The sequence below is a fragment of the Myotis yumanensis genome, unplaced genomic scaffold (assembly GCF_028538775.1).
Source record: "Myotis yumanensis isolate MYYU_CA2020_CCGP unplaced genomic scaffold, mMyoYum1.0.hap1 SCAF_23, whole genome shotgun sequence".
NCBI lineage: Eukaryota > Metazoa > Chordata > Mammalia > Chiroptera > Vespertilionidae > Myotis > Myotis yumanensis.
Genome location: NW_027223774.1, coordinates 11,341,709 through 11,475,177, shown reverse-complemented (window position 1 = coordinate 11,475,177; position 133,469 = coordinate 11,341,709). Strand labels below are relative to the sequence as shown.

At 54.6% G+C, this 133,469-nt stretch overlaps 6 protein-coding genes across 10 annotated transcripts; 1 reads left to right on the top strand and 5 right to left on the bottom strand.

Moving 5' to 3' along the window:
- Positions 1-5,690: 5,690 nt before the first annotated feature.
- On the bottom strand, positions 5,691-7,588 carry GNG8 (G protein subunit gamma 8). Of its 2 annotated transcripts, none has more exons than XM_070402026.1 (3): positions 7,521-7,588; positions 6,443-6,528; positions 5,691-5,830 (listed from the first exon to the last, which is right to left on the bottom strand). In XM_070402026.1, the coding sequence occupies exons 2-3, from the start codon at positions 6,524-6,526 to the stop codon at positions 5,702-5,704; spliced, it is 213 nt and encodes a 70-aa protein (XP_070258127.1). In that variant the 5' UTR covers positions 6,527-6,528; positions 7,521-7,588; the 3' UTR covers positions 5,691-5,701. The 2 variants fall into 2 exon arrangements, with proteins under 2 accessions (XP_070258127.1, XP_070258126.1); XM_070402025.1 differs by having other exon boundaries at positions 7,549-7,569.
- A 12,170-nt stretch (positions 7,589-19,758) lies between these two features.
- Positions 19,759-28,762, bottom strand: DACT3 (dishevelled binding antagonist of beta catenin 3). The gene is made up of 4 exons (XM_070401512.1): positions 28,474-28,762; positions 23,362-23,458; positions 23,042-23,194; positions 19,759-22,025 (listed from the first exon to the last, which is right to left on the bottom strand). Exons 1-4 carry the CDS (start codon positions 28,720-28,722, stop codon positions 20,626-20,628), a joined length of 1,899 nt encoding a protein of 632 aa, XP_070257613.1. The 5' UTR covers positions 28,723-28,762; the 3' UTR covers positions 19,759-20,625.
- Positions 28,763-35,633: 6,871 nt separating this feature from the next.
- Positions 35,634-71,826, bottom strand: PRKD2 (protein kinase D2). 2 transcript variants are annotated; one of them, XM_070401895.1, is made up of 19 exons: positions 71,746-71,826; positions 70,866-71,278; positions 68,597-68,735; positions 64,320-64,451; positions 61,289-61,443; positions 60,964-61,183; positions 59,182-59,259; positions 58,948-59,101; positions 57,796-57,913; positions 57,497-57,574; positions 55,477-55,735; positions 52,978-53,030; positions 52,772-52,844; positions 51,809-51,915; positions 50,624-50,785; positions 45,692-45,790; positions 39,286-39,553; positions 36,216-36,301; positions 35,634-35,996 (listed from the first exon to the last, which is right to left on the bottom strand). In XM_070401895.1, exons 2-19 carry the CDS (start codon positions 71,109-71,111, stop codon positions 35,784-35,786), a joined length of 2,640 nt encoding a protein of 879 aa, XP_070257996.1. In that variant the 5' UTR covers positions 71,112-71,278; positions 71,746-71,826; the 3' UTR covers positions 35,634-35,783. The 2 variants fall into 2 exon arrangements, with proteins under 2 accessions (XP_070257996.1, XP_070257995.1); XM_070401894.1 differs by having other exon boundaries at positions 71,572-71,822.
- Positions 71,827-74,217: 2,391 nt separating this feature from the next.
- On the bottom strand, positions 74,218-102,807 carry STRN4 (striatin 4). Of its 2 annotated transcripts, none has more exons than XM_070401607.1 (18): positions 102,516-102,807; positions 93,893-93,996; positions 93,277-93,350; positions 92,475-92,553; positions 89,516-89,713; positions 87,259-87,400; positions 83,431-83,590; positions 82,758-82,871; positions 82,384-82,499; positions 80,109-80,284; positions 79,972-80,019; positions 79,515-79,636; positions 78,234-78,404; positions 77,945-78,085; positions 77,403-77,501; positions 77,142-77,228; positions 75,393-75,616; positions 74,218-75,158 (listed from the first exon to the last, which is right to left on the bottom strand). In XM_070401607.1, exons 1-17 carry the CDS (start codon positions 102,801-102,803, stop codon positions 75,447-75,449), a joined length of 2,289 nt encoding a protein of 762 aa, XP_070257708.1. In that variant the 5' UTR covers positions 102,804-102,807; the 3' UTR covers positions 74,218-75,158; positions 75,393-75,446. The 2 variants fall into 2 exon arrangements, with proteins under 2 accessions (XP_070257708.1, XP_070257709.1); XM_070401608.1 differs by lacking the exon at positions 102,516-102,807 and adding an exon at positions 98,876-98,956.
- Positions 102,428-111,915, top strand: FKRP (fukutin related protein). Its single transcript, XM_070401611.1, has 3 exons — positions 102,428-102,460; positions 103,949-104,010; positions 109,273-111,915. Exon 3 carries the CDS (start codon positions 109,312-109,314, stop codon positions 110,800-110,802), a length of 1,491 nt encoding a protein of 496 aa, XP_070257712.1. The 5' UTR covers positions 102,428-102,460; positions 103,949-104,010; positions 109,273-109,311; the 3' UTR covers positions 110,803-111,915.
- A 5,499-nt stretch (positions 111,916-117,414) lies between these two features.
- On the bottom strand, positions 117,415-132,933 carry SLC1A5 (solute carrier family 1 member 5). 2 transcript variants are annotated; one of them, XM_070401609.1, is made up of 8 exons: positions 131,802-132,933; positions 129,894-129,936; positions 129,419-129,460; positions 128,087-128,247; positions 124,463-124,696; positions 123,453-123,647; positions 123,195-123,326; positions 117,415-121,161 (listed from the first exon to the last, which is right to left on the bottom strand). In XM_070401609.1, the coding sequence occupies exons 1-8, from the start codon at positions 132,377-132,379 to the stop codon at positions 120,933-120,935; spliced, it is 1,614 nt and encodes a 537-aa protein (XP_070257710.1). In that variant the 5' UTR covers positions 132,380-132,933; the 3' UTR covers positions 117,415-120,932. The 2 variants fall into 2 exon arrangements, with proteins under 2 accessions (XP_070257710.1, XP_070257711.1); XM_070401610.1 differs by lacking the exon at positions 131,802-132,933 and adding an exon at positions 130,286-130,365.
- Between the last annotated feature and the right edge of the window lie 536 nt (positions 132,934-133,469).

The window sequence follows — 133,469 nt, the reverse complement described above, 5'->3', positions numbered from 1 at the left end:
CTCCTGCTGATGCCCTGCAGCCGCCAGGCGAGCAGAGGGAGCCCAGGAAGTTCTATCATATTAATGCAGGAGGACGCCTGGCAGGCTAGCGTCATGCCCGGCATCTGGGGAGTGTGTGTGGGGGGGGAGCTCCGGTTCCCGCAGCCTCCCTCTCACTGGCTTCCTGTCCCCGCCAGGGACCCCTGAGCACTCACGGGCGGCCGTGGGACCTCAGACAAGCCCCTGCCCTCGGCCAGGCCTCAGTTTCCCCCTCTGCGCCAAGGGGGCTGGAACCCTTGCAACCGGCATCAGTTCTGTGCTTGGGGAGCAGGTGGGGGTGGCCATGGCCACAACTCATTCCTAGTGAGAGTCCCTGAGGTCTGTGCCCTGCCCTGCGGGACACACCTTCTGGGGGCCCCACGCCTCCTGCCCAGCTGTGGCCACAGGCCGCCCACAACAAGGGCAACAAGGGTTCCTCTTTCCTCCAGGTGCCTGTTGGTGAGAGGTCGCCGCTGGGCAGGGTGGGGGAGGGGAGGGGATGGTTTCCGGGGCAGGGAGGGGCCGGCTGTGGGGAGGAACTACTCTGGTGGGTGAGTCAGCAGCTCTCCTCACCCCCTACCACTGCCAGGAGCAGGGGCCGCTCCCAGGGACCCAGGGCAGGAGGACAGCAGGGGCCACTGGGAGTGGACACACAGCGTGGGGAGGGAGGGATGGGCCCCAGAGGCATGTGCTAGGGACCGTGGCATGTGAATGGCATGTGTGGGAGGGCGTTCTTCTCTCTGAGGCCCATTTGTGCGTCTCTGTGTGTCTGTGAGTGTCTTTCTTGCAGGTTCATGCGTTTATGGCTGTGTCTACCGTGTGTGTGTGTGTGTGTGTGTGTGTGTGTGTGTGTGTGTGTAGCGGGTATCCACCACCACCAGTCACCGTGTGACGCTGGGAAGTGACTTCCCCTGGCTGGGCCTTGGTGTCATCATCAAATGGCAGCCTTGCCCTTGTCGGGCTGCTGTGTGAAGACTAGAGATGGGCCCTGACCGGTTTAGCTCAGTGGATAGAGCGTCGGCCTGCGGACTCAAGGGTCCCAGGTTCGATTCCGGTCAAGGGCATGTACCTTGGTTGCGGGCACATCCCCAGTAGGGAGTGTGCAGGAGGCAGCTGATCGATGTTTCTCACTCTCTATCCCTCTCCCTTCCTCTCTGTAAAAAATCAATAAAATGTATTTTTAAAAAAAGACTAGAGATGGAACCCCCGCTCTCCGCCTCCAGGAAGGCCCCCAAAGCCACTGGTGTTACTATTCACTCAACACACACTAACCTGCCTCCGTGTGCCGAGGGCTGGGAGGCAGAGGCTCAGAGGACCTCCTCTGATGGGGCGCGTTCCCAAACGGGGAGCGGCAGCGACGGAGAGGAAGGTGAGAGCGGGGCCCGCTGGCCGGCCCGCAGCTGCGTCCCCTCCACACCCAGCCGGGACTCACATCTGGACCAGCAACCTTGAGGGCAAGTGCCAAGCCGGCCCCACCCAGCCTGCTGGCCAGGCGGCCTCTGCTGGGCTGCTGACGGGGCTTCCCCCACTGCCCGGAGAAGCTGCTCGGCCAGCCCTGTCCCACAGCTGGGGCTTTTTCCTTAGCACCCCCGCCCTTTTCTCCACCCCAAACGGGTCCTGGCCCATCTGTCTGCTTCTGTTCCAGGGGCTTCTGCTCTCTGTGTCCTGGGCCGTGCCCCTCACCTGGGACCCCCCCCCTTCTGTCCTTCAGGCTCCCCCACAACTCCTCCAGCCCCTCCCGGGCACAGGCCTGGGTCCCGCTGCAGCTCAAGCCCCACTGGCCAGGTGACGTCACCTCTGCCGGCCTGTTGTTGGCCGGATGCAAAATAAGGATGAACAGTCCCTTTGGGAGCTTTTGGAGAATTGAGTGAGATGGAGCCTTGAAACAGGACTCCCAGGAGGCGATGGCCACTGGGGTGGCTCCCCTGGGGTGCGGGGCTCTGAGCACTGGGGTGCAGGCGCAGGGCGGGAGGAGAGGCCGCCTGGGAGGGGCAGCCCGCAGCCCTCAGGGTTTGGAGCGCGTGGGAGGGTCCTTCTGAGAGCAGATACTTCCCCGGCGGTCACCTCTCTGCCCTTGGCCAGTCCCTGACCCCGGAGCTGACCTCCCAGCTGGGCTGTCAGGAAAGAGCAGCGGCGGCCAGAAGCGGCTGTCGCAGCGTCATACCCGCTAACAAGATTACCCGTGTTTGCGCACATGCAGGCTGGTCACCAGGGAGCTACCCTGTCCCTCTGGCTTCTCCCTCCAGCCTCAGTCCTGACCGGCTTCCGGGGCCAGACTCACCCCCCTCCCCGCCCCCTCCCTTCCCGCTCCAGCGGACCTCTCCTCCCTTCCCCACCCCAGCCCAGCCAGCCCTGCTGGCTCCTCCTCAGCTTCCCTTTCCCAACACCCGGAATTTGAAACAAGAAGCTCCCAGATCCCAGGGCCGAGAAGGTTAAATCCCAACAGTCTAGGTGCAAAGAATGCTTACACTCCTGAAGTGCTGGGCAGGGGGCAGGGCCCGGAATCCTGACGCCACAGGAGCGGGAGACAGGAATTCCAGCCCTCCAGGTCCTGGGATTACAGATTCCTGTGCATCTCGGGTTCTAAGATGCAAGGATGCAGGACCTGAGAAATTCCGGAATCCTTCTGGCGACTTCCGTCCCAGCATCCCTCCCAGCCCCACCCCACCCCAGCTCATCCTTGGCTCTCCGGTCCCCTGCGTCCCCCGGGGCTCCCACAGACATGATGCAACCAGCTGAGAGGTGGGAGGCAGCAGGAGATGTAATTACAGCCTCTCCTCCCTCCATTCAGCAGGAAGCTCAGAGTTGGGGCCCAGGGGACCCTAATCCGATGTGAATAATGAAACACTTGCCAGACACATGCGCGGTCCCCCTCTGGGGAGGGGAGGCCCAGTGAGCTATCCATCTCCCTCCATCCAGATCCAGGGGTTCAGCCTCACTCTGGGGAGCAGAGGGTGCAGGGGGGCCGATGGATGTGTTCAGGAGGGGCTGGAGGGGTTGGGGGGAGCCTTCAGGACAGAAGGGAGGGGATCCCACGTGAGGGGCACAGCCCAGGGAAAGGCAGGGGAGGGACACCGAGCAGAAGCCCCTGGGACAGTGGCAAGAAGCAGGTAGATGCCCAAAGACCCATTTGGGGTGGCGGAGAGGAGGTGGCTGAGGAAAGGGGAGGAGGTCTTGGGCCAACCAGGTAAAATAATTAACCAAACCCACAGCTCATCTGCATCTCCTCATTTTTCAACAGACATTTCCGCTCTCTCTCTCTCTTTTTAAAAAAATATATTTCTTTATTGATTTCAGAGAGGAAGGGAGAGGGAGATAGAAACATCAATGATGAGAAAGAATCATTGATGGGCTGCCTCCTGCACGCCCCCTACTGGGGATCGGGCCCGGGCATGTGCCCTTGGCCAGAATCGAACCTGGGACCCTTTAGTCCGCAGGCCGACGCTCTATCCACTGAACCAAACTGGCTAGGGCTCCACTTTCTCTTCATCCCACAGTAAGAAGCCCCTGACACAGGCTCCATGTCAAATAGCAACTGGACCTCGACCTCCTCGACCGAGAGGCAAAAGGGCAGGGTGGGGACTTCATGAGCCGGAAAGCCCCGGTCCCAGCTCACAGCCTGTGGTCCCCTGGGGGGAGGGGGGATATGTCTGAGGTCACCAGATCTTCCAGCTCCGAAGAAGCCGGAAATACGGAGTCTGAGGCAAGTACTCTATTTTTCAATTTGGCAATCAAGTCAAGAACATTTTATAGATTTTTTTTAAGAGAGAGAAGAAGGAAAGGGGAGACAGAACATCGATGTGAGAGGCTAACATCGATCGGCTGCCTCCTGTATGCCTCCTACCGAGGATCAAGCCCCAAACCCAGGCATGTGCCATAACTGGGAATCGAACCTGCAACCTTTTGGTGCTCTGGACAAGGCCCAACCAATGGAGCCACACAGGCCAGGGCAAGAACATTTAAAACATTATGTAGGCCAGCCCTAGCCGGTTTGGCTCAGTGGATAGAGCATCGACCCGCAGACTGACTGGTCCCAGGTTTGATTCCGGTCAAGGGCACATGCCCTCGTTGGGGGCTCGATTCCCCAGTGCGGGACGTGCAGGAGGCAGCCGATCAATGATTCTCTCTCACCATTCATTGATGTTTCCATCTCTCTCTCGCCCTCTCCTTTCCTCTCTGAAATCAATAAAAAGATATTTTTTAAAAATAAAATAAAAATAAACATTATGGCCGAAACCAGTTTGGCTCAGTGGATAGAGTGTCGGCCTGCGGACTGAAAGGTCCCAGGTTTGATTCCGGTCAAGGGCATGTACCTGGGTTGCGGGCACATCCCCGGTGGGAGATGTGCAGGAGGCGGCTGATCGATGTTTCTCTCTCATCGATGTTTCTAACTCTCTATCTCTCTCCCTTCCTCTCTGTAAAAAAATCAATAAAATATATATAAAATAATAATAATAAATAAATAAACATTATGACCCTAGCCGGTTTGGCTCAGTGGATAGAACGTCGGCCTGCAAACTGAAAGATCCCAGATTCAATTCCAGTCAAGGACACATGCCCAGGTTGTGGGCTCGATCCCCAGTGCGGGGTTTGCAGGTTAGGCAGCCGATCCACCATGATTCTCTCTCTCCCTCTTCCTTCCTCTCTGAAATCAATTTTTAAAAAATTAAAAAAAATAAACATTATGTAGGCCAAAGTAGAAAAGCCTAAAAATATATAACTGCCGGCTATATATGTCCTGTGGCCACCAATATGGGACGTGGGAAACAGGGCAGACACCAGAGCTGTCACCGTCACCCTGTGTCCCCAGAACAAAGAACATGACTGTTGAAGGAAGGGATGTCTCCTCTCTCTCACCACACTTCTCTCTTTCCTGGGTCCCACGTGTTATTACCGCCATGTCCCAGCTTCCTCCTCCAGGAAGCCCTCCCTGACCCCCAAGCTGAGTCAGGGGCTCCAGCCTCTGACTCCCCGACTCCAGCCCTGCCCACTTGGGTTGCCACTACTGGGGACAGGTCTGTCTCACCCACTGGGTTCTGAGCCCCAGGAGGCAGGGCCAGGCTGTCTTGGTCACAGCCATGTCCCCAGCTTCACCCAGCTCAGGGCCAGTCACAGAGCAGGTACTCAGGGAGTGTTTGGAAGAATGGACGAATGAATGAATGAATGAATGAATGAATAGACAGAGTTCAGTGCTAAGGACAGAGATAGGCCTGTGGCGGGAAGTAGCCAAATGTGAAGAAAGGGGGTGAAACTATTCAGGGATGAGAAAGGTGGGACGGGCGCAGAGACTCCTCAGGATCTGCAACCGTGGAGGGAGGAGGGGAGGGGGCCAGCTGAGGGCCAGGGAGCCGGGAGCCCACAGCCTTCACCCCATTACCTCCCCGCTGTGTGACTGAGTAAGGGACTCATCTGTAAAGAAGGTGGCATCCTAGCAGCCAGCTGCCTCTGGGACTGATGGACGATTAAATACATTCGGGGGTAGAGGAGGCTTATTTCCTCCGAGGCGCCCTCCGCACCCTCACACCCCGCCTGTCGTACCCTCACCCGCACCCTCGCACTCCGGATGTGAGAAGGGATCAGATTTCCCCGCGGGGGCCCCAAGCTCAGCGAGGCCTCAGGTACCACCATCACCACGTTTATTGGATTCAAACTTTGGCAAAGCAGGGCCAGCCGTCGGGAAGGCTCAGAGCAGGACGCAGAAGAGGCGCTTGTCGCGGAACGGGTTCTCGGCGGCGGGGACCGGCGTTACCAGCGGGTCGTCTTTCGCGTGCGTCTCGCAGAAGGCCAGCAACTCGGCCGCCGCCTGCGACACCTGCGGGCACGCGGTGAAGTCCACGCCCGGGCCCCGCCCACTCGGGCCCCGCCCCGCCCCGTTCTTCAGGCCCCGCCCTTTGTCTAGGGCCCCGCCCCTTGTCTAGGGCCTCGCCCCCCGCCCCCAGGCCCCGCCTCTGGCCCGCCCCGCCCTTCATTCCCCGCCCCTTGCCTAAGGCCCCGCCCCTCTCAGGCCCCCGCCTCGGACCCGCCCCGTCCTTCAGGCCCCGCCCCTTGTCCAGGGCCCCACCCCTCTCGGCCCCGCCTCTGATCCGCCCCGCCCTCCAGGCCTCGCCCCTTGCCTAAAACCCCGCCCCTCCATGGCCCCGCCTGTGATACGCCCGTCCTGCATGCCCTGCCCCTTAATTAAGGCCCCGGCCCGCCTCTGGTCCGCCCCGCCCTTCGTGCCCCACCCTCCCCTCAGGCCCCGCCCCTTGCCTAAGGCCCTGCCCCTCCCTCAGGCCCCGCCCCTTGCCCGAGCCCCTCCTCGGGTCCAGCTCAGTTCAGAAAGGGATCTTACCCCCCAACCCCGGGCTCCTGGCCCCACCCCCGACAGTGCCCGGGGCAGACGCAGCCCAGCAGCCCCCGCCTTCCTCTACCCCAGACCCCGCACCTTCATGCGGTCGATGTTCACTTCCAGCTTCAGCTGTTCCACCGCCTTGCGGGCTTCCGCGATCTTGGCCATGTTGTTGGACATGGCTGCGGCGAGCAAGGAGTCAAAAGCCGGTGGGAATGGGGGCGAAGGGGGCAGGCGAGGGGCGTCTGGGGCCCCGGTGAGGGTGGCGGTGTGGTGGGACCCAGCAACTGGGGCGCGGGTGGAAGAGCGCGCGAGGGTGCCCAGAGGCGGTCGGAGGGGCAGGAAGACAGGGAAAGTGGAGAGATGAAGAGCCGCTCAGATGGGGACCGAGAGGCAGGGGGAGGGACGGACAGAGGAAGGCAGCAGGGAGCACAGATGCAAGGCTGAGGCAGGTGGAGGGAGGGACGGAAGGACAGGGCCACAGGTGCCTGAGCACGATCCAGGTGTCCTCGGCCCCCAGGGACAGAGCGAGCCAGGAGGGGGCCCTCCCCAGGCCAATTAGCAGTGGTTCCAGGGAGAACAAGGAATTAAGATCTCGGCGGGAGGGGCGCAGAGGGGGCCTCATTAGGGCCTCGGACGCAGCTGCCCCCTGCGCTCCCCTCGGGAGCTCCCCCACCCAGCCCTCTACCTCAAAGGCTCCTCTGCTCATTAGCAGTTGGAGAGAGGGGGAGGGGGGGCAATCCAGACACGACTGGGAGAGGGGGAGGAGAGGATGGAGACAGGGGCAAGTGGAGGGGCAGAGGGAGAGACTGAGGCACAGGAGAAATAAAGAGACTGGGGGCGGGGAGAGAGATGGAGACGGGGAAGGATGAAGTGATGGACGGAGTTGGGGGGACAAATAGAGGAGTAAAGAAAAGGATAGAGTGACACGGGTGGGGGAGAGGGATTAGAGACGGGAGATGGAGTGATGGGGGGAGAGGATAGAGATAGGGACACGTGTAGGGGGAGAGGAAGGGGCACAGACAGAGGGGCAGGGAGAGGCACGGGGGACAAGGGGACAGAGGACAGGGGGACAGGGAGAGGGAGGTGGAGGGGTTGGGGGAGAGACAGGCTGGTGGAGACGCAGACACAAAGTCATTCATTCACTCACTCATTCATTCCCAGGCAGACCGACCTGTTGGGGCAGGACCGGAGCCTCCTACCTGTTGTTGCCCAGGGCTGGGATGGCGGGCTGCTGGCGGAGGTGAGGCTGACAGGCAGCTGCTGGGTCCCCCAGCCCAGCCCAGCCCAGCCCAGCCCCGCCCCCTCCCCTGGGGCGGCCCCTGAGGACCTGCCTGCTCCTGCGGCTGCCACCACCAGCCCCACTGCTCTCTCACTGCCTCGGCTCTGTCTCCCTGGGCTCTATCTCTGTCTGTCTGTCCCCCTCTTTGTCTCGTTCCCTCGCTCTATCTCTCTCCGTCTCCCCTCTCGATCTCTGTCTCTTCCCGTCTCTCTCACTCTCACTCACACTCACTCCTGGGAAAAGACAGCCTCTCAAGGTGTGCCCATACCCTCTGCCTTTACTCTACAGTCACACGCATCTCCCCCGGGCCCCACACAGCCTCTCCTTCCATCACACAGGCTCTCCCACCCCGCCACCCGCCTCGGGGTCACCCCATCACAGCCACCCCTCTCTCAGGGACGCACAGTGCCTCACCGTGTCACCGGTATCGCCACAGATTCTCACGCACGATCTGTGCTCAACACACCATCTCCCACAGTGCCCCAGTCACATGGCCTCTCAAAACGCCACACACAGTCCCTCACAAGCGCTTGGAGAGTGACGCGCCATCACCGATGACATCTTGCACAACCACAGGCAGATATACCTTCTCGGGGGTGAATTGTACGGTTTCACAGAGTCACACAGTCTCTCAAGATACCACACACACATTCACCGGCAATCAGGACTTCTCTCCCATCCGGTCTCAGCCTCACACTTTCTCTGGGTCCCACACAGTGACATGTAATCACTCATGCACCCTCCCTTGTGAAACACTATCACATCATATTTTTTAAAAATATATTTTATTGATTTTTTACAGAGAGGAAGGGAGAGGGAGATAGAGAGTTAGAAACATCGATGAGAGAGAAACATCGACCAGCTGCCTCCTGCACATCTCCTACTGGGGATGTGCCCGCAACCCAGGTACATGCCCTTGACCGGAATCGAACCTGGGACCTTTCAGTCCGCAGGCCGGCGCTCTATCCACTGAGCCAAACCGGTTAGGGCTATCACATCATATTTTAGAGTATTACGCAGTGATAGCCAGGGACTCCCACGTACAGGCCCACACATTCTTGCACAATCTCTAAATGTCACACGCAATCTTACACGTTCCCTGACACACAGTCACACAGTCACCCCCCCCCCACTGTCATGTACAGAATCTCTTGCTGAGCCTCAGTTTGTATCTATCACACATGGCTGTCACCCTCACACAGCAATCTCCCAGTTGTGGCACACTTACGCACACAAGGTCTCTCTCACACTCTATCTTTCAATTTAATTTATTTTGGTTCATCCTCACCAGAGGATATTTTTTCCATTGATTTTGGAGAGGGTGAAAGGAAGGGGAAAGAGAGAAACATCGCTGTGAGAGAGACACATTGAATGGTTGCCTCCCAAACACGCCCCCACCTGGGCCAGGGGTAGAACCTGCAACCCAGGTCTGTGCCCTGGACCCGGAATGAACTCCAGACCCTTCCATGTCCGGGCCAACGCTCTACCCACTGAGCCACACCAGCCAGGGCTCTCTCGTGCTCTAGTCTCTGCGTGCCCTGCACAGTCACACACTCTCTCGTGCGCGGTCACAATGCCGTGCCAGTCTGTTAGGCTCCCACACAATCTGTGTCACAGTCACACACCACCCTCCCCGTCCATCGTGTGGCTGACGCATGCTGTCTCCCACTCACATGGTCTCTGCGTCACACCCAGTCCCCCGGGCCTCGCACGCTGCCCTCTCACGCCACCTCTGTGGATCGCACTCACTCAGAGTCACCTCGTCTGCGAAGGTGACACACACAGCACTCATTCCTCACCAGGCCGCACGCTGTCACACACAGTCTCTCACGCTCACATACGTTCTCTCCGGACCACAAACAGCCCCCCCGCTTGGCACAGGCGACCTCATGGCGTCACACGCCGTCCCATGCATGTCCGCTCTCTCCTCTCACATGTACTGTCACATAGAACCTCTAGATCAGTGGTTCTCAACCTTCTGGCTCTTTAAATACAGTTCCTCATGTTGTGACCCAACCATAAAATTATTTTCGTGGCTACTTCATCACTGTCATGTTGCTACTGTGATGAATCGTCATGTCAATATCTGATATGCAGGATGGTCTTAGGCGGCCCCTGTGAAAGGGTCGTTCGACCGCCAAAGGGGTCGCGACCCACAGGTTGAGAACCGCTGCTCTAGGTGTAACACAATACTTCTCAGTCATACTCTCCATAGCATCTCACCAGGTCACACAGCCCCACACAACCTCTGGCGTCACGCACGGTCTCGCAGTTGTACACTCACAGTCTCGGGGTTACACACCATCGCCCCGAGCCACCCACGGACACCGGGTCTCCCCGGCATTCAGCACACCCCTGCGTGCACACGCAGGGCTCGGTCCTCTCCTGAAAGTCCCCTGCCGGCCACGTGGGGGCGCCCGCGGCCTGCGGAGCCCGCGCCAAAGCCCCGGGTCCTCAAATCCCGAGGGCAAGGCGCCCCCGCGGCCGGTTGGGGTGCAGACATTGGGGAACAAGAGATGCAGGAGAGTGGAGGGGTCTCGAGGGGGAAAATGAAGAGGGACTGGGACACCGAGAGAGGGTGAGAGATGCCAGGAGAGACAGACACGCAGAAAGACGCCGAGACAGATAGAAATTCGGAGAGAGAGAGACCTAGGGACTCAAGGAGACGGACAGACAGAGACAGAGACACAGAGACACGAGGGTACAAGAGAGACTCCCGGACAGAGACAGGCGGCCAGAGAGAGACACTCAGACCGAGTCTTGCAAGGGGCGGGGGCGGGGCCTGCAGCGGTGCGTCTCGGGGGCGTGGCCCGGGGCCTCGGGGCGGGGTTGGGGGCGGGGCCTGGGGCGTGCCCCGACCACCCCAGACGGCGGCGGAGGGGCGGAGGGGCGGCGGCAGGAGCCTAGGGAAGAGGCGGCGGGGTTGAGGGGGACGGAGAGTCTCTGCCGCAGCCAGCCCATCCCCGTTCGGTTTTTACGACCTGGTCTGGGAAGCAAGGCCGGCCCGGATCCGCGGTGTAGCCATTGGAGAGGGGGTGTCGGACCCCGGCTCCCCTCCTCCCTACTCCGCGGGAGCGAGGAGCCAGGTGGGGGAGGGGACCCAGGCGCACATCTGGAAAGCATCAGGCGCGCCGGACGTGCCTGGGCCCCGGGCCGCGGCGGAAGGGGGGCGGGGAGCTAGGGCGCCCTAGTCCCCCACCCCCACCCCACCCCCCCGAGCGAGGTCCGCCGGCGCCGGGGAGGGGCCTGGGCGTGCGCCCAGCCTCCGCGCGCCTCCCGCAGCTGGTTTCCATCAGCAGTTCTGGCCCCGGCAGCCCCCGAAAGGAAACCCAGCTTAGAGCGCGGGCAGACAGGGTGACAACCCAACCTCCCCTCTCCCTCCCCACGGCGGCCAGAGGCTGGGGGCCGGGGAGACGGACGCCGCCTGGACCGAGCGTAACCTCCATTTCTCTCCTAGGCTGCGGCCCTCGGCCCTTCTGTACCCTGCGCGACCTTAGTTTTGCTCCGTGCTGCACAGGAACAACCCCGGCCTCATGACGGACAACCTAGTAACCCAGCAGTCTTGCTATTATTGTCCCCGTCTTTCCGACAAGGAAACTGAGACCCTGGCTTCAGATTCAGGTCTGGCTTTAATTATTCAAGAAACGTGCACCGATAGCTAACATTTGGAAACAGCCTATTAGTAAGCGCCGATCAGCAGATGAGTGGATTAAAAAACTGTGGTACATCTACACAATGGAATACTATGCTGTGGTAAAAAAAAAAAAAAAGGAATTCTTACCATTTGCAACAGCATGGATGGACCTGGAGGGTATTATGCTAAGCGAAATCAGCCAGTCAGAGAAAGATAAATACCACATGATCGCACTCATTTGTGGAATATAATGAACAACATAAACTGATGAACAAAAACAGATCCAGAGACAGAGAAGCATTGATCCTACCGTCAAACCTCAGAGGGAAGGTAGGGGAGGGTGGGGGTAAGGGGAGAGATCAGCCAAAGGACTTGTATGCAAGCATATGAGCCTAACCAATGGACACAGACACCAGGGGAGTGAGGGCATGAGTGGGAGGGTGGGGGGGTGGGGGATAAGGACACATATGTAATACCTTAATCAATAAAGAAAAAAAGAAACGTGCACTGAATGCCAACAGTAATTCTCACATCACATACCCAGTGGCCCACTGCACACTCCTACCTGGGGGTCTGCTGGGAATCTCGAACTCAGCGCATCGGAAACCAAGCTCCAGGTTCCACCTGCCAAACCCACTCCCACCGCAGTCTGACCCATCTCTGTGGGTCATTCTCCACGCCCCTCCCTCTCTTCTGACCCCACAAATGATCAGCTCTATCTTCAAAGCGCCCTCACAATCCAGTCACTCTCACCTCCACGCAGCCCGGCTCTGGTGCGGCCTCCAGGCTCTCCCACCTGGACTAGCCCGGTGGCTCCCCACAGAGTCCCCAGCTTCTTACCGTCTCCCTCAGCCTGGTCCCTTCAGGGCAGACAGAGGGACCCTGTGTGAACACAAGTCCTCAGATAACAGCAAGTGTTGGTGAGGATGTGGAGAAATTGGAGCCCTCAGGCACTGCTGGCGGGAATGTAAAATGGTGCAGCCACTTTAGAAAACAGTCGAGCAGTTCCTCAAAAGGTTAAACAGTTACCACTTGACCCAGCGGTTCCACACCTGGGTATCTCCCTAAGAGACATGGAAACATATGTCCACACGAAAACTTGTCCAGCAATGTTCACAGAAGCATATTCATAACTAGAGGCCCGATGCACGAAAATTCGTGCAAGAGTAGGCCTTCCTTCCCCCGGTTGCCAGCACCGGCTTCCCTCTGGCACCAGGGACCCAGGCTGGCTCCCCACACCCCTTCATCAGGAAGGACGTCGGAATGACATCTGGAAGACGACCGGTCTAATTAGCATATTACCCTTTTATTATTATAGATAGCCCCAAAGTGAAAGCAACCCAAATGTCCATCAACTGATGAACGGATAAACTAAAAGTGGTCGGCCCAAACAATGAGTGAAAGAAGCCAGAAAAGCCACATGACCCAGCAGTACCACGTATTCCATGACTCCATTTACATGTCCAGAACAGGCAAGTCTGTAGAGACAAAAGTGGATTAGCGGTTGCCAAAGGCTGGGGAGATGGGAGGCTGGCAGCCAAAGCGTGCTGAGTTTCTGTGGGGTGTGATGAGAGTGTTCTGGGATTTACTGTGGTAATAGTTGCACAACTCTGTGACTATACTAAAAGCTATTAAGACATTCATGAAAGAAAAGGAAAAAGACACAAATAAATGGAAAGGTGTTCTGTGCTCGTGGGTTGAAAGAATTAACACCCTTAAGATGTCCATAGCACCCAAAGCAATCTACAGATCCAAAGCAATACCTATTAAAATTCCAATGGCATTTTTCACCGAAGTAGAACAATCCTAAAAATGTGTATGGAACCACAAAAGACCCCGAATAGATAAAGCAATCTTGAGAAAAAAGAACAAAGCTGGAGGTATCACTCTCCCTGGTTTTAAACTATATTACAAAGCTATAGTAATCAAAACAGCATGGCACTGGCATAAAAACAGACACATAGATTAATGGAACAGAATAGAGAGCCCAGAAATCAACCCACACATATGTGGTCAATTAAATTATGACAAAAGAGAATGCACAATGGGAAAAGGACAGTTCCTTCAACAAATTGGGTTGGGAAAACCGGACAGCCATGTGCAAAAGAATGAAACTGGGCCACTTTCTTACAACAGACACAAAGCTGAACTCAGAATGGATTAAAGACCTCGATGTAAGCCCTGAAACCACACAACACCTAGAAGAAAACACAGGCGGTAAGCTCCTGGGCATCCATCTTGGTGATGATATTTTTGGATTTGACATCAAAAGCAAAGGCAACACAAGCAACAAACAAGTGAAACCACAAACTAAAAAGCTTCCATTCAGCAACAAAATGGAAAGGCAACCTACCGAATGGGAGAAAATATTTGTGAATAATGTATCTCCTTGTTCGCTCATTTATTGATTTGAGAGAGAGGGAGAGGAAGGGAGAGAGAAAGAAAGAAACATTGATCTGTTACTCCACCCACCCGTGCATTCATTGGGGGACGAACCCAAAACCTTGGTGTATCAAGACGATGCTCTAACCAACTGAGTTACCTGGCCAGGGATGTAAATCATATATCTGATAAGCAGTTGATGTTCAAAATATATAAAGAATGCATACAACTCACTAGCAAAGAACCAAGCTGATTAAAAAATGGTCAGGGGATGTGAATAGACATTTTTCCAAAAAGGACATACAAATGGCCAACGGAGACATAAAAAGGTGTTCAGCATCACTAGTCATCAGGCACATGCAAGTCAAAGCCACAGAGACATCACCTCACACCTGTTAGAATGGCTACTATAAAAAGACAAGACTTGCCCAGCTGGTGTGGCTCAGTGGTTGATTTTCAACCTATGAACCAGGAGGTCACAGTTTGATTCCCGGTCAGGGTTGTGGGCTTGGTCCCCAGTAGGAAGCATGCAGGAGGCAGCAGATCAGTGATTCTCATCATTGATGTTTCTATCTCTCTCTCCCTCTCCCTTCCTCTCTGAAATATATATATATTTAAATATGTATATATTTAAATATATATTTAAATAAATATATTTAAATATATATTTAAATATATATATATGTTTAAGACAAGACATAACAAGTGTTGATGATGATGATATGAAGGAAAATAAACCCTTGTGCACTGATGGTGGGAATGTAAATTGGTGCAGCCAATATAGAAAACATTATGAAGGTTCCTCAAAATATTTAAAATAGAGCCCTAGCTGCTTTGGCTCAGTGGATAGAGTGGCGGCCTGCGGACTGAAGGGTACTGGGTTCCATTCCAGTCAAGGGCATATGCCCGGGTTGCAGGCTCCATCCCCAGTGGGGACATGCAGGAGGCAGCTGATCAATGATTCTCTCTCATCATTGTTGTTTCTATCTCTCCCTCTCCCTCTCCCTTCCTCTCTGAAATCAATAAAAATATATTTTAAAATATTTAAAATAGAACCACTAGACGATGTAGCAATTCCACTTCTGGGTATGTATCCAAAGAAAATGAAAACGCTAAATCAGAAAGATATGTGCACTCCTGTGTTCATCACAGCATTATATGCAACAGGCAAGCTGTGGAAAAAACCTAAATATCCACTGATGGATGAATGGATAAAGAATATATCATACACACAATGGAATATTATTCAGCCATAAAAAGTGAGGAAACTGCTTTCTGGGACAACATGGATGGGCCTTCAGGGTATCATGCTAAGTGAAATAAGTCAGACAGAGAAAGGCAAATACTGTATGATCTCCCTTATAGGGAAGAAGGAAAAAAAGACCTCCGAGCTACAGAGAACAGATTGGTGGATGCCAGAAGGAGAGTGGGGGGAAGGGGGAAGGTGGTCAAAGCTACCAACTTCCAGTAATAAATGCCATGAGGGTGTAAGTACAGCATGGGGACAACAGTTAAGAATACTGTGATTATTCTGTGTATTTGAAAATTGCTAGAAGAGCAGATCTTAAAAGTTCCCATCACAAGAAAATTTTTTTGAAAAGAAAGCCCTTAAAGTCTATATTCTATATGGGTGAATTTCATGGTGTGTGGCTTATATCTCAATAAAACAGTTAACTCCCTCATTCCCCCCCAAAACCTACATCCCTCTTCAGCTGAGAATTTCCCAGGGCTCTCACCTCCCTCAACGTGAAAAATCAAAATCCTCACCATGGCCCCCGAGGCCCCCACACACAATAGGGTGCGCCCTCCCATTCTCTGCCCTTGCCCACGACCCCAGAGGTGCTGGACTCCCAGCTATTTTGCCAACATGCCAGGCACCTTTTTGGCCTCAGGGCCTTTGCACTGGCAGACCCCTCTGCCTGGGATATTCTTCCCCGAGGTCTCCACAGCCTCACTCCTCCTTCAGGTCTCTGATTAAATGTCACCTTCTCAGACCATCCCTGATCACTGGACTTCAAATGACAGACTGCTCAGCTCCCCCGCCCACTCAGTTCCCTCATGGCTCTGCTCAGTGCTCCCTCCTTGTCCTACCACCTTTATTTTTTTAAAATATATTTCATTGATTTTTTACAAAGAGTAAGGGAGAGAGATAGAGAGTTAGAAACATCGATGAGAGAGAAACATCGACCAGCTGCCTCCTGCACATCTCCCACTGGGGACGTGCCCGCAACCCAGGTACATGCCCTTGACCGGAATCGAACCTGGGACCTTTCAGTCCGCAGGCCAACGCTCTATCCTTGACTTACGAGTGTCCCGACTAACGAGTTTTGCGAGATACCTCAGCCGATTTTTTGCTTTGAGTTGCGAGCTAAAATTCGGGTTACGAGCCAGCTTCAGATACCCCACCGCTAGTTGGCGCAGCGAACGTCACAGTGAACGCCACAACATCAGCCCAGCATCACGTGTCATTGTAATGGTGAAAATTGATTTGACATACGAGTAATTTGAGTTACGAGCTCCGTCACGGAACGAATTAAACTCGTAAGTCAAGGCCCCGCTGTATATAAAGTGCTGAGAATAGAGTCTGGCATGGGCGCCAGGCGTGCTAGCTGCTCTTTTTCACAGCAAGCCCTCGCAAGCTAGAAAGGAAGGAAGGTCATCCATTTTCACTGCAACCATTTGACCGGCGAGTGACCTGCGTAGACAAGTCCCTTCCCCTCTCTGGCTTCGGTTGCCTCTTTCATAGAATGGAGATGGGCGATTATTCCCAAGGGCCTGACAAGCCACGGCTTTTCCTGGCAAAATTTTAAAAATAACTTTGATTTATTAGTACTCTAAAAGAAACACATGTTGATCTGCACACACAGAATGGGAGCTCCACAGGCCAGAGACTTTTCTGTTCTGTTCCTGGCGGTGTCCACAGGGCCCTACTGTGCACCAGAGATTCAAGGGCACACAGTAGGTCTGGTCCCCGCTTCTCAGATCTCAAAGGGACAGAGAGGCGGACCCACCCATGTAGGCACAAAGGTCAAAGTAACAACAAATACCCACCCTTCAGACCTGGACTTGGTGGCAGTTGGGTCCCTCTTTTTTTTGGGGGGGGAGGGGGCTCCCTCTTGCTGTGTGACCAGGGCAAGTGATGGCCCCTCTCTGAGCCTCTGTTAATCCAGCCTTGAAATTAGTATAACTTTTGGGCTTACCCAATAGAAAAGGGGCAAAGGATGTGAGCAGGCAATTAATTTCCAGAAGAAACTCAAGTGGTTCAATAAGCAAACAAAAAGATGTATCTCATTAGGAAACAGGGAGGGAGACATGCTAATTAAAACAACAGTTCTCAAACCATTGTTCGGTAAAGGAGTGGAAAAACAGGCATCTTAAAAATAGCTGTGTGTGTTTTTTTAATATGTATATATATTTTAACACATTTTTATCGATTTCTGAGAGGAAGGGAGAGGGATAGAGAGACAGAAACATCAATGATGTTTGGCTCAGTGATGACTGGCTGCCTCCTGTATGCCCCCTTCTGGAGATCGAGCGTGCAACCCGGGTATGTGCCCTGACGGGGAACCAACCGTGACCCAGTTCATAGGTCAAGGCTCAACCACTGAGCCACGCCAGCCGGGCGCTGTTGCAAATGTCCGTTGAGGGCAGTCTCGGTGAGAGGAAGTGTGGCCGTGCCAATGAAACGTTTCTAAATGGGTCCTGCCAGTGTTGCTCAGTGGCTGAGCATCGACCCAGGAATCAAGAGATAACCTGTTTGATTCCCCATCACGGTATGTGCCTGGGTTTTGGTTGCTGGCTCGATCCCCAGTAGGGGGTGTGCAGGAGGCAGCCAGTTGATGTTTCTCTCATCGATGTTTCTCTCTATCCCTCTCTCTCTCAAAATAAATAAAAACATATTTTTTTGAAAAAAGTTTCTAGCCCTAACCGGTTTGGCTCAGTGGATAGAGCGTCAGACTGTGGACCAAAGGGTCCCGGTTTGATTCTGGTCAAGGGCATGTATCTTGCTTGCAGGCTCCTCCCCGCCCTGCCCTGCCCTGGTCAGGACTCGAGCAGGAGGAGGCAACCAATTGATGTGTTTCTCTCACATCAATGTTTCTCTCAGTCTTTCCCTCTCTCTTCCACTCTCCCTAAAAATCAATAGAAAAATATCCTCAGGATTAACAACAACAAAAATTTTTTTTAATTTAAAAGTTTTTAAATGAGCCCTGGCTGGTGTTCCTCGGTGATTAGAACGTCAGGCCTCACACAGAAGGGTTGTGGGTTTGATTCCCAGTTAAGGTCAAGGGCATAGTACCTCCCTTGTGGTTTGATCCCGCCCCCTTCCCACCCAACCCCCCTCCCCCCACCCCACCCCCACAGTCAGGGCCTGTGCACCAGAGGCAATTAATTGATGTGCCTCTCTCACATTAATGTTTCTCTCTCTCTCTCTCTCTCTCTCTCTCTCTCTCTCTCTCTCCCCCTTCCACCCTCACCATTCCGCTCTTCCACTCTGTCTAAAAAAGCAATGAAAAAATATCCTCAGGCCCTAGCCGACTTGGCCCAGTGGAAAGAGCATTGGCCTGCAGACTGAAGAGTCCTGGGTTCGATTCCGGTCAAGGGCAGGTACTTTGGTTGCGGGCTCCATTGAGGTCCTGGTTGGGAGCATGTGGGAGACAACCAATCAACGTGTGTCTCGCTTTCTGTGTCTCTCCCCCTCCCTTCCACCCTCTCTAGTAAAAATCAATGGAAAGATATTCTCGGGTGAGGATTAGCCCATATATATAGGTGAGCATTCTTTTTCAAGTTTTTAAATGATCAGACTATAATGACGAAGCAATTCTATTTCTGGGAGTGGATCCTACAGACAGTCATACACAAAAGCACAAAGAGACTCATACAAGGACATTACTGCAGCAAGGGCCTTAACAGCAAAGGAACTGGAGAGCTGACAGTCGGGTTAGATTATGGGACTCCCTACAGTGGACTCTCATGCAGCTAAAGCAATAATAGGAATATATGTTATCTAAGTTTAGATTAAGTGGAAAGATTCCTAGAAGAACACCACTTAGCCAAACTGACACAGGAAGAAATAGAAAAGCTTAATCGTACTGTAACCATCAAAGAAATTCAGTTCTTAATGAAAATCTTTCCCATAAAGAAATCTGTGGGCACAGATGACTTAACCAAAAAACAAAAATTTGGTAAAGAATGCATACAGTCCTAACCGGTTTGGCTCAGTGGATAGAGCATCTGCCTGTGGACTGAAAGGTCCCAGGTTTGATTCTGGTCAAGGGCATGTACCTTGGTTGCGGGCACATCCCCAGTAGGGGTTGTGCAGGAGGCAGCTGATCGGTGTTTCTCTATCATTTGATGTTTCTGACTCTCTATCCCTCTCCCCTCCTCTCTGTAAAAAAATCAATAAAATATATATATATATTTAAAAATAATAAAATAGCCGAAGCCAGTTTGGCTCAGTGGATAGAGCGTCGGCCTGCGGACTGAAGGGTCCCAGGTTCGATTCCGGTCAAGGGCATGTACCTTGGTTGCGGGCACATCCCCAGTGGGAGATGTGCAGGAGGCGGCTGATTGATGTTTCTCTCTCGTCGATGTTTCTAACTCTCTATCTCTCTCCCTTCCTCTCTGTAAAAAAATCAGTGAAATATATTTAAAAAAATAGTAATAATAAAATAAAGAATGCATACATATAGTTCAATTTATGCAACTATATAGCTTTATATATACAGTATAACAATATGTATATGCACATATGTAGTTATATATATTTACATGGTTCCTAGATCCATATATGTATGCAAACACATAAAGGGGAAACATGAGGGGGATGCAAACTGATTATGATGACTTCTGAGAACGGGGATTTGGGACTGTCCCTTTACCTATATTGTTTCTGCTTTTATGAAACCATCTTTATGGCCAAACAAAACTCCATCGAATGCCAGCTTCATTGAGGTAAAATGGCCAATGGTAGGAAAATGATGCCGAGACCAACCTGGCATCTGCCTCCTGGTTCAGGGCACTGCCACATCCACAGCAAACAGCAATCGCTTCATAAATGCCAGTCCAAAGGGAAAGCATTTCTCCCGTTCTAACACAGAAGTAGAGCCCACCACATATGCAACATTGTACATTTATTTACAAAGAGGTTAGAGAAACACACAGAATCTGGCCCCCCTGTGCACCGGGGAGTCACCATCGTCATAATAAATACAGTAATTTTGAAAAAGAAAAAAAAAAATACTGGATTGGAACAGCTGAGGGTCATCCTGAGCTCCCCCCACTCCCTCTCACCAGGGAGGGGGTCACAAGATAGAAGCCATCTTCCTTCCCGTCTTCCACTTCTCAGTCCTCCATAATTGTCCATGGATGGAGATGAAAGAGTAGTTCTTTCCAGGTGTTATCAACTCCTATGTGACCCTCAAAACCCCGAAGTCAGTGCTCCTTGCCTTCCCAGGGCACTCCGCAGGCACCGCCTGGGTCAGACAGAGTCTCCAGCCATGTGCCAAGGGGAAATCCTAGGGGTCCAGAGACATGGAGGGGGGAGCATTTTGTGTACGAGGGGGCCATATCTGGGCATGGAAAGGAGGAATCAGAGGTTCTCCGTGAGAGCAGTGAAGGGCATCAAACAGACTAAGTGTCTAAACTAAATGGGGAAATTCACACTGAATTCCCTCTTCGGCATACCATAGTGCACCCATAGTACAGAAGAAGAAAGTGGGGTTCAGAGGGAGGGGACTTTCTTGCCCACGGGCTGCAGAACCGGGCCACCAGCGGAAGGGGTCAAACAGGGCTCCTCCCCCAATTCCTCCCTCTGGTGGAGGGGGAGCCTTTTCAACCAGGACGTCAGTGGAGGGGGCAGCGAGGGAGGGTCTTTGGAAGCCGAGAAAACGGTGGTCTTTGGAAGGGAGGCGCTGAAGGGCCGGCGACGGGGAGTGTGGTGGTGCTGAGGCAATGAAGGGGGGCGCACAGCCCACCCCGAACTCATACTGTGGTCATGACCTTGAGAGAGCCCGAGCGGAAACGCAGGATCTTTTTCTTGAGCGCGTGGGAAGCCTTGATCTTCACGAAGACTTTGGCGGGGCCGGCGGGCGCCCCTCCACCCGCACCCCCTGCGGGCCCCGACGCTGCGGTGGCGGCCACCAGCTGCTGCGGCCACACGAGGCCCCCGCTGCCGTCCGAGTCGCTGGAGGCGGAGCTGAAGGCGGGCGACTCGCCCTCGCTGGCACTGGACTCGCTCTCGCCGTAGCCGCCGCCCACGCCGCCCGCGGGACCCCGGCGTCCCAAGGGCCCCGGGCGCCCCGCCGAGCACTCGGAGTCGCTGCCCGCGCAGCCGTAGAGCAACCGGCGCTGAGGAGCGGACGGGGAGGGGCCGGGACCGCCGGGGCCCCGGGCGGCGGGGGCGCGGGGGCGGCCGCGACGCCCGTCGGCGGCGTCGATCTCGGCCGTGGAGCGCCAGCGGCGGCAGGACCCCGCGGCCTGCGCGGCCAGCGTGGGTGCCGGGCCCCGGCGAGGCCTCGGGGGCCGCGGCTCCTCGCGCTCCGCCGTCGGGTACTTGGGGGGCCCCGGAGGAGCCGCGGCGGCGCGGCCCAGCAGGCTGGTCTCCGACTGGGAGCGCGCGGCCTTGCGCGCCCGGGGCGAGCCCCTGCGGCCCGAGGCCTCCGTCATGCGTCCGCGGCGGCCCGCGGCCCGGGGGCGCTCCCGGGGCGGGGACTGCTCCACGCTGCGGCCCCGGGTCAGCGGCGGCGCTTTGCGGCGGGCCGCGCGGCCGGGGAGGCCCCGGGTGGCCGCCTGCGCGCCCGGGATGTACTGCGCCTTCACCAGGCGGCCCTCCGCCGGGCTGTCGGGGGGCGAGGGGGCGGCGGGCGACGCGGCGGGCTCGGGCGCCGCCTCCGACTCCCACGGCGAGGCCCAGGGGCGGCCCAGGGCGGCGGGGCTCGCGGGACGACCCCCCGCGCGCTCCACTGGGGGCTCGGGCGCGGGCCGCGCGCCTCCGGGGGGCGGGGACGCGTCGGGCGGCCGCTGGCGCACGCTGTTCTGGCGCCGCGGGCCCCCGTCCGCGCCCCCGGGACTCGTCCGGGGCTGGCCCGCCCCCCGGCGGCGGCGCCTGCGCAGGAGCGCCGAGATGTAGCCGTCCAGGGGCCGCCCCGCGCCCGGGCCGTCGGGCGAGTCTGCCGCTGGACGGCCGCAGGGTCGCGGGCTGCGCAGCGCCACGGCGTGAAGGGGGCTGGGCGTCAGGAAGGGCCCCGCGCGGGCCCGCCGCTCCGCCGAGGAGCAGGCCTCCGGGCCCCCAGACCCCGCTGCCGTCGGATAGGGCGCCGAGAAGGACCGCGGGACTGGTGCCCGGGCTCCCGCCGCCTCGGGGGCGCTGGGGCTGGCGTCTCCTGGTGGAGGAAGCAACAGGTAAAAGGAAGAGTGGGAGAGGCTCTCAGAACCCCTTCCCTGTGCGCCTATGAGGGGCATTTCCCCACTATTGTCCCGTTCCCATCACAAAGAAAGGAAAGGAAGAAAAAATAAAACAAAATAGGAAAGGAAAGGCAAAGTGGAAGGGAAGGAACCCTGCCCTCACGCCTTCCCTTGTTTCAGATTCATAACAACATCTTCACAGCAGCCTGGGAGCCCCGCGTGACCTGCCCTGGTCCGCCTCACTGACCTCCCTCCCTAACCCGCTCCTCCATAGTTACAGGTCTCCAGCCAGAGTGACCTCCGGATGCAGAGGCCAACCGCACTCTGCCTCAGGGCCTTTGCACTTGCTGTTACCAGTTCTTGCCATGCTCTACCCCCTGGGATACCTGATTGGTCCACTCCCTCACTTCGTGGTGCCACTCAAATGTCACAGTCTCAGCGATGCCCTCTCTGAGCAGATTTTGTAAAATTGCGATTCTCTCCCCAACTCAGAGTGACATGCCCCAGTCCCCTTCCCCAGTTTCCTTTTCATTGCACTTGTCAGTGTCTAATACCCCATGTAGTGCACTTACTTATCTTGTATGTTACCTGTTTCACCCACTAGAGTGTCAGTTGTGAGGACAGGGCTTTTTTCATTGCTGTATCCCTCACCCCCAGGACAGGGCTAGGACAGCACCCAGTCGGGGCGCAGGAACTGGTGTAAATGAACCGCAGCAGTTCCTGATGACTGAGAGGCTCCCTGTGCCGAGTTCAATGCCTAAGGCCGAGGCTCGCTGAATACTCAAAGGTTCCCTAGGAGGCAGGCGCTGCTATTAACCCCATTTGAACAGATGGAGAAACGGAGGCCCAGAGAGAAGCGACAGGCTCAAAACCACGCGAAAGGGAATGTCGCGGCCAGAATTCGAATTCAGGTTGGTTTGACTCAGAAGTGTGCTCAAGACCATCTTCTCACTGTCATTTCCCTGGCTGTCAGGGCCCCTCCCACCCACCTTACCTAGGGACTTGGGCCTCTCACTGGCATAGATGCCCCGGGGTTCAGAGGGACCCAGGCGTCCATAGGAGCCAGATCCAGAGAAGCCACTGTCCCCACAGAAGGTCGAGGGTGGTGAGTCAGGACCTCCTGTGGAGCTGGGGTCTTCGTAGAAGCCTGGATTGGGGAGAAACGGAGAGACGAAAGGGGGCTTGGCTGGGGAAACCAGAGGGTGGAGAAAGGAGGAGACCAAGCAACAGAGACAGGGGAGCCAGAGAGAGGGGGGGGAAAGTGGAAAACATTGGGGTATCCCAGCTGCCCCTGCTCCCTTGACCCATGCTCACCTGAGCTGCGCCCACTTTCCTGTTCCAGGCCCCCAGACTCCAGGCTCAGGTCTCCCAGCTGCTGGCCCAGGTCCCAGATGAGTCCGGGCAAGGCCTCCTGAAGGCGTGGCAAGAGCGGGGTGGTCAGAAGGCACCCCCAAGGCCTCTGCCCGTCCCAGTCCCCTATTCCAGGAGTTCAGGGGCAGAGCTCCACCTTGACCACGAGGCTCTGACTTCAAAAGGGTAAAAGCAGGACCGGAGTCCCAGGATCCCCTTCAAAGATCTCTGCCCCTTTATCCATGAGAAAGTCCTTCTGGCTACATCCAGTCCTCGCTGCAGCCACCTCACTCCCTTCTAGGTCCCATCCCTCCCCCCTGCCTTCTTCCATCTGTGCTCATGGCCCCTTGACCCCTATTAGAATGTCCCTCCTTGAGTCTAACTTCAGTTCTTCTTGCTTTAGAGGCACTTCATTGCTAAAAGTTGGGGTCCAGGACCTAGCAGATCCCCTAGCCATTGGTCTGCCTTCTCCCATCCTTGACCTTTTCTTCTCAGATGCTCTCCTCTCCTCCTACTGCCCCTTAGCCACCGATAGAAAGTTCTTTTGCAAGTTTCCTGAGTCCTTTCTGGTGCACACTGACCCCCTTCCCTCACAGGGATAAACTGGCGGGCTCTGACTCATATGTTTTGCTCCTCACTTCGGAAAGAACCCCCATGCCTAGTGGCAAGGCCTTCCTGGCCTCAGTGGTCCCTTTAACCCCTGGGACCACGTCTGCCTCCTGCTCTTGCTCCCTCCCCACCCAGAAGCCCCCAGTGACCGCCCACCGCTCCTCATCCCCAAAAGGAATGTCTGTGGAGTCTACCCTGGCCCCTTCTTGCTGCAGGAAGAGACCATTTCCTATCAGGTGTGAAGAAATGACGGTGAAAATGCTTTGAGGGGAGTGTGACAGGGACTGCGGGTGAGGGCAGGGCCTGAACCGACGCCACTGGGGTCTCTAAGACACTAGAACTTAACACCATTTCGGGAAGTGGGGCCAGAGCCTGGAAGAGTCCCACAGGGTCTGGGTGAGGCCAGAGGTGGCAGCAGCGGGAGCTGACGGTTGACCCTCAGACAAAAGCGGCTTGTCTGGGCGGTGGGAGGGAGGGGAAGAGGGAGGAGGGGCGGGGAGGGCAGGCGCCCAGCGCTGCCTATTTAAGGCAGCAAGACCGGCCAGCTCTGTTGCAGACACCCCCTCCCCCCTGCTTCCCACTCCGGTGACTGCTCTCCTGGGCCCCATCCCCCCCAGAACGGAAGCCCCCATCTGGGCTTGTTTATGGCAAGAAAGGCAACGAGACAGTCCACTTTGGGCTCCTGCTCTGGGTGTGCAGAGGTGCTCAGGGTGGCGTCATCTTTGAGCCAAACCCAGGAAAGCAGGCGAGTTTGTGCAGCATCAGGGGTGGCTAACAAACAAATCAGAATTGCCCACAAGCCCCGTGTCATGTCCCCCCACTAATCGCCCCCTTGCTCACTGCACTAGCCACACTGGCCTCGCTGTTCCCTGAACATGCCTGGCATGTTCCAACCTCAGGAGGATGTGTCCCCCGCATCTCCTTCTGCCTCATTCCCTTGCTTCATTCAGAAACTTTGCTCACCCCATCCCTGCTCCCACCCTCTCTCCAAAATAGCTCCCTGTCATGCTGCACCCCGGGTGCCCTGCCTTTTTCCCTACACAGCAGTAATGCCCTCCCAGCTTAAAGTTATAGATCAGGTTGGCATTTGTTTATTGTCTCTCGCACTGGAATGTCAGGCCCTGGAGGGCAGAGAGACTTAACTGTTTTGTTCACTCCTGCACCTTCCCAACCTCCAGTGCCTAGAACAGTGCCTGGCACAAAGTAGGTGCTCAGGAAAGTTTCCTCGAAGGAATGAATGCGTAGAGGAGAATGCCATACAACAGGAAGAATGGAAGGAAGCCATTTCTGCACGGAACCCTCACCAAGATGAGAGCGTTGAGTGGAGAAAGGAAAGGGCAGGATGTGCAGTGGGAGGGTGGGTCAGAATTACCCGGAGAGCATGTTAAAACCCGAATTGCTGGATCCCTCCAGAACTTCTGGTTCCAGGCAGGAGCCCCCAAAATAGCATTTCTAACCGGTCTCTGTGTGATGCTCTAGTCCAGGGGTCCTCAAACTATGGCCCACGGGCCACATGCAAATACAAATATTGTATTTGTTCCCGTTTTGTTTTTTTACTTCAAAATAAGATATGTGCCGTGTGCATAGGAATTTGTTCATAGTTGTTGTTTTTTTAAACTATAGTCCGGCCCTCCAACGGTCTGGGGGACAGTGAACTGGCCCCCTGTTTAAAAAGTTTGAGGACCCCTGCTCTAGTCCAGTGGGCCTCATTTTGAAAACCACTGGCATAGTCTCTGGGACCTCACCCGCTAAGTCACTGGAGTTTGTACAAAATCAAAGTAAAACTTGGTATTTTGGGTTGCAAACCGTTTCTGCCAGAAGATGGATCAAAGAGGTCTGGAGGGATGAACAAGGTGGCCCAGAGGTGATTTCAGGGGAGTGGATGCATTCAGGGAGTCAAGTGAGGGATCAGGGTCCGGGCTGAGGAGGCATCGTTTGGGTCCTAGTTCCCAGGGTTCAGATTCAGCCCTGGCGCTTCCCAGCTGTGTGACCCTGAGCAGGTTAATTTACCTCTCTGGGCCGTGGTCTCCTCATCTGTAACAGGGCATCCTTCAACCCCCGCTCTTATGGGGTTGTTGTGAGAATGCAATGAGTTAAACCAGCAGTTCCTGTGAAGCACTTAAAAAATGCTAGCTTTTATGGTCACATGAAAGCTCTGAATTTCCAACAAGGAAAATATAAAATCACGTTCGCTTGTGTAATTAAAAATAAATGCTGGTGAGTTCTCCGGGTCTCATTTCAATGCTGCCACTGCAGGGAAGGCAGGAGTTTGGGGGACAGAAAGAAGAGGCCTCCTCTTTGTGCCTGAACCCCCCTCCCCACCTCTCCCTCCCTCAGTCTATTCTAAGTCTGACCTCATTCTTTCCAGCTGCAAAGGCATGAATCTTTAAAAGACCAGGTCTTTGGTCTGAATCTGGCACCCCATTTGCCCACAATGCCTAGTGGACTTGAGGGTGTCGAGCTCAAGCAGGTTTCACATGAGTGTGGTTAGGGCTCCCGGAGACCTAACCCCTTTGCCCAAACTTTTTCAGACCTTTGTTCCTCCCCTAGTCTGTGCCCAACTCCCTTGATCTCTGTTAGGAAGTCCTTCTGTGAGTCTAACTTAAGTCCTTCTTGCTGGAAGGGGACCTTCTTCCTTGGTGGGAGAGAATAGGACCCTCCCATCCCCCCTAGGATTCTTGCCTCTTCTCTCTGGCATACCCTGTTCCTGCATCCCCATCATTATTATTAGAAACGAATGAAGTCTGGCTTCAGTGTTCTTGCTTCAAAGGGATTGGGAGGGGTAAGTAGTAAGACAGAGGCTCAGGAGTGAGTAGAAACCTCCACCCCCTCTTCAAAAGGACCCAGGAACCCCTAACACCAGAGGGATTTATATTTAGCGCTTCTCCGCTCCTCTCTGCGGGGCTGTCTCCCTCCCCTGCCTGCCGCCGCCTCCTCCCTGACGCTGGGACAGAGCTTTGCCTGGAGACTGTGTGTGTGTGTGTGTGATGGGTGGGGGGAGAGGCCTCTCTACTACCACCTCGTGGTGCCTGGGGGGGGGGGGGGGGGCTGAGAGGCAGAGATGGGGAAAGGGAAGGGGGAAGGGTGGGGAGACTGAGGCAGAGAGAGGGAGAGACTGAGGGACCGCGAGGAAGGACACAGCTTGCCCATCCCCATGCCTTCCTCTCCTCGTGGAGGTGGGAGGCGCCTTCCCAGGCCCAGCCTGCCGGGGGTGGGGTGGAGGAGCTGGTGAAGGCCCCCACACTGTGTCTCTAACTTTGGGAGGGGGTGGGGCCTCCCACAGCTGTTTCTGTTTCCAGAGAAGGAATGTGCAGGGTCCCACTCCCGGCCCGGGGAGGGTACTGGGCGTGCAGCCTGGGAGTCTGGCTTCAGTCCCCTCCCCAGTCCCCATCTGGGGTGGGGGCAGTCGAGGTCAGCAGCAGGGAGCGCCCCCTCCCCCGCCACCTCGGCTCAGGTTTCCCCAAACGGGAAGCTCTGACCACCCACAGGCTTGGGGATGGGATCCGCACCGGGGCTGGGGTCTGGGGCCTGGCGGGCTGGGGGGAGGGGAAGAGAGAGGGACAGGGACGGGGACCTAGGGCAGGAAGAGAGGTGCAGAAGGGAAGAGCAGGGAGACAGAAGCACACAGCCAGTCGCAGAGATGAGGAGGGAGAGTGCGAGGAGCCCAGGAAGCGGTGCGAGAATCAAGAGATGACGAGAGGGAGAGTGGAGAATGACAAGAGAGTCATTCTGCAGACTTCTGCCTCGTCTTCCCCCGTTAAAGCGCCCAGAGCCCAGAAGTCAGACCCCCATGGCCCCCTCAACCTGCCTCCTCTTGGGTTAACCAGGGTTGGGACCAGGTAGGGAAGGAGGGGAAGTGCCACAGGAGGGTCAAGATCACCGTGGGGTCCTCGGGGTCTGTGAGCTTCCCTCCGGGGGACCCTAAGATTCCCTCCCCCTGGCCCGGCCCCTCCGGAGATCTCCAAGCACACCCGGACTTAGGGAAGATGGAGCCCTGGCAGCCGGGCCCCAGAGCGGGGCATGTTTGGATCCCAGCTGTGTGACCTTGGGTGAGTCGTTTGCCCTCTCCGAGCCTCAGTTTCTTCCTCTGTAAAATGGGGACTATCCCCTCTGATCATCCAAGCTGCACAAAGACAACGCATGCCCAATACTGGTCCCCAGGCTTGACACATACTTGGCGCCCAGAAACATTTCCTTTGGGGAAGGGGTGCACGGGATGGGGCCCGTGCATCTCTATGGGCTCCAGCAGGGGCGATGCAGTGCCTCCTTCCCCAGTTCGGGGGTGGGGAGGCCACATCCCGCCGCCCGCCGCCCAGACTCCAGGGTCTGCAGCCCCACCCCCTCTCCCTCCCCCCGTCCCCCTCCCCCACCGGGATGGGTATATGAGCATCTAACCGAGACAGACAGACAGACAGACAGACACAGATGGTTGCGGAGGGAGGGAGGGACGGACAGGCGGCCCCTCACCAGCTGCTCCTCCAGGGCCGCCGCGGCCCGGCGCGCCGCCGCTGCATCTTCGTCCTCGTCGGCGTCCTCCTCGTCCTCGGCCTCGGCGCCCCCCATTCCGGGCTGGGCCAGCCGCAGCGCCTGCTGCACGCGGTACTCCTGCCTCTCCCGTAGCCAGTGCAACTCGCAGAGCCCGGCCAGGCTGCCCTCCAGCCAGCCCCGCAGCCGGCCCCGCTCGGGGCTCACCGGGAACGAGAAGGCCCGGATCATGGCTGCGGCCCCCCGCCCCAGCCCAGCGGGGCCCCGCGGCCACCCCTCTGCCGGTCCCACCTCCCCGCCCCAACAGCCCGCCTGCCCGCCCGCCCGCCTGCTGGCCCGGCTGTCACCGTCTCATCTGCATAGGCGCCCGCCCATTGGTCCGCCCACCCCCGCCTCATCTGCATGGCCACGCCCCCGGCCACACAGCAACCGTTACCTATTGCTCCGCCGTTCACGCGCCGCCCCACTCCCTCCACGCGACGCATGCTCGCAGCTTCGCGGCTGCCTACTTGCTTTGCTCTCTGGTGGCCTCGCCACGCCCCCCCACGCTGGCCTGCCATTGGTCCGTGACCACGCCCCCCCACGCGTCACAATGAAACAAGCCCGCCCTTACTCCAATATCATTGGTCCGTGCTTCTCCGGTCCCGCAGAGGGTTCCGCCCCCTTGCGGGCGAGCTCTGGCTACCATTGGTCGGTCTGGCAGCAGGGAAAGAGGTGTTCTATAAATAGAGAACGGGTCCAAGTAACAGTTTGGCAGATGTTCCTTTCCCCTCAACTCCTCGCAACCTTCAGCTTCTGAGGCTGAACAGGGGGAGGAAAGGGTTAAAGGGTTAAAGAGTCATTTTGCCTCCTCTTCCACGAAGCCTTCCCAGACATTCGGCTGTAAAACTAGAGGGCCAGTCTAGCTAAGATCAAGAACCGCCCATAAAATTATACTTCTAAGTGGGGTGGGCACAGCTGCATGCGGCCAGCTAAGAAGATCCAGGAGCTTAGTTTTCATGTTCTGCTGTTACTGTCTTGAAATTCTTAATTTTTGAACAAGGTGCCCCGCGTTTTCATTTCACATTGGGCCTCGCAAATTACGTAGCCAGTCTTGCTTCTAAGAGTCTAAGATCGGTTATATCCCAAATTCTGGAATCATAAGAACCTGGGTGGAGACGCTGTGATCCGGCCAGAACAGAATCTAAGCGTCTTTTGTCTCCCAGATGCGGCGAGGCTCTGCGCTCACCATTCTACGATTCCAGGGGCCTTTGTTCTACGTTCTAAGAGGCTTTGTTCTCAGCTTCTTAGATGCTGTGTTCTCCACGTTCTGTGGTTCTGAGAGTCTGAGCTTGACATTTGTTTCCGAGGTTCCCTCCTCCCGCTCCAGGCTCCGCGAGCGGGGCCGGCGCCCCCAGGCGGCCAGCCTGTGTCACTGCGCCGAGTGTGCGTCCCTACAACCTTCAAGGAGATCTAGCTCCCATATTCACAACCATTCTTCAGACAGTCCTTGACTTCTTAAAAGCCAGGGCCCAGCCCTACCCGGTTTGGCTCGATAGATAGAGCGTCGACCCACGAACTGAAGGGTCTCGGGTTCGATTCCGGTGAAGGGCATGTTTCAGGGTTGCAGGCTCGATCTCCGGAGGCAACCCATTGATATGAGACACATCGATGTTTCTCTCTCTGTGTCCCTTCCCTTCCCTGCCACTCTCTCTAAAAATCAATTTTTAAAAAAATCCTTGGGTGAGGATTAACAACAACAACAAAAGCTAGGGCCCAGACGATCATGTGAGAACCTCCATCTTTTTATGAGTGACCTCCTGGAGCATAGGTCTATGCTCTAAGAGACAGTCCCTACTGCATGGACTAAGGCTCCCTTAGCTTTCTCAGATCAAACAAGAACGAGAGCGAAAACTGTCACGAGAGAGCCCCAACTCTACCACTTTCCAGCTGTGTGAGCTTAGGAAACTTGCTTAACCTCTCTGTGCCCCAATCCCCTCATATGTATACTGGGCATCAGAATACTGCCTACCTCCTAGAGTTGTTATGGGGATTAAGTGACATATTTGTCAAGTGCTTGAAGTGGTGCCTTCCAGGTATAAAGAGCCACAGAAGGATCTGATTAATAAGTAAAAAATAATCGAGAGTCCGAAGGGAAAACATACGTCTGGACTTTAGTGGAGACAAACTTTACTCAATCCCCGTCTTGCGTAAGACAGACCTAATCTATCCTCAATGGCCTTAATTTTCCAACGTGGGGAGATGACTGGGATTGATGACAGGGGGATCTGGAGAGCTGGCTTTCAAACAAGACCTCCTCAGGAGTTAGTGTCTGGGGTGATGTCAGGACGGGTTTTTCACCCCCGTTGTTTGTGCAAGACCGGTTGCACCATTTGCTGTATGAAATATTGGACCGCAATCTGATTCAAGGTTCTGGTCTAGCAGGCCTTTGACGATGGGTGTTCCTAGGAAGAGAAATCAAAATCACTGGATTAAAAACTACATTTTGAAGCCAGAGGGCTGCCAGTTGGGAGGGTTCTGAGAAGGAGGTGGAGAAAGCTGCTTGGCCAGTGGGGTCGGAACAGAGGTAGCAATCCTACAGATCTCCTTTTCGGCCTCGAGATGTTCTCATTGGTAATGCCGATGCCCGCGGAGTTCCTGGAAATACACCCACAGCGCTGCTGCCAACCAGAGCCCGCAAGTCCCTCCCCTGGCAGCCCCCAACCTGGGCACAGAAGTTGCCCAGATATGGTGGAGGCCATGCCGAATCCTCGGAGTTCACTCCCAGGCACCTGGTTTCCTGTCCCACGGCTTCTTTGGATCCTAATGAAAAAGGGGATCACGGTCAGCCTGGATCTTGTCTACATCCTTACACCTGTGGTTGGAGAGGAGAACCAGTGACACGCGGGTATGATGGAATTGGGGGCATCAAAACTCGGATCAGGGCTTACATATGGGCAAGATCACAGGAGGCAGTCCAGCTGGTAGGTAGACAGCAGTCAGTGAAATTCACACACAGGAAGTATGCACCATTGAGGGAGATCCAAGTCTCGTGGAGATAATTGTCTTATTCATTTGAGTGGCCAAAAAGCAAATGTTGGTGAGAGGTGGAAAACCAAGGAGAAGATGCAGGGACAAGACCGCGACCATGAGATGAGTCACAAGAGGGAGCAATGCCACTGACTCCAAAAGAGATTGTCCGCGGCATCGGCTGACTTAGGAGGATGGGTAATATTTTGAAAGCTGGAAAACCTGGGTGAATTCGATGAGGAGGTGGATTCAAAGCCATTAGGGTTGTTACAGTGTCATTTACTGTATAAAAGGTTCAGTGATTCGCCCTGGCCGGCTTGGCTCAGTGGATAAAGCATCAGCCTTCGGACTGAAGGGTCTCAGGTTTGATTCCGGCCAAGGGCGCATACCTGGGTTGTGGGCTCTATCCCCAGTGTGGGGTGTGCAGGAGGCAGCCGATCAATGGTTCTCTCTCATCATTGATGTTTCTCTCTCTCTCTCTCCTTCTCCCTTTCTCTCTGAAATCAATAAAGAAATATATATATATATATATATATATATATTTTTTTTTTTTTTTTTTAAAGGTTCAGTGATTGTCCTGGCCTGTGTGGCTCAGTTGATTGGGTTGCCGGTTTGATTCCCAGTCAGGGCACATGCCTGGGTTTGGGCTTGATCCCCAGTCGGGGCATATAGGAGGCAGCAGATTAATGCTTTGCTTTCACATCAATGTTTCTCTCTCTCCCTTCCTCTCTCTCTAAAAATCAATTTAAAAAATATTTTTTAGCCCTACCTGGTTTAGTTCAGCGGATAGAGCGTCGGCCTGTGGACTCAAGGATCCCAGGTTCGATTCCGGTCAAGGGCATGTACCTGGGTTGCGGGCACATCCCCAGTAGTGCAAGAGGCAACTGAATCGATGTTTCTCTCTCATCGATGTTTCTAACTCACTATCCCTCTTCCTCTCCCTTCCTCTCTGTAAAAAAATCAATAAAATATATTAAAAAAATACTTTTTAAAAAGTGCAGTGATTGCAAACTGAGTCCCACCAAGGGGCCATTAGGGAAGTTGTGGAAGAAGCAGAGAAATCCCAATTCATACTAGTAGATGGTAGGAATAGGAAGAAGTTCCTGCAACAGTGGAGCATGGAGTAGGGAGGAGTTTTTGAGGAGGGATGTGGGACAATGCTCAAACCATCCGCAATGATCCTATTTCCAAATGAGGTCACTGAGGTATTGGATGACTTCAACATATCTTTTTCGGGGGGGGGGGGGGAGCGTGTGGAGGACACAATTCAACCCCTATCAGGCCCAGACCATTGCAGTTGCATTTTAGTCCTGGGTAAAGATGAAATTAATGGCGGGCTAAATGCATGCTGTGGATAAGGTTTTACCTGCAGGTGCAAGGTCATGTCCTGAATTGTGACTGACATGGTGGTGATATGTTCCTAGATACCCTGTGTCCCTAGGAGCAAGGGCTTGGGAGCAGATATTGAGCGTCAGTGACTTGTTGAAATGAACCGAGCAGACAGGAAGACCATCCACATACTGGGTTAGAGAGGAATTGCAAGGAAAAACCAGATCCTTCTCATGAGCATTTAGAGTCCGAGAAAAGCAAGCAGGGACTTCAGTGGAACCTTGAGGCTTAACCATCCGTCCGTGTGTACTGTTGACATTCCCAGGTGAGAGCAAGCGGAGACTGCGAATGGAGACGCAGAGGATGTGAGAGAAAGCAAGGGGGATGCTAATGCAGTAAAGTGGGTGGTGTCGGCGGGATAGGTAGGGGCCAGGTTGGTGTTGATCCGGAACTCATGGGAACCTGGGTTTGACTATCAGTTTATGGTTGGACTAACCATATCCCAATGGTAACATTGGGGTCCTTGTTGGAGAAGATGGGAGTGTTGCAGGGGCTGGAGGCGGGTATGAGAAGGCCATGAATGATGAGTGGGAGCCTAGAGCCTCTGGCGTCAGAGCACGCTAAGGAAGTTTCAGGAGCGGCAGAAAAAGATCTCTTTCCACTTTAAGAGGTTCGGCCTCCGAGATGCACCTGCGTCTGTTGAGTTGGAGGCCCAGAGAGAATCAGGGACGCAGGTCAGCATGGCGTGGTGTGTGGGCCTGAGGGAGAGGTGGGTGAGTTGTTTGCTTGTGAGGTAAGGAAGGGAAGTGGACCAAGATGGACAGGAGCAGTCGGGGACTGTGAGAGACAAGCTCTCATAAATGTACAATGTTAACATTTCAGGTTTATAGACTATCGTCTCTGAAAAGATTTACTGAAGTAATTTGAGTAAAAAACTGGCTGGGAGCCCTGGCTGGATAGCTCAGTTGTTTAGATGGTCATCCGGCTACACCAGTGGTCGGCAAACCGCGGCTCGCGAGCCACATGCGGCTCTTTGGCCCCTTGAGTATGGCTCTTCCACAAAATACCACGTGCGGGCGCGCACGTACAGTGCGATTGAAACTTCGTGGCCCATGCGCAGAAGTCGGTATTTTGTGGAAGAGCCACACTCAAGGGGCCAAAGAGCCGCATGTGGCTCGGGAGCTGCAGTTTGCCGACCACTGGGCTAGGACAACGTTGTTTTTTTTTCATGTCTCTAATTCTGGTCTCAGAATTTTAAACCTACTGGCCAAGACAGAACTGTTAAGGATCAGGCCTGAGTAAGTCTTCCATACATTTCCCAGCCGGGGTCTACCCTTGGAGATGGCTTTGTCCCTCTACTGCTTACACTCCTGGATCGTAGGCCAGCTGTAGAGGGAGAGGCCCTCAGGATGGAGTCTAAGAGACAATCCCCACTTGTGTGAGCTTGGGTTACGTCTCAGAGGTGTTCTGGTTCATCTGGAGATCCTCATGGACTAAGGCTCCCTTAGCTTTCTCAGATCAAAGAGCTGCAGCTCCGGAACCCGGGCCGGCAGATGGACTAGTTGATATAAACAGGGAGGATATGCAGAGCAAGCTCCAGGCGCTGACGGGCTTAAATCGGCTGCTAAACTCTGATGGTCCTACAGGGGCGCAGGACAAGCCTCTAACGAAGGTATATAAGCCTGAGTGTGGCCAAGGTGGAGAGAACGTGTCCAGGTGCATGCCCCTGTATCACATCACTCGCCCTCGGCTGTGGGAGCAAGTGGGGAACTGGAGGGCAGGGGTCAAAGGTGGAGAGATGTTCCCTCCGCTCACAACCTCGGGGCCTAAACGCCAGCTCAGAAGACTGGTCCTCCCTGACCCCCAGGCTCCCTGTAGGCTGCCCTACCCTCCTGGGCTCCCCCTCCCAGCCCTGCCCTCTCTGGGCCATTACTGCCTGGGCACAGGATTGTCTCCCCACTGGATGGTGAATCCCCAAGGGCAGGGCCTGGGGTGTCTCGGTCACCAACAAACCCATGTCCCCAGCACCAATCACCCTGCACAGTGTGACAAATGGAGGAACCAGAGAATGAGCACATGCAGTGTGGAGAAGTCATCACATCAATTTAAAAGAAAAAATATTGTGTGCCAGACCTCTGCTAACTGCGTTGTCCTTATTAATAGTTGTGATTAGTCATGACAACACCAAATATAAAATGCATGAAACAAGCCATGCGATTACTTGCTTTTCTCTAAATACTTAACTCCTCTATCCATTCTCCCCCTCCAGTCATATTCCTTCCATCTCTCCTCCATTTCTAACTCGTTTTTAAAATATATTTTTATTGATTTCAGAGAGGAAGGAAGAAGGAGAGAGAATTACTGATCGGCTGCCTCCTGCACGCTCCACTCAGGTGATCGACCCAGGAACTGAAGGGTGACCTCCTGGTTCATAGGTCTATGCTCAACCACTGAGCCACGCCACCGGCCGGGGATTTCTAACTCTTCGTCTATTGCTCTCCCCTCTCCTCCTTATGCCACCTCCACACCTTCCCCCTCCTAGTCTCCCCTCCTGACAATCCTCCCTCTATATTACCCATCATTAGCCCTCCTTCCAAACCTCCCCCCCTCTGCCCCCTCCCCTCCACCTCTCCCACCCCCTCCTTTTCAGACAGCCCTCCTTCCAGGTGAACAACAGACCCACGATAGCAGAGTTGTGGCCAGAGGCCGCGGCCAGGGGGCCAGAGATGAGTCCGTTTTAATTGTTGGGGAATGAACTTTGGAAACAACCCCCCCTCAACCCCCACCCCCGCCCGCATCCCCGCCAGGCTCCTCCCCGGGGCGTGTCCCATCCAGTTGGGGCAGGAGTCGCTTCTCCTAGACTCAGTCCTTCGCCGGGAAGGTGAGGAGGGCCGCTTCCCGAGGGGAGGGCGGGAGGTCAGTGTCCGGAGGCAGCAGGGCACGGGCGCGGGGCCTCAGAGGACGCTGATGCGCTGGGCCAGCCCCTGCATCTCGTGATCCTGCGGGGGCAGGGCCCCCCCGAGCTCCATGTCGGTGGGCAGCCCCGGCCCGGGCAGCGGGTGCTCCGCCACGAACTGTTCCCAGCGCGCATCGTCGCTCTCGTGAGTGATGTACCGCTCGCCCATCTTCCCCTCCAGCTCTCGGAGGTCCAGCCAGGTCTGGTACTCCTGCGCCCGGGAACACAGGGGTTAGCAACGCGGGGCCAGTTACCTAGGAGAGTTAGGCCACACCCCCACAGCCTGCGCAGCCAATAGAGATCTAGCTCTACCCCACAGCCCAGCCAATGGGCGGCCCAGCCCCGTTCCTTACCCACCGTAATATGCCACACCCCTCGCTACCGGCGCGGCCAATAAGAAATCTAGCTCCAGCCCCGCCCCCCGCATCACCTGTAACCACGGGTGGCTGAGAGACTTGTCCACACTGTAGCGCTTGCGCATCTTCACCTGCAGCAGGTTGTTGATGAGGTCAATGGCTGAGGGAGGAGACCGACAGTCAAGCCCTGCGGGGTGAGGGCCAACAGGCCACCGGCCCACCTGCTGCCCACCCAGACCTTCCTTTGGCTCTGGCCCAGGTGGCGCAGGGCCTCACCTGCACCAATCCTCACCCACCCGTTTCCTCATTAAATCACAAATGTGTTTCCGCCGTACACATGTGGTACACACACACTCCAAGTCTCTACCTCGGATTCCCCACTCCTATGTCACCTTCATAAATTCTGTCATACACAGTCAGATACAGGTACCTCTGTACTATTCTTCACTTCATATTTTTCTTTAGGCCAATTCATTTGTCCAAGATATAATGTGAAGTGGATAAAGCAAGTTGAAAAACAGCACGTATTGCCAGGCCGGCGTGGCTCAGTGGATAGAGCATCGGCCTGCGGACTGAAGGGTCCGGGGTTCGATTCCGGCAGGGCACATGCCCAAGTTGTAGGCTTGGTCCCCAGCATGGGGTGTGCAGGAGGCAGCCGATCAATGATTCTCTCTCATCATTAATGTTTCTCTCTCTCCCTCTCTGAAATCAATAAAATATATTTTTTTTAAAAAGAAAAACAATGCCCTAGCTGGTTTGGCTCAATGGATAGAGCATCGGCCTGTGGACTGAGGAGTCTCGGGTTTGATTCCGGCCAAGGGCACATGCCTGGGTTGTGGGCTCGATCCCCAGTGGGGGGCGTGCAGGAGGCAGCCAATCAATGATTCTCTCTCATCATTGATGTTTCTCTCTCCCCCTCCCCTTTCCTCTCTAAAATCAATAAAATATATTTTAAAAAAAGAAAAACAACACATATGCTGCCATCTGTGTAAAAAGGGGAAATAAGAGAATATATGTCCACATATTTGCATATATACTATAAAAGAGACTTGCAATAGCCACTGCCTTTGGGGAGAATGGCAGACAAAGGAGGGAGAATTTTCACTGCAGACCCTTTTGCATATTTAAAAGTTTTGAACCATGTATTTAACCTAAGTAAAAATCGATAGTTTTGTAAATCACTTCACTTTATAATTTTATATAAAATTAATTTATATAAAATGGAAACTTCACATCAGCCTGGTCAATGGAAATCCAAAGATCACTTGCACGTCCGCAATCAGCAAATGAAAATAAACAGTGTTAGTAGATGGTCATGGTCACTGGTTTCCTGCGGAGCCCAGAGACCAGGGCCTGTTCTCTATGAAAAGCGGGGTTCGCAAGTACCAGGCATTCAAGACAAGCCAGCACTTGTCCGAGGCTCTCTCCTTGATCCCAAGCCTGAAGGACAAAGGCCTCACTGTGTGAGCCCCTCTGAGTGCAGGCCTTGTCCACACGGGCCTCTGCTCCGGTCAGCACCACAGGCTCCCTCACGCACATCCGCCCATTCAAATTCACTCACGCACACGGCTGACTGGGCGACTTCTGAGGCCCTCCGGGATCACTCCAGGTCTCAAGGAGTTCTCATTCTCACCGTTTAGGGCTTACCGCTCTCAGGCCCACCGCCCACTCTTTTCAGCTGCACTGAGTAACCCTCCAGTCACCCCCTCTCTGCCTGCTCCATGAGGTCACACCCCTCCCACTGTTCACAGACCACTCAACCTTCTCTCCCCATGACCCTTTCTCTCCGAATCATCTCAGTATTCCCAGAATTTAGGACAGTCCGAATCAGGCACATAGTAGGCACTCAACATGTCCTTGTTGAACAAATCGTTGAGAATAAATAATTGTCTTCTTCACCTTCCTCCCATACTCCCTCTGTCCTGAGCTCGGGCGACAGGACCTGACCCTTGTTCTAACTTATTTAGGGCTTCTTCTGGTAGCCCCGCCCTTGCCCTACCCCCACACCCGACAAGACCCCAAAGTTGGGGGCACCAGGACTTAACTTTCCCAGGCAAGTCTCCAAGGCAGCGGCCCAAGTCGCAAGGCCCAGCGCCACTGCCTGGCCGCCACAGCGAAGCGCCTGCTGCAGATATCTAAGGCCCGCCTTGGTCGACTCCCCTCTCCTGGCCACCCCGTGGCTCCCAGGTCCCAGGTGTGACTGGTCTCTAGGCTGGTGCTGCTTCCGCAGGCAGCTTCAGAGACCCTCCATGGCCCAGCCCTCCTCTAGCCACACCCCTAAACCAGCTCCCCCTCTCACTGGGCCCGCCCCAGCCCCCAATCCCTAGTCCACCCCAGCACACCGCAAATTAGCCAAGCCCTGTTCCTCAAGCCTGTCCCCTGCGCCTCCCCCTCCCCCCCTCCCACTTTTGCAGGGCTAACCTTTTCAGGGTCATAACCGCAAAGACTACAGGCCCTAGCTAACACCCTGGGAGGATCTGTCTCTTCTCCTGGCACCCCAGCCCTTCGGCTTCCTCAGGTCCAGTCCCTCCTGGTCTGGTCCCAGACTGGCCACGCCTAGCTTAGCCCCCAAGGCACCAAGGGTCTGTCTTAGCGCTTCTGGCACTGTTTCCAACCCACATAACCTAGTCTAGGCCTGAGTCTGGGGCCTGAGTCCCTGCCCCAAAGTTCTGGGTCCAGGGCGCATTATAGTTTAAAGATCCTACCCCAAGGCTCCACCCCATGGCTAGTCTTCAGCCACAAGGCCCCAACGCAAGGCTAGGCCGCACCCCCTGGCCAGGCTCCACCCCATGGCCCCACCCCATGGCCAGGCCCCATCCCATGGCCCACCCTACAGCTAAGCTCCACCCCATGGCCAGGTCCCAACCCAACCCATGGCCCGGCTCCACCCCCAAGCCCCACCCCATGATTAGGCTCCACCCCCATGGCCCCACCCCATGGCCAGGCCCCACCCCCAATTGCCCCACCCCACGACTAAGCTCCCCCCATGGCCCCACCCCATGGCTGGCTCCACCCCCATGGCCCCACCCCCATGGCTGGCTCCACCCCCAGGGCTCCAGGCTGTTTCAGAGCCCACCCCTCGTGGCTCCGCCCACTCGCCCCGCCCAGCCCTCCGCGGCCCGCCCCTCGCCGGCCCCCACACACCTCCCGCCGAGATGTGGCTCCAGGGACACGCCGGGTACATGAAGGCTGCGTTCTGGATCTGGTCGTTGATGTCCTCGTCCTCGTTGAAGGGGAACGTCCCGCTGAGGCTGACGTACATGATCACGCCCACGGACCACATGTCCAGCGAGCGGTTGTAGCCCTGGTTGAGCAGCACCTCGGGCGCCAGGTAGGCGGGCGTGCCCACCACCGAGCGGCGGAAGGACTTCTCGCCGATGATGCGCGCGAAGCCGAAGTCGCACAGCTTCACCTGCCGGGGCGGAAGGGGGTTCAGGCTGCGCCCCGCCCAGGGTCTCCCCATCGCGGCATTCCGGGGACTGGCGAAGACTAGTTTGAATCCAGGCTCCTCTGCTCTGTTCTAGACAAGTGACCTCCGCTCTCCGTGCCTCGGTTTCCTCATCTGTCTGAGGAGGAGGCGATACCAGCGCCGACCTCACGGGCTGCCATGAGGGTTCCCCGAGTTAATCCATCTGAAGCTCACGGACAAGAGACGCCCGGCTCGCAGGGGGAGCTCAACCAGCGCTGCCTGCCACTGCCTGTCACGGGGACAGGCCTGGCGAACCTCCACGTGCCCGTCCTCTCGTTTGCACGATGGGGGTGCTCAGGGTCCCCACCTGAGAGGCGGCTGCGGGGACTGAGAGGGCGGACGCACGCCCCGCGTTGGGAGCGGTGCGGGGCCGAGTGTGCTCGGCGATCCCCGGAGAGGGACCTAACTGTCCGCAGCCGGTTTTGTCACCTGTGTTGGGATGTTATCTGAATTGGGCTGTTAATTGCAGCTTCCTCTACCACTTGCCAGGGATTCAATGGGACTGGGCAGGTACGCTACCGACCGCAGTATCCAGACAGTAACAGGTGCCCGGCCGGTGTGGCTCAGCGGTTGAGTATTTTTTTTTAAATATATTTTTATTGATTTCAGAGAGGAAGGAAGAGGGAGAGGGAGATAGAAACATCAATGATGAGAGAGAATCATGGATCGGCTGCCTCCTGCACGCCCCCTACTGGGGATCAAGACCACAACCCGGGCATGTGCCCTTGACTGAAATCGAACCCGGGACCCTTCAGTCTGCAGGCCAGTGCTCTATCCACTGAGCCAAAGTGGCTAGGGCTCAGCGGTTGAGTATTGACCCAGGAACCAGGAGGTCGCCGGTTTGATTCCTGGTCAGGGCCCATGCCTGGGTTGCAGGCTTGGTCCCCAGTGGGGGGCATGCAGGAAGCAGCTGAATGTTTCTATTTCTCTATCCCTCTCCCTTACTCTCTCTCTAAAAAATCAATAAAAACATATATATATATATTTTTTTTAAAGCAGATAGTAGCCAAAACCGGTTTGGCTCAGTGGATAGAGCGTCGGCCTGCGGACTGAAGGGTCCCAGGTTCGATTCCGGTCAAGGGCATGTACCTTGGTTGTGGGCGTATCCCCAGGAGGAGATGTGCAGGAGGCAGCTGATCGATGTTTCTCTCTCATCGATGTTTCTAACTCTCTATCCCTCTCCCTTCCTCTCTGTAAAAAATCAATAAAATATATTTAAAAAAAAAAAAAAAAAAAGCAGATAGTAACAGGAATGTGCCTAGCTTCCCCTGGGTGGTGGAGGCAGCCTGGGGTCCCGCTGTGCTGCCTACAGCCCCTGGCAGCACCAGCTCTGTTCATGCATTGCCCCTCCCCCCGCTCAGAATCCTCCCCTGGCTTACTACCGCTCTTCAGATAAAGCCCCAAATCCTTGGCGCCCAAGCCTCTGGTGCCTTCAAAAGCAGCCACACCCCAAGCCTGACCTGGATCGAAACGTGACAGCCATCCCACTCTCTCCTAAGGTCCTCTCCCTTTCCCGCAGAACTTAGAAACCTCGTCCTTTTCTCCCATCCACCCCTTGCTACAGATCTTACAATGGAGTATCAGTCGGCCCTAAAAATAAATAACCTTGAAACTGTGAATGAAGTGAAAGAGGCCAGTCACAGAGGACCACACATGATACTGTTGTAGATTTCAGTGACATAAAATGTCCAGAATAGGCAAACCCACTGGTGAACACGTTACAAAAGTGATGGTGGTGACGGTTGTACGAGTCTGTGAATACACTGAAAGTCACTGAACGGTACTCTTCAAATGGGTGAGCTGTAAGTATATGAATTATATCTCAATAAAGCTGTTAAAAAGAAACTCCACAGCCCTGACCGGTTTGGCTCAGCAGATAGAGCGTCGGCCTGAGGACTCAGGGGTCCCAGGTTCGATTCCGGTCAAGGGCATGTACCTGGGTTGCGGGCACATCCCCAGTTAGGGGGCGTGCAGGAGGCAGCTGATCGATGTTTCTCTCTCATCGATGTTTCTAACTCTCTATCTCTCTCCCTTTCTCTCTGTAAAAAAAAAAAAAAAGAAAGAAAGAAAAGAAACCCCCCCCACACACACAAAAAACTGCACAAAAATACAGATTTCCCACCACAGGACTTGAACAGGCCATTCCCTATGCCTGCAGCACTGTCCGCTGGAACAGGAACGCCTACTCTTTCTTCAGAGAGGTTTTCTCTGACCTCCAGCTGGGCTGTCCATCTCCTGGCTGTCTGAGCTCAACGATCCATGTTACAGAACTCATCACAGATACCAGTACATTTTTGTGACAATTTGATCAACGTTGCTCTTCCCTCTGTGAGCTGCACTGTCTGATACGATGGCCACTGGCCACACGTGGCTGCTGAGCCCTTGAAGTGTCGCAAGTACAAGTAAAGAACTGATTTTTAAATTTTATTTAATTTTCGGCCCTCGCCAGGCAGTTCAGTTGGTTGCCGTGGTCAGCAAACTGCAGCTCGCGAGCCACATGCGGCTCTTTGGCCCCTTGAGTGTGGCTCTTCCTAAGCCTTAGGAGCACCCTAATAAAGTTAATCACAATGTACCTACCTATATATAGTTTAAGTTTAAAAAATTTGGCTCTCAAAAGAAATTTCAATCTTTGTACTGTTGATATTTGGCTCTGTTGACTAATGAGTTTGCCGACCACTGGGTTAGAGCATTGTCCGGATATGCCAAGGTTACAGGTTCAATTACAGGTCAGGGCACATAGAAGAATCAACCAAGTAATGCATAAATAAGAGGGACAACAAATTGACGTTTCTCTCTTTCGCTCAGATCAAATTTATTTAATTTTTAATGAATTTGTTTAAAAACAGATCCTAAATTTAGTTATTGGAAAACTTTTAAATATGTTTGTAACTATGTGGGCATGCCAAACTTATTTCTTTTTTAAAAAAATATTTTTATTGATTGCAGAGAGGAAGGGAGAGGGAGAGAGAGAGATAGAAACATCAATGATGAGAGAGAATCATTGACCGGCTGCCTCCTGCACGCCCCCTACCAGGGATGGAGCCTGCAACCCAGGCATGTGCCCTTTACTGGAATCAAACCCAGGACCCTTCAGTCCGTAGGCCAAGGCTCTATCCACTGAGCCAAACTAGCTAGGGCCAAACTTATTTCTAACTGTTAATTTTATGAAACCGAAATATAAATCAGGTATTTACGATAATAGCGAAACATCTGAATTAAGATGTGCTATAAGTGTTTAAAATACACACCAGATTTTGAAGACTTAGTATAAAAAGAAAGAATATTTTATTAATAACTTTTATGTTGCTTACCTGTTAAAATACTATTTGGGTGTAGTAGGATAAAGTGTATTATTAAAATTTAGCCCTGGCCAGTGTGGCTCGGTTGGTTGAGCGTTGTTCCGTGCACTGAAGGGTTGAGGGTTCAATTCCAGGTCAGGGTATGTGCCTGGGTTTCGATCCAGGTCGGAGGCATATGGGACGCAAACAATCAATCTTTCTCTCCTATTGGTGTTTCTCTCCACCTCCCTTTCTCTCTCTCTAAAAATCAATGGAGCCCGGCCGGCATGGCTCAGTGGTTGAGCATCGACCTATGAACCAGGAAGTCAGGGTTGGATTCCAGTCAGGGCACATGCCTGGCTTGGTCCCCAGGGTGGGGCAAGTAGAAGGCAGCCGATCAATGATTTTCTCTCATCCTTGATGTTTCTATCTCTCTCTCCCACTTCCTACCTCTGTGAAATCAATAAAAATATATTTAAAAAATAAAATGAAAATCAGTGGAAACATATCCTTGGGTGAGAATTAAAATTAATTAGTTAATTTAATTTAAAAAATTTTATTTTGTCCGTTTCTTTTTACTTTTTCTTTCTTTTTAATATGTCTACTAGAAAATATAAAGTGATAAATATGGTTCATATTTTATTTCCAGGAGATACTATTACTCAAAATCAAGCTTGTCACCATTGACATTTAGGGCAAGATAATCCTCAGTTATGGGGCTGTTCTGTGCACTGTCGGATGTTTAGCAGCATCCCTAGTTGCCAATAGCAACCCTCGCCTCCAACGGTTGTGCAACCAAAAATGCCTCCAAGATTGTCAGATGTCCCCTGGGGGCAGAATCGCCCCCAGACAAAAACCACTGCTAAAGACGGGTGTTTTCGGGGCACAGAGATGGGCATGTCTTTGTTTACCACAGACCCTAACGTCCCAACGTGGAACCTGGCCCACAGCAGGCACACGATAAGTTTTAGTTGACTAGACGGAACCTCTGCTTCTGAAGTTATGCTTGTTGTTTTATTGATTTTAGAGAGAGGAAGGGAGAGGGAGAGAGAGAGAGAGAGAGAGAGACATCAATGATGAGAGAGAATCATCGCCCTCTGTTGGGATCGAGCCCACAACCCCGGGCATGTGCCCTGACCGGGAATCAAACTGTGACCTCCTGGTTCATGGGTTGACGCTCAACCACTGGGCCACACCGGCCGGGCGAACCTTTAGCTTTTGAAATGAAATTACCTAAATAATTGTAAAACATAGATAATAAAGCAAAAGCTGCACAGGGATGTGGAAGGGCTAAATGAGAAAGGACAACTAAAGGCCTTAAACGTAATAGGTTCTCAATACGTCGGGGCTGTTACAATCGTCACCCCTGCCGAGTCTGGCTCTGCCCCTAAGGGAGTTCTCATCACCTAGTCAGTCAGAGGGTCGTAAAAACTGTTTTCTTAACAGACTCACAGAAGAAATCACCATCACTCCCAATATTTGTTCTCTGCTTCTCCTCCTAATAGTAAAAACCTTAGTGAAGAGAGTCAAAAGGTATAAGCTTCCAGGAAGAAGATAAATAAGTCCCAGGGATGTAATGTACAGCCTGATGACGGTGCTTAATAATATGGAATTGCGTGTTGAAAGTTGCTAAGAAGAATAAATCTTACACGGTCCCGTCAGAAGAAAAAATAATTCTGAAACTTTGTACGGTGACTGATGTTATCTAGATTTGTGGTGAACATTTCACAATATGTAAAAATATTGAATCATCATGTTATACACCCAAAACTAACGTAATGTATGTCAATGATACCTCAATAAAGAAAAAAATTTTTAAGAGAAAATAGCCCTGGCTGGTGTTGCTCCATGGTTAGAGTATCCTCTGTGCACTGAAGGGTCATGGGTTCGACTCCCAGTCAGGGCACATCCCCAGGTTGTGGGTCCCATCCCTGGTTGAGGCGTGTGCATGAGGCAACTGATCAATGTTTCTCTCTCACATTGATGTTTCTCTCTCCCTCTCCCTTCCTTTATTTCTAGAATCAATAAAAAACATATCCTCAGCTGAGAATTAATGAAAGAGAGAGAAAAAAACCCCAAAATATTTGGAAACCAATTAAAAATAATAATAAAAACCCTACCCTAGCTGGTTTGGCTCAGTGGATAGAGCATTGGCCTGTGGACTGAAGGGTCCCAGGTTCGATTCTGGTCAGGGCACATGCCCAGGTTGCAGGCTCGATCCCCAGTAATGGGATGTGCAGGAGGCAGTCAATCAATGATTCTCTCTCATCATTGATGTTTCTACCTCTCTCTCCTTCTCCCTTCCTCTCTGAAATAAAAAATATATATATTTTAAAAAATCCTCAATTGAAAAAAATCCCACATGGTTACACAGAATAGACTATATTTCCCAGCCTCCCTTGCATCCAGCCATGATCATGTGATCAAGTCCTGGCCAATGGGAGGTGAGGAGAAGTGATATATGCAATTTCCAGGTATGACCTTAGAGAAGGAAAGGGGTGTGTCCATTTCCTCTACCCTGTGTCTGTCCTCCTCCCCTCCCTATTAGCTTCTCACATATCATGCGGTCATTACGGACCCCGAAGACCAGGCAATGCCACCGAGAGGGCAGAACAACAAGACAGCCCCGCCGTGGCCTCCAGCACCATGGGACTTACTTTCTCAGCCCCAGAATGCTTATGCTGGACCCTACTTGAGTGAGAAACAAGCCTCTATTTTAGCCATGGTTATCTCGATTAATACAAGACATCCCCACCTGCCACCCGCGTGGGCTGGACTCCCAAATTCAGGGGACGTCACTGACCTGGGGAAACGGGTCGGCTGATGCCAGCAACACGTTCTCTGGTTTCAAGTCACAGTGGACAATGTTCTTGAAGTGCAGGTGTCTCAAAGCCACCAGGATCTGAGGAGAGAGGGAGCCGGTCAGACAGGAGGACAGGTGCCTGCCCAGATGCTGCCGTCAGCAGCCGCCCTCCAAACCCCATCCACGCCCTTCTCTGCGCCCCTAAGGATGCCCGCTGGGGCCAACGGGGGCATGGGAACACCCAAGGAAAATCTCAGAGCCCAGGACCATTTACGCCTGAGATAGGAGTTGGACACGTGGCTCTAGAAAAGGCTGAACTGGGCGGTGGTTCTGGGAAGACCCCGAGAGCCTCTGGCACGTGGTGAGCTCTTGCTAAAAAGGAGCTAAACACAGCAGTGGCTTTCCAGGAGGTACTATTGTGTGACTCAATTAAAGCAACTTTTTTTTCATCCAGTATGAAACGAATTCAAAACAATACCAATGCGACATGAGTTATATACCAAACGTACGACTCTTAAGGGGCGGGGAGTATGCCAGAGCAGTCTTCCCCGGCGGAAAACCTGGCTCTATACTTATTAGCTTGTGACCTTGAGCAAGTCACTTTCCCTCTCTGGGTCTCAGTTTTCCCATCTGTAAAATGGGAGTGATGGCGGTTCCATCCTCATGGGTTGCTGTGAGGCTTAAACAAGTAGATGCGTATAAAGTGCTTAGGACAGTGTCCGGCACAGAGCAAGCTATTACTATTACATGTCAGCTATTACTATTGTTGTTCTTGGTAATTATTTGTGTGATGGCCTGTTGCTGAACATATTTCTGTGTTTCAAATAGAGCCTCTCCTGCTGTTATCTGTTAACTGCAGAGTATTCTGGCCAGGGCGGCGTAGCTCAGTGGTTCAGTGTCACCCTATGAACCAGGAGGTCATGGTTCAATTCCCGGTCAGGGCACATACCCAGGTTTGGGTTTGATTCCGGTCAGGACATGTATAGGAGGCAATCAATCAGTTTCTCTCTCATATCCATGTTTTTTTTCTTTTTTCTCTCTCTCCCTCCCCCTTCCTCTTTCTCTCTCTCTCTCTCTCTCTCTCTCTCTCTCTCTCTCTCTCAAATGAAAAAAGAGCCCTGACCGGTTTGGCTCAGTGGATAGAGCATCGGCCTGCGGACTGAGGGGTCCCGGGTTCGATTCCGGTCAAGGGCATGTACCTTGGTTGTGGGCACATCCCCAGTGGGGGGTGTGCAGGAGGCACCTGATCGATGTTTTTAATTCTCTATCCCTCTCCCTTCCTCTCTGTAAAAAATCAATAAAATATATTTTTTAAAAAAAGAGTATTCTATGTGGCAAAGTGAGCTGCTTAAAAAAAACCAAAAAACCCTGATACCATTTGTGAGCATTTATCTGTAGGAACCACGGTTTTCCTCGAGTCTGTGAAACAAACACCACACACAGGAAGTAGAGAGATGTAAGCATGAAGTTGTAATTTCTGTCTCAGAATGTAAATATTTGTTCCCGCGGGATGACTTTTGAGGACAGAAAAGCTATTTGAAAGCCACTGCTGAGGTCCAGCCTCCTCATGCTACAGACAGGGAGGCTGCGGTCCCAGCATGCACTTGTTTGGTGATTTCCCCACCTCTAGTAAATGAGGGGGGGAAGGAGGGCAGGTCGGAAGCCAGATAGATCCCGGTTCCAATCTCTCCGGGCCGTTACCTGGCCGTGTGACCGTGGGCAAGTCCCGGGAACCTCCCTCCACCTCAATTTCCTCACCTGTAAGGCGGGTTCTAGCAATACCTACCTCGAAGGGTGGTTGTGAGGCCTAAACAAGTGAAGGGCTGAACCCAGGACTTGGGTGGGGCAGGCAAGAAGCAGAAAAACAGAAATCTGCAGAGAGAGAGAGAGAGAGAAAGAGCGCAGACAGAAAGAGAAGAGATGGATGACCAGAAAGAGGGACTGCCTGGGCCGCAGGAGGCAGCAGGGCCCCCTCGCCGCCCAAAGTCCGATGAGCCTGCCTCAGTGGGTTCTGTCCCCACCTGCAGGCCGGCCTGACAAAGGCACCCAGCTCGGGAGAGCGAGGTCGCTGGGCCTGGGTAAAGAAGCAGAGCACCGGGGACTTTGCAACCCACAGAGAACATGTCCCAGAATCAGGTGAGCGACCAGCCAGATGGGAAGGCCTTTCTCGGAAGGCTGTGAAGTGCAGAAGCCACGAAAGGCAACATTTAACATCGTACAAGTTACACTCTCTCTGGCACATACAAGCCATGAATGAAAGGCAGGGGGAAAGAAATCTGGGATAAAAGAATCGAACACCATGACGAGGATCCAAAGTCCCTCATATACAAAGAGTGTTTACAATTCAATAAGAATAATCCAATTGAAAAAAAGGTACAATTCCCGGTCAGGGCACATACCCAGGTTGTCAGTAAACATGAAAATATGGTCACGCTCACTCATGATTTTCAAACTATGAAATGAAGCCACATGAAGTACTATTTCCCCACCCACCGGACCGGTGGTTAGGAAGGAGAGAGGAACTAGACACCCACAAGCTCTGCTGGCCACAGCAAAGGCGGAAAGGGATTTCAGAGGATAACAGGACAGCACGTTGAAGGAAATGTAAAGCGCGTTCCCCCGGACTCAGAAGTCTACTATTTGAGTGTGTTCTACTGATATTCTCCCCCCAGAAACCGGTACTGTTTGTAGATGGATGTTCACAGAATATTGCTTGTAATAGTGGGAAAGTAAAAACAAGCGACATGGCCCTGGCTGGTTTGGCTCAAAGGATAGAGCAGTGATGGCGAACCTATGACACGCGTGTCAGAGGTGACACGCGAACTCATTTTTTTGGTTGATTTTTCTTCGTTAAATGGCATTTAAATATATAAAATAAACATCAAAAAATATAAGTCTTTGTTTTACTATGGTTGCAAAGATCAAAAAATTTCTATATGTGACACGGCACCAGAGTTAAGTTAGGGTTTTTCAAAATGCTGACACGCCGAGCTCAAAGGTTCACCATCACTGGGATAGAGCGTCGGCCTGTGGACTGAAGGGTCCCGGGTTCGATTCTGGTCAAGGGCACCTGTCTGGGTTGTGGGCTCGATCTCCAATGGGGGGAATGCAGGAGGCAGCCAATCAATGATTCTCTCTCATTATTGATGTTTCTATCTCTCTCTCCCTCTTTGAAACCAACAAAAATATACTTAAAAAAACAAACAAAAAAACAAGTGACAAGCTCAACAATTGGGGGATTTGGTGATATCCATCATGGAGTCCAATTCAGAGAAACAGGCAGTTCTGCTGCTATATCCTCACTGAACCTGAATACAGTCATGCTCCGCTGAACGCCGGGGATGTGTTCTGAGAAATGTGTCGTGAGGCGATGTCGTGGTTGTGGGAACATCACAGCGCACTTACACACACAGCCCGCTACACACCTAGGCCACATGGTACAGCCTACTGCTCACAGGCTATAAACCTCTACAGCAGCGGTTCTCAACCTGTGGGCCGCGACCCCTTTGGCGGTCGAACGACCCTTTCACAGGGGTCGCCTAAGACCATCCTGCATTTCAGATATTTACATGACGATTCAGAACAGTAGCAACATGACAGTTATGAAGTAGCAACGAAAATAATTGTATGGTTGGGTCACAACATGAGGAACTGTATTTAAAGGACCAGAAGGTTGAGAACCACTGCTCTACAGCATGTGACTGTACAAAACAACCTGAGATTAAATCAAACACAAGACAAAACGGTGTGCTGAAGCCCTGGCCGGTTTGGCTCAGCGGATAGCGCGTCGGCCTGGGGACTGAAGGGTCCCGGGTTCGATCCCGGTCAAGGGCATGTACCTGGGTTGCTGGCACATCCCCAGTAGGGGGTGTGCAGGAGGCAGCTGACCGATGTTTCTCTCTCATCGATGTTTCTAACTCTATCCCTCTCCCTTCCTCTCTGTAACAAATCAATAAAATATATTAAAACAAACAAACAAAAAAAACGACGTGTTGAAAAGACGTGGTAAACATGAGATGTAAGAGGCTGTTGCCCGGGTAACGCGGCGGACTGTTTCACAGCACACTTTTTTAATAAGTAGAAAGAGGAAAAAGTGCACTCTAAAATAATGATAAAAAGTGTAGTATAGTCAGCACATAAACCAGTAACACATGTCGCCTTCTGCGGTATACATGACTGCAGGTGCTGTGCCTTCATACGCTAGCATGGCCCACACGAGGGGCCTGCATGGCGCTACGGCCTTATGTCACTCGCAGTCGGACCTTTTCAGCCCATGGCAATCTTATGGGACCACGGTCGTGTATGTGGTCCACTGATGACTGACACGTCGCTCTGGGGGGCATGACTGCAGTAATAACTCTTATGACGACTACTGTTTTCTACTTATTTCCTATTATGTTGCTACGCTTGCTCTATGCTCTGTCCTATTTTTACTCTATTATTTTACAACTAGAGGTCCAGTGCACCTTAGCCCGGCCTGTGCCCTCTCCCCTCTCGCAATTCGGGGTCCCTCAGGTAAGGTCCCAAGGCCGGGCCTCCATGATCGACTGCCACACAGAGGATGGCTGGGCCTCCCTTTTTGGGGTGATCGTGGGGCGATGGCAGGGCCCCCCCCCCACGCCCCCCGGCCAATCGCACCCGCCTTGGCTGGCCTGGTGCCAGTGCATGTCACAGCATGGTCGTCCGGACGGTCTTTCTGTTGTTCGGTTGTTTGGTCGATTTGCATATTATACTTTTATTATTATAGATGATTATTTCTGTTATTTTTCCCGTTGTTATGATTAGTCTGTTAGAGTTTTCTATTATCCACTATTGTGACTCCCGCCCAGTGTCTGCCCGACCTTCTGGGCACAGGGGGCCTCTCCCAGGGGACGGCTGCCCCCGGGCAGGTGGGAGTCGGGCAGGGAGGTGGTGGGGGCAGGGTGGGCGCACCTGGGTGATGAGGAACTTGGTGAGGCGCTCAGGCAGCCGGCCCTTCTCGCTGGAGAGGATCATCTCCAACATGTCCCCATGCAGCTTCTCCATCACCACGAACACCTTCTCGGGCGTCTCGAACATGCACTCCAGGTTCACGATCCCCGGGTGCCGCAGACTCTGGGGTGGGAGGGAGGGCGTGGGGGGGGGGGGGGAGGTCAGGGCCCAGGTCACCCCTGAGCTGGGACCCCAGAGGACAAGTTACGGGAGCAGAGGGATGGCAAACAAGAGGAAGGATGTGCCTGAAGAGCAGCTCGTTCCCGGGGGTGTCGCTGGGGGAGGGGAGGGGCTTCCCACGGGCCCACTCCGACCGGCCGGGCTGCACCCCCAGGTGTCCAGAAGGACCGCACTTTACATCACACAATTCTGGTGGAGGCCGGGGTGGTGGGAGGGAGGCAGGCGGAGGGTGGAGAAATGGGAAGAATCTCTGTATATCTGTCTTTTAAATCTGTGCCTCCTCCCTCTTCCCCCAGCTCTGGCCTGGCCTGACCCCATCTCCCCCACCCAGGTCCCCACCCAGCCTCCTCCTGGGGCTCTAGTCCCACCCCTTTCCGCCCACCCTGCCTCTGCCCCTGACTTGCTGGAGATGCTTCCATGGCTCCCCAGTCCCCTTAGGACAGTGGTTCTCAACCTTCTGGCCCTTTAAATACAGTTCCTCATGTGGTGACCCAACCATAAAATTATTTTCGTTGCTACTTCATAACTGTAATGTTGCTACTGTTATGAATCATCATGTAAATATCTGATATGCAGGATGGTCTTAGGCGACCCCTGTGAAAGGGTCGTTTGACCGCCAAAGGCGTCGCGACCCACAGGTTGAGAACCGCTGCCTTAGGAGAAGCCCACGGTGTGTAGCCCCAGCTGCCTCCCTGCCTCACCGCCCACCCATGAGCCACCTAATAACCCGGACGCCTTCACGTGCCTGGAAGATGTCACGTTGCCTCTCACCTCCAGACCTGTGCACAGGCTGGGCCTCTGCTCAGAACACCTGGTCCACCCCTCAGTCTCAACACGCATATTCCCTCCTCCAGGAAGCCTTCCCTGACCACCCCCCAACCGGCCGGTTGGCCCCTGGAAGGAGGAAGTGAGGAGGAAGCACCTTCCTCGGGGGGGAAGCGCTGGACCCCGGGCCCCAGTGGTCACCTGCAGAATGGCCACTTCGTTCCGGAGCTGGCTCTCCTGCTTGGTGGGGAAGCGCAGTTTGTCGATGACCTTAACCGCCACGTCCCGGCCGGTCTTCCGGTGCTTTCCTGGGCAGGGGGTAGGGGAGGCGGAGGATGAGGGGAGCAGGACCTTGCAGTCCTGGCAGGAGGGACCCGCCCCACCCACAGAGACACACCCAGCACTGGGCGGAGGGGGCGGAAGGCCATGGAGGTGGTTCTGAGGGGCCCCTAGGGGAGACGTAAGGGGCGGGGGGCCCTGGGAATGAACGTGGACTGAAGGAAGGGAATGACAGATTTCTAAGGAGGGGACTCTATTACATGGGAAACTAGATTGACAACCAATCAGAATCTAGGTCTAGCCCTGGCCCGTGTGGCTCCGTTGGTAGCAGGATTATGCACCAAGAGGTTGCCAGTTTATCAATTCCTGGCCAGGCACACGCCCGGTTTGCAGGGTTGACCCCCGGAGAGGGGTTGCAGAAGGCAGCCGATCGATGTAGAATCTATTTTTTTTTAAATATATTTTTATTGATTTCAGAGAGAAGGGAGAGGGATAGAGAGAGATTGAAACATCAATGATGAGAGAGAATCATTGATCAGCTGCCTCCTGCACGTCCCTTACTTGGGGCATGTGCCCTTGGCCAGAATCGAACCTGGGACCCTTCAGTCCGCAGACCGACGCTATGCACTGAGCCAAACCGGCCAGGGCCGATGCAGAATCTAGGCTCTAGCTCTGTAGCCAATCAGAGCACAGGACTGTCTTCCCTGTTCAGACCGGGAGAAGGCGCACCTGCGTTTCCCGGTGGAAAAGGAGCCCGTGACCCTGTCCCCAGGATCTAGCTTCCTAATCAACCAGAACAGGAGGTGACACAGGCCCATCGGACGGGAAGGTCTGGAGCCCAGAAACCCCCAGGACCCCTCCGGGGAAGCACGGAAGTGTCCTTACCGCCATAGACCACTCCGAATTGCCCCGAGCCCAGTACCTCGTCCGGGAAGATCTGGTAGACAGTGGCGATGTCCTGCAGGGCGGGACAGGGAGGGTCAGGGCTGCAAATGGAGATGGGGCTCGAGGAGACGGGGAGGGTGGGAGAAGGGGGAGTATGAAACGGGGAAGACATCCTTGGGGCCCTGGGGTGTGGGCAGGGGTCTCACCACATTCTCTTGGATCTGACTGTTAGACACGGAGATGCTCAGAGAAGCTTGTCCTGGGGGAGAAGAGGGGAGAGGCGGATTGAGGGGACCCCGGGCTCGGGATTCCATTCCTCCACAGCTCCAAAGGCAGCCTCTGGAGCCAGACCACCCAGGTCCGAATCCAGGCGTCCAAGGCGCAACGTCAGGCTACTGACTTGTCCGCTGTGAACCTCAGTCTCCTCATCTGGAGAATGGGGATAATGTGAGGACCTGCCTCTCAGGGCCAGAGGGGCGGGTAAATGCCATGTGCTGAGGGGCTGGAGGGAGAGGTGATGTCACGAATGATTTCGCTGAGCATCTCCCCCTGAACTTGCGCCCCCCCCCCCCCCCCCCCCCCGCCCACAAGTGACACGCCCAACGAGACCAGACATTTCCGAAGTCCTGGTCCTCCTGCCATTTCAATGTCTCTCCCCTCCCCACTGAGACGTCAACGCTCAGCCTCTCCCCTCACCTCCCTGCCCCAGCCCTGCCCTCTCCCATCCACCCTCCACAGGGAAGCCAGAGGGATCTTGCTGAAGCACACACCTGACCCTGTCCATCCCCTGCTGGGAACCTGCCCTGGCTCCCCAGGACCCGCAGGAGGAAGCCCAGGCACCTTTCATGGCCTTTCAGGGGGGGTCTGGTCCCTCATCTACCTCTTTGACTTGAAGCCCTACTCTGCTGCTGTGTATCCCGACCACACTGGTCCCCTTGCTGGGCCTCAGATACAGCAAGTTCTCTCCTGTCTCCAGGCCTTCGCACGTGCTGTTCCCTCTGCCAGGAATGTCCCCTTTCCCTTGTTATGCACTTAATTACAAATCCTCTTCCTGCCCTGGCTGGTGCGGCTCAGTTGGTTGAGCATCGTCCATGCACCGAAAGGTCACCGGTTCCATTATCAGTCAGGGCACATACGGGTTCAATCCCTGATCAAGGTGCATACGGGAGGCAATCAATTGATGTTTCTCTCTCTCTCCCTCTCCTTCTCCCTTCCATTCTCTCTAAAATCAATAAAAATGTTTTTTAATCCTCACCCAAGGATATTTTCCATTGATTTTTTAGAGAGAGTGGGAGAGAGAGGGAAAGACAGAGAGAAATATATATATATATATATATATATATATATATATATATATATATTTATTGATTTCAGAGAGGGAGAGATAGAAACATCAATGATGAGAATCATTGATTGGCTGCCTCCTGCACGCCCCCTACTGGGGATCGAGCCCGCAACCCAAGCATGTGCCCTTGATCAGAATCAAACCCGGGACCCTTCAGTCTGCAGGCTGACACTCTATCCACTGAGCCAAACCAGCCAGGGCTAAAAACATTTTTAAAAATCCTCCTCATCTTTCAGTCTCAGTCTCACTCCTGGGGCCATGTCAGATGACTCTAGCGCAGTGATGGCGAACCTATGACACGCGTGCCAGAGGTGACACGCGAACTCATTTTTTTGGTTGATTTTTCTTTGTTAAATGGCATTGAAATATATAAAATAAATATCAAACATAGAAATCTTTGTTTTACTGTGGTTGCAAATATCAAAAAATTTCTATATGTGACACGGCACCAGAATTAAGTTAGGGTTTTTCAAAATGCTGACGCGCCGAGCTCAAAAGGTTCGCCATCGCTGGGCTAGCGCGTGTTCTGTGTCTCAGCTGTCATTGTACCAAACGATCTGATTAATGTCTGCCACCCACACTGGATTACAAGCTCCAGAAGGCCGGCCACCTGCCACTCTCTGATCATCCTTCGCCTCTGCCCAACATCATTTCCCATTTGCTTCCCCTGTCTCGCCCCTCCTCAGCTTCCAGGTCTCACCCAGATGTTGCCTCCTCCAGGAAGCCCTTCTGGATACTCAGTCTGGGCCAGGCACCTTCCTGGCCCTCTGCAGGCCTCTGGTTCCCATATCCCAGCCCTGCTGCTCGCCATGAGGCATCACACCTAGAGGCAGCTTCCTCTCCCCCGTGAGGGCAGGGGCTGGGCTGCCCTGGTCACAGCTGTGTCCCCAACACTGTCCAGCAGAGGCAGGCAGAGGGGCACTCAGTAAATGTATGAATTAAAAAGTCTAAACTCGCCCAGCTGGTGTGGCTCAGCGGTTGAGCGTCGACCCGGGAAACAGGAGGTCCCGGGTTCGATTCCAGTCCGGGGCGCATGCCCGGGTTGTGGGCTCGATCCCCAGTGGGGGGTGTGCAGAAGGCAGCCAATTGATGGTTCTCTCTCATCCTTGATGTTTCTATCTCTGTCTCCCTTCCTCTCTCTCTAAAAATCAATAAAAACATATTTTAAATAAAAAAGTCTAAACTCACAATTCGGAGAAGTTGTCACCACCCGACAAAACTCAGAAAGAGAAAGTGACACGCCCGAAGCCACCCAACAAGTGCAGCCTGTCCTGTGCCACTCCCTGCCTCCCCCTGGCTCTTCCCTGCCCGGACCCCACGCGAGCCCTCCCCGACCCGTCCTCTCGGACGGGGGACTTACTGTGGGGCACGTGGCCTGGGGCGCTGGGCGCATCCTGGAGGATGACGGGCATCAGGGCCTGGCGGATGGCCGTTTCCCAGCCCCGGGCGGCCTCGGCCCCCTGTCCACTGGGCCCCCCCGGGGCCCCGCCCGGCGTCTCGCCCACGAAGTAGGTGGCATTGGCAGTGACGATCTCAAAGCAGTGTGGGTTGGTGCCTGGCGGCACGAGGCTGAAGTTCTGGGCGGGCTCCACGGTGAGGATTTCCGACAGTGGGATCTCCTGGGAGGACACAGAGCCGGGGCAGGTGAGCTCACCTGGCAGACCCTGGAGCTCCCCGCTCACTCCGCACACAGAATCCAGGGTCAGCGGTGAACTGGTTGCCATGGAGCGGTCAGGACAGGCGCCTGGTGGGACTTACACCGAAGCAGAGACCAGAAAGGAGAGAAGAGGCCGGCTGCTAGAGGACCGGTGGACACAGCACGTGCAAAGGCCTGAGGTGGGAAAGGCCATATCCCCATCTCACGGATGGTGCCCGGCACACAGTAGGGCTGCCGGGTTTGATGAATAAATGAAGGAGGTCAGGGCCAGGCCACACAGGGTCTCAGGGGCCACAGGGAGGAGCCCAGGCTCTGTCTCCAGGGCCCTGGGAGCCATGGAAGGGTTTAGAGCTACCTCTCTGGCTGTGTGTCAGGAGTGGATGGGAGCCCTAGCCTGTTGCTCAGTGGTTAGAGCGTTAGCCTGCAGACTAAAGGGTCATGGATCCGATTCCCAGTTAAGGGCATGTGCCTTGGTTGCAGGCTCAATCTCCAGCCTGGGTTGGGAGGCAACCAATTAATGTGTCTCTCTCACATCGATGTTCTTCTCTCTCTCTCCCCTCCTCCCTCCCTTCCTCCTTTCTCCTCTAAAAATCAATGGAGCCCAGCTGGCATGGCTCAGTGGTTGAGCATCACCCTATGGACCAGGAGGTCATGGTTTAATTCCCAGTCAGGGCACATGCCCGGGTTGTGGGCTCGATCCCTGTGTGGGGTGTGCAGGAGGCAGCCAATCGATGATTCTCTCCCATCATTGATGTTTCTGTCTCTCTCTCTCCTTTCCCTTCCTCTCTGAAATCAATAAAAATATTTTTAAGATAAATAAATACAAATAAAAATCAATGGGGCACTGGGCGCATCCCAGGTAAGGATTTTTTTAAAAAAGCGTGGATGGGAGAGCCCTGGCTGGGTAGCTCAGTTGGTTAGAGCATCGTCCCCATTCGTTTGACCCCTAGTCAAGGCACATACAAGAAGCATCCAATGGCCGAAACCGGTTTGGCTCAGTGGATAGAGCGTCGGCCTGCAGACTGAAAGGTCCCAGGTTCGATTCCGGTCAAGGGCATGTACCTGGGTTGCAGGCACATCCCCAGTAGGAGATGTGCAGGAGGCAGCTGATCGATGTTTCTCTCTCATCGATGTTTCTAACTCTCTGTCTCTCTCCCTTCCTCTCTGTAAAAAATCAATAAAATATATTAAAAAAAAAAAAGCATCCAATGAATGCATAAATAAGTGAACAACAAATTGATGTTTCTCTTTCTCTCCCTCAAATCAATAAATAAAAAAATAACAAATAAATTTTTAAAAGACTAGATGAGAGAGAAATGGAATGAGACAGGAGATCGAGAAGGAAGTTGGCAGGACCTGTGGTGATGAATATAAATAATTCAATATATTAAATATAACATAATAATGATAAGTTCATAATTACTGGGAGCTTAGCACATGCCTGGCCTTAAGCTCCTTGCTTCTTGTAGGTACATAATCTCTGAATTCTGGCCACAGTCCTGGGGGCCTTTTACTGTCACCCTGGGTCCCTCGGCTGGAAGGTGAAGGGGCTGGGATCAAACACGCCAGCAAGGCGCCACTTGCTGATGGGCTGTAAGCGGGCAAGCAGTGTGTGGGGAGAGGGTACGATTCGTGGGCATCTGGCTGGAGCAACTGGGAGAGGCATCAAGAAGGGGGTGGGCAAAGGAGGAAAGTCTGAGGCAGCTGGGAGCCGAAGGCCCACCTTGTAGTATCTGTTGGTCGTGTTGTTCTGGAAGAGTGTGATGCACTTGCTGTCCAGGCGCCAATAGTGCCGCTTCCTCTGTAGGGAGAGGGGTTTGAGAGGTGAGGGTGTCGCTAGGGTTCCTACCTTCCACCAGCCAAACCCCGCCCCTAAGTCTATCCCCGCCCCCGAACTCCGCCTTAGCCACGCCCCCTGACTCCTGCCCCCCCCACCTCTAATTCTAGCACCGCCCCGCCTACCCCTCCCGGCCCCGCCTCCAGCTCTGGCCCCGCCCTCTTGGCCCCGCCCCGCCCACTCACCAGCGTGTCCTTGTTGCTGTAATGAACCACCCAGCCCTCGTGCAGCGTGCTGCTGGATTTCCGGGTAGTGTGTCGCACTGACTGCACCACCCTCATTAGGGGGATGTACCCTAGGGAGCTGAGGGGGGAGGAGAAGGGGCGGGAGGTTACTACATATAAGAAAATAACCGAAGGGGCATCTCCAGGCAGCTTGGGAGCTGTTTGGGGGGGAGGGCACACTTTCCCCCCTGTTTTGTAGATTTCCATAATGAGGAAGGAGGCTGTTACTGAAAGGCCGGGTTCCAAACTCAGGCTGCCTGGTAAATTACCCAACTCTTCATGCCTTAATGTCTGCACCCAAAGGGGTGCCGAGGAGTGAAAACCTTTCTAAGGAGCTGAGCACAGTGCTTGGCACACAGTGGGTCTTCAAGTGCTAATTACTACTGAGCCCAGGGATCTTGCAGCCAGGTGTGCGTCCCTGGGCAAGTGACTCAACCTCTCTGATGCGGAAACTGAGGCTCAGAGAGGTTAATCTCTTGCCCAAGGCCACACAGCAGTCTGGCTGCAGAGTTCATGTTCTTACTCACACTGCACTGTCAGTTGCAATACAGATTGTTTCTGGAAGGACCCACCAGAAACTACCCCACTGGCAGCCTCCAGGGGGAGGAGCGGGGCAGCCGGGAGGCAGGGAGTGGGAGGATTTTAATGGCTGTGTCACCAGTTCCAAACAAATATAACATAAATTAAAACATGCTTCCATGAAAAATTTTTAAAAATGGAAACCAGGCCCAGCCAGCATGACTCAGTGGTGGAGTGTCGACCTATGAACCAGGAGGTCATGGTTCTATTCCCGGTCAGGGCGGCATGCCCGGGTTGTGGGCTCGATCCTCAGTGTGGGGCGTGAGGGAGGCAGCCGATCGATGATTCTCTCTCATCATTGATATTTCTATCTCTCTCTCCCTGTCCCTTCCTCTTTGAAATCAATAAAAATATATTTTTTAAGTAAATAATATTTTTTAAAAATCTAAACGAGGAAAAAGTGTTCAGTTGGAAAATGAAGTGTGGGTACTTCAGAAGATTTGCCTCAGGAACCTGGGTAATGTTCAAGCAGGGGGTGAGGGTAACCCATTGTAGGGACGGGGAAGGGCATCCCCCGTGGGGTGCCCGGGGTACCTCTGGGCCTTGCCTCCCTCGGCCTCCTCCTCCTCACTGGCGTGGAGGGCATTTTCCGCGTGGGAGCCTGGGATGATGCCGGAGTCGTCAGACTCATCCATGAGGGCGCTCTTGTCAGCCTCGCTGAAATCGGTGGCCTCCTCCATCGGCACATCTGGGGGGGGACAGGGCGTCAGAGGGGCCTCCACCCAGCCGGGCCCCCAGCTCCCGCTGGCTCAGCCCACAGGCTCTTACCTCCATTGATCAGCGCCTCTCCCAGACAGTCGTTGGGGACGCGGGTGGCGCAGCGTTTGTGGCAGTTAAACTTGCAGTCTGGGAGGAGAACAGGGAACAAGCAGGCGGGAGGGAGAGGGACGAGAGGTCACCTGGAGGGGTTGAGTTTGACCCCCAACCACCAGTCTCAAAAGACTCTCTACTCTTGCCGTGGGGGGCAGGAAACGGGCTGACCCTTCCATGGCTGTCCCCCTTTTGAGCGAGTTTCTCCAACTATGGAGAGACGTGAGTAAACGTGTGTGTGTGTGTGTGTGTGTGTGTGTGTGTGCGCGCGCAGATGAAGTGCTGTGGCTCTAAGCATCCGAGGTTCAAGCAATGCATAAATACCCATTACCCTAGACTTGTAAAATTCTGGAATGCAGCAGGATCTAACATCCTGTGATTCTAGACTTTGAACACTCGAGGGCAGGGTTTCTCAGCCTTTGGCACTATGAACATTTGGGGCTGGCTAGTTTCTTGTTGTGGGGGGCTGTGCTGTGCATCACAGGAGGTTTAGCAGCACCCCGACTCCTCCCCACTAGCTAACGGTTGCACCATCCCTGTGTGATAAACAAAATGTCTCCCACCCTCCCTGGGGGGAGGGGGCGGGCAGAATTGTTCTTGGTTGAGAACCATTGCTCTGCAGCGGTTCTCAACCTGTGGGTCGCGAACAATGAGAATACATCCTGCATATCAGATATTTACATTACGATTCATAACAGTAGCAACATTACAGTTATGAAGTAGCAACGAAAATAATTTTATGGTTGGGGGTCACCACAACATGAAGAACTGTATTAAGGGGTCGCGGCATTAGGAAGGTTGAGAACCACTGCTAGAGTGTGATCAGTGTGAGGTTCTAAGGTGCTGTACGTCAGAGGTTCTAGAATTTGGTAAAAACCTATTTTTCTAAGGTTCTATGTTCTAGATTTCTAAGACACCCCCACCCCCAGAGTTCAATGTCCAAGTTTCTAGAACTCAACACACATCTCTGGTCCTCTGGTTCTAGATTACTACGACTCCTTGACAGGCGGGGATACTCACCACTATACTAACGAGGAACTGCACATATACGACTCCTTGATGTCCAAAATTTTACAGTGACTTGAGTTCTACAATTCTGGGTTTCTAAGTCTCCAGAAGCTGATGGTTCCAAGGTTTCTGTACATCCAAGATTCTAGAACTTAATGTGACTACTGTTCTTCAGCTCTCGGCATCGAAGATTCTAGCATTTGACTGTTCCAGTGAATTTTAGAATTGTTTTTACCTATCTAGATTTCTGGTATTCCAGCCATTGATCACAACATTCCAGAGTTCCAGAACCCTAAGATTCCATGGTTCTACTTCTAGGACTCAAATTTGATGTTTGTAGGGCTCTATTACTCTCAAATCCTATGGTTCTAAAGTTCTAATCTTTTGAGAATCTACAACTTGGCAGTTCTAGGATATAGCTAAAATTCTGTGGTTGTTTTAGCTGAATCCTACGACCCAGAATTCTTGAATCCTATGTTTTCTAAGGTCCTCTGATTCTAGAATTCCCAAGTTCTATAGTTTTTAGAATCCCATGCTGTCTTATGAGTCTAGATTTCGAAGGTCCTAGGACTCCCAGGTTCTAGGGTGCCAGAATGCCACAGGTTCGGGGCAGGCCTCGTGTGTTCTGCCACAAACCCAACTGAGATCCCAAGCTTCTGAGTGTGCGGGGGGCGGGGGTCCCGACCCTGTCTGTGCCCCCCCCCCTCCACTCCATGTCCCCTACCCCCTGACCTTTGCACTGCAGGCCCTGGCGGAAGAGGCCCTTGAGAAGTTTCTTGCAAGCCTGGCAGACAGTGGGCCGCGTGTAGCTGTGGATGAGGAAGGTATGCGGCACCTTGACCTTGGAGAGCAGCATCTTGTCCAGCTCGATGGGGCGGCCGGTGTAGGAGGAGGCGGACGAGGACGAGGACGAGGGCGGGCGGCGAGGCAGGAGCTCAGTGGTGCTGCGGCTCTAGGGGTCAGCGAGAGCGGACGCGACACATCAGCGCGTTGCCCTACACCCACCCGGGCCTTGTCACCCCCCCGCCACCCCCCTACCCGCTCCCCCGCCCCTCACCAGCTCGTCCGCCGTGCAGGGCAGGGAGTCCGAGGTACTGAGGCGCAGCGAATGGCCACTGGCCAGAGACGTGGACGACAGGCGCCGCTTGCGGGCCCCGCTGCAGTTGTTGGGGATGCTGAAGGCGCAGCGCTTGTGGTAGTTCAGTCCGCAGCCTGCGGGGGGCGCCAAACGGTCAGAGACGCAGCCTCCACTGCCCTGGCGCTCATCTCCCCCCCCACCCCCCTTCTCCTTTCCCTCAGATCTGGAGCACTGCACATCCCTCAGGACGCTTCGTGTGTAATTAAAGTCTATGGAAATCTACAAAAACCCAATTCAGGCAGCACAGCCCCAGAACGTTCAGAAACGAAGGTTGGGGCCATTCCACCAGGCAAAGCACCACGAGCAGGTGAGGTGCCGGCTGAGGGCAGAGAGAGCGCTGGTTGGCGAGTGGAAGGAAGCCATCCCGTGCGACCCTGCAGAAACGGGAGCTATCATCGCTAGTGTTTCCTCCTTCTTTGATGAATGCGTGTGTACATCAAATCCTTGTGTTTTCTTCCCTCTCCTATCCCCTTGTCACCCAACATAAGATGCTGATGATAGTTGGCTGTACATCATGGCGTTTCCATCACAGGGTCTCAAGGACACACGCCGTCTTCTGGGGAATAAAGGGTCAGCGTGTTTTCAGTTGTACCCAGGATGGTGGTGTCCTATCAGGTGGAAGCATGACTGTGTTATTGCTTTTTTCTCAAAAAAAAATTTTTTTTTAAATCGTCGTCCATGAAAGCCTCAGGCCCAGCTTTGTGGTTTCCACCGGGCTTCCTGAACCCTCGCTCCCGTCCACCTCCGGCGATCCCACGTGACTCCGGATGGCTGGCTGTTCTGAGCACTGTCCCTCCAGCCCCTGGGAGTTTCTTGCAGGTGCTTCGCGAAGCCTGTCTCCTGGTGGGCTGCCTGTGCAGACCTGCCAGCTCAGCGACTCCCCATCCACCCATCCATCCATCCATCCATCCATCCATCCATCCATCCACCCAGGCACTGCCTGGGACCCGCGCGGCCCCGCTGCACAAGCACATGCGCACTCGAGGAACATTGTTGGCCCGACGAGAAGAGCTAGGATGGCAAATGGCCTTCGCCTACAGGCTCCACCTCCCGGTCTGGGCCTTGCGTACGCTGAACGGAATTTCAGAACTTCACTCAAGACTCCCAGTGTGAGTGCCGCGGTACAGCCCAATGTCAATGGCATTTACTATGGTCACTTGGCCTCTTTTGGAACCATATGAGCTCGGACCGCCATCTGTGAAGCTGGATCACGGAAGTCCATGCTAAGATTGCCCATTAGAATCTGATGACCAAAAACAACAGCCCTGCCTACCCCCCCACCCCACCCCCCCAGAATCTGATGACACCAGGGTTGCACCATGACGAAGGTTACAGATGCCAAGACATGAGGAGTTGGATGTGATGTGTGGATGATGGGATATTGATAGCAGCTTTGAAGGCATTGAGTCCATTTTCTGCAGGCCCGCTGTGGCTGTCGGTCCAGGTCCTTAAATAATGCCACAATGTATTTAGGGCCACATGGTAACAATCGTAGTCAATGCTGTTGGTCACCTGGATCACAGGTTATCAAAGACTCTGGGTTTCCATATGAGCATGGCCACCACGAAGCTGGCACGCTGAACGGAGCCGCAGGTCCCCACCGCAGAGCAGACGGTCCCCATCTTTGGTGTGAGCAGGCAAGGCGGGCGGTGTGGGCTTCTGGTGCAGGAGGGCGAGACCTCCACATTCTCACTCAGAAGCATCCAGGATGGCAGGGACCTGCTGATCCTGACATGTGGGCTTAACCTTGAGACATCTTGGCTAAAGGGACATTGAGTTCCTTTTTTTTAAGTATGGTTTAAGGCGATGTGTATGGGTGCTTGTAGACTGAATGCTTGCGTGTCCCCATCCCGTTTACGTGTTGAAGCCCTAACCTGCACTCTAGCTGCAGCTGGAGATGGGGCCGTAAGGTGAAATGAGGTCATAAGGGGGGGTCCTGACTCGATGAGACTGGGGTTCTTCTATAAAGGAAGACACTTCAGAACTCCCCCTCTTCACACGCTCTGCGAGCACATGGTGAGCTGGCAGCCATCTGCAAGCTAAGAAGAGAGTCCTCGCCGGGAAACAAGCCCGGTCGGAACCTTGATCTTAAACTTTCCAGCTCTGGAGCTGCGAGAAACGCGCGTCTGCTGTCTAAGCCACCCGGCCTGAGGTATTTTGTCATGGCAGCCCTAGCAGACTGAGGTGCCAAGTGGACAGGGGTGGACTCCGGCGGCCAGCTTCACGTGTCAGCTTGGCTGGGTTAGCAACCCCCGTTATGCAAACACTCATCGAGGTGTTGCTATGTCGTATTTGATAGATGTGATTCAAGTCCACAGTCAGCGGACTTTTAGTGAGAAAGATCACCCTAGTTCATCTGGGTGGGCCCGCTGCAGTCCCGTTGAAAGGTTTAAAAAGCGGAGTTGAGACTTCCCAGATGGAGAACTTCTGCCTGTGGATGGCAGCTTTAGCTCCTGTCTGAGTTCCAGCTGCCCTTGCTGACCGGCTGGCTGCCCTACGGATTAAGAGTTGGCCAGCCCGCCAGCCGGCACAATCCCATAAACTCCTTCCTTCCAAAAGTCCCTGCTGGCTGTTTTCCGGTCCATCCCTCTTTGATACAGGCTCCGCCCTTTCCCCTGTGAACGCCCCTTTTCATCCCCCATCCCAGCCGAGCCCCACCCTCCGCCCAAGCCCCGCCCCTTGGCCCACCTCCAGCCGCACCTCTCCCCCGAGCCCCGCCCCAAGCCCCGCCCCTTGGCCCCACCCCCAGTCGGACTTCTCCCCGAGCCCCACCCTCCGCCCAAGCCCCGCCCCTTGGCCCCACCTCCAGCCGGACCTCTCCCCCGAGCCCCGCCCCTGGCCCCGCCCGCAGCTCGGTCTCCAGCCGGACCTCTCTCTCAGAGCCCCGCCCCCTGACCTGCGCTCCGCCCCGGCCCCGCCCCCGGCCCCGCCCCCGGCCCCCACCTCTCACCATCACACTTGAGGCCCTGCCGCACCAGCCCGAAGAGCATCTCCCCGCAGTGGTCGCAGAAGGCGGGCGCTCGGTAGGAGTGCACCGTGAGTGCGTGCGGGCGGATCTGGAAGTCCTCGAAGGTGGCCGAAGCTGCAGGCAGCAGGGAGGGCGGGTGGTTGAGCCGGGGCCAGCGGAGGCCATGTCAGCCCCCGCATTCCCGGGCTGCTTACAATCCTCCCTGACAATGCAAGGGGTTTTTTTGTTTCTAGGACCTTTTCAAAATATCTTTTTATTGATTGCAGAGAAGAAGAAAGAGGGAGAGAGAGAGATAGAAACATCAATGATGAGAGGAAATCAGTGATCGTCTGCCTCCAGCATGCCCCCCCACTAGAGGTCGAACCCGCAACTCGGGCTTGTGCCATGTGACCCTCCGTGACCTCCTGGTTCATTGGTCCACGCTCAACCACTGAGCCACGCCGGTTGGGCTCAGCTGCAAGGTTTAATTGTTCCTTCCTTCATTCATTTGCTCACATATTATATTCTACCTGGATTCATATCACAGCTCCACCACTGGGCAAAGCAGCTATGTGCTTATGTCAGGGACTGGGAGAAGGGGGAGGAGGAGTTGGTGAATGGGTATAGAGTTCCAGTTTTGCAAGATGAAAACAGTTCTGGAGATTGGTTGCACAGCAATGTGAATGTAATTAACACTGCTGAACGGTAGACCTGAAAATAGTCACGGCCCTGCCAGTTGGGCTCAGTGGATAGAGTGTTGGCCTGCGGACTGAAGGGTCCGGGTTTGATTCTGGTCAAGGGCACATACCTCGGTTTGCAGGCTGACACAAGGCACCCTCGGGGGCCACATGCAGGAGGCAATCAATCCACGTGTCTCTCTGACATCAATGTTTCTCTCTCTCAGTCTCTCCCCCTCCCTCCCACTCTCTAAAAATCAATGGGAAAGTGTCCTAGCATGAGGATTAACAACAACAACAAAAACCTTAAAAATTGTTATGATGGTGCATTTTACTTTATGCATATTTCACCACAATGAAAAAATTTTAAATAAAAACATACAGATGCCTGGGCCCCACCCTCAGAGTTTCTGATCTATTTGGTCTGGAGTAGAGCCTGATTATCAAGAGGAAAAGACAAACACCTGTGCACCTCAGTTTTTTCATCTCTAAAATGTTCTAAGCAGTAGGGATAGCAGATCAGACAAAATCCCTGCCTAGCCTCCAGTGAGGGCAGCAAAGTAAATACAAGAAATACTCTTACTTAACAATCACCCAGTCCAGCAGCCACTCTGTGCCAGGCACTGCTCTAAGTACTTTAAAAAGCTAATGAGCCCTAGCCGGCTTGGCTCAGTGGGTCCCAGGTTCGATTCCGGTCAAAGGCACATGCCTGGGTTGTGGGCTCAATCCCCAGTGTGGGGTGTGCAGGAGGCAGCCAATCAATGATTCTCTCTCATCGTTGATGTTTCTCTCTCTCTCCTCCCTTCCTCTCTGAAATCAACAAAAATACATTTTAAAAAATAAAATAAATAAAATAAAAATAAAAAGCTAATGAATTTAGCCTTGGCGGGTGTGGCTTAGTTGGTTAGAGCTTTGTCCAGGACACCTCAATTCTGGATCAGAGCACATATCCAGGTTGAGGGTTCGGTGCATATGGGAGGTAACCGATCACCAATCCATGTTTCTCTGTCTCTCTCTGTCTCCCTCTTTCTCAACTCAATTAAAAAACAAACTAAAACCACCACTAATGAAGTTAGCCCTCTCAAGACTCTGTCAGGTACATCCTGTTACGGTCCCCATTTTCTGTTTGAGGCGGTTGCGGCACAGATAGATTAAGCAACTTATCTAGAGTCACACAGCTAGCAAGTTGCAGAACTCACAGTCAAACCCAGGCCAGTGTGGCTCTAGAGTTCATGCTTTTAGCACCATACTTTCTGCCCCTCTAAAAAATCTTAAGTAGTAAAATATAGAGTTGGTTAGAAGTCAATAAGTGCTTAGGAGAAAAATTAAACAGGGAAGGGAGGTAGGGAAGGTGCAAGAGGTACAAATTGAAATAGGTGGGCAGGGAAGGCCTCTTCGAGGTGATATTACGGTAAAGGCCTGAAGGAGGTAGGAGATGAGCTAAGCAGGTGTCTAGGAAAGAACATACTAGTATCATAATCGTATCTCCTTATGGGTTCTTTAAGGATTAAACGAATATACGGAAAGCTCTTAAAACAGTGCCTGGCACAGAGAAAGTGCCCAATAAATGTTAGCTCTTATCCCAGAGGTTTCATTTTTGGACGAAGTCTCATTTGTCCTCCCCACCCCCCAAGTTTCAGCCGACTATTAAGCTATTTTTCTTTGTATTATGCAACAGAAAGGGGACTCTCTCCTGAGTCAAGCACTATTTACACACCCAAGACCCAAGATAAAACTATAAATAAGAGAGATTTACACCCTACTCTCAAGGAGCTGACATTCTTTCGGGGAGACAGACACGAAACATAAACACATAAATAAACGAGGAAATTTCAGACAAGGGAGGAAATGGCATTTAAGCTGAGATCCAAATAACAAGAAGGAGCTAACTATGAGAAGGGGAGATCGGGGCAGCATTCCAGGCAGCAAGAGCAGCAAGTGCAGAGGCCCTGTGGTAGGAGGGAGTTTGGGTTTGTTCCAGGGACAGAGGGCAGGCAAGCATGGCTGGAACAGAGAAAGTAAGGAGGGCAGTGTTACGAGATGAATTCATGGAATTAGCAGGGGCAGCCTTGAGGCCACGTTGAAGAGTTTGTATTTTACTCCAGGGGTCATGGGGAGCCATGGGAGGATTCTGAGCAGTGGAGTGTCATGATCTGACTTAGGTGCTACTGAAATAATGCAGACAGGAGGTGATGGCGGCTTGGACCAGTGGCGGTGGCCCAAAATACATTCAGCATGTATGTCAAAGGTAGGACCAGGAGGTTTGATGACAGATAACGTGAATGGGTGGGAGAAAAAGAGGAGGCAAGGATGCCTCCAGGTTTGGGACACGGGCACCTGGGTAGTGCCTTTCCCCAAGAGGTTGACGACTGCGGGAAGAGCAGGTTTAGAAGGGGAAATACAATTTCCATCGTGGACAGGCCGTGTCTGAAACGCCTGGAGATGCCAAGTAGAAGTGTCAGGGAGACAGCTACGTGAATAAGACCTGCTCTTAGGGGAGAGACTAGGGCAGTGATGGCGAACCTATGACACACGTGTCAGAGGTGACACGCGAACTCATTTTTTTGGTTGATTTTTCTTTGTTAAATGGCATTTAAATATATAAAATAAATATCAAAAATAGAAGTCTTTGTTTTACTATGGTTGCAAATATCAAAAAATTTCTATACGTGACACGGCACCAGAGTTAAGTTAGGGTTTTTCAAAATGCTGACACGCCGAGCTCAGAAGGTTCGCCATCACTGGACGAGGGTGAAGATAAAAATCTAAGAGGTGCTAGCCTATATGAGGGTATTTAAAACCTGGATAAAGTTACCAGGGAATTAAATCCAAATTGCACTGAGCACTGCAGCATGCAAGGGGCAGCGTGTGTGCGGGGGTGGGGGATACAGCCACGAATAAGGCAGATACCGCCAACCCCCTCCCTCCTGGAAGAACCAAGGGTCCTAAACTGTCAAAGACAGCTTGCCCATCGGCACCGTGGGAATGGCCAGGGAGTGGGCTGGATTCCGGCTGAAAAGGCAGGTGCCCGGGGCACCTCACACCTGGCAGGGTCAGGCTCCATTTAGCATTTCCTTGGGAAGGAGGAACAGACATCCAAAGACTTCACTACACTTCGTATCAGCACCTAGCACACGTCCAGAACAGGACACAGAAGTGCAGGGCTCCGTGCACTGCCAAACTGTACATCACCGCGTCACCAGCCCCCTGATGGGTCAATGGACCTTTCCACCAGTCCCCAGGAAGCTCCCTCGTGTCCCCCACCCAACCCTCTCTTCCCCAGAGGCGCCCCGACTCGTGGCTTATAACACCATAGAGTGGTGGCAGCCGTTCACCAATGGAATTATACAGAATGGGGCCTGGTGTCTGGCTTCTCTCTCCCAGCATTGGGTCTGGGAAACGCATCGGTGTTGCTGTGGATGGTTTATGTTCAGCGAATTCCACAGCGCGTGCGCACAACAATCACTGTACCCATTCCGGGGAGGCTGAGACCCGCGGGCTCCTAACTAGAAAGAGCAAGTGTCTGGGCCCACCTCCCTTCCCCTCCCTCAGAGGCCCCGCCCCCGCGCGAGGCCCCGCCCCTAGGCGAGCCCGGCCTCTCACCCGACAGCACCACCTCCACCAGGTCGCCTTCCTGGATGTCTCCAGCCGAGCGCACCAGCTGCAGGAGGTTAGCGGACGTGGGGTCATGTTTGAAGAGCAGGATCTTGTCGTAAAGGCCGTAGAAGCCACACTCGGGGAACTGAGAGGCGGGAGAGGGAGGTGGTGACGGAAAAGCAGCGGTCTGGGACCCTCCCAGGGCAGGGCCGCCTGTTTCCCCCCGGAAACTCAAGAGACCCCGCAGCCCCTCGCTTCCTGCCGCTCCCTCCCAGGCCCAGCTCGAGAGCCGGGCGGGGTGCCAGGGCCCCAGGTGTGCTGGAGAGAGCGCAGACCAGGGTTTGGCGGCTGGATGGGTGCACTGGGGTGGGAGGGAGAGCAGCTCCAGGAGCCTGGGCACCTAGAATTTCCCGGAGATCGGGGTGGGGGTGGGGGTCTAAGTGAGCACCCCTTTCCTTATGGCCCCCCGCCCCCACCAGCTTCCTTCCTGGATCTATTGTCCCTGCTACCTGGCTCCAGGCCCAGCGTTGGGGCAGGGCGAGCTGAAAGGAGGGACTTTAGGAGTCTTGGGGGGTGGGGGCTGTGGGATGGCTAGGGCTTAAGGGAGCTGAAAGTGAGGGATGCTCCCCACCCAAAGGCCAAAGGACCCAGGTGTCCTGGTCCCCAATTTGGGAGGGGGCAGGAAATGAAACCCGGTAGAACAGAAAGTGAAACAGCCCAGGTGGGGCCGCTGGAAGGAAGGAAAGGGGCCCTACCACACCTGGAGGAGAAGGCAGAAAATAAAACCGGGGTGAGGCTGAGGGAGTCGGCTGAAGACCTGAGCTCTGCACAAAGCATCCACCCAGAGGACCTTCTGCCCCCCCCCCCCCCCCCCCCCCCCCCCCCGAGCCTGTTTTCCCAAACAGCAGGCTCAGTTGGGCGTGGGAGCTGGGGCTGCTAGTTTTGGGATGGGGATGGGGGGTGGGGGCCAAAGGAAGCCCTATCTGTTCTTGCCCACTGGGAGGGGGTCCAAGCTGAGCCGGCCGCCTGGGGCTGACTGCCTGGGAAGTCTTTCTCTAAGCTCTTGTCTGTAAAATGGGGGAGTTGGCCCAGTTCCAGATGTTTCTCTGAAGCCCAAAGAATTCATTTCCAGGAGTCAGAAGATTCTAACGTTTGGAGATTTGAGGATTCTAACTTGCCTACCTTATAGGAAGATCAGGCATTCTAGAGTTCAACCTATTCTCATGATCGCGTTTGGGACTCTGACAAACTAGGATTCGAATGGTTGAATATCTCAGCACTGAAGGATTCCAACAACCCAGGAATCTAATATTCCAACATTTTAATGTTTTAGTATTTCAACCAGCTAGGATTCTAATGTTTGAATGCTTTCTATCAGAGGAATTCAATTACCTACACTTGCATATTCCCATTTAGAAGTCTGTAATAGTCTAACTTTTTGACAGTCTAGAATTCGAACAACAGAGAAGCTCACTATTCTGACTTTTCATGTTCTAGGATTCAGGCACAGAGTTCCACCTGATTCCCTTTTGCCATGACCCCCGGCCCCCCACCCTGGTGACCCTGGTGTCCAAAGCTAAGAGTGGGGTGGGGCTGGGGAAGGCCGGTTTTAATAGGCCAGCATCAGAGCGTGTGTGTGTGTGTGTGTGTGTGTGTGTGTGTGTGTGAGAGAGAGAGAGAGAGAGAGAGAGAGAGAGAGAGAGAGAGAGAGGGAGTCCCCAGAGCCTCTGAACTTTGGGAAGAGGTGCCTATCCCTCCACACACACCTCAGGCCTGGGGGAGGGCAGAGATTAGGCTCTGAGACCTCACTTGCCCCTGGCAGCTAGTGCAAGCACCCGCACCCACACATGTCACCCGATCGCCTTGGCCAGCCTGGCTTCAATTTCTATTTTCCACCAAATGGGAGGTCAGGGATGGGCCTGGGCAGGGAGGTGTTCCCTCACCCCCATCGGATGCCCCCACCTGCCCCCTCCTCCTCCCTCCTTCTACACCTGGTGGGCCCCTCCCTTCCTCCCTGCCGGCTGCAGAAAACAACATGCAAGGACTCGCAATTTGGGGAGGCCTCTGGGGCACCCCACCCCTGCCCGGGCCTCCCTCAAACGGGTAGTGGGGTAAAGAGGCAACTGGGGCCAATGCCCTACCCACATCGCTCATTCTCCCAAGGCTTAGAGTCCCTTCCTCCCCCTCCCCTGTACCAGGCTGCAGGTCGCCTCGGTCAGCGCACCCCTCCTCCAGACCGCTCCCCAAGCTGGGTTGGGGGACCCTGCGCCCTCACCTTCTGGTCGACGATGGAGCAAGCCAGCTGCTTCACATGTGCCAACTCCGAGGCGGCGGGCAGCAGCACGAACTCGCGGGTCAGCCCGATCTGGATGTGGAAGGAGACCCCCGGGCCCGGGGCCGGGACCGAAACCTGGGACAGCAGGGGTGGCGGCGACTGCAGGTCCAAGCCGCCGGGGGGCGGCGGAGACCCCGGCCCCGGAGAGCCCGGGAGCCCGGCGGGATGGGAGGGGGCGGCAGCCATGGGGAGGCCCGGGAGCGGCCGCCCGGCGCCCGCCTGGGATCCGGCTGGAGGAGCTGGGGAACACGCTGTCTCCCAGGGAGAACTCGTGCGCGGGGAGTGGGAGCGCGGATCCCGGGGGCCGAGGAGAGGAATCTGGCAGGTTGAGGGGACTCGACGATGGCGGGATCCTGGGGAATCAGAGAAAAGTAATCTAGTGGATTAGACGCCCGGGAATCAAGGGGTCACAGACGATCAGATAAAAGAAATGGTTTGGGGGGCGGGAGGAGGGTGTTCCGGCGATAGAGTTTCCAAGGAATCAAAGAAGAAAATCTAGTAGGTCGGGGTCGCAGAGATCAGCAGAGCCCAGGATCCAAAGGCCCCTTGGAAAGAAAAAGGATTGAAAAGGAGCAGGGGGGACCCCAGAACCCAGTGGCTCTAAGAGGAGGACCCAATTAAGGGGGGGCCGAGGGGTTCGCCAAACCTTGGGGGTGAAGGGCGGGAGTCTTTGAGCCGGGGATCGAGTGGATCCCAGGGATCCGACGGGCCCGGGGATGGGCAGAGGGATCCCGAGGGCCCGGTGCTCAGGAGGGAATTTCTCGGATCTCGGAAGCTGGATAAAAGTCCGGTCGGGGGCCCGCGGAGAAGGGGGCGTTACCGGCCGCGGTGGAGGTGGGGCCAGGGAGGGTCGCCGGGAGCCGGTGGCTCTTTTTCCTTCGCCAAAGTTTAACTCCGCTGCCGCGGCCCAGGAGGAAGTGTCCGGAGCGACGGCGCCGTCGGCCAATCGGCGCCGGCCTCGGTGACGCCAGAGGGAGGGCGGGGCGAGCGAGGGGGCGGAAGGGGAGGGCGGGCCCAGCACCTCCGAGTTGGGGGCGGCACCTATCCCGGGCCGATCGGGGGCCGGTGGTGGGAGATGCGGGGCCGGGAGGTAGGACCGATCCCTCCCCACGACACACCCGAGTCTGCAAAGTTAACTTCTCCTGGAGCCGGAGAGGGAGGGGCGAGCCACCCTCGCCGCCTCCACAGGTCGCGGGGGCGGGCGCGGAGGTGGTGCCTGGCCCTTTAAGGAAGGGGGCCCTCCCGCCTGGCCTGCATCCGGCGCCCACCGCAGGGGAAAGGGTGGGAAACTGGTGTCAGGTCCGGTCGGCTCTCCGGGCTCCTACTCCCAACCCCCCCCCAACCCCCCCCCCCCCCCCCCAGCCAGCTGTGCCCTTCACCACCGAGCAGAGCCCCCAGTCCATGCCGTGATGGGGAGACCGGAGCGGCCAGATGGGCAGCGGTCCTGGCCGCAGGCTTGTCTCCAGCCGCCGTGGGCCAGGTGATGGGGTGCACCGGCCTGGGCCACCTGTTCGGGAGAGTCGGGCAGAAGGCGGCTGGGGTGTATTCCCTTCCCTCCGCTCCCCACTCCGCCCCATCCTCAGGAGGTGAAGAGCCAAAGGCTTGGGGTGCCTGGAAGGGCCATAGCGACCAGTGAGGACAAGGCGCCCACACGGTTTCCTAGATGGAAAACGGATTGTTCTGGGGAGATGCGCACTTGTCTTTGTGTGCCTTTGGGTATGCGACTTCCCCTCCCAGCCTGTTTCTCCATCTGTTGATCTATTTGACCGCAGAGGGTCTTTGTGGGGATTGATGAGATTGTATAGTGGTGCCTGGAACAGCAGTTCAGTACATGGTGGCTGTCGCTGTAATTTGCAGGGATTACAGGGGTGGGCACCTCAACCCTCAGTCATCCAACACTGGCGGACAGCCTACTGTGCGCCAGTCTGTTAACCGCCTTCCAGTTCCTTCAGAAGCAATTCATACTTGACGTCTCCTCCCCAGATAATAAGAGTGGCTACTATTTAATTTACAGACAGGAAGCTAAACCCTCAGAGGCAAAGGACTTGTCCAAGATCCAGCCAGTTGCTACCATCCCACCCCATTCATCAAGAGGTCAAGGCCCGGTTTGAGCTCCGGAGGCACCCAGTAGAGATGGGCCACATCCCGACTGGGTTCCAGACCGGCAGGGATGGCTGGGGTGGGGGCCGTGAGACGAGCCCCCTTCCTGCTGAAGGGTTGTGGGGGGCAGCTGAGGTTGATGCAGTAGTGTTTCTGTCACCACATCCGGGGGGAGGGGGGGGCTGGGCTGGGGAAGGAAGTCTGAGGCTGGAACGAAAACCCAAACCACCACCTGGTGAAGCTGCTCAGAGCCCAGGATGAGGGGAGCGAGGCCACACCGAGCCCGCAGCAGGCTCCTGTCAGTGTCACCTGATGGCCAGCCCACCTGCACCCTTTCTCCTTGAAATGCGAACACGGCCCAAGTGTGCCGTTTGCAGGACTTCACCCTCAAGTGCTCACAGGGCCAGGCCCGATTCTAGACACTGGGGTGCAGCCCTCGACAACCCAGGAGGTGCTGGGACTTGCCCAAGCACACTCTGCTGGCAGGTGGAGGACTGAGTAAGCAGAGGGAGTGACAAGGGACAGGATACCAATTCTGGTCACTGCTGGAGGCCTTGAGCCTCCCCCCACCCCCCCTCTCTTTCTCTGTAGAGCATTCATACTGCTCCCTACTTTATGAAGTTGTGAGGAACCAGTGAGATGGCCTGTGTTAACACTGGTCTGGTTCCTGCTAAGTGTACAGCTGACCACTGCGGTGCCACCACCTCCAGGGACTCTGGGCCCCCACCCCTCCCAGCAGCTCCCAGCATGGCGGGTGTTCTGTGCAGGCAGCTCCCAGCTCTCCCTGCTCCATGTCAGCCCGGGTGTGGGCCAGGGAGGGAAGGGTAGCCCTCTGGCCTCACCACTCCATCACACATCCCAGGGGTGAGGGTGGTGGGGTGAGGGGGAGGAGTCTTGAGCTACACTGTCAATCATACCATGTGCTTGTGGGCTCTGCCTCTGCGGGCGGCTGCTGCTGCCCCTGGGGAGAGCGCTTAGGGACAGGAGGGGCACGGGGAGATTCGGTCCTGTGCCTTGACTTCCGTTCCTGCACTCACTGTGCCCAGGCTCTGGCCCCCCCTCGCCCCCCTCGCACTACCACAAAACCCCAACCCATCATCATATCCCCTCTCCAAGCTCCACCCACTCCAGACAGAACCAGTTACTCCTCCCAAAGTCCCCGTCCCCTCAACAGTCAGCACCGCCACCCATCTTACTCCAAAGGGTTTATTGAGGCAAGTTTCACATACACGTCCAGGACAGGGGGACAGGTTTATAAACAGGAATCTGGGAGGGATCCTGAGGGCTCAGGGTGGAATCCAAAAAAGAGTGAAATAAATAGAGGGAGAGAGTGGAGGGCCAGGAGAGGAGACAGACAGACTATCACACAGTGATAACGACATGGGGGCAGGGGGGCTCCATTAAAATCCCATTTATTTATACAGATATACAGGGAGTTATGGGGGACCCTGGGGGACCCCACTCCATCCTCCATGCCCCAGGGAGGGGCAAGAAGAGGACATCTCCCCATGGGTGACCCTGTGAGGGGTAGGGGACTGCCCTTGGAGGGTTGAGGAAGGTAGGGGCAGGTGCCTCCCCAGAGGGCACCGCCTGCTCCCTGGGCATTACTGGCCCCGGAGGCGTTGGGTAGTGTCTGGAAAGCTGTGCTGAGGGAACTGGAGGGAGGGTGGTGGACTGGGTGTGCTTCCGGGTGGGCCAGGCCCAGCACTCCCACTGAGGACAGCCTGGGCCCGGCTGGCTTCACGGCTCCTGGTGGACCTAGAGCAGGGCGGCTGGGGTTCCTCCCAGCCCGGCTCCCACCCAGGTCTGGAAGGATGGAGAGGAATGGGGGTTCAAAGAGAGAACCTGGCACCTTCTGGCATCTTGGAAAAGCTGATCCCCAAGGACACCCAGCCCTGGTTGTGCTGCCCCCAGAAGGCAGCTAGGAGACCAGGAGTGGGTGTCAGGGCAGAGATGAAACTCCTGGAGGCCATCTTGGAGGGTGATTCCTGAAGGAGGCAACTCCCCAGGCTGAGTGCTGGGGAGGGGCAGGCCATGGGGGAGGGCCTCCTGCGGAAAGGGCCGTTAGCACCACCAGACTCAAGGCAGGCAGGGAGAGGCTGGGCCTCCGGGCCTCCAGACCGAGGCTGTCACCTGTGGGAGACAGAGGGAGGGGAGACTGAACCATGACCTGCAGGGCACAAGAGGTAAGGCAGCTCTGGGTCCCTCCGGGCCTCAGCCCTCCCCCGAATGCCCAGGGACTACACAGGACGCCCCCACTGTGACTACAGGACTTGCCACCCTAGGAAGGACCAGGCAGAGTGTGGGTGAGGACACAGGGGCTTCTGTCCTCCTGGGCCCAGCCTCCCTCTGAGCCCAGCTCCTCACCTCAGTCCCACCTGCCCAGCCTCGCTCCCCGGCCAGGGCGGGGCCAGGTGGGCATCATACAAAGACCTTGGCCAGGGCATCGGCGCCCGCGCTGGCGATGAGGGCCTTGCTGGGGTGGCAGGCGACGGCGTGGATGGCCTCCTCGTGCTTCTTGCGGTGGGCCGTGATCTCCTGCACACACGTCTTGTTGTCCAGGCTCCACAGACGCAGGGAGCAGTCGTGGCCTGCGCAGGTGTGGGCAGAGCGAGCGGTCACCCAGCAGCTCCGGACCCACAGTTCCTTGCTCAGATCCGACCCCCAACCCCTCGGCTGGCCTGTCCCAGGCCTCGGAGTCAGGTGGAGGCTCAATTCTTCTCCTGCCTCCCTCTGCCCAGTCACCTCCTGACATCCCCGCCTGTCACCCTCCATCTAGTCACAAGTGTTTACTGAACAACTCCTGTATATGGGGCCCTGGGGTTAGTGGAAAAAAAAAAAAAAAAAGGAAATCTCCCTCCCCCTGTGGGAGACAGTCAACAAGAAAACAGAATAAACAATGCCAGGTGGTCACGAGTGCTGTGGGCGTAAGTCGGTCAGTATGAGGACAGAATGGCCAAGGGAGTCAGGGAGAAAAGCCTTCCAAGCAGTGGGCACAGTGGGGGCGGGGGGGGGGGGGGGGGGGGCTGAGGACTGACAGGAAGCACATGGGCTGCAACAGCCTGAGCAGCGGTGGCGGGGGAGGAGGTGGTCAGAGCTGGGCTGGGCCTTGAGGGCCATGAGCCACTGGAGGGAGGTGGCCTGACTGAGGTGTTAGAACAGCAGTTCTCAACCTGTGGGTCGCGACCCCTTTGGGGGTCGAACGACCCTTTCACAGGGGTCGCCTAAGACCATCGGAAAACACATATTTAATTACATATTGTTTTTGTGATTAATCACTATGCTTTAATTATGTTCAATTTGTAACAATGAAATTGGGGGTCACCACAACCTGAGGAACTGTATTAAAGGGTCGCGGCATTAGGAAGGTTGAGAACCACTGTGTTAGAAGGACCAGGCTGCGGAGGAGGCCAGCTCTCTCCGTCCCTTTCTGGAGGGTGCTGGCCCCTGTACTGAATCCCCTCTGCCAGGGCTACATCTCCCTGACCACACCCTCGCCCACCTCTCAGAGGCAGCTGCTGCCATCACGGGCAGACAGAGAGCAGAGTCCAGGCCCGTACACACCCTCCCCCACCCTTGCTCACCCTTCTGTGCACTCCCTCGCTCACACCCCACGGAGATCCCACCCTGCGGAGCGGAGGCAGATGGCAGCCCCGTTCCCACCAGCACACACCCATCACCCCCCGGGGAGCTCCGGCCCCTTCCCCAGTGGCCACATCGCACCCCATCCCTTCAGGGCACCGCAGCACAGTCGCTGGGCCTCAGTGCCCTTAACCACAGAGAGCAGGGCGGCAGCAAATGCTATAAAAGCCTGTGGGGACCGAATCAAACAGACCAGAACGTCAACGCCTGCAACCCACTGGGCTGTGCCAGTGACGTAAGTTCCCACTTCTGTGTAACGGGGATAAAAGTGCCCACCTCGTCGGGTTATTCCGAGTAAAGGAGATGATGTAGGAAAGTGCCTAGGAGGGGCTCTGCTCATCATGACCACCTTTCTTCCTGCCCTGAGGCCCCCTGCCCACCCCGCTCCCCTTAGGAGTCCACCGAGCACTCCCTCGGGCCGGTGCCCAGCCGGCTGGGGAAGGCACACGCCCTTGCTCCTTACGAACAACTTACTTCCTGACATCAAGAACACGCCATTGGGGTCCACAGCCAGGCAGGTGACAGCATCCAGGTGGGCCACCATGGAGTGCACGCATTTCCCTGAGGGCAGAGGGCGGCGGGTTACGGTCCACTGTCGGCCTCACCCGGGAAGGTGGGGCCTAGGAAGGGTGCTCAGAGCCTCCAATGTGGACACCAGGGGTTCTGTGTCTGAGCCTGGCCCACCCGCCTCCCACAAGCACAGTGAGTTGGGGGGCCAGGAAGGCAGGGCCTCACCTGTCCGGTTGTCCAGGAAGCGGATGCCTCTGTCGTCATGGGCGGTGATGGTGAGGGGCTGGTTTGGGTGACTCACCACCTGGTTGATCTGGGTTGGGCCTGGAAGGGAAAGCAGGGAGGAGGGACATCAGGGGGAAATTGGGGGACAGGGACAAAGGCAAGAGGAGGACCATTCTGCCACATCCCCGTCTGCCTAGAAGGGGAGGGCGGGGCACCCAGGCCACACCCTTCTCAGGCCAGTGTCTCCTCGGCACATGGGCACAGGGCCTGTCTTGGAGTGGGCAGGAGGGGTGACGGACGTTGAGGTGGCTCGTCCATGCCACCAAGCGGCCGACAGGCAAGTCTCTGACACTCTCCTCCACTCAGCCCTCCCGGGACTCGGGGTTGTCCATTAGGGCAGTGGCTGAGGCCTCATCTCCCTCCCACTCAGAGCCCCCGAGGGGGTGGGGAGCCATCTTCGGCTGACCGAGCCTGTCACCAAAGCCACAGGAGAACTGCGGCCTTGGAGGCATTCAGATCCCAGCCCCGGCGGGGCCCCTTACCGCTGCTCCCCTGGGACTCCAGCGTGAGGAGGGCACTGCCAGCCTCCAGGTCATACAGGACGGTGTCGCCAGAGCGGAAGGAGGCCACGATGTGGGCAGGCTCGGTGCTGGTGAAGGCCACTGAGGTGGGGATCCTGTGATCTGAGGGCGGAGGGGATGGACGGTTGCCTAACAGACCGGTCCTGCCCCGGGCCTGGGGTGCAGGCGTCACCCTCCTCGCAGGGCCTCCAGCTCTATGCGGCTCCTGAGTGAGGCATCAGGGTCCCCACTGTCCCCGTCCCTCACTCACCGCTGGCTGTGGGGAAGGTACAGAGGCAGGCTGGGCTGCTGCTGCTGGGGTCCCAGATGCGGATGGTGCCATCAGCGGAGCAGGAGGCGAGACGCTGGGAGGTGGGGCTGAAGGCCAGGCCCCACACGGCGTCCCCGTGGCCCTCCAGGACGTGGCTCAGCACGCTGGGGTCTGGACCCACCAGGGAAGTGGGGAGGGGCGGGGGGGGGAGATGGACTGTGTCAGGGCCGCCAGCCCCATCGTGGACAGCCTGGAGCACGAGCTCTGCCGCACTCACCAGCCTCACCCCACAAGCGCCAGGCCCCGGGCCTGTCACCACCGCCACGCACCGTGGCAGCTGCTCACACTCTGACCGCTAATCTGGGAAGATCTTAGGGCTCTGAAGGCAGCCCAGCATGGAAGCTCCAGAGGGCAGGGATGCCTCTGTTCCCTGCTGTCCCCTGGGGCCCATCATAGTGCTTAAAGTGGGCACCGATAGGTTCCTTTTAAAACTTAGTTAAGGGAGAAGGGACAATGATGACTCTGGCCCCAGACCCTTCTTTGAAGCCTGGGCGCTGAGGGTTGGCCCCGCCCCGGGCCCTGCAGTCCTTTCTGCCCCCGTGTACCAGCCTTGCCGTCTCTCCAAAGCCCTCTGGTCACTCCCACCACTGCCTCTCTGGTCACTTGTGTCAACACAGGGGTGTCTGGTCGGGCCATGCTGATGCCCAATGGGTGGCAGTTCGTTTGGCCCAGAGCACACACTGCCAGGGACCGACCCCTGACCTTTCCCAGGGTCGGACTGCTCTCAGGAAAACGGTGTAGCTCCTTAAGGGAGACACAGACCTCTGAACTCTACCACAACAGGATGTTGCATGGAGCCATGTGTGTGATCAAATAGGCTATCAAAACAGGGGTCAGGGAGCAGGGACAGACCCTGAACAGAGGTTACTTCTCCACTTAACTCTTAAAGGTGCCCCAAGAAAGAAGCACAAACCCCTGTAAGCCGGCCACCTGCTCTCCTTTCTCCGCCCGCCTGCCCCGCTCAGTCAGAGACACGCAGAACGCTGCCAGGGCCCCCCAAGCCTCCTCATGTGCCGCCCTGGCCCCCACGCTGATGCTGAGTCAGCTCCGACATCTCGTCTGACTGCCGCACGCTGAGTCACACTGTTCCACGCTCAACCAGGCTGAGCACCCCCCGCCAGCCCCTGCCGTGTTAGGCATGGGCGGATGCTGGCTACATGTGCGGAGGGAAGAGGCCCCAGTGGACGACGGTGGGGGAAGGAAGGGCAAGAGCTGTCTCACCGTAACCATCGTAGGGGTCCATGTTGAGGTCTGGAATCTTCCAGCTGTGGATGCGGGCATCTGCCCCACCACTGTAACAGTATTCACTGTTGCTGCCCATGGCTACTGCCAACACGGGGCCCCTGGAGGATTCAAAGTGGGCGGAAACGAAAAACTCAACGCTCGCCCCTCCCCAGGACCTTGCCGTTCTTTCTCTACCAGCATTTTTCAGGGGTGGCCGACAGGAATTCAGCTTCTGGGGCTTCTGTTGTGCCACCCGGGCAAGTTGCCCGTCCTCTGACTTCCCTCACCCCATGTCTATTTCCTCCTCCAAAGGCTGTGCTGGGAGCCAGCTGTGGGGGCACTGCAGAGCATCCAGGGCCGGGGGTGTGTGTGCGGAGGGCCCCAGGGACTCAACCCTCCTGCTGCCCCGCCACCTGTCAGCACCCCCTGCCTGTGGGGGCTCCTCCCTCCCTACCTGTGAGCCCGGAAGGCATGGATAGGTTCCACGTCTTGTGCAGCATTCCTGTGGGAGACAGGTGTCAGCGAGAGCCCCTCATCACCTGTTCCTGGGCCCCGATGCCCCCTACACCACCCTTGGGGTTGTGCCCTCACTTCTTGGCGGTGACAGCCTTCTGCAGGTTCCAGAGCTTGAGCGTGCCGTCCTCGGAAGCGGTGAGCAAAGCCGACTGGCTGTGGTGGAAAGCCAGGGAGCGAATGCCATCGTAGTGTGACCGAAGGGTGAACTTGGGGTTCCACGTCTTCTTAAAGGCATCTTTGCTGTCAGACAGCTGGGGGATGCAGGGAGCCGCCTCAGTGTCTCCTCTTCCACCCCAGCAGTTGCACAGACATTCGCATCCAGGACTCCAAGGACTTGTCCTCCACCACAGAGCCCCAGGTGAAGCACCCCACTGCCTGGCCTCCAGCCCGAGGCTCCCCTCTTCTTCCTGGCCCTGCAGCAGCCCCTCACTCAACAAGCTGTTACTGTGTGCAGGGGTGTGCCTGGTTCTGAAGAGACAAAGGTGAGCCCGAACCCTTGGGATTTCGCAGGGGAGACACTCAGATCGTCCCACCTGTGCACAGGCTTATAAACTACAAGCAGTGCTACGAGTTGAAAATGCACTGGGAGGCCCAGCCGGCGTGGCTCAGTGGTTGAGCATCGACCTACAAACCAGGAGGTCACGGTTCGATTCCTGGTCAGGGCATATGCCCGGGCTCAGTCCCTGGTGGGGAATGTGCAGGAGGCAGCCAATAATTCTCTCTCATCATTGATGTTTCTATTTCTCTCTCACTCTCTCTTCCTCTCTGAAATCAATAAAAATATATTAAAAAATAAAAAATGTACTGGGAAGAGGCACCGAGTAGCCTGCCTGCCTCTGTGGGGTCAGCAGGTTTGCCTCCTGAGCAAGTGACAGAAAGCAGGACTTAACCGGACAGGGGGAAGGGACTGAGGAAGGACACTGCATGTGCACAGTCCCTGAGGCAGGAGGCAGCAAGGATGGACCCAGAGCCTGAGAGGGGCCCTGGGTGCAGACAGCAATGGGGGAGGGTGGCTGAGGTGTGGAAATGGCGACAAGTGCACCCAATGGGAAGAGACTGGGGAGCAAAATCCCGGAAACACTGCACGTGCCCTGGAGGGTGGGGGTGTCGCTCTCTGAGTGAGGGACCTTGTAGAAAAAAAAGCAAACCTCAGTGTCCCCCCCAAGATAGAGTTCACACCTGACAAACCCTTTCATCGAGGCTTCGTCCCAAGGCCCCCGCCCCAGCTGCCACTTCTGTCACATTCTTTAGGGCCAGAGGCTCTGCCTTGTGCGACCCCCCCCCCACCGCCACACACACTCCCCAGGAAGCGTCAGACTCGGGGCAGCTCCTCTGCTCAAAGCTCAGCTCTGGCCCCGTTCCCCGCCTCCCACCGCTGTGCCCGACCCGCTGGGATCATCAGACAGCTGAGATCCTGATAGAACAGTGGTTCTCAACCTTCCTGATGCCGCGACCCTTTAATACAGTTCCTCATGTGGTGGAGACCCCCAACCATAAAATTATTCTCATTGCTACTTCATAACTGTAATTTTGCTACTGTTATGAATCGTAATGTAAATATCTGCTATGCAGGATGTATTTTCATTGTTACAAATTGAACATAACTAAAGCATAGTGATTAATCACAAAAACAATATGTAATTATATATGTCTTTTCTGATGGTCTTAGGCGACCCCTGTGAAAGGGTCGCGACCCACAGGTTGAGAACCGCTGTGCTAGAAGCTCTGCGAGTGTCCTGCTACCTGCACAGGAAAGTGCACACGCACCCGATCCCACATTCCCAGGTGGCCGGGGTCCCCCACGGGTCTCAGGCCAAGAGCACTGGCCCTCAAGTTCCCTTTCATTCCCGCCCGACTGCGCCACAGCCCCCACGCGCACAGACTGGCCTGGTTTCTTGGTGGTGGGCTGGAGGCCATCTTCCCTCCAAAGGTCTGCTCAAGTCCAACTTTCTGCAGTGCCTTACCCGCACCGCTGCCCGCCGAGCCCCTTCCTCCCGATGCTGCATTTAGCTTCCGCTCCCCCTCGCCCTGCCCCCAGCAGGTGGGTCCTGGACTTGAGGTGCCCATGAGTAAGCCGGGAGGGGAGGGACGACCCCTGGAGAAGTAGCCTAGCACTGTGATTAAGACACAGGCCCCAGAGTCTTTTAGGCTCTGCCGCTGGTGAGCCTGTCCGGCCCCCGAACTGTCTGCGTCGCACCCCGATGTCTAATAGCTGAGCGGTGAAAGCGCTCACATGGTCCTCGCGTGTTAGGGACTGAGCACGGGCCGTGCCAGCCAGCGCCCAGCAGATGCTGCCACTGCGCGGAATGCCCAGTGGGGGTCGCGGGGGGTGGGCACCCTGAGAACTTACGTCACAGCTGAGGTCGTTGTCATTGGTGACGGTGAGATCTGCCAAGTCCCCCAGGCTCACCTCCCCGCCCCCGATAGTGTCCATGATGAAAACGTCCGAGGAGAAGCCAAAGGAACCTGGTGGGGGAGGGGAGGGGGGGAGGAGGCAGAGACAGAGAGGCGGGGAGAGAGAGGTGAGGTGTGAGAGAGAGAGACAGGGAGAGACAGACAGGCAGGCAGGCAGGGCAGGACGAAAAGAGGGGGAGACAGAGACAGACAGACGGACTTTTGGGACAAGGAGGCTGCAAACTAGGGGCCGGGCCTCGACCCTGAGGACACAGAAGCCCTGGGCTTAGCTCTGCAGCCTCCCTCTGCCAGGGTGGAGGGGCCGCTTACCTTCGTGTGGCCGAGGCTGGGGTGTGCCCGGAGGCGGTCCTGTCACTTTGGGGGGCAGCCCATCCACATCCCGAAGGTCGGCCAAAATCCCCTGGAGTTTGACCCGCCGGCTTTCTGCAGGGACACGGCCCAGGCAGGAGTCACCACCAGTTCAACCCAGCCATGCACAGAAGCCGCTCCGTGGGAGCCGGGGAGCCCGGCCCAGAGTGCACTGGGGCTTACGGTGGGGTGGGGATGGACAGAGGAGACTGAGGGGGGACCCTCCATGGACCGCCCTTGCAGAAACCTCGGTCTCCAGCCATGTCCCGTGACCCCGAGGGCCTCCCAGCTCAGAGTCCCGGGACCGGAGGCAGAGGCAGCACTGCCCCGACGGCCTCTCCCCCCAGTCCCATCCTGTTTCCTCCCTGAGGCCCGCAAGAACTGGACACACGCGTGCACGAGGCTGGCAGCCCCACGTCAGGAAGAACCGGGCCTGCCTGTGTCCCCACGGGGATTTTCCAGGGATGGGGTGCAGGCCTGGCTGTTGTGGCGTGGCCCTCCTGCTCTCCCTCGGCCCCCCTCCTCTCAGGAAGTATGTCCATCCGGTGGAGACCCTGGGGCAGGAAGCAGCTGCAGGCAGCTGTGTGTGCCCCTGCTGCCCCCGGTGAGGCTGGCCAGAAAACCCTCCACTCACCCAGCTCATGGTGGGCCCCCTCTCCAGCGCATCGCCGAGGGTCTGGAGAGCCCTCCCCGTCCTCGCCTGAGCCCAGGAAATCGAACTCGTTGATGGCATCCTCTGAGTCGTCCTCCTCATCTTCATCCTCTATTTCAGGCACCAGGGCCTTGGCTGGCAGCTGGGGCAGGGAGAGAGCCAGACAGTCAGGGAACTCATGCCACAGCCAAGCCCCCCGAGCCTCCAGGAACAGAGAAGCCAGGGCCTCTGTGAGGAACCACCGTACCAGCCACCAGCTCCCTCTGCCAGGCCTCACTTTGGCGGCTGTGCTCCCCCTGCTGGGAGTTCTCGGAGGCTGCTCCCTGGGCAGCCCCAGCCTGAGTCTGGAGACCCCCCTCCTCCACCTCCAGCTGTGATCCTCCTCCTGCTTCTGCTCAGGCTGTTCCCACTCCTCCAATCCCTGCCCCCAACACAGTATTTCTCATGAAGAAAAGTCAATATGACAACCTGCTTCAGGGAGAGGGTGATATGTTTGTGTCTACGAGTGTATGGAGGTGCACAAAGTGAGAACAGTGCCCTGGCTGGTGCCCTCAGTGGTTAGCGGGCCGGCCCGCACACCAAAGGGTCTCGGGTTCAATTCACAGTCAAGGTCACATACCTCGGTTGCAGGGTCAATCCCTGGGTCAGCCCTGGTCGGGGCATGTACAGGAGGCAACCAATCGATATGTCTCTCTCACATCGATGTTTCTCTTTCTCTCTCTCCCATCCCTCTCTCCCTCCCTTCCACACTCTCTAAAAATCAATGGAAAATATATCCTTGGAGTGAAGATTAACGAAAAGGAAAAAATAAAAGTGAGAACAGACCCAGGAACGTAACAGTAATAATAACAGAGCCTCATCAAACGCTGCTGGCCTCTGATTATTCAGTGCACTGAGTAAGACTCAAACCTATGGTTTCACATCTCAGAACGTGGTAGCCACCACTGTTGCACGTATCATCTCATTATTACACATGGAGAATGAGGCTGAGCAAAGTGAAGCTCCTCGCCCCAGGTTCTCCAAGTCTTCCTAGGAGCTCTCTAGATTGGCTGAGTTTTTGTTTTCTTACATAACCAGCACACGCTACTTTTAGAATGAGAAAAAACAACACAGTTCCTCCACTCTGAGAACAGACTGCTGGGCAAGCGAATAGTGAGTTTGCCAAGCTTTCCACAGCCGGTCTTAACCGAGGGCAGGAACCAAATCATCAGTTTCCCTCAGTTTACAAGCCTATTTTACAATTCCCATCCCAGACTTGTGAATTCAAGAGCAGCATGGGGACCCACACGGACACCTTTTAGACACGGCCTTATGGAAGACATCTAGCATGTGATTCTCTCCCTCTCACCATGACATTTTACACAAAGAACCATCCAGGGTATGTGTACACTTGGAACCTCAAACACCGCACCTAAGGCTTAAGGGACTTCCAGAATTTTCCAGACAATTTTGACATCTGAGTTCTGTTGTAAGTGCTGCCTTAAGAACACACCCCAACCAATACTGGGATCCTGACGACACTAGACTCAACCACCTCCTCTTCACCTTCCTAAGGGTCCCTGACTAGACTGTGTCCTGGGCAGCCACGGGGCCAGCCTCACTCAGACTGCGGACTCCTCAAGGGTATGCTGAACCCCTCCCACGGGCTCAGCACCCCAAGCTGGGTCTGGAGGGTACACACTTGCAGGCAACACCTTTCAGGCATCCATGAGGGGCCAGCCTCTGGCCTGTGTGAGAGGACCAGAGGGATGGCACCATGGGCAGGCGCCCTCCTCTTCCTTCCCAGGAGACCTAGCGCCAAGTTGTAAACAGCAGGCCCAGAGAGGCACTGGCGGGAGTTGGGGCTCACAGACTGGAACCGTACAGGGGCCCTGAACAGCCACCCGGCCTGTGCCTGTGCTCTCCCTGCTCAGTCCCACCACAGCCACCACTGAGCACTCAGCGCGGCAGCCACTGTGCAGCCAAGGCTTCCTATGTGCTCAACAGTCCAGAGACAGGGACCATTATCCTCTGAAACTAAAGTTAAGACAAGAGAAATCAGGTACCCAACGTTACACAGCTAGGCCCGGGCCAGCCTGGGAGCCATGAGCAGGTCTTTCAAATCAGTCTGGTCACTGAAGATCTGCTGGGTGGGCATGGGGAGGTGTGACACCCTAGCCCCGTGGTCGGCAAACCGCGGCTCGTGAACCACATGCGGCTCTTTGGTCCCTTGAGTGTGGCTCTTCCACAAAATACCACGTGCGGGCGCGCACATACAGTGCGATTGAAACTTTGTGGCCCATGCGCAGAAGTCGGTATTTTGTGGAAGAGCCGGTATTTTGTGGAAGAGCCACACTCAAGGGGCCAAAGAGCCGCATGTGGCTCGCGAGCCGTGGTTTGCCGAGCCGCAGTTTACCGACCCGCAGTGTGCCGACCACTGCCCTAGACAATAAGCCACCCACAGGCTCGTAGCACAGGGGCAGTGGCAGATGCAAATGCCTAAGGAAATATGAAAAGCCAGCGATAATTTCTCTGCAGGAGGAGCAGAGAGGAGTGGGAAGGTTTCCCAGAGGAGGCTGAGGTAAGACGTGCACAGTAGTGCAAATCCTAGTGGGGGGCAGTGGGGACCAGGCATTCTGGACCAGGGAACAATGCTGGAGAGCCCGTGCTCAGAGCCTTGCTGGTTCTCCTGTAAACCCAACTCTAGGGTCTGGCTCCGTGCCCTCCCTTCCACTCAGTGAATTCAATGAGCACCTCGTCTGGGCTGAGTCACACTGGAGAGAATGTGGAGGCCAGGACAGACCTGGCCCCTCACAAGGATGGGGGAGGAGGGATACAGACCCAATACCAGACAGGGAGGACCCAGAGTGGCTCAGGTGGGACTTGTGGAGGAAAGGGGAGCAAGGGTGAGTCAGGGAAGACTTCCTGGAGGAAGGGGTGTGTCTGAGGTGAGTCTAAAGAAGGAAGGAGTCTGATGAAAGGCTGGGTGAATAAAAGGCCATCTCCAGTCCCCGACCCGCACTTCACAGGTATTTGCTCCTGACCCCCCTGTGGCACATGGCTGCTTACAAGCCTGCCGATGCCCACAAGCTCCTCCACGTCAGCGACGATGTCTCCCACCCCGGCTGCCAGCACAGAGCTGGTCCACAAAGGCCCACACTGATGTTTACTGGACAGATGAGACTATGCCATGCCTAAGGTCAGCGCTGTCATGGGGGTGAAATGTGGTGGGAGCCATATCTCGAGGTCCAGCTGAGGGGATCTGGACTCTACCCTGTGGTCAGAGTCCCTGAAACTGAATCCTGACATCATCAGCAGACTGGACACGCGCATCCTCTGAAGCCCCCACGAAGCACTCCAACCGGGCTCTGGGCTGAACCCTGGGCCCAGCTGCACTCATTCAGGGAGCTGGAGAGAGAATGGTGAAAAGGCCCAGAGTGAAGCTCACAATCTACTGTGGGAGACAGAGAACCAGTCACACCAAAAAAATGTCTGAGTATGACTGATCAGAGAGCCCGAAGGAGAGAGAGCTGCCAGAGGGCACCATGGGCTGGCCTGGTCTGGAGTTCAGGAAAGGCCTCTCGGGAACCTGAGCTGGAGGGGAGGATGGAGAGAACAGGGTGCAGGCGGGGCAGAGGCGGCCCTCACAGTAGAGGCCTGGCTCCTCTGAAGGTGACTGAGGCAAGGCGACAGGGACCTGGGATGTGGTCAGGCCACACAGCCCACAGAGGGAGCCCTGAGAGCATCCACAGGGGCACCCTGTTCCTGGTACACAAAGCAGGGGGATCCCCTGGGAGGAGGAGGAGCGCTTCCTTTGGCTCACACACGCACCTTCACGCGCTGCTTCTTGTGCTGCACACTGTCCAGTTCGTCGTCCTCGTCGCTGTCCTCGTCCTCACAGTTCTGCAGGAAGGGGATCTGCTCCAGCACCGAGCCACTCAAGCGCTCTTTGCCATCTTTGCCTGCTGCATTCCTGCCCACAACAGGGGGGAAAGGGGGCATGAGTCCTGCCATGTGACAAAGCTCAGGTGCCAGGGTGAGGCTTGGTGGCCAGAGCCTGGACCCAGCTCTCAGGGGGCTGACCCACCACGACCCAGAGGAGCCTTGACTGTGATCATACCCAGGGCTTCAACCCAGTGTCTGCCTAACAGATGCTCACCCGACTCAAACCCCCTTGTGGACCACAGACTGGGCCAACTCCTCACTGAGCTCGACTCCGAGTTCCAGGGGACTAGCCCCAACCCTGACCACAGGTCTCCCCACGTGTGCTGAGTCAGGAGAGCTGGATGAGAAAATGCCACTGACTCAGCAGCCACCGTTCCCATGGCCCGGTCAAACCACAAGCACAGGCCAGGTGAGCGATAGAGACGCACCCTGGAGGAATGGGAAACTGGTCACCACCAATGCTCGGGCCCTACAGCCAGGGACCATGGCCAAGCCTGCAGGGATGGGGAACCTTTTTTCTGCCAAGGGCCATTTATAACACCATTTGCGAGCCATATAAAATTATCAACTTAAAAATTAGCCTGCTATATTTGGTCAAACATTTAATTAACTCACCCCTAATTCCTTGGCAGGGCCAGACCAAATGATTTCACGGGCCCTATATGGCCCTCGGGGTGGACGTTCCCACCCCTGCTCCTGAGAGTTGGTCAGTGTATGGTTCTGGCCCGGTAGAGAGCGCTTTCCTCCAGGCAGCCAAATCCGTCACTCACTTCCTGGCGCCCCCATGTATATCCTCCCAGCAGAACATCTCTGTGCTCAGCTGCTGGGACACCATTCCTGGTTCCTCCCACAGCTGCCGAAGCTGCTGCCTCCCTCAGCTTCTTTCTCTGGCCTCTAGACACAAGAGCCCCAGGGCCAGTCCTCAGACCTCCTGTTCGTGCTGCCAGCTGGTGAACAGAGGTCAATTTAGGAATCAAGCGCCCAGCCCCAGCTCCACGCTGGCTACTCACGACCTACCCTGGGTCACCAGGCACCCCAAACCCCTCCCATCCTAAACAGCCCTGTGGTGTGCCTTCCCCATCTCCGTCAGTGCTGCTCCCAGCTGCTCAGACCAACCCTGGAGGCAGCTCTAGTTTCGTCCCTCTCCCTCACATCCAATCCTTTAAATCGTGCTGACTTACCCTAAAAACCCATTGAGAAGCTACCACTTCTCTCCCTTCCACCTAACGTCTGCCATCTCTGCCTGGTGCTGCAGTTGTCCCCCAACTGGTCTCCCTGCCCACACTCCTGAAGCAGACGGCGGGCATCAGATCACATCACACCCCTGCTGGTAACCACGGGCTTCCCACAACCTAGAAGAGAATCCAAACTCCTTATCTCAACCAGCGAGGCCGTTTGATCTGACTCCTGAGATTTCAGCCTCACCACAGACCACAGGCCCCACCGCCGCCTCGCTGGCCTGCTGCTGCTTCCGGAACATGCCAAGTCTCCTCCGCCTCAGAACCTTTCCACGTGCTGTTCCCTCTGCCCAGAACACTCATTCTCGCTCCAACTACTTATGTGGCTCATCCTCCATTTCCTGTACTCCCTGCCCAAACATCACCTCCACCAAGAGGTCCTACTACCTACCTTACCCAAAGCGGTACTGTTCTTCCCATCACTCCCTTCACTTTCTTACTACCTTTCCTTTTCTTCACAGCACCGAGCATCACATTACCGATTCTGACAATCAACAATTATGGCTGAGAGAATGAACAAATAAGAGCTCCTCAAAGGGGGTGTCTGTGTGCTTTGTTCCCCGCCAGGCCCTGGCATGTGGCCTGGGGTCCGCCTTCAGCGGGTGCTCAATGTCTGCTGAGGGGCGTACGGGCCTGAGCCTCAGGAGAGGGGCCAGGTGGAGGTGAGCCGTGGTGTGCTATCAGCACTGAGGCAAGGCCGTGGGAGAGTATGTACAGGGGACCCCGTACAAAATCAGGGCTCCCACAATGAACAGACAGAGGGTTCTGGAACAAGCGAAGCCCACAATGTGTCTAAGAAGGAAGTGGCCAGCAGGGCCCCTGGGGCACGGCTCACTTTTCCGACACTGGCTTCCGCAGGAGGGAGGAGGCACAGAGGGACGGACCCGTCAGACCCAAGGGCTCACCTCTTGATCTGTTCCTCGATCTGTTTCACCAGCAGTGACTCCCCACCGCTGAGCCCCCCGGGGCCTGGTGTGGCCCTGGGGCCCCCTTCGCTGGGCTCCACGGTCCCGTTGATCTCCAATGAGCGTCCCAGGAGGGATCGCACACGCTTGGACCGCATGTCCAGGATGGTGTCCGTGTAGCCCACCTCTTCCAGGTACCTGCATGGAAGCAGAGCCAGGAGGGTCAAGTGCCCGGAGCCCTCTTTATATATGGGGTTTATGGAAAGGACAGCACACTGGGACTGCCTTTTTGGAGGGCGACTTAAGACCACACACCAAAAATTTCAATAAGCAGCCCCGACCCCGCTGTTTCACTTTCAATAAATACAGTGGTGGCTTTACACACCAGTGCTGTGGCACGGATGCTCACCACAATGCTGTGCAGGAGACCCAAACACGGGGGCCGACTACACGTCTACTGACGAGGACTGTGGAAGCAAATTACCCGTGGGGACACGAGGCAGAAACTAAACGAGGAAGAGCGCCACGGGAAGCTGGCCACGATAAATGGCTTAACAAAAACTGTAAGTCACATGTTCCATACAATTCAAGTGTTTGTTTTAAAAAAAAGTGCTAATGATTAAAATAATAATAATAAAGTTTAAAAGCCCTGGCCTGTGTGGTTCAGTGGTTAGAGTGTTGGCCTGCACACCAAAGGGTTGTGGGTTTGATTCCTGGTCAAGGGCATGTCCCTGGGTTTGCAGGTTTGATCCCCATCCAGGTTAGGACCCTGCAGGAGGCAACCAATCAATGTGTCTCTCTCATGTCAATGTTTCTCTCTCTCCCTCCCTCCCTTTTTCCCTCCAAATCTCTAAATCAAAGGAAATATCCTCACGTAAAGATTAAAAATAAAGTATTAATGAGTACGTAAGTATAGAACACACACACACATTTGTAGCAGGCCCCCACAAGGCCAAGAAAGATACACACTAAACTTAAGAGTTGTCAGTGACCTCTGAAAAATGGGACTAGGGCAGCGATGGCGAACCTTTTGAGCTCGGCGTGTCAGCATTTTGAAAAACCCTAACTTAACCCTGGTGCCGTGTCACATATAGAAATTTTTTGATATTTGCAACCATAGTAAAACAAAGACTTCTATTTTTGATATTTATTTTATATATTTAAATGCCATTTAACAAAGAAAAATCAACCAAAAAAAATGAGTTCGCGTGTCAGAGGTGTCATAGGTTCGCCATCACTGGACTAGGGACATAGAGGAATTTTGTAACTTACTCTATTTACTCTACAAATGAGCATGTATTACTTCGGCAACTTATTTATTTATTTAGTCATCACCCAAAGTATGTTTATTGACGAGAGAGAGAGAGAGAGAGAGAGAGAGACAGACATTAATAACATTGATTGGTTGTCTCCTATATGAGCCCCGACTAGGGATCGAACTGGCAACCTCTTGGTGCACAGGACGACACTCTAAGCAACTGAGCCATCTGCCAGGGCTAATCCCACAATTAAAAAAACTGAAGCCAACTGGGACTGTCTGAAAGCGGGGGAGAGGGGGTGGCTTCAAAAGATGTGAGGTGAGTCCCTGCTGGTCCTCAGGAGGCTCCCTGAAAGCCTTTTGTTTACCATGACCCTGTCCCTTTGGGAGCCTGCCCCTCGCACATTAGACAGAACTCGCCTTCCGCCGTCTCATCCTGTGCGCCTGCGTGCATGAGGCTTCCCCTCCCACCACGGGAGGAGGGAAGCATGGGGTGAAGAAGTTGGGCTCTGGGTGCAGACTGACCGAGATCACCTCTCGGACCCTCTGCTTAGGTTAGCTGTGTGACTTTATGCAAGCAGGTCCCTCTCTGCACCTTGGGTTTTCGTCTGTGAAAATGAGGGGAATGGGCATGTATGCCCACGGGGACTCATGTGAGGGAGCGCGGTGTGCCAGATGTTTAGCTCAGTGCCAGGCGTATACTAGGTAGTTGGCAAGTGTTGCCTGTTGCAATCATGTTGTTGTTATTGTTGCAATAACACTTAAGTTAGCAACTTCACTTCAGATATTAACTTAAGGAAATCGAAGACATAGACAAATAACTTCCTGACGTTTGTTACACTGTCTATAAAAACATCTTCAATAGCCGAAACCGGTTTGGCTCAGTGGATAGAGCGTCGGCCTGCGGGCTGAAAGGTCCCGGGTTCGATTCCGGTCAAGGGCATGTGCCTGGGTTGCGGACACATCCCCAGTAGGAGATGTGCAGGAGGCAGCTGATCGATGTTTCTCTCTCATCGATGTTTCCAACTCTATCTCTCTCCCTTCCTCTCTGTAAAAAATCAATAAAATATATTTTTAAAAAAATCATCTTCAATAAAATACACAAGAAGGGATTGGCTATGGCAAGTTATGGTCACTCATGCCACAGACTATTACACAGTTCTTCAACCCATGCAACCTAACTAATTTATATGAAAAGACGTTCACAACACTGAGCAAAAGCAATGCATGAGAAAACATGGTGAAGGGGAAGCCCGTTTATAAAACACATACACAAACACAAATGCACAGCCATGAAGAGACTGACAGTACATATGCCAAAGTGTTTATGGGGTATGAAGTTCCTTGGGTGGTGGAATTATGAGTGATTTCTATTTTTTGTGTTTCCCTATATTTCCCAAATTTTCTGAAAAATACAAATCTCTTTAAGTAATAAAATGTAATTTAACATTTCCCCTAAAAAAAGAAAAGCAACAGGCATTTGGGGTTGCATTCCAAGAGTGGAGGTCTTCCCCGCCCGCCTCCTGCATCGAATCTTCCCGCCCTCTCCCCAGGCGGCTCCACCTACATGGTGACAGGCCACCTCAGCTGTGTCCCCAGTGGGGACAGGCAGGGCTGTGGAGTCTTCAGGCTTATCTCCCAAGCCAGGCATGGCCTTCGTCCCCCTGCTCCGCCCCCACACCCGTCCCCCTGCACACTCACTGTCGAAGAAGTTGCCGCCCCTCCTTCCACACCAGTGGGCTGTTCTCCAGGGTGACCGACTCCACAGGGCCATTGGAGACTGGGGGATGGAGAGAAAGGAGACAGACTGTCTTAGTCAGGGTACCACCACATACCCACCACCCCCACCCCCACCTTCCTCACCCTCCAGCCCAAATTGGTCATTGTCATGGGTTCTGCAGAGTCACTTTCTGAGTGTCTGAAACCTACTCTTCCCTCCATGCTCCTTATCTCTAGTCTCCTGACTGGTCATTCCCCAAACCACCCCCAGACTACCTTCAGACTCAGCTCTAGTTACGCTATTTTCCCACACAGGAAGCTGGCCCAATTCTGAGAGAACGGGCAGACTCAACTGGGTCCAAGTCCAGCTCTGCCACTTCCCAGGTGTGACCTTGAGCTGGTTAGTTTACCTATATGAGCCTCCGTTTCCTCTTCTGAGAAATAAAGCTAATGACAGCAGTACCCACGCCTTTTGGGATTGTTATGTGGATTAAAGGAGATCATCTGTTCATTTTATTCATCAAATATTGATGGGGCCTTGTGTGTCTGTCTCTACTTCACACAGGGACAGCAGGCAGGACTGGGCTTCTTCACCACTACCCCCCTGCCTCTCCCCAGGGGTCCAGCCCCGTGCCCGTGCCTGACAGAGCAGCCTGTGGGGAGGGGCCCTGGGAGCGAGTCAATCCCTCCCCAGCCCCCGCCAATGCTGCTTCCTATGGAGCAAAGAAGAGGCGGTTCGGTTTGGGGAGGGGGGTCAAGTAGGGAGGTTGCGGGGGGCGGGTACCTTGTTCTGACAGTTCTGGCTTCTTCTCTCCCTGGTTCGGGTCTGTCCCAAACTTCAGTTTGTGATATTTAGCCCTAAAGGAGCAAAGGAGTAACAAATGAGACAGAAGAGTAGGCAGGACAGCACTCACCTCAGGCATCCCGAACTCCCAGGCCCCCCCAATCCACTCTCCTTCCTCTGAGGCTGAGCTCCTCAACCTGCCCACAGTATAAAGCAGCCCTGGGGGCGGGGGAGGGGGGGGGGGGCGCCACACATGGCTGTGAAGAACCCTCTCTCCAGAGCCTGGCAGGCTGGCTGCTATCCCAGCCCCAGGAGTCCTGAAAGAAGCCCTCACTCTCCAGAAGCCACTGTACCCATCAGGCCAGTGGAAGAGAGGAGACATTATGAACAGATGGTGTCTGGCACACAGTGGCCACCATCATTATGAACACCGTCACGGGTGTCTAACCGGAATCCGCCTGCTATGTCTCGTTCTGTCCCCTCTCCTAGAACCGCAGAGTACTGGTGACGGGAGAACGCCCGACCCCAACTCTCCCTCGGTGGAAGGCTGCAGCCGGCCTCACACTCTGCTGGGGACTGACTTCTCAGGGGCAGGGCGGGCGGCAGCAGGGCTCACCTCTCCTGCTTCAGCGCATATTCTAACATCTTGATCCGGCGCACCAGGTCTGTCTTGAGATTCTCTTGCCCTTTCCTTTCTCCCTGGAGGAAAGCCACCTGAGCCTGGGGACACAGAGGCAACAGGAAGACAGCAGTGCTTAGGCTACTAGTGTGTGTCCCTCCCTCACTCAGGGCAGTTAGCACCAGCTCCTACCCCTACAATGACAGCAGCAGCCACTTCTTCAGGCGTGAAGACCCTGAGCCAGGGTTAAATGGCATGTGAGAGAGCAAGCGGGATCTGCTGCCAGAGTCCCTGCCATGTCGCCCACAATGAAAGAGCTGAAGAGGAGTCCTTAACCCCTGAAATCAAAGCGGGGCCAGCTTGGGCGTAACCTCTCCCTGCCTTTTGGGGAGAAGTCGGCTTGGGGATGAAGGAGGGGAGGTAGGCGTTAATAGCCCTGGGTCCTCCTCCTCCCCCGCCCAAAGGCAGATGCTGTACCTAAGACTGCTGGTGGAGGCGTCTCACTATTCCTACCAGAGCATCTATCTCTGGGAGGCGTAGGAAGCTGCTTCTGGAGTTTAGGGACAAGAGTGGGTGGCTTGGCTCAGCTCCTGCTCCAATGCAAAGCTTTACCACTGTGGGGACCAATCGTCCCACTGGAGTCTGCCCAAAATGAGGGAGACGTGCCACAGACATGACCCAGGGCCCCTGCCAACCACTTCACACCGTCTGCTGGCACGGGCTGCCCCAGTCTGCTCTGGTCTGTCAACAGGTCATCTGGAGACACTCGGCCAACGACCTGTGAGGCAGGATCCTGGCCCCCGGCCACGTTCCGGAGGCCCTGGCCAAAGCCCTGAGTGCAGGACTGGTCCCTGGCTTCTCCCCAAGGGCGCCACTGTTCTGGGCTGGGGCAGCCTCAGCTCCAGGCCCACTCGCCCACCACCTGCGGCACGATCTCGGGTAGGTCAGGGGCTTTCTCTGAGCCTCCATTTCCCCTTCTATAAAATGGGGCTTATGAGAGTGCCTGCCCCTCGTGTTAAGTTCGTCTCAGTCCAAGACCTAGCACAGAAGACGGGCCAATACATGCCAACTCCTGCCTCTTATTTTTATTCTCCCTGTCCATCCTTCCACAAGATGACATGGGCACCATCCTTTGTGGGAGCTATGGTCCCTCTGAGACCCTAGACCAGCCGTGGGCAAACTACGGCCCGCAGGCCGGATCCGGCCCGTTTGAAAACTAAAAAAAAAAAAGACTGTACCCTTTTATGTAATGATGTTTACTTTGAATTTATATTAGTTCACACAAACACTCCATCCATGCTTTTGTTCCGGCCCTCCAGTCCAGTTTAAGAACCCATTGTGGCCCTCGAGTCAAAAAGTTTGCCCACCCCTGGGCTAGACCCATCAGCAGGGATGTCTGTGGCTTACAGGCCTCCTGCCACCATGCACAGCACAGCACAGCACAGCACAGCTGCGTCTACTGCAGCCAATCCCCGCACATCATGTGCTTGCTGAAAAGAACTTCAGTGCCCCCACCAGAAGCCACAGTCTGGCCCCAGACACCTTTTCCAGGCCGAGCCCATTCTCAAAGCCTCGCTCCAGGACTGCCAGTTCCCGGCAGCCTCTCAGGTGCCACCTGCACTGCTCTCCCTCTCCCTGGGGCTCGCAGGGCCCTGGCCTCTCTGGCCTGTGCATGTGGAGTGCAGCACAGCCCTGCTGTCACCTCTGTCCTGCTCCAGGGAGAGGTCTCACCTCAGCTTAGCAGAGACTGAACACATGCTGAATACTGCCTGGCACTGACTGGGGCCGGGGAAACAGACACTCATACACCTTCGCTGGGGTCATAAACTGATGCACTCTTGCTGGAGGGCAATCTGGCCAGATCTATAAAAATTTTAAATGCACATTCCTTTTGTCCTAGCGGTTCCACTTCTAGGAATTATGGGAACTTATTGTACTTGTAGGAATTTATCCTTCAGGCATAATGGCAATGGTAGGTTCCTTTTGAAAAGATAAAAAGGGATACTCATGCATTAATATATGACAAAAGTATCATTCATTCATTCACCTACCCCCAAATATTTACTTTATTTTAAAAATATTTTATTGATTTTTATTTTTATTTTTAGAGAGGCAGGGAGAGAGAAGAAAACATCGATGTGAACAGAATTATTGATTGGCTGACCCCTACTGGGGATCAAGCCCACAATCTGGGCATGTGCTCTGACAGGGAACTGAGTTGGCCACCTTTGGTGCCCGAGACAATGCCCAACCAACAGAGCCACACCAGGCAGTGCTACTCCCCAAATATTAATTGAGCCCCAACTATGTATCAGGTATAGTTGTAGACAGAAGATACAGCGCTGAACAAGACGTGGCTGACATTCTAGAGGGGTTGTGTGACAAACGATGAACGAATAAATATATGTCACCCGGTGTGCCATGGAAAAGAAGCCTCATCTGTCCCTTGTGAACAAGGACGGAACTTCTTCCCCCTCCTTCACACTTTTTTCTCTCTACCGTTTAAATCAACACATACATATTCACAGTGATCAACATCTTGTAAGTTTGAATTTCCATCCTTTTAAAATATATATATATATTTTTTATTGATTTCAGAGAGGAAGGGAGAGGGAGAGATGGAAACATCAATGCTGAGAGAGAATCACTGATCAGCTGCCTCCTTCATGCCCCTCACTGGGGACCGAGCCCACAGTCCAGGCTTGTGCCCCTGATGAGAATCAAACCCAAGACTCTTCAGTCCGCAGGTCAACGCTCTATCCACTGAGCCAAACTGGCCAGGGCTGAATTCCCATCCTTTATGTATTTTCTCAGTCCCCCAAGTCTACCTGTCCACGAGTTGTTTTAGAAGGTGGGGGAAGAGGTGAAGAAAAGGCTGATCACCAAACACAGCCCCAGGTACTTGCTCACTATCCTTCCTGCTCTCCTGGGCTTCCATTAGAGAGCATTCCGCTCCCCAGCGCCAGCACAGCCTGCTGAGAGCCTACATTCACCCAACATCCAACACCAGCAACTGCCTGTAACAAGCCAGGGACTGTGTGAGCACTGGAGGAATCAGGAGAAGACGAGGGGTTCCTGTCCCCACAGAGTTCTCCGTCCAGTGCAGAAGACAGGCAAGAGCAGCGACAGCCAACACTCCTGTGACGAGGGCCACCAAGCGGGAGCAAAGGATGTTATGGGGAATGGACACCTAATCCAGCTCTGGAGTTGCGAAGCAGTGACAGCTCGGCTAAGACCCGAAGGCTCATCCGAAGTTAGCCAGGGCAGTGGGGTGTGCTGCTGGCAGAGGACAGACAAAAGGTGCGTGGTGACTTCAGGAACTCTAAAAGGGCCAGTTTGTGCACCCCTATGTTCATTGCAGCTTCTATAATAATAAAAGCATAATATGCTCATTAGACCGGATGCTGAGGCAGCTGCCAGGGCAATGGGGGCCGAGCCCCTCGAACGAATTTCGTGCATCGGGCCTCTAGTTATTTACAATAACAAAGATTTGGAAGCAGCCCAAGTGTCCATCAGTAGATGAGTGGATAAAGAAGCTGTGGTACATTTACACAATGGGATACTACTCAGCCACAAAAAAGGAAATCTTAACTTTTGCAACAGTATGGATGGACCTGCGGAGCATTATGCCAAGTGAAATAAGCCAGTCAGAGAAAGACAACTACCATATGATTTCACTTATGTGTGGAATCTAATGAACAAAATAAACTAACAAAATAGAAACAGACTCGCAGATAGAGATCAGACTGACAGCTGTCAGAGGGGAGAGGGGTTGCAGTGCTGGTTGAAAAAAGTGAAGAGATTAAGCAAAGAAAAAAACACACTCATAAATACAGACAACAGTATGGTGATTACCAGAGAGAAAGGGAGATAGAGGGAGGTAGAAGACAGTAAAGGGAGGGTAAATGGTGATGGAAGGAGACTTGACTTGTAGTGGTGAACACACAATACAAAATACGGATGATGTAGTATAGACTTATATACCTGAAACCTATGTAATTGTATTACCCAATGCCATCCCAATAAATTCAATAAAACATTTTTAAAGGAGCATATAGAAGAAATCATAAAAAAAAATAAAAGGCCAGTATGGCCACATGAAAATGTTACAAAGGTAGTTTCAACTATAATGTGGAGAACAGATGGCTGGGGAGGGGGTGGGTGGGTGGGTGGGATGGCAAAGCTAAAGGCAGAGAGACCAGTCACACAAGGAGGCAGTCCCAGAAATCCCAGGAGCCCAGACTAAGATTGGGGCTGGGGCTGGGGCTGGGGCAGCGAGGAGATGAGGGGATTTCAGGTAATGGGGAGGGGCTGATAATTCCCAGTCGCTTTTGTCTATGGGTGAAGAAAGTGGAGAATCTCAGTCGGCCCACTCTGCTCTGTGTCCGCTTCCCAGTTCTTCTGGTGAAGGAGGGAGAAAGAACCAGAAACACGTGGTTGAAGCATCCCAAGGCAGTGGAATCCCACGGGAAGGGGAAGTGCTGGTGGCCAGTCCCTGTTCGCTGGCAAACGCCAGCAGCCACCACTGCCTGATCTGCCAGTGCCACGGCGGCTGCCAGGTAAGTCTGGAATCTGGAAGTTCTCTACTCAGCAGATCCACCCACTGCCGCTTCCTCTGGCCAGACTGTTCGAACATACACAAGCCCAGAACAGTTCTGAGGCATGGCTGCCGCCTCTCCTCCAGCTGTTCCCTCTCTCAGCCAGGCAACATCTCAAAGGCTTCCCCAGCAGCCTTAGCATCTCAGTCCTCCAGGAACTGATGCCTCTCTATCCCTCTGCTGACCTTTCTGTCCAGCCCCCAGGCACAGGTTCCCCAGATGGTCTCATCCAGCCCCACATCTCCTCCTTCCCAAGCTCCAGGATGAGTACCCATGGATCCCTCAAAGCTCCTTGAGGCGCCTGACTGGTTTGGCTCAGTGGATAGAGCGTCGGCCTGCAGACTGAAAGGTCCCAGGTTCGATTCTGGTCAAGGGCATGTACCTTGGTTGCGGGCACACCCCCAGTGGTGGATGTGCAGGAAGCAGCTGGTCGATGCTTCTCTCTCATCGATGTTTCTGACTCTCTGTCCCTCTCCCTTCCTCTCTGTAGAAAATCAATAAAATATATTAAAAAAAAAAAAAAAAGCTCCTTGAGACTAGAAGTGGGGAGGGGTCAGACCCACACTTCCTCTGCTGCCATATTCGCCACATCTCTCTGCCGCTGCTCCTACATGAATGTCCAACTCAGATTCCGCCATGAGGGTCCCCCTGTCCTCAAGGACTGGCTCCCCTTTTAGAATAGCCACAGATCATGGGCACGACCACATCGTGCAGTGCTCTCCGTAGCCTCCTGTTAGCCAGTAAGTTTCTGAAGGGCGGAAACCACACCACCTACTTCTTGGACTAAACCCCCTGCCCCCGGCAAACTCCTGCTTACTGTATTATCAGACCCAATCTACACCACCTCCCTGCTCCAATCTTTGGGTGCCTCTTGGGAGGACCTCATGATGGGCTGCCTTTCCTTGCCAATCCACATACACTGAGCCCTGACTGCACAGCAGGCCCTGTGCCAAGAGCTGCTGTACTGTCATTCAGAGAAAAGATATTCAGAGTTCACCAGAAACATTGAACTCGGTCTAAGCCTTAAAAAAATCTCACAGGAGGCCCCAGCTGGTTTGGCTCAGTGGATAGAACGTTGGCCTGTGGACTGAAGGGTCCCAAGTTTGATTCTAGTCAAGGGCACATGCCCGGGTTGCGGGCTTGATCCCCAGTAGGGGGCGTGCAGGAGGCAGTTGATCAATGATTCTCTCTCATTATTGATGTTTCTATCTCTCTCTCCCTCTCCTTTCCTGTCTGAAATCAATAAAATGTGTGCATGTATACACACACACACACACACACACACACATATGAATCTCACAGGAGACGTCACACCTCTGTAAGTGATAAGTGACCTGATCAAAGGTGTGTAGAAACAGGTGCTGCTGATGGGAGTGGAAACATGGGGTAACTTGGCAGAACCAATCACCACTTTACAAACACATCTATTCTGCTATTCCACCGTCTATTCCACTTACATTCATACAGGGCCATATGGACATCCACTGCAGCCATTTCTCACGGGGAAAAAACTGGAAACAAGCTAAAAGTCCATCAACAAATGAGCTATGGTGCGAGCATCCAATGGACCACAGTTATCAAAAATAATAAAGAGCTCTCTGTGCTGATATGAAAGGATCACCAGGCATGAGTGTGTGAAAAAAAGTCACAAAATGATACATACAATGACCTCTTTTTATAGCAATAATAGCTGGGGGGGGGGGGGGGGGAGGGACAAAGGGGACTTTCCCCTTTCACTTGTACATGTACGTATACACACTTTGAAGATCTTTGAGTTTTTACTAAAGTAACAGAACAAAAGTACAAAGTGATGCTGGAGCCAAGACACGGACAGCATAACTGGGTGCTTCCCACAAACTCCTCTCAAACTGCAAGAAGGGCCACTAAGTGAGGGAAAAAGCACATCTTTTCTCTCGTTGGTCTCGTTGGTCTAGCATGACGTCCCAGAGACCAAGATTCAAGCCCAACTCTGCTATGACTGTTTGGATGACCCTGGGGAGCCACTGAGCTTGCTCAGAACAGTTTTCCCATTTGTACTGGACGGCAGAGGAAGAGAACATGGGCTTGAAGACCGACAGACCAACCCTACCACCCACAGGCTGTGATCCTAGACCAGTGGTCGGCAAGCTGCGGCTCGTGAGCCACATGCGGCTCTTTGGCCCCTTGAGTGTGGCTCTTCCACAAAATACCACATGCGGGCGAGCACATACAGTGCGATTGAAACTTCGTGGCCCGTGCGCAGAAGTCGGTATTTTGTGGAAGAGCCACACTCAAGGGGCCAAAGAGCCGCAGTTTGCCGACTACGGTCCTAGACTAATCACTGACCCTCTCAAAGTCTCCGTTTCCACTTATTATTTCAAAAGGGGGCGAGGAGATAATATCACTTACCCTCCCAGGAGGTTGCAGGGATAAAATGATAACATATACAAAGTGTTCAATACAGTGCCTGGTGCATAACACGTGCTCAGCCAACAGCAGCTGCTACATTACTGCTGAGTGAGGGAAGGACATTGGCGCTGCCTACACAGTGCGTGTAGGGGGTGATCTAACGGGCCGCGTGCTGGGAAGGAGTGCGGAGGAGAGTGGGACACAAAAGCGAGGGGCGCTTACATAAGGAGTCCTCCCCACCCCAAGCCTCGGCTACCGAACAGCTAAGACCCCAGCGGGGAGAACTGTGTTGCTGTCTTTACTCGATCTATGGACAAACTACGAGTCAGTTACTAATCTGGGTCCCCACCTCACACAGATGGGCAACAGCACATCAGAAGGAGAAAAGACGGGCTGGGAGAAGACACCGACTTCTGCTAGTAACACCCAGCGGAGGAACCCCGGCCTCCCCGCAACTCATCACCGGACCCCTGCAAACCCTCACAACTCCGCCAATGGACCCACACTCCTCAAAGTCACAAAACCCAGCCCAGCTCGCCAGGCTTCCACACACCATCTCAGGGCGCATTCCTCTCCCAGCTGCTCCACACACCCTGGGGTCCTTTCCCGTGACGCCCGCAAACACGTCTCCCCTCGGGGTGCTCCTCAGATGCTTCTCCCCGCTGCCTCCCTGCTCCACACAACGCTCCCCCTACCATCCCGGGGAACCCCGGACTCCTCCTCATCGCCCCCTTCCCAGGCGCCCGGGTCTCCATGATGCACATGCCCGCCCCCCGCTGCAGTCCAGGGCTCTCCACTGGCCACCCCGCACACCTCTCCCATCTGCGGGCCACCCCCCACCCCACCACACCCCCGACCTGCAATTCCTGCTCCCGAGCTCTTCCGCACGGGCTCCCGAGGGCACGACTTTGGGACAACTTCCCTACGCTCGGTAGCCACACATGCCAGGGCTCCCCAAGTTTCCTCCCCAATGAGGAGGGCGCGCCCCATCATCCTGGAACCCCTCCAGACCCCACCCCCAACCCCCGTGACCCCCGGAGTCCTCACACAGCCATCTCTCCGTTCCCTCCGTCCAAACTCCCCGAAACACCCCGCGTCCCCGGCTCCGCGACTTCCTCTCCCCACTCAGGCCTGATCCCGGCCGGACGCTCCCGCCCGCGGCGGGTCCCCCGTCCCCCCGACGCCCCACCTCCCACCCTCCCCGGCTCGGACGGGGGTGGGCGTCCCTCGGCACCCAGAGCTTCTGCTCCCGCCACCAAGCCCCTCCGGCAACTCCTCCCGGCACCCGCGGCTGAGTCCTCCGGGCCCCTCCGGCCCCGAGGGCACTCCGGCCCCGCCACCGGTCCGCTCGCCCCCGCGGCCACTGCCAGCGCGTCCGGTCCCCGGCGCCCCTTCCCTCCGCCGGCCGCGGCCCGGCCCTCCCGCCCCGGGGCCCCCGCCCGCCTCGAGGAGCCCCGGTGCCCCCCGGGACCCGCTCGGACGGCCCCCCACTCCCGCTGCTGGCCGGTCGCGGTCCCCGCCCGCCCCCCCGGCCGTCCCGGCGGCCATTGCTCCAAGATGGCGGCGGCGGCGGCGGCGGGTGAGGCCGGGCCGGGCCGGGCCGGGCGGGGGTCGGGGGTCCGGGGGGCGCTCACCTGCAGCTCGGCGCGCTCGGCCTCCCAGCGGGCCTTCTCCGCTTCGAAGCGCGCCCACTCGTGCTGGATAAAGTGCAGGATCCCGGGCAAGCTCAGGGGCTCCGGCCCCGCCGTGGGCCCGGGGCTGCCCCCGCCGCCGCCGCCGCCCCCCTTAGCGGCCGGGCCGGGCCCGGGAGCGGGGGCAGAGACCGGGACGGCGCCCGTCGAGCCGGGGCCCGCACCGGAGCCGAGCGGGCGGCAGGAGGAGGCGGCGGCGGCGACGGCGGCGGCCGCTCGCTCCTCCATCATGGAGGCCCCGGGCCGGCCCGCGCGCCCGCTGTGCCTCGCGCGCCTGCGCGGCCGCGCCAACCCCCCGCGCGCGCGCCCGGCGGGGGCGGGGGGCGGGGACGGGGACGCGGCCGGGCGCGCGCCTCGCCCACCCGGGGGGGACTCCGCAGGCGCGCGCGCGGGTGGGCGGGCAGGGGGCGCGCGCCCGGAGGAGGGAGAGCGGGACTTGGGGGAGGAGCCGCTCTCTGCCCCCCTCCTTCCGCTTAGCCCCAGAAAGAAAGAGTCTAAACCTCCCCAGACCCGCTTTCACCCTCCGAGAGAAAGGGCGACCACCACGGATGGTTTCCGCCGTGGCCCCATCCTCGCCGATCCTGGCCCAGGCTGGTTGCCTTGGTAACGCCTCCCCAGCCTAGAACACAAACAGCTTCTCTCCTCCACTTTGGTGGTTAGGGGGCCCCCCCCCCCCCCGAACCTCCCCTGTCCCTACACCAGGAGGAGGTTGCTAAGGTAATCTAAGTCCTTGATGGTTCTTCCGCCCCGACCAGCATCGGTTACTATGGCAACCTCAACTAGCACTCCCTCAGCCCCAAGAACACTGATGACTGAGGGAAACACCTCTTTCGCAACCCACCCTCCTAACCACCCAGTGGGCATTACCATGGTAACCATCTCCCCTCCTTTCCCAGGGTGGGAGGTCCATGGACCAAACCAACCAGGTATTTTTATTTAGAGGAGAAGATGCTCTGCTGAGGAGTAGTTGCTATGGTTACAGGGCTTGACCCTCCCCAGGGAGGCAAGACAGGCAAGGCTAAGCCCTGGTTACTATGGTAACAGAGGCAGTCTCCCTTCCAGTGACCCTAGGAACCAGACCCACGAAGGTAGGAGACGTTTTTTAGGATTGTCTCAGGATGGAGTGTGTCTAGGGAAGTGGGTGTCATAGTAACCGCTTCTATCACTTCCAACCCTACCTTTCTGGACACAGTCATGAGATAGGGATGGTTATAGGTTGCTATGGTAACTGACATCCTTCCCACCCATTCCTGAGATGCTCCAGGTAGTGTCTGAACTTAGAGGACTTCAAGAAAAATGATTTATAGGTAAAATGAAGTTGTGCTCTACTGTGCAAAATTGGCTGATTTGGTATTTTCTGGTTCTCCTTCCCTCAGCAGCGCAGCTGAGCAGGGCTGAGACCGCCCCCCTGAAGCTCCCCCAGCCTGCAACGTAGGAGGTAAGAAGTCTCTCAGTATCTCCAGTACTCATGTGCACACTGCCCTTTCCTCGTCCCCAAAGACTTTCCCACATATCCTCTTTACCCATTGCATTCCCATTCTACAGATGCAGCAACTGAGGCCCAGGTCAGATCAGAGCTCAGACCAGGCGAGCCCAGGCCTGAAGTGATCCACTTACACTGTTTTGTGGGGGATAGAGAGACAAAGTCTCATCTTGTCTTCTCCATCCCTGGCTCCTTTTTCTATAGCAAGTCTCTGTTTTTCTCTGCCACGCCCCTGCTGGTTTCTTTTCCCTTTGGGATATTGTTTTCCTACCTCTGGAGGGCCTGCTCGGTGACTGTCCAATTCATCTCCTGTCCCTGGAACTCATGGTCTGGCACAGAGGACACTCAATAAGTGGCTTTGTTGCGTTAGTGAGTTGCATTCATTAATGTGCCATATTTGAAAGCACTGGCCAGGTTAGAGCCAGGGAAGGCTCATGGAAGGTAGGCTCAAGAGAGACAGAATTGATTGCATTAAAGCACAACTCTGGAGCCAGCTTCCTTTTTCAAAAATACATATTTTTATTATTGATTTCAGAGAGGAAGGGGGAGGGAGAGAGAGGTAGAAACATCAGTGATGAGAGAGAATCATTGATTGGCTGCCTCCTGCACACCCCACACGGGATCGAGCCTGAAACCCGGGCATGTGCCCTGACTGGGAATCGAACCATGGCCTCTTGGCACATAGTTCGACGCTCAACCACTGAGCCACGCAGGCCCGGCTGGAGCCAGCTTCCTGGGTCAAATCCTGGGTCCATCACTTTCCAGCTGTGTGACCTTGAGCAAGTGACTTCACCTCTCTGTGACTCAGTTTCTTCATCTCTAAATGTGATCATAACTTGAAGATTAAACCAGTTAATATGTGTAAAGTACTTAGAACAGGGGCTGGCACATCAGGAGCATCTAGAACAGCGGTTCTCAACCTGTGGGTCTCGACCCCTTTGGGGGTCGAACGACCCTTTCACAGGGGTCGCCTAAGACCATCGGAAAACGCATATATAATGACATATTGTTTTTGTGATGAATCACTATGCTTGAATTATGTTCAATTTGTAACAATGAAATTGGGGGTCACCGCAACACGAGGAACTGTATTAAAGGGTCTCGGCGTTAGGAAGGTTGAGAACCACTGATCTAGAACATTCAGACCTGCAAAAGTCATAATTTCACCCACCTTGCCTCCATGAAGGGGTTTTGAACCCTTACACTTAAAGAAGCCAAGACTTGATCTTATGAAGGTACCAGAGGATTCCTTTCTCCTTCCTCGTTGGTCCCCTCACCCAGTAGGTGGTACCTCCTCATCAAGCCATCATACCCTCTGGTCGCTGAGGACCCAGTTTCTACCCTCTGTCCTGCTGGGTACCTCCTGGCTCAGAAGCAGCCAGACAACATGGATGGTGGAGAACTGAGTTCTGGTCCCTGCATCCTTTAAGTCTCTGAGCCACAGATTCCCTATCTGAGCAGTTGGAGTCACTTGATCATTCCACCCCTATTTATTTTTTTTTTAAATATATTTTATTGATTTTTTACAGAGAGGAAGGGATAGGGATAGAGAGTTAGAAACATCGATGAGAGAGAAACATCGATCAGCTGCCTCCTGCACACTCCCCACTGGGGATGTGCCCGCAACCAAGGTACATGCCCTTGACCGGAATCGAACCTGGGACCCTTAAGACCGCAGGCCGACGCTCTATCCACTGAGCCAAACCGGTCAGGGCTCCACCCCTATTTATTGAGCATTTGCTATGTGCCAGACACTGAGCTGTGCTCTGGGCATACAGCAGGGAACAAAACAGACAAAATAATCAACAACATAAGTAAAAATCTATGTAATAACTACCAGGGGAGAAAAAATTACTCAGGGATGGGGCAGAGAAAGTATGTGGATAACAGGGAGATGCATTTTTTTAATTTTAATTTTTTTTGGGGGGGGGGGGGAGGGATGCATTTTTAAGCAGGTTAGCCAAAGGAAGGGCTCACTGGACAGGTGACATTTGAGCAAAGACCTGAAGGCCATGGGGTGGAGTCAGGTGGATACCTGAGGGGGGGGGGGGGGGAGCATCCGGCAAAGGGAACAGCCAGAGCTGCAGCAGGACTGGCCCAGGTTTATTTGGAAAATGGCCTTTGGTGGCCAGTGTGGCTGGAGCTGAGGGAGCGAGTGGAAGAGGACAGGTGATTAGCCTCAGGGGCCACAGTGAAGGCTCTCCTTCGAGTGATTTTAAGCCACAAAAGGGTTTGAACAGACGCAGGACAGGATCTAATTCAGGCTCCGGCAGGATCTCTCTGGTCTCTGCACTGGAACAGACTGGAAGGGACAAGGGTGGAGTGAGGATGTTCTCTCTAGAACAGTGGTTCTCAACCTGTGGGTAGCGACCCCTTTGGGGGTCGAACAACCCTTTCACAGGGGTCGCCTAAGACCATCAGAAGACACAGATATAATTACATATTGTTTTTGTGATGAATCACTATGCTTTAATTCTGTTCAATTTGTAACAATGAAAAGACATCCTGCATATCAGATATTTACATGACGATTCATAACAGTAGCAGAATTACAGTTAGGAAGTAGCAACGAAAATAATTTTATGGTTGGGGGTCACCACAACATGAGGAACTGTATTCAAGGGTCGCGGCATTAGGAAGGTTGAGAACCACTGCTCTAGAAGGTTCTAAAAGCATCGCCTGTGCTTCCGTGTAGCTAAGCTCCGAGACTCTAAGATGTTTAAGACTCAGAAGACTCTGTGTTCCAAAGTTCCCTTCCGCCCACAACAATGAGTTCCATGAGGTCATGGGTGTTGCGTGTCTGTGTGTTGTGTGTCCACTGCTGTGTCCCCAGTACCTAGAGCAGTGGTAGGAGTTCCACACGTAGCTACTGAAGGACTGAAGGAAGGAGGGATCCACCTCAGGTCCAGAGGCAAGGCCAAGATTCTAAAGGTGAAGAAGTCACTCTTAAAGTGCAACGCAGACTCTTAGGTAACATCTAAGTTGGGTCAGAAAAGGGCAAGCAGGTCTGGGATGGGTGGAGGGGGGTGGGAGGACATTCCTGGTGGGACAGACGGGAAGACCAGCGCAGGGCCCCAGGCGCAGGGCCACCTGCAGAGTTTGGCTCCAGGGACCTGAAGGCGCTTTACAGACACAGAAACCCTGACCCTGGCCATCCTTTTTTCACCACATGCATTTTCTGTGCCCAGCTGTGTGCTAGGAACACACAGTGGTAATGGAGACAGCCCTGGCTCTACCCTCCTGGGTCCAGCGGGGCCGACAGACTCATCCCCAGACAGTGCCGAACCAGAACGGGCAGGGCTGGGATGGGGGAGCCCAGAGGGGACTTCTGAGCCAGGCTGGGGTTCCGGGAAGGCTTCCTGGAGGAGGGGCCATTTGAGCTGTGCCCTGAAGCTTAAGTAGGAGTTCTCCAGCAGAAAAAGGCACGGGGAAAGGGGTGTTTGAGAGGAGACTGTCCTAGGCAGCAGGAACAGAATATGAAAAGGCTTAGAAATAAGACCTCTTTGAAGAAAAGTCCGAGGTGGCTTAGGCATAGAGTTTGAGGAGGCCTGGTCAGAGATGGCGCTGGAATGGGGGGCGGGTGGGCCAGGGCCAGGTCACACAAGGCCTGGTGGGATGTGGTAAGAAACTTAAACTTTCCCCCTAGGACACTGAGGAGCCTCTGAGCAGGGAGGGGGAGGTCATATTTGCGCTGTTAGACCTCTCTGGGTGGACCCCAGTTGAGGGGGCAATTGTGGGAGTGGGGATGGGTCAGAGTGTTTGGGAGCTAGGAAGGTTTGCCGATTAGCTGGATCGCTGATGTCTCCCTCCCTGGGAGGAGAAGGAAGCTATAAAAATCCACGGGGACTTTTTTTTAAAGTATCTACTGAGAACCCAGAGAGTTAGTTACACCTCCGGTGCTGGAGACCAGCCAGAACTTCAAGTTATACTGGGGACAGGGAGACAGCGCCATCTGGGGGTTGCTCAGGAGTCTGGCCAATGAACTGGGGAGTCCTAAGACTGGCAGCCTCTTTCAACGCAGCCCATTCCATTCAAAACAAAAACATTTTTATCACGATAAAACTCATCATCTTAACAATTTGTAAGCGCATGGCTCAGTAGTATTAAGTATATTCGCATTTTAGGCACACAATCTCCAGAACGATTTCATCTTACAAAACTACAACTGTAAACCCATTAAACAACTCTCCATTTCTCCCTCCTGCTAGCCCCTGGCAGCCACCTTTCTACTTCCCATTTCTTTTTTTTCTTTTCTTTTTTTAAATATATTTTATTGATTTTTTACAGAGAGGAAGGAAGAGAGATAGAGAGTTAGAAACATCGATGAGAGAGAAACATCGATCAGCTGCCTCCCGCACATCTCCCACTGGGGATGTGCCCCCAACCCAGGTACATGCCCTTGACCGGAATCGAACCCAGGACCCTTCAGTCCGCAGGCCGACGCTCTATCCACTGAGCCAAACCGGTTTCGGCTCTACTTCCCGTTTCTATTAAAAAACACTAGTGGCCAACATACAAATTGGGATAATTCTGATTTAAGGAAACATTTCTAACTTTTCTTGTAAAACTAAAACGAGCTGGCTGACCATCCGGAAAGAGATGACCGGTTGGCAGAATTTGAGGAAGTGAGAAGGGGCAGCAGGGAGGGGCTTGAGGGCCCAGGCTGAGGCATCAGTCTCACCCTGGAGCCAGGGGTGGGGTATGGAAGGAACAGGAGAGAGATCAGGGGTGGCTTCCTGGAGGAAGGAATGGTAGAGAGCAGAAAGTACAAGCTGGGCTTGGGGGTGGGGTCTGGGGTGTTGATAACTGAACCCAAATATGAATGAGAAGTTAACAATGAATAGAAGGGTGGGATCGAACAAGGAAGAAGGGAAGGTGACTCATTTGATAAAAACTCAGTCCTCATGGGCACCTGGGTCTGTGCTGAGTGGCCTTGGGGACCCAGCAGTGACCAAGACAGACTCCCCCTGCGTCTCACAGTGGGAGGACAGAATGGGTTCCTACACAGCAATGATTTAAAATGGTGGGGATGGGGGGAGGCTCTGAAGGAGTGCAGAGCTGAGTGCAAGACCCAGTCAGGGAGATCAGGGAGGGCTTCCTGGAGGAGGGGAGGTCAGAGCTGAAACCAAATAAGAAAAAGGCTGGAAGGGCAAGGCTAGGGTTGGAGGGGTTGCTGACAATCAGCCATAGCCTCCTCTTTCGTTCCCACCTCCCCAGGATGTCGCCAAGGCCCAGCTAGAGCCTGACTTCAGCCCCATGCGGCTCACCCGCTGCCAGGCTGCCCTGGCAGCCGCCATTACCGTCAACCTCCTGGTCCTCTTCTATGTCTCATGGCTGCAGCAGCAGCCCAGGAACGCCCGGACCCGGGGACCCCGCCGCGGAACTGCCGCCGCCGGCCCCCACGTCACCGTCCTGGTGCGAGAGTTCGAGGCCTTTGACAACGCGGTGCCCGAGCTGGTGGACTCCTTCCTGCAGCAGGACCCAGCCCAGCCCGTGGTGGTGGCCGCCGACGTGCTCCCCTACCCGCCCCTGGCCCTGCCCCGCATCCCCAACGTCCACCTGGCACTGCTTCAGCCCGCCCTGGACCAGCCCGCCGCGGCCTCGCGCCCGGAGACCTACGTGGCCACCGAGTTCGTGGCCCTGGTGCCCGACGGCGCGAGGGCCGAGACGCCAGGCCGGCTGGAGCGCATGGCGGAGGTGCTCCGGGCCGGAGGGGCGCGCCTGGTGGCCGCCCGGGTGGCCTCGGCCAACCCCGCGCGCTGCCTGGCCCTGAACGTCAGCCTGCGGGAGTGGAGCGCGCGCTACAGCCCCGCGCCCTCCGCGCCCCGCTGCGACGCCCTGGAGGGGGACGCCGTGGTGCTCCTGCGCGCGCGCGACCTCTTCAACCTCTCGGCGCCGCTGGCCCGGCCGCTGGGCACCGGCCTCTTCCTGCAGACGGCCCTGCGCGGCTGGGCGGTGCAGCTGCTGGACGTGACCTTCCCGGCGGCGCGCCAGCCCCCGCTCACCACGGCCCACGCGCGCTGGAAGGCGGAGCGCGAGGGGCGAGCGCGGCGGGCGGCGCTGCTGCGGGCGCTGGGCATCCGCCTGGTGAGCTGGGACGGGGGGCGCCTCGAATGGTTCGGCTGCAGCAAGGAGACCCCGCGCTGCTTCGGGACGGTGGTGGGGGACACGCCGTCCTACCTGTACGAGGGGCGCTGGACGCCCCCGTGCTGCCTGCGCGCGCTGCGGGAGACCGCCCGCTACGTGGTGGGCGTGCTGGAGGCGGCGGGCGTGCGCTACTGGCTGGAGGGCGGCTCGCTGCTGGGGGCGGCCCGCCACGGGGACATCATCCCGTGGGACTACGACGTGGACCTGGGCATCTACCTGGAGGACGTGGGCAACTGCGAGCAGCTGCGGGGGGCCGAGGCCGGCTCCGTGGTGGACGAGCGCGGCTTCGTGTGGGAGAAGGCCATCGAGGGCGACTTCTTCCGCGTGCAGTACAGCGAGAGCAACCACCTGCACGTGGACCTGTGGCCCTTCTACCCCCGCAACGGGGTCATGACCAAGGACACGTGGCTGGACCACCGGCAGGACGTGGAGTTCCCCGAACACTTCCTGCAGCCCCTCGTGCCCCTGCCCTTCGCCGGCTTCATGGCGCAGGCGCCCAACAACTACCGCCGCTTTCTGGAGCTCAAGTTCGGCCCCGGGGTCATTGAGAGCCCCGAGTACCCTAACCCGGCCCTCCTGAGTTTGGCGGGAAGCAGCTGAAGCCCTGACTCCCGCGCCTGAGGTCAGGGGAACCGCCCTTTGTTTCGATGTCGCCGTCGCCGGGCCAGGGAGACCGGCCGGAGCTGCCCTGCAGGGCCGGCCCTAGGACATCAAAGTCGTGCTCGGGGCCCCAGAGCTGGGACAGTTTTGGAAAGAGAAAGAGTGTAGGTTCTGAGGCCAGATCATCGTGATTCAAGCCCCGCTAAGTGGCCCTGGGCCGGTGTCCGGGTTCCTCTGGTCCTCGGTTCCCGCCAGGATTGCGTGAGTACTCGCTATGCTCGGGATCTCCGCACAGGAAGAGCCCCGGGACACGCGGCTGCTGGGGTTCCGTGTACCACTAGAGGGCGCCCTTGCCCTATCACGGGGCCCAGGACTTTCTGTTCCGTAGCTTTGACATCTGGTGAGCCTTTGGGCTTCTACGCCTGGCCAGACAGAATGACCATCTCCCCTTCTTCCAACATGCCACTCTCTTCCTTCCTGGGAGAGCCCTGGAAACGGGCTCCGAGCGCCGAGGTGCGACTGGCTGTGGTTAAGAGTGGGGTTCTGGATCCGAGCCCCACTCCTTCTTAACTGTTACCTCATTATTTGAGCTTCCTGCACCTGTTTGCCCGCTTGCAAGGCACAGAAACAATAACCAGAGCTCACAGCAACTGAGCACTTACTGTGTATCAGGCATTGTTCTCTGGTGTCCCACACGGACTAACTGATTCGTCCCTCTCCTCCGCCCTCCCAAGCGAGAGCTGCTATTATTTCCTCCTTGCAGACGAGGACACTGAGGCCAGAATGGTAAAGTCACTTGCCAAAGGCCAGGCAGCTCAGCAAGTGGCAGAGTGGGACCCCGAACCCAGGCGGTCAGTCTGGAGCCCACACTGAAGGGGCCTGTGTGCCCCGCTCGACTACTGGTCCCCAAGAGGCCTTCCTGTCACTTAGCAGGGAAAGCGATGGCTGCCTTCCTTCTGTGGTCATGCATCTCAGAGTAAATACTGTTTGGGCATGTAACCTGACGTGTGTATGTATCAGTGATATCCAGGTACTGCTGTCATTCTGTATATGAGTAATAAGGCTTAAATTATTTCGTTTTTACATTCAAAACCAATAGAGAAGTTTTGTTGACTTGCCTCATCCCAACCACTCAGTCCGCACCCTCTGGGTGTGTGCACCTGCCTTGTGAAACCACAGGCTCTGAAGTGGGGGGCCCCGGGTTCAGGCCCCAGCGCTGCGGCTTCCTCCCGCTGTGAGCCGGGGCCTCCGTGACTCTGCCTCTCTGTACCTCTGCTCTGCACCTGGGAAGTGGGGGTGATGCGCGTGCTCGCCCCACAGGGGTGCTGTGAGGCAGCTGATGGGTAAAAGGGGCAGGAGTCAGGGCTGGGTTTGGGTCCCGGTGTGGCCAACTACCTTCTTTGTGACCTTAGGCGAAGGTCCCTGCCCCTCTGACCCTATAGATCGGGTGAGTGAAGAAGCCCTTACAGAAGGAGGCTTCACACACCAGCAAGAAAAGACAAATGCAGATTTGGCCCAGTCTCCTAAGGCTCAGACTTCTTAGAACGCAGCCTCTGTCTTTAGCCTCTCAACGTACAGAGAGCTCGCGAAGGGACCGCTGGGGTCCCATCCATGGAGCATTCTGGAAACATGGTGGCGACTTGGCTGTTACCTGTGGTTGGGCAGTGCTCTTGGAAGACAGCCCAGGGGTGGAGGACGTCTTATACGCAGGGCGCCTGCACACAATAAAGCAATGTCCCTGGTCACATGCCGTTTTCAAATGTTTGTTTATTGATTGGTTTTTAGAGAGCGAGGAAGGGAGAGAGGAAGCAACATCAATTTGTTGTTCCATTTATTTATGCACTCACTGGTTGATTCTTGTATGTGCCCTGACCGGGTATCAAACCGGAAACCTTGGTGTATTGGGCCGACACTTTAACCAGCGGAGCTGCCCGGCCAGAGCTCACACACTGTCCTCAAATGTCCCCTTGGACATTCACGAAGTGCAGGTGATGTTCAAAGTATTTTGCATCTAGCATGCTATATAAATTAATATATAAATCAATATAGTCATCAATTTTTTGTTTTTATGTATTTATTTTTTTATTGATTGATTTTTTTTTGTTTTTAGAGGGAGAAGTGAAGGGGGAGGAAACATCAATTTGTTGTTTCACTTATTTATGCATTCATTGATTGATTCCTGTATGTGCCCCGACCAGGGATTGAACCCGCAAGCGAGGCCTATCAGGTCAACATTCTAACCAACTGCCGAAACCGGTTTGGCTCAGTGGATGGTGCGTCGGCCTGCGGACTCAAGGGTCCCAGGTTCGATTCCGGTCAAGGGCATGTGCCTGGGTTGCTGGCACGTCCCCAGTGGGAGATGTGCAGGAGGCAGTTGATTGATGTTTCTCTCTCATCGATGTTTCTGGCTCTCTATCTCTCTCCCTTCCTCTCTGTAAAAATTCAATAAAATATATTTTAAAAAACAAACAAACAAACAAAAAAAAACATTCTAACCAACTAAGCTACCCAGTCAGAGCATGCATCAAATTTTTAAGTATTTTTTTTTAGTTCTCAGAATAATAATCAAAATGATCTATCTATAGATTCATATTTCTTTAAGTTATGTGCACAGAACATAAGTTGAAGCTCAACTCATTTTTAACTTATTTAATTTTATTTCATTTAGAAATTGTTGGTGTGATTTCTTGATTGACACAGCACAGCACACACACACACACACACACGCATTACATATAACATATAATCTTGCCTTAGCTGTGATTTGATAAGGGAATCACATCAAATGCTTCTAGCAACTTCCCATAAAATTGCAAACCATTAGGTGACTTAAGATTTCAGTAGATAAAAAAGTTGCTCTTAGTATCAACCATAGTGTTTTGGTGTTTTCCCTTCGCCGTTCCAGAACATAACAGCAGCTACATTTAAAACTTTTCTACCCCTTATAATACAGTCTGATAGCTTTGTCTCGTCAATATTATCTTTATTACCAACTAATTATATGATAGAAAACCCATCACAACAATGAACTTGAAGTAATGAATTGCTATTACAATTTGACATTATTGCTCTCATACCATTCATCAGCCAGAAGTACTTCAATGCTTTAACCAGCACATCATACCGGCTCACACTAAGTAAATCTTGGCCTTACTTGTAAAGCCTGGTTAATAATTCTCTGAGCCCAGAGTCTAACTCCCTCTTCCTGCAGACTCAAAAGTGCTTTTTGTAAGGCGTGAACAGGTTCTGAATTTTCCAGGAAGTGCAGGTCCATGTAAAATGAGGGAAGCCTGCATCGCGTTTTGTTCAGAACTTGGCCAAAGGTTGTCAATGTTCAGAAGAATCACATTTGCACGGCTCCTGGCAATTAGGCACCAAGTCCACGTGTTGCCAGCCGTGTTGGGAGCTGCCTGCGCTGCAGGTGTAAACATCGGGCTACCTCCTTGGGCTCTGGGGATAGGCATTCCCAATTGAAATGCATGTTATAAATGCCTGCCCTTTTATTCCTCCTTTCACTTACACTTCGGACAATATGAGATTGTTTTTTAAATCGCGTGCAGGTGGGTTGGTTACATTATCCAGGAACTTTATTTCGGGAGAGCCAAGGGGACTTCCCCAGAGCTGACATTCAAGCCAGCGCATGCACGGTGGTGGCCACGCAGGTGGTTTAAACACGAAAACATTCCATTGTGGATGATGAATCCATTGGCAGATGGTCACGGCCATGCGTCCCCTGTTGTTACCCTCCTGGCTCCCCCTGGCGCCTCGCGCTGGCCCAGCAGCCAAGGGATTAACAAGGCACAGGAGGAGGGAAGGGGTCTGCATCCTGTTGGAGGGGACAATGCTTTTACTAAGCTGTAAATAGTGTGTGCATTGCCCTGGGCATTACAAAATGTGTGCTATGAAAAGTGAGGCCTGTGACCAAATGCACCTTTATACACAACAGCCCCCAACTGGGGGCTAGTAACAGATAGTACATCATCTAGACAAAGGCATACTCCTCCGCAATTAAAATAAAAAGGATGAACCGCTGATCCCAGGCAAAAACAACCCTCAAAAGCATCACGCGAAGTAAAAGAAGCCAGACGCCACCAAAAGCGACATACCGAGTCCGCTGTGAAACTCGAACCCTCAGTGACCCAGATCAGTGGTTGTCTGGGCCTGGGGGGCGGAGGCCGGCAAGTCTGCAAAGGAGCGCGGGGAGGTCTGGGGTGGCGGGGACATGGGGACGGGATGTATCTTGACGGTGGTGGTGGATTTTCACCAGTGTTTACATCTGTCAAACCTCATCCAATTGTCTACTTTAATGGATGCAGTTTATTGTATGTAACTTATACCTCAATAAGGTTGACCCACAAAAAGTGTGGGGGGGTGGGCAGGGGGGGAGGCCTACAGGCCTGGAAGCATTGGTCTGTCGCCAGGAGAGAGAAAACGGGGCCATGTCCCTGTGCTGCCTGACCCCCAGAATGCCACTCTGAGTCTGGAACCCAGGCCCAAGCTCTATCCAGGGCCAGCCTGAGCCCACCCTCCCCAGCCAGGCTCCTTGGAAGAAGCAAGAGGGCTGCCCCAGTCCCTGGCCAGATAGCTCAGTTGGTTAGAGCGTAGTGGCCATGTGCCAAGGTTGTGGGATTGATCCCCGGTCAGGGCACCTGCAAGAATCAACCAATGAATGCATGAATACTTAGGACAACAAATCGATGTTTCTGTAAAATAATTTTTTTTAATATATTTTTTTATTGATTTCAGAGAGGAAGGGAGAGAGAGAGATAGAAACATCAATGATGAGAGAGAATCATCACCAGCTGCCTCCTGCACTCCCCACACTAGGGATCGAGCCTGCAACCCGGGCATGTGCCCTGACCGGGAATTGAACCGTGATCTCCTGGTTCATAGGTCGACGCTCAACCACTGAGCCACACCAGCCGGGCTCTCTATAATCATTTTTTTTGTTTGTTTTAAGAGGGCTGTCCCAATAATAACAGAGGATTGGGCAATGGAAAAAGGGAGAGGGAGGTGAGCCTGGTCTAGGGAGTGGCCTCAAGGTGCATGCTTTTCCTTCTCTTATGCAACCTTCACCTTTGGCTGTGGCATAACAGCCATTGTCACCGGAGTGAAAGGCGGCCCTGTTTGCCCAAGGTCCCATCGCCAGCAGGTAGCAGAGGAGGGACCTGAACCAGCCTCCTGTAGCCAGGCAGTTCCTGTGTAGCTGGGGGCCAGTTCATTCATCCTGCAGACTGACTGGGTGCCCAGTATGCGCCAGGTCCTGTGTGTGCTCTGGGCAGACAGCAGGGAACAGGCCTAAGGCCCCTCCCTCCGGGAGCGCATATTCTAGCAGGGACCAAGTCTGGAGCCACCTAAGCCCCTGTCTACACCGAAGAGGCCTGAGATGGTTTCAGTCTTTTTTTTTTTTTTTAATTAATTAATTAATTTATTTTTTTAATTTATTCTTTTTTATTGATTTTTTAGAGAGGAAGGGAGAGAGATAGAGAGTTAGAAACATCGATGAGAGAGAAACATCGATCAGCTGCCTCCTGCACATCTCCCACTGGGGATGTGCCCGCAACCCAGGTACATGCCCTTGACCGGAATCGAACCTGGGACCCTTCAGTCCGCAGGCCGACGCTCTATCCACTGAGCCAAACCGGTCAGGGCGGTTTCAGTCTTTCTATATGACCTTAGATCATCGTTTTAGGCAAACTAGTGGCATGTACTCAGGTCATTTTAAAAATGGAACAGAAAAGGGTGGCTAAAGTAGTTTGGTGGAACTTGGCCCGGTTATATACCCTTTGTACACATACATATTGTGTATGTAGATAGTATATGTAATATATTGCATATGGAGGTATGTACCTCTTTAAACAGGCATCCCACACAATGTAAACTTAATCCATCCTCCAAAATACATTCAATAGAAAATTTGAGGATAAACAACAATTTTAAGCAGGGAAAATAATGCACTCATGTATGTAGATAGTATATGCAATATGTTGCATATATAGGTATGTACCTCTTTAAACAGGCATCCCACACAATGTAAACTTAATCCATCCTCCAAAAAGACATTCAATAGAAAATTTGAGGATAAACAACAATTTTAAGCAGGGGAAAACAATGCACTCGCTCTCAGCTTCCTCCAAAAACTCCACCACCAATTTCCCCAAATATTGACAAAACACTTAAATATTTCCGTAACAACCCACCAAGGACGTAACAACCCACCAAGGACGGAAAAAAAAACAATTACTTAACTACCCGACACTAATAAACTCATTAATTGGCTCTGTTTGTATGCAATCTACAAGTTTGCACAGAATCAGATAGGAGTTAAATTACCACACGGCAATGATCACGAGAGTAAATGGGGGAAGAGAAGATGCTAAAGATAATCCAGATGCCAGCGACTGCACGGGGACTGGTCTGCCTCCAGGCGCTGGCAGCAGGCTGCACCGGGACCCGGGAGATAAGATCAGAATGTGTAACTCGCTCCAGTCACACACAAGACAGGATCCTGTCGGGACAGGTGAGCAGCGGCCGGCGTCGCCCACATCCGGGACTCAGACGGGACTCACCAGTTAACTGCCACGCGTCCAAAACAGAAACCATCCCCACGCGCCACGATATTTTGAATTTAATTTTAAAAAAATCAATTTGCAATGAATATTACAAAAATAAATATATTACTCACAATTCGGGTGTTCTTGAAAATTCGCCCGAAAAATGATTTAGAAGTTTGTCAGGGCTGCCACTTAGGGAAAATATTTTTTTATAGAGGCGCCTGGCATGTGGGGAAGGGTCCGCCGCTTGCGTCTAGAGACACTTACGGTGTACAATGGGCTACGAGTTGGACAGCAGGTTCTTTTATTTAAATAACAAATTTGGGGTTAAAAGAGCAAATCGTTACTGGGACTGCTTGCAGTGAGAGTTCGGATATCAAGGGATCCCCGCCCTCTTACGTAAGTGATCACAGCGACAAGTGAATTTCTTCCTACGAGATGCACAACGTTTTTAACTGGAAGATAATCTGCATAGGAGACATGCACACCACTTAAGTGCACAGGTTCACTGATTTTTTCCAAACGTTCCCATCTGTGTGAGCATCACCCATATCAAGACATGTCACACCGGCTGCACCACAGAAGGTTCCCTTGCGCCCTCTCCCGGTCCCCGAGCACCCAAAAGACCACCACCGCTGGTCCTCTATCCCAGCGGTTCTCAACCTGTGGGTCGCGACCCCTTTGGCGGTCTGACGACCCTCTCACAGGGGTCGCCTAAGACCACCCTGCATATCAGATATTTATATGACGATTCATAACAGTAGCAACATTACAGTTATGAAGTAGCCACGAAAATAATTTTATGGTTGGGGGTCACAACATGAGGAATATGTTTAAAGGGCCAGAAGGTTGAGAACCACTGCTCTATCCTGTCCCAGGCCTTCATGTAAATAGAACTATATAGTATGTACCGTTTCTGGCTTCTTTCACGCCACATATTATCTGCGAGATGCACCCATGTTGAGTACAGTTGACCTTGAACAACAGGGGTGTTCGGGGCCCCGAGCCCCCATAAGTCAAACTTGATTTTCCCAGAACTTAAGTTGTCCCTCAGTATCCAGAGGACTGGTTCCAGGACCCCGTTGGATACGGAAATCCATGGACATTCAAGTCCCCTGTATGCATTGATCTAGTATATGACATAGAACAGGGGTCCTCAAACTACGGGCCCGCGGGCCACATGCAAATACAAATATTGTATTTGTTCCCGTTTTGTTTTTTTACTTCAAAATAAGATATGTGCAGTGTGCATAGGAATTTGTTCATAGTTTTTTGTTTTTTTAAAAATATATTTTATTGATTTTTTACAGAGAGGAAGGGAGAGAGACAGAGAGTTAGAAACATCGATCAGCTGCCTCCTGCACATCTCCCACTGGGGATGTGCCCGCAACCCAGGCACATGCCCTTGACTGGAATCGAACCCGGGACCTTTCAGTCCGCAGGCCGACGCTCTATCCACTGAGCCAAACCGGTTTCGGCCATAGTTTTTTTTTAAAACTATAGTCCGGCCCTCCAACCATCTGAGGGACAGTGAACTGGCCCCCTGTTTAAAAAGTTTGAGGACCCCTGACATAGAGCAATGCATACAGTCAGCCCTCTGCATCCAGACTCCCAAGAGATCAAAACAATGCAAGTATTTATTTATTTTCTTAATCTACGTATAAGTGGACCTTCGCAATTCAAACCCGTGTTGTTCGAGGATCAACTGTGTACCAGCACTTGCTTTTTTTGCCAAGCAGCCTTCAATCGCATAATGATCATTGTACCAGTTTATCCAAGGATTGTACCAGACTTCCTTCTGAATTTTGGCAATTATAAAGACAGAGGCTATAAACATTTGTACCCTGGTTTTTGTGTGAACAGAAGTTTTCATTTCTCTTGGGTAAATTCCCAGCAGTGGGGCTCCTGAGCTGTATGGGAAGTGTATGTTTTATTTTGATAAGGTTGCCTTAGCCGCCCTGGCCAAGTAGCTCAGTTGGTTAGAGGGTTGTCCCGATAGGCCAAGGTTGTGGGTTTGATCCCCTGGTCAGGGTACAAATAAGAAACAACCAACGGCCCTAGCCGGTTTGGCTCAGTGGATAGGGCATCGGCCTGCGGACTGAGGGGTCCCAGGTTCAATTCCAGTCGAGGGCACATGCCCAGGTTGCAGGCTCAACCCCCCGTAGGGGCGTGCAGGAGGCAGCCAAGCAATGATTCTCATCATTGATGTTTCTTTCTCTCTCTCCCTTTCCTTTTCTCTCTGAAATCAATAAAAATATATTTTTTTAAAAAAAGAATCAACCAAGGAATGCATAAATAAGTGGAACAACAAATAGATGTTTCTCTCCCTCTCTAAAAATAAAGAAAAGACTGCCTAGCCACTTTCCAAAGTGACTGGACCGTTCTGCACTGCCACCAGAAATGCATGGGCTCCGTCCAGCTGCGCCACATGCCCGACAGGACGTGGCGTGTGTGTGTTGCCATCCCGGTAGGCGTGCATGGCATCTCCTGGTGGTTGCCCATACTGTTGACGGACAGACATTTCCCTGAAGTGCCACTTATCCTGTTTTTTTCTTTTGTTTGTTTGTTTTTTAATATATTTTATTGATTTTTCACAGAGAGGAAGGGAGAGGGAATAGAGAGAAACATTGATGAGAGAGAAACATCAATCAGCTGCCTCCTGCACATCTCCCCACTGGGGATGTGCCTACAACCAAGGTACATGCCCTTGACCGGAATCGAACCTGGGACCCTTGAGTCCGCAGGCCGACACTCTATCCACTGAGCCAAACCGGTTAGGGCATACCCTGTTTGTTTTTTATTCCTGTGTAGCTAGGGCTTCTCGTCAAATTCTTAAAAACATCTGATTAGATATACTTGACAACTTTTTTTTTCTTTTTGTTAATCCTCACCCAAGGATATATTATCCATTGATTTTTAGAGAGTGGAAGGGAGGGGGAGAGACAGAGAGAAACATCCATTGGTTGCCTCCTGAATGCGCCTGAGGTATGTGCCCCTGACCGGAATCGAACTCGTGACCCTTCAGTCCATGAGACGGACGCTCTAACCACTGAGCAAACTGGTCAGGGCTTGGCAATGTTATTGCTAAAAAATGTCCTCTGGAGTGACAGCAGTGTTTGTCCTCAGTCTCCCCCTACCCAGAGTTCCCGGGACAGGGTGGAGCGTACCGTGGATCGCAGCACCCACACACACCCACACACCCCAAAATAACCAGCACAGGAGCCAGCACATGTGGGAACATCCCATCAAAGAGGCCACAGTTCCACGTGGCGACCTGTGCCCTGTACCACGCCCTGAGATGGGGGGCCAGGACGCCGCTTCTCCATTTGCTGTTTCGTAACCTTGGGTGGGGGGGCAGGAGTTGAGATCAGGGAGGTTTGGGGAGACATTCACACCCACATACACGTATGTCCTAGCAGCAAAGCCTCACCGATCTGGGGCAGGGGAGGGAGGCTGGGCCCCTGGCTCCCCGGAGTGTACGGGCAGGGCCGCCAGAGCCCCAGCGTGTCCCTTTATCCATCTCGTGCGATTTGAATGTCCAAAGTGCCCCATCGGCAGGGAAGGTCCCTCCTGGGCTTACATGACCGACTCCTTCTCGAAGCCGTCAGCATCCGCAGCAGGTCTCGGGTAGCTTTTGAGGAGGGGGTTCCCCTCCTCAATGGGGACTGACACCGGATCCACACACGTCTTCACCTCGAGCAGCTGGGGCACCGAGCTCGCGGGCTTCGTCCGATCCACGTAATGCTGGAGGAGGCCCGCACCAAAGGCGTCGCCTTCCACGTTGAGGACGGTACAGGACCGGTCCCTGAAAGGGGAGGAGTGACGGGGACATGAGTGGGAGGGGTGGGGCCGAGGCCCAGCTCTCCCCCGTCTCTCCCGGGAATCACCAAGTCCCCATCACACCGCCCTACACAGAACCCTATGCTATGGCCCCGGGCCCCGGGCATCCCTCCACCCTCCAGGATGCCACTGATCCCTCCTCCTAGAGCAGTGGTTCTCAACCTTCTGGCCCTTTAAATACAGTTCCTCATGCTGTGACCCAACCATAAAATTATTTTCGTGGCTACTTCACCACTGTCATGTTGCTACTGTGATGAATCGTCATGTCAATATCTGATCTGCAGGATGGTCTCAGGCGACCCCCGTGAAAGGGTCGTTCGACCGCCAAAGGGGTCGCGACCCACAGGTTGAGAACCGCTGTCCTAGGGCCTCAAAGCCCCCACCCCCCTCGCCTCTGGAATGCCAAAGTGTCCCATCATATTTCCTCTGCCTCTGAACCCCAAAGGTCTCCTCCTCTGTCCTCTCCAGACCCTATTGATCCTTCTTCCAATAAAACAAGATTTGTTCCTTCTGGAACCTCAAAGTCACCCCGTCCTTCTCTTGGGGCCCCAGAAGACCCTCCACCTCCACCTCTCCTCTTCCCCCTGAAACACCGAGTTCTTCTTCAGGCCTTTCTCCTCCTTAGAGTCCTAAGGGTCTGTTTCTTTCCTCTTGATGCTTTCTGTGTGTATGCGACATTTTAGAAAATGGAACTACAATTCACATATCATAAAATCACCCATTAAAAAGTGGACAGCCCAGCCCTGGCTGGTTTGGCTCAGTGGATAGAGGGTCAGCCTGTGGACTGAAGGGTCCCAGGTTCGATTCCAGTCAACGGCACATGCCTAGGTTGCGGGCTCAATCCCCAGTAGGGGGCATGCAGGAGGCAGCCGATCAATGATTCTCTCTCATCGTTGATGTTTCTATCTCTCTCTCCCTCTCCCTTCCTCTCTGAAATCAATAAAATATATATATATTTTAAAAAGGGGGGCAATGGGGGGATAAGGACACATATGTAATACCTTAATCAATCAAAAAAAAAGTATACAGCCTACTGGTTTTTAGTATATTCAGAATTGTGCAACCATCACCACTATTTAATTCCAGAGTATTTTTACCACTCCAAAAATAACGCCCCACACCCATTAAGCAGCTATTCCCCCAGCCCTAGGCAGCCACTAATCTACTTTATATAGATTTGCCTATTCTGGGCATTTCATAGAAATGGAGTCATAGGCCATGTGGTCCTCTGAGTGTGGCTTCTCTCGCTCAGCATAATGCCCTCAGGGCCACCCATGAGGTCACATGGATGTATCAGTGCTCCATCCTGTAGTCCATCGGATGGACAGGTGACATTTTGTCTCTCTCTTCACCTGCTGGTGGACATGTGGGTTGCTTCTACCTGTTCGCTTTTATGAATAGTGATTAACAGAATAACATACTATGAACATCTGTGTACAAGTGTTTGTGGACATGTTTTCAAGTCTCTTGGGTATAAACCTAGGAGTGATACTGCTAAGACCTATGGTAATTCTCTACCTAACTTGAAGCCAAACTGTTTCCAATCTTGTATGCTCTTAGTAGCTTAATACAGATAGCTACCAATTATGTCTGCAGCATTTACAACTTACTAGGGGCTCTCGTAAGCAAGTTGCGTTTAAGTCATCTGCTCTCAAGGAGGGACTATTCTCCCCATTTTACAGATGGAGAAACTGAGGCGGAGAGTAAATACGAGCCCAAGGCCATACTAGCCGGCAGGGGTGGCGCTGGGATTTGACACAAGCAGCCTGACCTACGGGTCCACTCTATTACACACAAGCCCCAAGACCCCTTCCTTCCTTCCTTCTTTCCTTCCTTCCTTCCTTCCCTCTGACCTGATGCTCAAGGTCCCATCCCCTTGCCTCTAAAACTCCTGCCTTCCTCTCCTCTTCTGCCCAGAGGCTCTCCATGACCCTCTTCCTCGTCCGCTTCCCCGGGAGGACCCCTGAGCCCCCCCTGGAGCCCCAAACCCACACTCACACTAGCCAGTCCACAGCCAGGATCCAGGAGATGTCGACCGGCAGCCCGACTGCCTCCAGGATGATGGCCAGGGTGAGGACGCCTCCAGCAGGGATGCCCGCGGCGCCCACGCTGGACGCTGTGGCGGTGACCCTGGTTGGGGGGGGAGAGGGGAGGTCAGGGAGGGGTCTCCCAGTGGGAGAAGCTACCGCAGGAGCCCTGCTCCGCCAGCCCGTGTCCACTCTCAGGGGAGGGGTCAGCGGGCCAACCCACACTCACAAGATGGTGATGATCTTCACGAAGTCCAAGGGGAGCTGCTTGTTCTGGGCGATGAACACCGCGGCCACACACTGGAAGAGCGCGGCGCCGTCCATGTTGACGGTGGCGCCGATGGGCAGGATGAAGCGGCAGATGTGCTTAGCGACGCCGTTCTTCTCCTCCACGCACTTCATCATCAGCGGTAAAGTGGCGGAGCTGCGGGGGGACCACAGATCAGGCGCCCAGGCCTGGCCCCGCCCACCCACCAAGCCCCGCCCACCCACCAAGCCCTGCCCACACCGCCCCGCCTCCCCGGCCCACGCCCCGCCCACCAGTCTGGGCACGCCCACCCACTGCCTCCATCCACAGGCTTCCCAGGGCCAGAAGGTACTAGGGATCCCGTAGACCAGTGGTTCTCAACCTCGGCTGCACATTAGAATCACCTGGGAATCTTTTTAAAATCCTGATTTCTGGGCCTCATTCTCCGGAAATTCTGTTTCTTTGTTATGGGGTGGGGGCCACAACATTAGTAACAAAGAAACATGTGGGCGTCCTGGGCACGCCGCTACTCAAAATACACACAAAAATTCATACCTAGATTCTATAATGTCTCAGCTCACTGGCTCCCACCTGCTATCTCCACCGAGAATGGACCTCAGCTGAGAATTACTAACTCTCTTGGGGGTTGCCACGGCGGGGATGGTCCCCTCCTGAGGGACAGGCTCAGCTGAGAACGTGGAAAGAGCTCCCAGAGGTTGGATCTGGAGTGGAGCACTAGTCGTCATTGTCCTCCCTCCTTGCCCCGCTAGGCCTTGGCGGGAAGGAAGGGTTCTCAGGAAGGAAGAAATCTCTAAGGCAGTAGTTTCCTAATTTTAGGGGGGCTGGGATCCGGGACCTTAGGAGAGACTTGGGAAAGTCCAGCCCCTGTGTCCAGGCCCAACGTCCCCAAACACAGAAGTCCAGGGGCCTTCAGACATGACATGGGATGCCTGCTCCAGGTCCCTTGGCTCTAAACCGCCCCGAGGTCACACCTGGAGGCGGTCCCGAAGGCGGTGGCCAGCGGTGTCATGATGCCCCACAGGAAGCGGTAGGGGTTCTTCCGAGTGAAGAGGAAGTAGATGAGGGGCAGCACCAGGAGCCCGTGGATGGCGTGGCCCAGCAGGCAGCACAGGATGTATTTGCCGAGTTTGGCGAAGAGCTTCCCCACGTCGTCCCCCTCCGCGATCTTGCTGGCCACCAGGAACAAGATGCCCACGGGGGCATACCTAACACCCAGGAGACAGAGGGCAGCCTCTGAGCACGTGCCCACTCAGGGCCAGGCACTGGGCCCCACACACAGCCTGGCCACTGGCCCCCTCGGAGTCAGGAGGCGCCCGGAGCTGTGTCTGTGGGAGCCCGGCACCTCCCCTGCCCTCCTCGAGCCCTCTCCCCTTGGAGATAGCGTGGCCAGGAGATCAAAGGAGCCTGGGTGCCCTGACCTGTTTGGCTCAGTGGCTCGTCGGCCTGCGGACTGAAGAGTCCCAGGTTTGATTCCGGTCAAGGGCATGTACCTTGGTTTCGGGCACATCCTCAGTAGGGGGTGTGCAGGAGGCAGCTGATCCATGTTTCTCTCTCATCGATGTTTCTAACTCTCTATCTCTCTCCCTTCCTCTCTGTAAAAAATCAATATATATATATATATATATTTTTAAAGGAGCCTGGGTGCTTCCCTCGCCACTTGGAGTAGCGTCACCAACCAGATCTGGACTCAACACATGACGGAGAGAGAAGCACGCACCATGAGTGAGTCATTTACGATTCCCGGGTTCCTTTGTTTCAGCAGCTGGTATGACTTACACCAATATGATCTCTCACCACATCGTGAAAAAGGAGAAGACCATGGCTCACGTCTTAACGACAGCTCGAAGGCATGAAGCCTGTACGATGTGCTGAGCCCCCGAGTGTGACAGAACCGTCCCCACCAGGGAGCTCCTTTCTCGAGTCTCTTACAGCTACCACCGAATTAACAACATTTGATAGGTCCCCGTAACGCAGCAACAGTAATGCTCCCAACCTCATAGGAATGCTGAGAGGACGAAAGGAGATGCCAGTGGAAATGAGCTGAGTGCTTTTTAATAATTCATCTATAAACTTCAGCACCCTCTCCTGGAGGGAAGATCCCGGGGTGCTTATGCCTCCCGGCCAGGAGGCCCCCCAGGATTGCCTCCAGGACGGCTTGATCGCTATTACCAGGTGTCTCCCAAACCCTTTTCCTCTTTAGTAAGAGAGCAAAGGCACCGTTTCCCAGCAACCTGTGCCCCTGGGTTTGGCCAAATGCCCATGTTCTGGCCAGTGAGCGATGCCAAGAAATTATACAAGTCAAGTACTGGATACATATTAGCTAACATTGTTTTCTGCCAGCCTGCTATAAGTCAGGCACTGTCCCAGGCACTTTACACGTATTAACTTTGTGTGTATGTGTGTCTGTGTGTATTAACTTTTTTGTGCCTGGTCCGCTCAGCCCCATTTGCCAGGTAGGGAAACTGAGGTACAGAGGGAGAAGTAACTGGTTTTCGGGCACAGCTAAGAAGTGGCCATGTCGCCTAACCGGTGTGGCTCAGTGGATAGAGCATCGGCCTGCGGACTGAAGGGTCCCAGGTTCGATTCCAGTCAAGGGCATGTACTTTGGTTGTGGGCACATCCCTGGTGGGGAGTGTGCAGGAGGCAGCTAATTGATGTTTCTCTCTCATTGATGTTTCTGACTCTCTATCCCTCTTCCTTCCTCTCTGTAAAAAATCAATAAAACATATATTTAAAAATAAATAAATAATAATAAAAAAAAAGAAGTGGCCATGCCGATAATGGGAACCAGGCCACCCAGCTCTGACCTACAACACATCACTGCCTCTCCAGCAAAGTGCTCTTATTAGTCAAGCTGCACTTGATTCCCGCACAGCAGCTTCTTAGATGCCGGCTGCACTGGAATCAGGTGGGCGGGGTATAGGGCTTGTTAAAAACCCAGCAGCTTGCCCTAGCCAGTTTGGCTCAGTGGATAGAGTGTCAGCCTGCATACTGAAGGGTCCCAGGTTCGATTCCGGTCAAGGGCACATGTCCGGGTTGTGGCTCAATCCCTAGTAGGGGACATGCAGGAAGCAGCCAGTCAATGATTCTCTCTCATTTATGTTTCGGGCTTGATCCCCAGTGTGGGGTGTGCAGGAGGCAGTCCATCAATGATTCTCTCTTATCATTGATGTTTCTAACTCTCTCCCTCTCCCTCCTTCTCTGAAATCAATAAAAATATATATTTTTTAAAATTCAGCAACCCCCTCCTAATTTCTGACCTTTAGATCCAGGGCGGGGCCTGAGAATCAGTGTGAGGCTGGGGAGGGGACAAGTAGGGAAGCCAGAGGCCTGTGAACATGTTTTTATCTCTCATTAACTAAGGTCATTTAACAAAACCCATAATGTAAGAGCTGTAGTTATAGTAAGTGAATGCTCAGTAGGGCCAGGCACTTAAAACACTTTTTAAGTGCTTTCTTGACCTATACCCAGTCACTTGTTTCATCTTTGTGATAACCCTATAAAGCCAGTACTATTTTATGTTATTTTATTTTATTATTCCTCACCCAAGGATATTTCTCCATTGATTTTTAGAGAAGAGTGGAAGAGAGAGGGAAAGACAGAGAGAAATATCGATGTGAGAGAAACACATCTATTGGTTGCCTCCGGCAGGCACCCCAACCAGGGGCAGGGAGGAGCCTGCAACCCAGATATGTGCCCTTGACTACAATGGAACCAGGGACCCTTCAGTCTGCAGGACGACGTTCTATCCACGGAAGCCAAACCGGCTAGGGCAGTGGGTGCAATTTTAGATCATTGATCCAAAAGCAGATATTTGATTACCTTTAAATCTAAAACTGGGATGTGTTTGCCAGGCTGTGGCTATAGCTTGGCTGTGTTTTTGTCACCTTCCAGTAAGATCAAGGTGCTAGGCCGAAACCGGTTTGGCTCAGTGGATAGAGCGTCAGCCTGGGGACTCAAGGGTCCCAGGTTCGATTCCGGTCAAGGGCATGTACCTGGGTTGCGGGCACATCCCCAGTGGGAGATGTGCAGGAGGCAGCTGGTCGATGTTTCTCTCTCATCGATGTTTCTAATTCTCTATCTCTCTCCCTTCCTCTCTGTAAAAAATCAATAAAATATATTAAAAAAAAAAAAAAAAGATCAAGGTGCTAGTATCAGTCTAAGCCAGTGATGGCGAACCTATGACACGCGTGTCAGAGGTGACACGCGAACTCATTTTTTTGGTTGATTTTTCTTTGTTAAATGGCATTCAAATATGTAAAATAAATATCAAAAATATAAGTCTTTGTTTTACTATGGTTGCAAATATCAAAAAATTTCTATATGTGACACGGCACCAGAGTTAAGTTAGGGTTTTTCAAAATGCTGACACGCTGAGCTCAAAAGGTTCGCCATCACTGGTCTAAGTTTTCATGGAATACAGCACTGTCCTTACTTTATAATGAGGAAACTGAGGCACAGAGAGGGTAAGTCACTTGCCCAATGTCACACAGCCCTGGGATGGTCAATGCTGGATTTGAATCCAGGCCTTCTGGCTCTAAGAAGTGCACAGGTCACCCCATCCTACACCCCAAGCCCCCTCTTCCACCACCTACCACATGATCCAGGAGACCAGCACCATGGTGGCGTCGTTGAAGGAGTTGAAGAAGCGGATGAGCAGCTCCCCCTCAGGCCCCAGCTTCCGCAGGCACACGCCAAAGGCGATGGCAAACACCACCAGGCCCAGGATGTTCATACCCTCCACCTCACCCGCCGCCTTTGGGCAAGGAACAGATGGAGATGGAAGGGGGATGCTCAGTCAACTTGCAAACTCACTGAGGGCCTGTCCTAGGCAGTACTGGGACCCATCAACTCAGGTCCCTTCCTACCAAGGCTCAGGGTGGTCCAGGTCCAGGGGAAACAGACCTACGACCATGAATCACCCAGAGTGGGCAGGGTTGAAATCGGAGATCCCTGGGGAGTGTGGGAACTGAGGGGGTAGGGGTTTTTGCCAAGTCAGGAGTGTGGGTAATCAGGGAGGGCTTCCTGGAGGAAGGGGCTGAGACCTGGAGGACAGCAAGGATGAACCAGGTAAAGAAGGGGTGGCAGAAAGTTCTAGAGCAGTGGCTCTCAACCTTCCTAATGCCGCGACCCTTTAATACAGTTCCTCATGTGGTGGTGACCCCCAGCCATAAAATTATTTCTGTTGCTACTTCATAACTGTAATTTTGCTACTGTTATGAATCGTCATGTACATATCTGATCTGCAGGATGTCTTTTCATTGTCACAAATTGAACATAATTAAAGCATAGTGATTCATCACAAAAACAATATGTAATTATATATGTGTTTTCCGATGGTCTTAGGCGACCCCTGTGAAAGGGTCGTTCGACCCCCCAAAGGGGTCGCGACCCACAGGTTGAGAACCGCTGTTCTAGAGAGAGGAAATAATTTGCAACAGCGTAGAAATGAGAGCAACCTGGGCGTTCAAAAAGCAGAAAGAAACCCACTGTGTCTGAAGTGGAATGAGTCGGGCAGAATCACGAGATGAGACTGGGAGGGCGGCGGGGCAGGGGTCTGACCTCACAGTGTCCTATGCTCTGTGGCCAGGAGCCCAGCTTTCTTCTGAGGGCACCCGGGGCTTTGAGCAGGGGGGAGGCAGGGACCGGCTTGAACTTTAAAAAGACCACTTCGGCTGCCAGGCCCGGGGCAGATCTGGGAGGAGGCCAGGAAGGGGGTTGGTGGGGGAGGGGGGGGGTGGAACAAGAGCCTGGACCACAGTGGGGAGTGGGGGAGAAGAGGGGTCAACATGGAGACTCCAGAGAGGCAGAGGGACTGACACTGGAGAAAGGCTGCACAGAGTTTAAAACCAAATTACACAGCAAATGCTAGACAACCAGGGGGTAAAAACAGAGGCTAGGGCCCCCCACCCTTCTCCTGCGCTCACCTTCACATAGGTTCCGTTGTCCTTTGTGTAGTAGGTAGAGTACTGCAAGGGGATTGGGAAGCGTCAGTGTCACACTCATCCAGGGCCGCCCCGCGCCCCCCCCCCCCCACCCGTACGGGCTCCTATAACGCCCAGACGTCCCTTCACACATCATCTCATCCCCTCCCACCAGCAGCCCCACTGTGATAAGACTGCTCATGCCCCTTTCCTGGTTTCGAGGTTCAGAGAAGTAAAGGCACTTGCCCAGCATCACACAGCTAGAATTAGAACCCCGCGGGCGCTTGGGAGCCCGTATCCTCATTTGTGGGTGAGGGGCGTGGATGGCTTTCAGAGGTCACCCCAGAACCCTGAAATAGTGCCTGTAAATACGTGGGCCGGTACCACCCACACAAGCACCAAGGGGCTGCCACTGGCTGTCTTCCTCCCTGCGCACCCCCTCCCCCCTGGGGATTCCCCCACCCCCTCCAGGACTCACTGAGCGGAAGGTTGCGGATACCAGGTTGGAAGGGAAGAGATTTCTGTAAAGATAGACATGGGGGCGGTTATTAGATACCACATGGGGGAAGTGGGGGGGTATCTGTGGGGCTGGGTTGGCCTCCTGAGGTGGCAGAACCTTGTAAGCCTGCTCATTGCCCCCAAATGTGTGCCCCCCACCCCCCGTGCCTCAGCTAGGTTCGGTCAGGCAGAGCCGAACCTGGCCTGCACAGTTACAGGGCGTGGGAGGGAGCTGGTCTCCCAGGGCCCCAGTAGGCTGTCATCCTAACCCCAAAGGATTTCCGTGCCGGGTCAGAAATGCTGGCTTCCCCAGGCAGTCTGGGGCAGGGTCACCTTTGGCCTCAGCTCCACCCCAAGAGGCAAACTTAATACCCTGGACATCTTGCATCAGCCACTTCCTCCGAGAAAAGGGCAGGCTGGCCCTGGGGGCTGGCGGGCGGCTCTGGGCGTTGGGAAGAGGTGGGACAGAGGGAGACAAGAGACGGCTGTGTGCGTCATGAATGTGCATCTGTGTTCCCGCGGCCGCTTTCATGATAGGACGTGCGTGTGTGTGACAGTTGGGGCGAGCCCAGCTGTCAGTGTGCCACATCGCAGCCCTGGCCGCGTGTCTGCGTGTCTGTGTCCAGCTGTGTCGCTCAAGATATTTCAGCCGAGTCTGGGAGTGGCTGGCTGAAACAGATAGAGAATTACAGCTGTTCTGGCACATGGGGAGGCCCTTCGGCATAAACAGCCTTGGGGGGGGGGGGGTGTGTGCAGGTGGGCTGGTGCTCACCCTGGCCAGCCAGGGCGGGCCAGGCCCCAGCTAATCTCCCCGTGCCAGGAGGTGCCACCCACTGCAGCGTCTGGGGTGAGTTTCCCATCTCCGGCGGCACAGAGGCCGCAAGAGGCTGGGGCACCCCAGTTCCGTGACTCATCATCTACCTCCACCACTTCCAGGAAGTCCCCCGCCAACCCGGGAGACACTGAGTCAGCAGGCCCCCAAGGCGAGGCCATGTGGACCCAGCAGTCTGTCCTCTTTAAAAGGACGGAGGACCGTTCTTGGGGGTAAGGGAGGGAGGGGCTTGGGGAGCAGAGGCCAGAAGGAGAAGAATCTGCCCCCTTGGTAACGGACCCCCTTCTGGCACCCAGGAGGGGATGGAATGGAAAGTGGTGGAGGTGGCAGGACTTACCAGAAACAGACCCTGAGTGGCCAGATGACCACCCCATCGGTACTTCACTGACACTTCCCAAAATACTGAATATTGAAAACTTCCTAAGCAAATACTCTCAAGGTTTTATTATTATTATTATTTGCGTAACTAATTCACTTCATTGTGCTGATGGGGTGGTCACAATCATCTGGCCACTCAGTGTATGTCGGGGAAGCCACCAGGGCCCAGCTGAACGGGGTGGGAAGGGAGGCTGAGAAAAGAGCCTGGGGGTCTGGGGGTCACGTGGCATGGGAAGCCCTGGGACTAGGAAGAGACCTGGTGGGGATCATGGGATCTATCCGGACCCTGGACTCAAACCTTCATCCAGAAGCCCCTCCGGTAGCCCTTGGCCACCAAAAGTCCCCTTGGGAATCCTCAGGATCCCCTCCCCTGATAGGAGAGCCCCTCTATGTCCCCCAAGCATTACTTTCCCTTTTCTCTGTAAGCACCCTCAGGTGGGGTCCCCCCTTATGTCTTCAGTCCCCCACATTTAGAAGCCTCCTTCCCGGGGAATCTCTTCTCCCCCTTGAAAGACCAGAGCTCCCCCAGCCTCCCCTACAATTTCCCGAGGCCCTGGAGGTCTCCACCCCCGCTCCTGGCCGCGCCCCGACTCCCGCCATCCCGAACACCATTCCCTCCCCACGTGGCTAAAGTCCCCTCTTCCCCGCTCCCCTCCCCCGGCGGCGGCCGGTTCTGACCTCACAAGATCCAAGAAGGAATCCAGCACCTCCTTGCTGGGGACCGTGTCTTGCGAGACGTCGCTCGGGACAGAAGCGTTGCCGATGGCTGTGCCGGCGGCGGTGCCGGCGACTCCGGGCTGCAGAGCCAGCGCGATGCCCACGCCGAGCGCGGACGCTATGAGTGTGGTGACCAGGAAAAAGAGCAGCGCCCAGGCGCCCATGCGCCCCAGAGCGCTCGGGTCCAGGCTGGCGGCGCCGCCGATCAGGCTGCACACCACCAGCGGCAAGATGATCATCCGCAACAGGCGAAGCAGCAGCTCCCCGGGGAAGGCGAAGGCCGCCTGCCGCGCGGGGCCCAGCGCCGCCGAGCCGCCGGACGCGGACACCCCCAGCCCCAACGCCACGCCCGCCACCACGGACACCACGGTCAGCAGCACCAGCAGGTTGGCGCGAAGGCAGCGGAGCACCCGGTCCCGGGAACAGCAGCCGCCTCCCGCCGCGCCGGGGTCCTCTTTTGGCACCGACGCCGGGACCCCGTTCGCGGGGGGCTTCGCGGCCGGCCACGTGGGGGCTCCCGTCGGCGGATCGGCCACCATCGTGAACACCCCGGGTTTTCTTAGAGCCTGGAAGCTGGGCGGGCTCGGGGCTTCTGCCTCGGACGACGCCGACGTTCCTTAGAGCGGAGCTGGGTAGCAGCTGGGGGCTGCAGCGCAGTGTCCCTGGCGCGTGTTCACGGCGCCCAAGTTCCTGGTTCTTGGCAGATGGGAGTGTCTGAGGTCGCGAGGCTGGCGCTGGGGCTCCCCTGCTCTGCGGCTGTGTCCGGAGCCCGAGAGCTGGGTTTCTTGGCCGTGGGAGTGGGGATCCGGGAGTTTCTGCAGGACTGGGGTCCTTGACGCGTGGCGCAGTTCCCCGTGGCGCAGATACCGGACGCCTGGATCCGGGAGGCGGGGACCTGGAGTACCTGGTCCTGGAAGCGGAGGCCTCGGGAGCCTGGGTCTGGGGGCGGTAAACGGAGCTGCGGGGAGAGGAGAACCAGGTTCGTGGGTCCGGGAAGGGAGGTCCAGGCCCCTGGGCGCGGAAGGCGGCGGTCCGGGACCCCGGGAGAGAACCGCTGCCAGCCCAGAGCAGCTCAGCCCGCCCGCCGCGTGGCTCCCAGCTCGCTCGGCGGAAGCTGCTACGATTAATAGTGAAGTGAAGCCGAAGCTGGAGCGGGCGGGGGCCGATCCGCGGGCTCCGATTGGCCGCGGCGCGCCCAGCCCGGGAGCCGGGGCGGAGTCCCCTTAGGGAGCCGAATACCCAGGACCGTATCCAGGGGCGGGGCCTGAGGGGGCGGCGCCCGAAAAGGGAGGGGTGTGGGGGTCTCCAGAAACTGCCGGTGATCCCCTGCCCCCCCCCCCCCACCCCCGTGGCTCCTTCGCAAATCAACTTCGCCAGAAACTCCTCCTTCGCCCTAAAGTCAGCTCTCGGGACTTAAGTCCCTCCCACGTAAAATGCAGATCCCTCACACAAGTGGTGTGATGAGATGGAGAGATTTATTTAATAACTAGGGGCCCGGTGCACAAAAATTTGTGCACTGGGGAGGGGGTTCCCTCAGCCCAGCTTGCCCCCTATCACATACTGGGAGCCCTAGGGGATGTCCTACTACCTGCTCCCTGCTCCCCTTGGGGAGTGGGCCTAAGCCACAGT

Excerpts from the sequence above, each read along its gene's own strand:
- GNG8 (XM_070402026.1), bottom strand. The coding sequence starts at position 6,526 with ATGTCCAACAACATGGCCAAGATCGCGGAAGCCCGCAAGGCGGTGGAA. Across the intron at positions 5,831-6,442 it reads TGAACATCGACCGCATGAAG|GTGTCGCAGGCGGCGGCCGA; the intron begins GTGCGGGGTCTG and ends GCGTGCCCGCAG.
- DACT3 (XM_070401512.1), bottom strand. The coding sequence starts at position 28,722 with ATGATCCGGGCCTTCTCGTTCCCGGTGAGCCCCGAGCGGGGCCGGCTG. Across the intron at positions 23,459-28,473 it reads CGGCCCTGGAGGAGCAGCTG|GAGGCCTTGCCCGGACTCAT; the intron begins GTGAGGGGCCGC and ends CCACGCCTTCAG. Across the intron at positions 22,026-23,041 it reads TGAGAGGCCCAAGTCCCTAG|GAGACGCCAGCCCCAGCGCC; the intron begins GTAAGGTGGGTG and ends TTCCTCCACCAG.
- PRKD2 (XM_070401895.1), bottom strand. The coding sequence starts at position 71,111 with ATGGCTGCCGCCCCCTCCCATCCCGCCGGGCTCCCGGGCTCTCCGGGG. Across the intron at positions 61,444-64,319 it reads GCAGGGCCTCAAGTGTGATG|GCTGCGGACTGAACTACCAC; the intron begins GTGAGAGGTGGG and ends CGCCCCCCGCAG. Across the intron at positions 59,102-59,181 it reads AGAGGCGCTGATCAATGGAG|ATGTGCCGATGGAGGAGGCC; the intron begins GTAAGAGCCTGT and ends GTCCCCCCCCAG.
- STRN4 (XM_070401607.1), bottom strand. The coding sequence starts at position 102,803 with ATGATGGAGGAGCGAGCGGCCGCCGCCGTCGCCGCCGCCGCCTCCTCC. Across the intron at positions 79,637-79,971 it reads CATGCCTTCCGGGCTCACAG|GGGCCCCGTGTTGGCAGTAG; the intron begins GTAGGGAGGGAG and ends TGAATCCTCCAG. Across the intron at positions 78,405-79,514 it reads GGACCCCTACGATGGTTACG|ACCCCAGCGTGCTGAGCCAC; the intron begins GTGAGACAGCTC and ends TGGTGGGTCCAG.
- FKRP (XM_070401611.1), top strand. The coding sequence starts at position 109,312 with ATGCGGCTCACCCGCTGCCAGGCTGCCCTGGCAGCCGCCATTACCGTC.
- SLC1A5 (XM_070401609.1), bottom strand. The coding sequence starts at position 132,379 with ATGGTGGCCGATCCGCCGACGGGAGCCCCCACGTGGCCGGCCGCGAAG. Across the intron at positions 128,248-129,418 it reads ACAACGGAACCTATGTGAAG|GCGGCGGGTGAGGTGGAGGG; the intron begins GTGAGCGCAGGA and ends CCTTGCCCAAAG. Across the intron at positions 121,162-123,194 it reads CTGGCTGTGGACTGGCTAGT|GGACCGGTCCTGTACCGTCC; the intron begins GTGAGTGTGGGT and ends CTCCCCTTTCAG.